Below are 130,564 nucleotides of genomic sequence, written 5' to 3'. Positions count from 1 at the left end.
GTGAGGAGCATATTTACTGAGTCCTCCCGAATTCGTGTTATTTATTGTATTGAACAGAGTTCCCTGCCTCCCTTTATAAATAGTGGCTTGATCAGAGCCTCTGGCAATGTGGAGAACTCCAGCCTATGGCCAAAGAGAATCCCATAGGCTTTGCTGAGCAGTTCTAACTCAGCCTCTGTTTATGCAGATTAGAATATCCAAAGCTGTATCAAGTCATGGTTTGTCTTAATTGGAAAAGGAGGAACTAAACTTCATTCCATAAAGGAATGAAGGACCCTTCTTGCAATCCTGATCATTCAGTATGACTAGGTTCTGGGGGAGGGTTGACAGGAGAGGCGGCAATAGAAAAGGAAATACAAAGGCTAGGCCTGTCATCCCCATCACTCCCTCCAATTGAAGATATGTCCTTGCTCATACATGGGCAAGATGTGTCTGCTCCAATTGACACCCATGCCACACTCTCAGTTTTAAACTTTCTGCCTTCCCCACTCCCCTTCCCCAATGTCTAGAGAGCATTCCAGTTGTGGGGATTGCTAATAGGACCATTACAGCCCATATTTCAGAACCACTCTCCCTTTAATTGAAGAGATCAGTGTCTTTCATCCTTCTGCCCTGGTCCCTGAGGCCCCTAGGCTGGCTATTTGATTTGACCCAGGAGGGAAAAATGTGTCCTTGTGTCCTTTGTCCCCAACACCTTCCTTAACCCCTTTCAACCATCAGGTTCTTAATCAAGTTCCCTCCACTTTGTGTGTTATAAATGCTATAGACTCATTTACCTTTGATAAAGGAGGGAATGTAATTGGTGTAATCACACTTAATGCCAACACCTAAATGGTGTAAAATGAGCAAGGGACTTTAGAACATGACTGTAATATACCTGAATGCTTTGCTTTATCCACCTAAATCACACACACCCCCCCCCAGAGGACTTGAAGGAAATGCCTTTAGAAAGAGCAAACTTTGACTGGTACATGATGGACCCTGCCTCAAAAATGAGGAAGCAGATTTGCTTGCTGATTTTGGCATCACTATCACGAAAAGTGGCTGAAGCTTAATCAATACCTGATGCCTATTTAGCACAACCTGAAGTCAAGGCAGTAGCCAGGCCTTGTGAATTAAAAGAGAAAAAAGGATCAATATCCACACTAACAGCAGGTATGCATTCAGAGTGGCTATTGACTTTGAGTTTTTATAAACAATGGGGATTCTCTACCGCCTCAGATTAACCCATTAAAAATCAGAAACAAGTTTCCCATCTATTGGACTATTTACTGATTCCCCAGACCATAGCAGAAATTAAAATTCCAGGGCACAGTTGAGAAAATAACATTAAAGTCCATGAAAATGACTTGGCTGACCAATCAGCTAAAATTTCCAATCAGAAAAGACTTCAAAAGGAAGGATGGGGCAGCTAGGTGGCATAGTGGATAAAGCACCAGCCTTGGAGTCAGGAGTACCTGGGTTCAAATCCGGTCTCAGACACTTAATAATTACCTAGCTGTGTGGCCTTGGGCAAGCCACTTAACCCCATTTGCCTTGGAAAAACCTAAAAAAAAAAAAAAGGAAGGATACAAAGTGCAAAGTTGATAAGACTATGGGAATATGGGTTAGCCCAAATGGATTTATAGAACTCCCTAAGAACTTATTTCTCCCTAAAATGGAACACTCATTCATCCAGCTACTGGGGATCTGATGTGCAAGAAGAGTTTGCTTGAAAATACTGGTGGAGGAGTTTTCATAGAGTTGCTATCCCTGCCTGTGAGATGTGCCCTACTTGCCCCAAGCACAACACATCCTAGGCATTGAAGCCAGTTCAAGGGCAGTTTCTTCTTCAAGATATACCTTTTGAAACCTGGCAGATAAACTTCATCTACCTGTCATCTAACCTGGATTACAAATATGCTTTAGCTATGGTCTGTGTGTTTTCCCAGTGGGTGGAAGTGTCTTCCTGTGTTACTGACAAAGACTCTGGGGTAGCAAAAACCTTCTCAGGAAAAATCATACCTTTATGGGGGTTCCTAAAGAAATACATAGTGATAGAGGTACCCATTTCCCAGGCGTTAGCTAAATTACTTTCATCTTAGCCTTAGTGTCTATCACCCCCAAGAATCAGGAATGGTTGAAAGAGTTAGTGGGATACTTAAGACACCCCCTTGCTAAATTTTCTGAGGAGTTGGGTATCCCCAGGCCTAAAGTCCTCCCATTAGCTTTGCTAGACCTTAGATCAGGCTATTTGACTCTCATAAGCTTAGTCCCTATGAGATAGTAGCAGGATGCCCAATGTGACTGTACCCATGGGTAGGAAGCATAACAACTAAAGGCTCTCTCTTACAGAACTATATTGGGTTGGCATGGAAAATATTAGAGACTTACCAACTTATCTCACAGTCTTATTCTTTAGAAATCCCACCGTGACTCAGTCTCTGATCCAACCTGGTGACTGAGTCTACTGGAGAAGATATCTCCTAAAACATTCCTTGGAGCCTGGGTAGAAAGTTCCCTTCAAAGTCCTGCTCACCACTCCCATTGTTGCCAAGCTCCAGAGAGTGGAGTTCTGGATGCACCTGACATAACTTAAAAGGGCAGTACCACCCGCTTGGATTGTAGAGCCCACAGATGACCTGACCTTGAAGTTCAAATGGAGTCCAAAGCAGCTGACATCTGAAGTAGACTATGGACCCAAGAAACTGGGTGAGGGTTGATGGTTGCAGTTACCCCCTTATGATCTAAGACTTTTCTTTCTCCTTGCTACTACCCACATAGTTTTAATGATTCATGGAAGTAGCAGGTTTTTTTCTTCCCTAAATATAGTCAAGTTTTAGTAGTAGTAATAAATTGTTTCTATTTAAGCATAAAATCCATGTGACTGTAATTTGTTATGAGTTTTGATTATTGGATAGTTGTCTGAATTGTCATAAAGCCAATAATAGGAAATGGCATGTGTGGCAATCTGAGGACTGCTAAAATAGATGTCTGTGTCTGGAAAAGGCATGACTTAGGACACAGCCTGGGTAGGATCCTCCTGACTCTTTTTTCTGTTACGCTATTTCCTTTCCAGAAAAGGAAAATTCCCTACTTGGTGAATCTTGAGTATGACATTTAATACTCTGTGGCTACATAATTGACTCATGTCTGGAACCAAAGAGAGCTAAGGGAATTTTTCCCTTGTCATATTATAGCTATGTCCCTCTTTTTTATAGCAAATTTCTATAATTAAGAAGTTTTATAAATACAAATTTAAATCTATACAAATATATTAGGTAATTGACAAATCTAAATCTTCATTCTATAAGGTATTCTACCTCACATTAACCAAAAGGAGCTAATGTCAAGAGAATTTTGATTGATATTGATTAATATGATATGCATACTTAATTTAATAATAATAATTTAGTTTCTAGAAATCCTTTTATCAGGCAGACTTTGACCCTGGAAAATAGTGAAAACAAATCAGCCAGAGTAGTTATGAAAAGTCCTATATCCTTTTGTCCTATATCCTTCACAAGTAAAGTGAATCAGAAAACCATATACTTTACCCAAGAAAAAATAATATATACCCCCAAGACTATACAATCAACTTAGTTATTCCCATAGGACTTGAGGACACCTGTGTTGTCCTACTTTGATGATCACAATTGTTATAATTGTTATATTGTCTTTCACAGGTGGGATTGTCCTAGAAAGATCACTCAAGCCCCCAAACTGCTTATTCTATGATCCACTTTCCCCCCTCCCTTCCCATTTGTGATCATTGTGAGGAATTATCGGGTGTTTGATTTCTGCTGGCTATAAGAGACTATTAGTTAAAATATATATATTGTAAAGACTGGGGTCTATTTATGGCTATTGAATAGGAAAGATACTAAGTCTATGTGCAGGAATATGATAATAAGACAAAAAGGGAAACAAAGGAATTGACCCCCACCAAGTACTGACCTAAAGATGTTAAACCTGAGATTAGACCAAGACCTACTCCAACTAGTCCTGGGTTAACCCAGGGTCTTTGACCTATGCGAGTACACTTGATTAATGAGGTCCATATATATTACTATACACTCCTCCTGTGATGATTAAGACTCATCAGGATAACATGCATGATCCCAGCGGGGAAAACATATTGAAGAGTGTTATGGGATGGGTGTATCAATTAGATTTGCTCCTGACTATTCAGACCAATGGCTGGCTTGTGGGGGAGGAGACAGTCTTTCAAATTCACAGTTCAAGGCTTTTTCCCCATTAGGGAAAATTAATACAACTTTCCTGCAGGAAAGTTAATAAAAGCCATTTCATCATTCCAGACTAAGTTTTTATAATTATGAGTCATTTATAACAATCTTGTATATGATATCTAAATCCACTGGAGCAAGGTATAGTTCTGATTAGGAGAAATCCCATGATTTGCAAATTGGCTTCTTTCAAAGAAAGTAATTAATAAAACTGCTACATGATTTACTAGTACTCTCTCTTTAGCCTGCTCTGACATGCCCAAGTTAGAGACATGCTCAGTAAAAATTCTGTTAACAACCTATATTTAAAAATGATCAGTTAGAAACTGCTGAGTATGTGAATATGGTATCCTAGTGTTAAAAATAGTCTTGAATGCTTGTATAATATTCTACTCAATACAGAGATATCCTCTAAAACATCCCAAGAAGTCTCTACCTAAGAATAAGAAACTGGTGAGAAAAAGCCATGAGAAAGAGGCTTTGCATTTGCAAAAATGGGGGATTCAATAGTTTTTTTAAAGAGATTTGTATTTCCTCTTCCTTTGTTTTTTATAAACAGATGCCAAAATTTGATGCCATTTTTATATTGAATAAGGCAACTACTGCTGAGAGGAATTTCCTTAATCAGTTAGACCTTATATAAAGTGATATTAACTTAACAAAAAAATAAAGATGAAAACTAGTCATTGGGAATGAGCCATGGAAGGCCCCTTGATGTTGGAAAATTTTAGGTAGACTTTGTACTGTGTTATAGGCTTCATGAAAGTAGGAACCATTCTTAGTTATTTTTTTTTTGTTTCAGTCCCTAGTTCAATGCATTGCACACAAAATCAACTGTTAACTGTAAGGATAGGATAATGTTTCAAATACATTCAATAATGTAATTGTGCTCTAGTTTATTTAACTTTTTTTTTTAGTTTTTTTTTTTGCAAGGCAAATGGAGTTAAGTGCTTTGCCCAAGGCATCACAGCTAGGTAATTATTGTCTGAGACCGGATTTGAACCCAGGTACTCCTGACTCCAGGGCCGGTGCTTTATCCACTGCACCACCTAGCCGCCCCTTGCTCTAGTTTATTAATATCTCTCAAAATCTAGCAACCAAGATAAAAATATCCAGATTTACATGTTCCTAAAGCATAGGGTAAATATTTCCCTGAGCTTAACATTTCCTTCCTTAGATAGTCTTCTTCTCTCCTACTGCTAACCAGTAGACAAGTACTGAGGATAACAAATTGTCACTATCTTTCAACCCTATTCTCTATTCTTCATTCCCATCATCGCCACCTAAATTCCTGGACTTATTGTAGTTCTCTCCTAACTAATCTTCCTAAATCCAGGCTCTCTGCTTCTCTTTATCCATCCTACAGAACTTTTTCTGATTGTTTTACCTAAAATATAGCTATCATGTTTCTCCCTAAGTTCAGAAAACTTCATGGTTCTTCATTGCCTAATTAAATCAAAATTTGTTTGTTGAACATCCAAGACTGATTTCAGTGATTTTAGCTTTACCTTTTGCTTTTTCCATATACTTTCATTGTGCCCCAGACTGGTAAATGAACAATTGCCCATTTCTTGAAAAGGGTTTTTTCTTCAATTCATGCTATTTTGTCTTCCTGTAAAGTTTTCTCCCTCAATCCATTTTTGAAGTTATTGACCAAGCTTCTCTTGTTCCAAATAGATGTGATTTCTCCCTGCTCTGAAGGGGGGAGAAAAGGAAGATAGTGGAACAAATATTTTTTTTTCTTTTTTGGCAAGGCAATCAATATTAAGTGACTTGCCCAGGGTCACACAGCTAGTAAGTGTCAAGGATCTGAGTTTGGATTTGAATTCAGATCTTCCTGAATCAAGGGCTGATTTTCTATCCACTGCACCACCAGCTACCTCGAGAAGAGGCATTTTTAAAGCTCCTATACAAAAGGCACCACGCTAAGCATTTTATAAATATTATCTTTTTTTTTTTTTGATTCTCACAACAACCCTGGGAAGTCAGTGTGTCATCATTTTTCCCATTTCACAAGTTGAGGAAAGTAAGGCAAATTGAAATTAAGTCATTTATCAGAAAGCACAATGATCAATGTTGGAAAGGATATGGAAAACCTGGGACACTAATACATTGTTAGTGAAGCTGTGAACTCATCCAACCTTTCTGGAGAGTAATTTGGAATTACACCCAAAGGGCAACAAAAATGTGCATACCATTTGATCCAACTATACCACTACTGGGTCTGTCTACACCCTGAAGAGATGATGAAAAAGGGTAAAAACATCACTTGTACAAAAATATTTATTGTTTGTGCTGGCAAAGGATCAGAAATCAAGTAAATGTCCTTCAATTGGGGAATGGCTTAACAAACTGTGGTATATGTATGTCATGGAACACTATTGTTCTATTAGAAAACAGGAGGGATGGGAATTCAGGGAAGCCTGGAGGGATTTGCATGAACTGATGCTGAGGGAGATGAGCAGAACCAGAAAAACACTGTACACCCTAACAGCAACATGGGGGTGATGATCAACCTTGATGGACTTGGTCATTCCATCAGTGCAACAATCAGGGACAATTTGGGGCTGTCTGCAATGGAGAATACCATCTGTATCCAGAGAAAGAACTGTGGAATTTGAACAAAGACCAAGGACCTTTAATTTAGGAAAAAACCCTGATATCTTATTATGTAATCTTGCTATCTCTTATACTTTATTTTTCTTCCTTAAGAATATGATTCTCTCATCACATTCAATTTGGATCAATGTATACCATGGAAACAATGTAAAGACTGGCAAATTGCCTTCGGGGGGGTAGGGAAGCAAGATTGGGGGGGGGGGGTTGTAAAACTCAAATAAAATCTGTATGTCCATAAAAAAATTAATTCATTTACCTAGCAACTTGATTCCTGACTGAATTTCAGAGATATATTTTCAATTTGTTCAAGACACTTTTACATTGTAACCTTTTATTAGTTTTGAATATATCTCATGCTTTAGATTATAATAGTTCTTTGATGACTGAGACCATATATTATTCTTCTTTGTGTCCCCCACAGCCAATAACACGAGACTTTGCACACAGTCTATACTACATGATATTTTTTGGATGAAGGGTTGAATCACTCATGATCTCAAAAAGATTTCCATGAAATCTTCAAATTAAATAAAAGAAAATAATTAGAAGTTTTTGTCCTGAAAACTCTGTTATATAATGAGTTAGACTTTGTATCATACTTGAAAAATGCAATAACATACATTAAAACAGATATAGGGGCAGCTAGGTGGCATGGTGGATAGAGCATGGAGTCAGGAATACTTGAGTTCAAATCCAACCTCAGACACTTAGTAATTACCTAGCTGTATGGCCTTGGGCAAGCCACTTAACCCCATTTGCCTTGCAAAAACTAAAAAAGAGAGAGAGAGAGAGAGAGAGAGAGAGAGAGAGAGAGAGAGAGAGAGAGAGAGAGATATGGAAAGCAAAAAAACCCCCACTTTATTCAACTAAAACTGATTTGAATTTCTTTTACCAACTGCACACTGTCCATTTATGCCCTTGCATTATGAGAGAAACACTCTAGAAACTTTAAAACTCTAGATAAATGTGAATTGTGAAACAACTAATTTGTTTCAAAGAGCTTACTAATGATACCTGCTAGACAGTAGCTGTACTGCTTGGACAAGCTAAAAAAATATTGAATGCTGATAAATTTGTTGCCTTGCTTTCTTAACTAGTCTATGGATTTTAGCCAATATTAACCTGGCCTGTGGCCCCTTCAGATAGGTGGAGGGGAGAAGAAATTCCAATATGACACGTATTGCATTACACAATACTTTCTTCATGTAATTATGACTGTATGGTGACCCTACTTGCTATTTCTTCTATACAAGGTTCATTTCCTCTCTATCTTTGTTCAGTTTATAGTCTTCCTCTTTTCCTGTCTCCCACAATCCTGCTTCTTTCAAAGCTCAGATCAAATGCTACTTCCTACATAAAGTCTTCACTAATCATTCCAATTACTATTACTTTGTATATATGTTTATCTGTATGTGTTGGTTCTTTCCCTTAAAAGAAAAAAAACTCCCTATGAACAATACCTTTATTTTTCTCTTTGTATTCATAGCTCTTAGAATGGTTCCTAGAATATAGAAGTTACTCAAAAATGTTTAAGTTTTCTGTATTTCATGCATTATGCTAGGTACTATATGAGAATCAAAAGTAAAAACTTGGCCCCGTCCCTGAAGAAGCTAATAGTTTAGTAGGAAGAAAAATTCTACCACTACAAAGCTATAATAAAATTATAATACGTAATATAAAAATTTATTAGATAGGGGGCAGCTAAGTGGCACAGTGGATAGAGTGCCAGGCCTGGAGTCAGGAGACCTGAGTTCAAATCCAGCCTCAGACACTAAATAATTACCTAGTTGTACGACCTTGGGCAAGTCACTTAACCCCATTCTCTTGCAAAAACAAAAAACAAACAAAAAAGCCAATTAGATAATTATGCTAAACAAAGGGCTATGTGGGGTCCAGAAAAAATAATTTTCATCAGGGTAAATTGGGAAGAACTAGAGAGCATGACATTTAATTTTGAACTTTATAGGATGAAAAGAAATTTACCAGATGAAGGGGGCATTCTAGACATTAGGAAAAGCCTGAAAAAATGGCATGGAGATATGAAAACTCTTTAAGTATTGGAATAGTGAATTGTTCAGTTTCAATACAGAGTACAGGGAGTAATGAGATGAAGCTGGAGAGACAGAGTAATAGAGGACAATGAAGGTCAAAACAATAGAAGCTGAACTTTACTAAGCAACAAGAAGCCACTGGTGATTTTGAAGTGACCAAATCTATGCATAAAAGATTTTTATGGATAATAAGAGAAGTGATTAAGTGAGAAAAAATATCTTTGTATCAACTTATCAACTTTTCCAATAAAGGTTTGGAACCATAAACCACATACACATATATAACACAGCCTTTCCACAATAGATAAATATTTGGTCAAAGGAGGTAAACAAAGAGTTCTCAAAAGAACTATAAGGTATTCACAACTACATGAAAAATGCTCCAAATTGTATTAATACATATATAATAAAAAATACAAATTACAACAACTCTGAAATTTCACCTCATAACTTGAAAATTGACAAAAAATGACCAAAAATGACAACAGTCATTGTTAGAAGGGATGTGAGAAGATAGGCGCATCAATTCTTTGGTGGTAAAACTATGAAATAGTGCAACCACTTTGTAAATGAATCAACACTGGGACTAAACATCTGGGAATCCAAGTTCTTGGCCCTGTTCTGCCATTAATTAGTTAAGTAAACTTGGGTAAAACATTTAGCTTTTCTGGGACTTGCTTCTCTCACCTGTAAAACAGGTTAGAATTTAACCCATAGATTCAATCCCTTGTCAGTTATAGAATTGTTCAGCTAGAAAGGGAATTCCTGACTATCTAGTGCCCAGTAAATAACAGATAAGGATTCAAATTTAAATACTTAAGTACAGTAAAGACAAACACCAACTATTGCTGGGCCATGTACTGTTGAACATTTTTTTTTATTTTTGCAAGGCAATTGGGTTAAGTGACTTGTCCGCGGTCACATAGGTAATAATTATCTGAGTTTAAATTTGAACTCATGACCTCCTGACTCCAAGACCAGTGCTCTATCCACTGCGCCATCTAGCTGCCCCCATTGAACATTTTTATCCATAGTTAGATAAAGGCATAAGTGACATGCTTAAAAAATCTGCAGATGATATAAAACTATGAGAATAGCTGATACGTGTGATAAAGGTCCCAATACACCAGAATATTGGATAGAATCTATTTGTGCCCTTTCCTTAATGTGCATGCTGTTCCAAAAATGTAGTTTACAACCCATACTTTTCTTTGCATATGGTATAACCATTCCATTTTTCTCCTGTAAACTATTCATAAGAGTTTTACTCAGTATCCTGGGGATCTTGCTCTAATTCTTTGCCATTGCATAGATAACAGTGGAGAATATGGGGTGTGTATTGCTTATCCCTCACTCCCCACACTTGCCTGGCTTATTACTTCCTTTTCTTAATGTCATAAGAAGTTTAATAGAGTTAGACATAAAATCTTACACATGGGTGAAAGAAAACCAAAAGGACAAGATAATAAAATTGAGCAAGACAACAGGGAATTTGAAAATGACCTGCAAGTTTTAGGAAACTGCAGTGGCAATATGTTAAATCTTCTGCAGCATTCAAAAAAAGGTAATGTGATCTAGGGTTACATTAGAAGAAGCTCACTGTTAAGGACAAGAGAGGAACAGCTTTGCTGTTCGCGGTAAGTTGGTGTTGAGTTCTGAGCACCCCATTTTAGTAAGCTGGTGTCAGGAATCCTGTCATAAGATGAGTAACAATTGAAAGAAGTGGGGAACATTAACCTAGAGAAAAGACTCACATTTAGCTTGTGATTCAGATTCATATGAGCATAGATTTGTAGCATGAAAGGACTTTAGAGATATTTACTTTAATTCTACTCTGTTTTACAGGTGCAGAAATAGAGAATCAGAGAAATTAAATGATTTGCCCAAGGTCATGCAGATAGGTAGTTAGAAGTTAATTGTTGGAGGTGGCTAGGTGGCACAGTGGATAGAGCACTGGCTCTGAAGTCAGGAGTACCTGAGTTCAAATCTGGCCTCAGACACAATAATGACCCAGTTGTGTGGCCTTGGGCAAGCCACTCAACCCCAATTAAAAAAAAAAAGTTAATTGTTAGCTCAAGTCCTCTGACACTCAAATTAATACTTTTCTTTTCTTCTTGTACTATGTGTATCTTGGGTATTTGAAGAGATCTAATATATAGGAGATTCAATTTAAGCTGCTTTTCCCCAGAAGGCAGAACTAGGAACAATGAAAAGAAATTGCAAAATCAACTCTAGGCTATGGATGAAGGAAAACTAAGAATTTGGACCATCCATAAGTAAGATTCCTCCTCACTGAAGATCTTCACACAAATGACTGAATGGCTACTTCTCAGATATGTTATAGAAGAAATTCTTGTTCTAGTATAGATAGAATTAGATGGCCTCAGAGGCTCCTTCCAAAATGGTGATTTTTTTTTTTACCTAGAAAGCTGCCATCTTCATTTGTCAATTTATTTTTTGGCTTTTTGCAAGGCAAAGGGGTTAAGTGACTTGCCCAAGGTCACATAACTGGGTCATTATTGTGTCTGAGGCTAGATTTGAACTCAGGTCCTTCTGACTTCAGGGCCTGTACTCTATCCACTGCCACCTAGTTGCCCCTTTATTTGTCCATTTTTTTTGTTTCAAGGCCAAGCTGAAAATAATTTTTTATCAATCAGTACTTTAGTTCAATAGTCCTGGTTTGAGGTGATAAGGGCCTACACCAGGCAAGGACATGTGTGAAAAATTCTATGAAGGTAGAATCAATAGGCCTTAGCAAAAGATTGGTTTTGTGTGTATGTGTGTGTGTGTGTGTGTGTGTGTGTAAGACAGAGAGGTGCTGAGGATACCACCTAGGGTTGTGAGCCCAGGAACTTAGTAAGATATTAATACCCTTCATACTAATAGAGAAATTAGGAAGAAGGTAGTTATAGAAAAATGATAATAAATTTGATTTTGGACATGTGAAATTAAAGATATCTAAAGGGTATCCAGTTCAAGATGTCTAATGAGAAAATGGAAAAAGGAGCCTAGAGTTTAGCAGAGAGATTAAGGCTAGATAGACTCATTAGCAAAGAGATGAGAATTTGATCAATGGAAAATTATGAGATCACCAGGTGGGGTAATACAGCAGGAGAAGAGGACCCAGACTAGAGCCCTATGTGAAACCAAGGTATCACTTAGACAAATGTCCTTTAAAAGAGAATGAAGAGTAGTAAAGTAGGTAAGAGGTAAACCTGGAGAGAGAGTGTGTGTTCTGAAAAATTAGAAGAGAGTATAAAGGAGAGAAGGGTGAATGACATTGTCCCTTATGGTCATGGTGGTTTAAGAAAGACATTAATAAGCTAGAGTGTGTTTAGAACAAGGAAATCAGGACACTGAAAGGCCTTAAAAATCCATTACATTTAAGTATTATTGAAGGAGGTAGGCATGTTTAGGCTGGAAAAAAAAGAAGATTCAGGAAAGGGAATATGATAGCTTTTTTATGAATTTCAATGGCTATCAATGGATCCTTGTAAGGTTATTATTTCTTCTGTAAGTGGACATTTTTGGTTGCTAGAAAGTGCAGGAAAATAAATTTACAAGAAGAAAACAAAAAATTAATAAATAGTTCCTCAGTCAATAAATATTTTTTATTAAATGCCTACTATGTATTGTGTAATAGAGGAGACCACATAGAAATTACTATGTACAAACAGGCTAGTACAAGATAAATTGGAAATAATTAACAGAGGGAAAGTATTAGAACTAAGAACAAGTTGGAAAATCTTTAGCTAGAAGGGGTTTATCTGAGACAAGAAGAAAGCCGGGAGGCTGAGATAAGGAGAGTATTCCAAACATGGGAACAGTCAGTGAAAATGTCTAGTGTTGGGAAATAGAGTATTTTGTGTGTGGAACAACATAGTCATTGTCACTGGATTGAAGAATGTGGAAATAGGAGGCATGGTGAAAGATTTAAGATTGGAAATATGATTGGGGAGAGGAGAACAGATTATAAAGGGCTTTGAGTGCCAAACACAGGATTTTATGTGTGATCCTGTAGATTTTATTGCTACAGGCAGTAGCTTGGTCAGATAGATCTATGCTGAGATTCTGAGGACCTTAAAGAAAACTGCCCTCAGATCAGGGAACTAGGAGGTTTCTTTGAAGGCAAAGAACTAATGGCTACAGAACATTGTGGTTTATCAGATCATTTGCAAATGTTTTCAGAGTTTTAAAGGTTGTAACTGAGACATTCTCCATCAGATGTTTATGGACCATTGGAATATTATTTAAAGACTGCTGGGGTAATACCTAGCAGGAAATGAATCTTTTAAGTTTTATATCATATCTATGTGTGGATCACTGTACACTTTGGGTCATTGTTTATCAGGAGGGTCTTAAGGTATTAGAAACCAGAGAAGGAAAGGAATTTGAGGAAGAAGGCAACCAGGAAAAAAAATAGAAGCAAGGGAAGAGTTGTAGATAAAAGGGACAAGAGGCCGAGGAAGGGATAGTTTACAGAAAGATGATGATGATGATGATCATAGTTGTAAGTGTGGTGGTGATGATAATAGTCAACATTTACTTGGAGTCAACTTTTAACCAGACCCTGTGCAAAGCAATTTCATTTGATATCCTCAACAACCCTGGGAGGTAAATGCTGTTATCCCCATTTTATAGATGAGGAAATGAGCAAATGGGTTACATGACATGCCCAAGATCACATAGCTAGTAAGAGTCTGAGAACACATTTGAATTCAGGCCTTCCTGACTTCAGGTTAGGGCTCTACCCAGCATAAGAGCTGATAATCAGAGCTAATCAAAGCTGACAGGCAGGATTTGCAATTGTTTTGGGGGAACCATGCTGATTTGAAACCAGGAACTGTTTGTGGAGAGTTGGCAGAAGGAAAGATGCCCTACTAGCATCATCTGTTTTAAGGAGAAAGCTCTCAGGAATTTGCTTATGTTGCTCTTTACGATGTCCTCTTAGGTTCCCCAAAGGAAGAAAGACAGACTTCGCATCTTCTTCGATGTGAGAGGAGACATGCATGGTGGAGAGACCCTTTGATTAACTACACAACTTGAGATGGAGAATTTGAGAGATGATCTGAGTGAAATTAACAGCTTTGTGACCGATGAGAACTGTTTGAGATGAAAGAATAAAACTTTCTCAGCACCCTGTGAAGGCAGGTTGTACATTATAAGAACTTTTTTTTTTTGGTTTGTTTGTTTTTTTTGCAAGGTGCAATGGACTAGGTGACTTGCCCAGGGTCACACAGGTAATTATTAAGTCTCTGAGGCCTCATTTGAACTCAGGTCCCCCTGACTGCAGGGCCATTGCTCTATCCACAGCCCCACCTAGTTGACTCCTTGTCACTACTTTAATGGCCTAAGAATGGCAGAGAACTAACTCTGACCATCAGGACCTATGGAATAACAGACAGCAGGGGAAGTTTGGCTGGCAGGTAATAATTCAGTCTGAATAGACCAGAACATCAAAGCTTCCCATTCAGAGTTGTGAGTTGCTTCAGTCACATGTATTTGCCTATTCATCTTCTTTCCTAAATTCTGAAGGTGTATGCCCATACTTCTGCATGTGTGTATCAGAGGTAGACTGTGACTTATAGGTGGACTGTTTATTTTGATTATTCCTTTTCTTGCATTCTATTTAAATGATAAGTCCTTCTCCTGCCTTCTATTGAGTAAAAGTTATGATTATTGCTGATTTTAACTTATGCTGTAGTAAATCTTAGGTCATACAGCTAGGTAATTCAGTGCTTGAGGTCAGGTTTGATTCAGGTCCTCCTGACTCCAGAGCTGGTGCTCTATCCACTACACCAACTAGCTGCCCCTCAATCATTTTTTAAAACAAGGTTTTGTGTTTACAATTTTCCTTCCTTTGTCCCATCCCTCCTCCCTCTCCCTGACAGAAAGCAATCTAAGTGCTATATTTATAAAAAATACTAAACATAGATCAATATCAGACATATTGTGAGAGAAGAATCAGATCCAAATGGAAGAGAAAAACCTGAAAGAGAGAAAAAAGAAGAGATGTTACATAAGAAAACTTTTTAAAATTGAAGATAATAAACTTCGGTCTTCTTTCAATCTTCACAGTTCCTTCTCTGAATATGGAAATTATTTTCCATCACAATTCTTTTAAAATTATCTCTGATTATTCTACTGCTGAAATGAATGAGCTCATTATGGTTGATCATGAGCCCATGTTGTTGTTAATATATACAGTGTTCTTCTGGTTCTGCTCATTTCACTCAACATTAATTCATGCAAGTCTTTCCAGGCCTTTCTGAAGTACCATCCCTCATGATTTCTTATAAAATTATATTGTTCCATCACACACACACACACACACACACACACACACACACACATATATACACACACACACCACAACTTGTTCAGCCATTCATACACACACACACACACACACACACAGACACCACAACTTGTTCAGCCTTGATGGGCATCCACTCAATTTCCAGTTCTTTGTCACTACAAAAGAGCTATGAAGATTTTTATACATGTGAAATTTTTACCCTTTTTCATGACTTCTTCAGGATACCCAGTGGTATTGCTAGATCAAAGGGTATGGACACTTATATTAGCCTTTGGGCATAATTCCAAATTGCTCTCCAGAAAGTTTGGATCTGTTCACAAGTCTACTAACAATGCATAAGTGTCCCAGTTTTCCAACACTGATCATTTTCCTTTCCAGTCATTATTGGCTAATCTAAGAGGTATGAGGAGGTACCTCAGAGGTGCTTAATTTGCATTTTTCTAATCAATAATGATTTTGAGCAATTTTTCATATGATAGTTCCATTTCTTCTGAGAATTCTTTCCTATCTTTTGACCATTTATCAAATGGGGAATGGCTTTGTTTTTTATAAATTTGACTCAGTTCTCATTATATTTTAGAAATCAGTCCTTTGTCAGAAACACTAGTTGTAAAAATTGTTTCCCAATTTACATTTCTTTTGATCTTGGTTAGAGTGGTTTGTTGGTGCAAAAACTTTTAAATTTAATATAATTAAATGATGTTTTTTTTATATTCTTGATCTCTTCTTTGATGATAAACTGCTCCTCTTTCCACAGCTCTGAAAGGTATTCTGTCTCCTAAAGGGCATTGTCTTTTCTGCCTAAATCCTGCATCCATTTTGATGTTATCTTGGTACAGAATGTGAGATGTTGGTCTATGCCTCAATTTTGTCATACTATCTTCCAATTTTGCTAGCAGTTTTTGCCAGAGTAAGTTTTTATCCCAGAAGCTGGAACCTTTGTGTTATCAAATAGTAGATTACTATGGTCATTTACTGCTGTCTCTTTTATATCAAAGCTATTACACTGATTCACCACTCTCTGTTTCTTAACCAGTACCAAATAGTTTTGATGACTGATTCTTTTTTTTTATATCTGGTATGGCTATATTACCTTCCTTTGCCCTTTCCCCCCAATAATTCCCTTGATATTCTTGGCCTTTTGTTCCTCCATATGAATTTACTATTTCTTCCAGCTCACTGAAGTAATTTTTTGTCAGTTTAATTGGTGTGGCACTAAATAAGTAATTTAATTTAGGTAGAATTGGCATTTTTATTACATTATCCATGAGCAATTAACATTTGCCCAATTATTTTATTTTATTATTATTTTGCCCAATTATTTTATTCATGTGAAGTGTTTTATATAGTTGTTTTCATAGTTTGTGATTCCACCATGGCAGGTAGACTCCCAAGTATTTTATGTTGTCTATTTTTTTTATAAACGAGAAGCAAAAATATCAGATTTTTATTATATACAGATTAAAGTTTTTTTTTTTTTTAAATATGTAATAATTCGATAGGGTACTTTCAAAGGTATCCTGCCTGTTATTCCTTCTGAATTTCTCTTCTCTTGTACATTTTAAAACATACTTGTTTATCTTTATTCAATTCTTTTAAAATATTTGGGGTTTTTTTTGATGGTCATTAGTTCCTCTTTCCCCAAGAATCCTCCTCCCCATCAACTATTAAAAGAAAATGTAATACTTGCAACAATGAAGCTTATTCAAGAAAAACAAATTCACTGATTTGCCATATCCAAAAAGATTTATCTCATTCTGAGTTCATCTGTTCCCTATCCTCTAAAAGGTAAATACTGTTTCCTCATTAGTTCTCTGGCATTGTGATTAGCCATTGCAATGGGCCATTGCAATGGTTGGAGTACTCAAAACTGTTTAAAAATTATTTTTTCTTTAAAATATTGTTATTCAATAAACTATTTTCTTGGTTCTGCTCATTTAACTCTGCATCAATTCATTCAAGCCTCACCAGGTTTCTTTGAAACCATTTCTTTTGTTATTTGTAACAGAGTAATAATATTCCATTTTATAGCCATTCCCCAAATTGATGGGCACTCCCCATTCTATGTGCTTGCTACAATAAAAAATGCCATTATAATAAATGTTTTTATTCATATGGAACTTTTTCCTCTTTTGTTGAACTCTGAAGTAAAGACCTAGATAGAATCTGAGCATGCAGTTTATTGACTTTTGGAGCATAATTCTGAATTACTTTTCAGAAAGACTAGGTTCATTCATAATTCCAATTACAGTGCATTAGTGTGCCTGTCTTCCTGCAGCATCTCCAAAAAATTGTCATTTTTCTGTAGATTCCATTTGTTAATCTGACATATATATGTATCTGATATATATGTGCATATATATATGTGCAAATTAAAAATCTCAGTTTTTTTTCCTATTTGCATTTTCTTTTGAAATGGATGTTATTTTAAATGGGATTTCTCTATCTCTTGCTGCTGTGTCTTGTTAGTAATATACAGAAATGCTGAGGATTTATGTGGTATCCTTTGTTAAAGTTACTAATTGTTTCCAGTCTTTTTTTTAGATGATTTTTCTAGGGTTCTCTAAGTACATCATCATATATATCATCTGCAAAAAAAGTTTTGTTTTTCATTATTGATTCTGATTCCTTCTATTTCTTTTTCTTCTCTTATTGTTAAAGCTAAGCTTTCTAATACACTATTGAGTAAGTGCTGATAACGGGCATCCTTGTTTCACCCTGATCTTATTGGGAATACTTCTAGCTTATCCTAAAAATGGAAGACATATCAAGATTTAAAAAGACAATGCTTCTGCCTTTGAGGAGTTACCATTTTATAAGACTTCATGCATTTTATAAGACTTCATGGAAGTTCAAGGGTAGTCATATGGGAGAGGAAAAATTTCAAAACTTCAAATTTTATTTTGCCTTTGACCAGCATTCTATTCTTCTGGTAACAAAATGAAAATTAAAAACAAGGACAATGCACAAACATTGAGATTAGTCAGGAAGGAGAGTTTTATTATCAAACGTCAACAATTCTACAAAAAAACAACACATCAATACACATATTAGTGTTAGTCTGTTTACCTTTCAAAGCTATTGGGTAGACAGTACCTTAAGGCATCTCAAGTATTAAGAATTCTCTTTTCTGATCTTAAGTGCCAGTAGTCTTTAGTTTTCACCTAAATTATGAACTTCCTCTTCATACTAAAGTTAAAGCGTTGGCCATCTCTGGTTGGCTGAAGAGGGGGATTGTTTGGCTCTCCATTCAAGGTCATATGATGATGAAAAATAAGGCTAAGTAAATAAAAATAGCAGCCACTAGCAGCCACATATGTTTGCATTCAAGAAAAAGGCAGAGGAGCTCCTTAATGAAATATGTGCAATTAGTTTAATCAAACCTGGTTTCCTCTTTGGAGTTTGGTGATGCAACTGTACTATCTAACTGAACTACAGTGTCTAATATTGCACTTTTGTAGCGTAAACACAGCTAAACCCAGAGTGCTAACCACCACTGATCCCTTCAGGCACTGTTCATATACTGTATCAGTGTTGTTTTTAATCTCGTCTTATTCTAGCACAGTGATTATAGTTCTATGTCTGAGCAAGTTATAATTGTCAAATAATTAAGCTGTTTTAAGAGAAGACAAACATTTTATGGCTATTTGAGTATATACAAGCATTCATTTCAGTTACAATTTATTGCTTCCTAGAATATAACATTCAGATGTTTCTACATTTTCAACATTAAAAACTACAATATGTTTTTGATTGAAGTCCAAAACAGTCAGTAATGAAAAATGTACAGATATAAAATATCCCATCTAAAGTCATGATATTCAGCTACTGGTCAAATAGGAACCAAGTACTAGAGCTATTCACTTTTTTGGTCTTCTGAGTGTTTTGGCCACTGATTCAATATCATATTTAAGGGACATTAGTTTTGAAAGAAACTACTTTTTTTCTTGTAGTTGCATTTTCTTAAGGGCTCCTCCATATATTCCTTAAGCTTGGAACAGGAGCAAAGGATTGGAGAAGAGATTTCAATATTTTGTCTATAAGGCAGCAGGGCAAAAAAGTCTGGAAAAATTCAAGTTATGCTTTTCTCTATTCCTTATTTAGTGGGAGTAGAATTGAAGGGGTAGGAAGTAGGTGAGAAGGTTTTTAGAGAAGAGTAGAAAAAAAACAAAAAATTAAATAAGACCTCCAAATCATTACTGATGCTTGGAGATGGTAGATTACATTTTAGCTCTTTATGCTGTTTAAGGTTCTAAGAATTCCAAGTAGGCAACACTTGTGAAGCCACAGAATGTAAATCTCTGACTAGAAGGAAAAGGGACCTCAGATATCAAATTCACATTTTAAATGTCAATCTGTGATTAGCACAGAGCCAGGAGTGCTATATGCTCCTTGCAAAGGCAATGACAACTAGAAAATTTGGCTTTACTGGCTCAAGTTTTCATTCCACCAAAATGTAGGGCCCCTCATCCCTGTCAAATTGTTGCTGAGAATACTGCAGCCTGCATGTAAGAATCTCTCCAAAGATTCCAGGAGTTCTCTGATTTCTGAGGGCCTCGGGTCTACCATAAATCTCTCAAACACTGTAAAAAAGAAAGAAGGAAAAAAATCAATATATTTTGTTTTTGAATTTTCATGTCAATAATACATAATACACTTTGTTAAACTGATCTATTATGGGTTCAGAACCAACTTCTGATTTCAGAGTCTGTAAACATATTATACATATAGCAAAAGCACTGTGTCTCTTCTTGTGATTAAGAGCCTCTCAGTAATGACATGAGAAGTACAAACACAGATTCAATCAATAATAATGACAGGGATTAAAAACAATTTAAACTCAATTTTCAGAAGAAGTTTAAACACGTATGCCTTAGGTAACATACTGGAAAGGGTACTGATTCTGGAGTCAGGAAGATCCAAAGGTCAAATCCAGTCTCAGGCAATAGATGTGCAACCTTGGGTAAGTCACTTAACTTCTGTTTGCCTCAGTTTCCTCAAATGCATAATGTGTCTAATAATAGGGTTGGTGTGAGGATCAAACAGATATTTGTAAAGTGCAGTGACAAGCACAGTAAATACTATATAATTTTTATCATTGTTACATGGAAACATCAAAGAACCAAAAAAAATCTATTTCAAGAAACAGCTGGAAATATATTTCACTAAAAACCCAAATATGCCAATATTTCAAAATGAAAAATGAATGGAGGCAGAGATGAAATATCAGCATTTATTCTTGGGGGTGTCAACAATATATCAAAAGATTTGTCTTGGTTAATTTAAAATAGTATTGGGTAGAAATTTTCATTTCCTATTTTGTTATGGATAAGATTTTTAACTCATGGGGGGAGGGAGGTAAAGTGAGATCTGGGGGGACACTATTTAAATTCTGCATTATCCAAATGAAATATAAATAAGGATGATTCTGCTACTTAAGGGATAACTCTGAATCTCACCCCATTTGGTAGAACTTTTTGTCAGAGCATAGTCTTAGACAAATCTTAGTTATAAATCTGTTTTTTCTAATACCTCCAAAGTAAGATAAGGAAACTGTTCAGAATGATAAATAAGGATGAATAATTTAAACAATGTTTGAGGGTATTTTAAGCATTCTCAAATTAATCTCACTGAAAATAAGCAAACAAAAACCCATTGGTCACGTTGGACAATGTATTTTATTTCTGATGTGTGATCCATGTCTCAATTTATCTCCTGTTAGTACTGGCACTGTTCCCCAAGCCTGGAATACAACTTCTTCCTTGCTTCCATTTCCTAGAAGCCTCCTGTTCAAAGTTCAGTTCAAGTGTCACTTCTTTCAAAACCTTTTTTTTAAATTGATTATAACAAGCAGTAACCTCCCCCCCCCCCAAATTATCTTGTGTAGAGAAAGAATTTACTAGTGGGCATATAATTGTTTCTAATAGATGTAAATACATAGAGAAGCAAATATTGTCTTATTTCACTTTATAGCCACATCATCTGAAAGTGGTAGTCATTTAATAAATGCTTGCTTGATTTAAAATGTAGTTCTGGTTAAGGAATACTTTCTAATTATTTTTCTGAGGGCAACTCCTGGAGGGAACTTTTTGAACAAGGAAGGTAACAAGAGGGAAGGTTCACCAAGATAGTGTCAAATAGTAACTAATCCCAAGTAATTTGAACTAGAATTGTGAAGGATCTGGGAGCTCATTTCTAATCTAATAAGTTAAAACCCTAATATTTATCTGATAATTATCAGCTAGTTGTTACCCATGCAAAATGTGAATTAAAATGGAAAGGTACATAAAGTTTTATAAAGATAGTACTGCTGATCAGTTGATGTTTATGAGAAAACCTATGAGGAAAACTTATTATATATTCAGCAAATAGAGATGGCAAAAAACATCTTCCGCCCCCCTACAAAAAAAAACTGGGAAATCTATATAGACATGTTTCGATGAGATTCAAAATTTGACAAATTAGATATTTCACAAATAAACTCCCTACATTGAGGATTGATCAAAACCAATCAAAAGATGTAACTTTATTTTGCTGGTGATTATTTAAAGAATGGGTCTTTGACTTTTTTCATCCATATTGCTTGACCAACTCACATGAAGTTTTTTTTTACTTTTTTTAAAAAATAAGGATCAATGCATAAAACTTCAGAACACTGCATTTTTGTTTTGTTTTAATGTTGAAATAAAAATGATCTAAAAAGTTGAACTAAAGATGATTCTATTTCATTCTTAATTGTTTAAACACATTTTATGTGAAAGGTTTCATGAAAAAAGCTAAATGAACATTTCAATGGTTCTAAGGACATAGAATAAGTAGATTGTATGTTTATTACAGAGGAGAGGATAAAATATTTTTCTCTTCAGTTTCCCAATCAAGCAGCTACAAGTTGTATTAAATTTCCAAAGTTGGAATGATTTTCTTCTAAACAGTTTCTTTAATGAAGACGAAGAACAGAATTTTGTCTTGATTGCCTGAGACTGCTACACAAAGCACGTAACAGCCCAATACAACACATCAATACTTTTTTGCCTGAGTGATTCACTGGTTCTTTGTCCTCTTGATGGATACAACAAAAAGTCAATGGGTTTAAATAGCCTTTTACTTATCTGAGGTTTCACAGTTTATTTTATATTTATATTATATTTACATTTATGCCTAATTTTTTGTCCTTTGCCATTTACTCAATTCAAACTGAGCAAGGAACTATATCAGACATCAAGGATAAAAAGCAAAAGCAAAATGCATTTCCTGCTCTTATAAAGAATAATGTATAAGAGGATCAATGAACATGAAGGAATTCGAGGAGTTAGAGAAGATTAACAGGATAGGGTGAGGAAAGCAGAAGAGGATCTGCATAGGAGAAGTCACTTGTGTTGATTTTTGAATGATGCTAAGGATTCTGAAAGAGAGAAGAGCATGTATTCCAGGCTTAGGTGGATCTTGTGAAGACAGAGAAAGGAAAACAGAGAAGGTGGATTTCAGAGATTAGCAAGCTGACCCATGTAACTCAAACATAGAGAGTAAAGGGGAAATGATCTGAAAGTTCTTATCAAGGTAGGCTGGAGCCTGATTGTGGGGAATCTGAAATATTAGGCATTTTATGACAGATATAATAAAGAATCACTGGAGACTTTGATTATAGGAGGAATAGGGCAGATCTATGCCTTAAGAGGAAATCTACAACTTATTCATTCAAGTATTATATTTATGAAAAATGCAAAATTTTGTTTGTTTCTAATGGAAGTATTACTCATTTTTATGATCTCCTTTTTTAAAAAATTTTCCATAATAGTCACTGATTCCACAAATCTAGAAGCTGTTTCTTCTGAACCTAAATTTCATAACATTCCTAAAGGAATTCTAACAAAGTCTGCCCTTTATAAAGAGCTGAGAACTTTACAGCTGACATTATTACCTTTTATGCTTGGTTTCAACTCTCCAAATACCATACATCATGTCCCCACATGCCTGATGTCCTACACCATTCCAGCTCCCTTTTGTGCATTCCCATCTCTCATTAGAGTAGAAGCTCCTTGACGGCAAGGTATTGTCTTTCTTTTTCTTATTTGTATTAGTAGAGTGCCTGACACTCAGTAGCTGCTTGAAAAATGTTTCTTGACTATTGTCTATAAGAGCAGTGTTGGCCTTTTGAGCACACTGCCATTAACTCTCACACCCACACACCCCATCCAACAATGGAAGAAATTTCAGAAGGTTAAAAATGTATTTTAAACATCCAATGGATCTATAATCCTGATCTCAAAGAATGAAAATGCCAGGATAATGTTTTTTACTCAACATTTTGGCAATTATCAAGGACATGGAAAAGATATTTTAAGTCTTTAAGTAAAGAAATTTCTCGGGGCGGCTAAGTGGCCTAGTGGATAAAGCACCAGCCCTGGAGTCAGGAGTACCTGGGTTCAAATCTGGTCTCAGACACTTAATAATTACCTAGCTGTGTGGCCTTGGGCAAGCCACTTAACCCCATTTGCCTTGCAAGAACCTAAAAAAAAAAAAATTTCTCTACTCATATGGAGTTTCACAAAGTTCAAAGAAAAAAGAAAACCTCAAATCTGGTCTCAGACACTTAATAATTACCTAGCTGTGTGGCCTTGGGCAAGCCACTTAACCCCATTTGCCTTGCAAGAACCTAAAAAAAAAAAAATTTCTCTACTCATATGGAGTTTCACAAAGTTCAAAGAAAAAAGAAAACCTAAGAAAAAGAAAACCCCAATGGGGGGGCCGGCTAGGTGGCACAGTGAATAGAGCATCGGCCTTGGAGTCAGGAGTACCTGGGTTCAAATCCAACCTCAGACACTTAATAATTATGTAGCCGTGTAGCCTTGGGCAAGCCACTTAACCCCATTGCCTTGAAAAAAATCTAAAACAAAAACCCCGATGGGGTAACAAACAGTGAAGCATGAAACTACCTAGTTACTAAATTGGATAGAATATAGGACTAAAAACATAAAATGTAGGATTTGATTCCTTTTTATTTCATTGAACCAGTGTGAATATATTGTCCTTGAAGCCAGAAAGACTTAAATTCAAGAGCCATATCTGACACATATTACTGATATGAACCTAGGAAAGTCATGCAACCTCTTAGTTTCCTAGGTAAATCTCTTAAATGTTAAGTTGCCTAGAAGGTGCCAACCTACACTGATAATCATGCCATGATTTACTGTGATGTTACATGGATGTGTATAATTCCCAGAACATCAGCAACTGAGAACAACTGAAATGACTACTTAAAGGGAGAATGATGGTCATAAGCAGGCTGCAGCTTGTTATCAGTGACTTTCCAGTGACTCATATGCAAGAAATAGAATAAAGGATATCACCCCTTCATCCCACAACCTCCTCTATTGTCCTCTCTTCTTCTCATTGCCAAACTTACCACCTACTCCTTAAATCCTTGACATTTAACATTGATTTTCACCAATCTACTGTAAGACTACTTTGGAAGATTACAAATAACTTTATCTCTACATTTAGTGACCTTTTCATTATTCTCTTTCTCCATGACCTCTTCCTACACCACTTGGCAAATCTGTTCAATCTGTTTTTTCTTAACATTCTCTCTTCCTCTGGCTATTGTAACAACCCATTTGTATGTTTTTTTAATTGCATATTACTTTTTTCTTATTGGGTTCTTGTCTCTCTACCTCTGTTTAATAAGAGGGTTTCAAAATGTTCAACTATAGACTTGATTTTTCATCTTTATTTTCATTTTGTGCCTTGATGACCTCATGGATTCAATCTAAATGATTCTCAAAACTTGACATCTTCCATCTCTTTCTGGAGCTCTGGAGTTACATATATCTAATTATTTGTTGAATATCTCTACCTATCTTCTCCCATTGCTTTCTTTCTTCCTGTAAGGTCCAACTAAGGTACCACTTTCTCCATGATACCTTCACTAACTTACTCCCTGTCTAAAAGTGATTTTACCACCTTAATTTCTCAGAACATGTACTCATGCTCTCCTTCACCATATATCACATTCTACCTTGCATCATATTTTTGGATCATTGTTATAGCCTCTTTGCTAGGCTAAGCTCCTTGACATGAGGGACATATTTTTTATTTTTCTATCACTTAACATGGTACCTAGCACACAACAGAAAGAAAATATATAATGGCTGAACTCAAGCATACATATACCCAGAAAGAAAGTTCTGAATTACCAATGAGTTTAAATAGTACAAGTCAGTAAAAGATCCAGAAATAATATTCAGTACTTTGTACAGGTTTTCTGCAGAGAAATTATGAGGACATAAGGATAAAAAGCACTCAAAATAAGAAAGTATGGCACTCAACCTATGATACTAGAAGGAATACTCATACCAACAAAATTCTATATCCTGGCAAATATAAAGAAGAATAAATTCTGAATTATTTTGGTCTGTTTTCTACATGTAAGGAGACTAATTTGAACTGATCACTTCTTTACAAAACTTGATTATTGCTAAACATTCCAGAGTATAAGAACACATTTTAAAAGAAAAAAAGAAGGGGCGGCTAGGTGGTGTAGTAGATAAAGCACCAGCCTTGGAGTCAGGAGTACCTGGGTTCAAATACAGTCTCAGACACTTAATAATTACCTAGCTGTGTGGCCTTGGGCAAGCCACTTAACCCTATTTGCCTTGCAAAAACCTTTAAAAAAAAAAAAAAGACTAAGAGTTAGAAATGAGAGGGAAAACAGGGTTGAAAAAGACAATGAATAGGCAAAAGGGTAGACAGAGATCAATTCCTTAAACATTCACTCAATGCCAATGATAGTTGGACAGACAAAAAGGCACATAAATAACTAATATAAATTACAAAGAAGCAAGTACAAAAATCTAAGAGCCCAAGGAAATTTCTTCCACTTGGAAGGGATTATGAAAAACTTCATGGAAGAGTTGATATATGAACTAGAATTTCAACAAATGAAGAAATGAAGGTAGTTTGTTTCACTGGGAATGGTATGAGCAAATATATAGATACAAGAAAAAGCAGGAAAAATTTAAAACATAAACAATCCAGTTTGGCAGCAACAGAAAACACATGAAGTGGAGTGATATGAGATAATGTCCAAAATATACACTGGAATCACATCATGGAGAAAGTTCAGTGCTACTAACTTGAATATGAATTCTCTTTGGAAAGAATAGGGAAGGTTTATAAGCAGGATAGTAACATTATCCAAGTAATCTTTCTTTGCTACTGGTCTGGATAAGTTAGTGCTGGGAGAGACTAGAGTCATTTGTTCTTTATAAGAACCCTGAATGGTTAAGTTCTGTTATTATCCTCATTTTACAGTTGGGGAAACTGAGGCAGATAAGCCTTTAAATGACTTGCTGAGTTATACAGTCAATAAATGTCTGATCTGAACTTGAGTTTTTCTGCCTCCAGGCCCAGAGTTCCATCCATTGCATCTATCTTAACTGGAAAAATGGGCATTAGTTCTAGGGAATACAAATAGGAGATAGGCACTTGAGAATCATTCACCAAAAGGCCAAAGGTGAAGATTAAAGACAGAATTAGGTTACCATGGAAAACTCTATGGGGAGAAAAGAACCATAGACATAATTTCTCAAGCTAGATGAGAATACAAACAAGAACCAACAAAGGCAAGGAAGTTTAAGCCAAAAGAGAATCATGGGAGTGTCATGATAGCCAAAGGAAGACAATCTATAAAGAGTGAATTTGAAATCAATGTCAAACTTCAAAGATGAAAAGAACCTAGATAAGGTTAACTGGATTTGGGGGCAGCTAGGAACAAAATAGGGAGGGAGGGAGGAAGAAAAAAACAACAGTGTATTGGAGATACTATTTTAGAGATAATATTTTCAGTCCAAATCCTGGAGCACATCACAATCTCTTAAGGACAAAAAAAATTGGGCACTTCTACCAGAAAGGTGGAATAGTAGACTAAGAGAATAACAAAGTAAAGGGAAATTTTTTGGTTTTGTTTTTATTTCTGAATATAATATCTCAAAAAAAAGTCTGAGGGAAAAAAAATGGAAGGAGAAAGTAGAAAGGAAGATACTGAGGTTGCAGGGGACAGAGACAGAGATTAATAAACCAAAGTCCTAGTTATGGTAAGCAGATAGTGCCAGGACCACAGGTTAGCTCTGAGAGAAAGGCTCCAAACTCCAAGATGAAAGCAAGAGAAACTAGACAAGAGAAACTTTGAGATATGGAGTTCAGGTCATTTGACTGTCTATAAAGAAGTGAGTTTATTTGCTCTGTCAAGTGATAGTAAAGATGGAGACTGGAAGAAAATATTATCTTACTCTTTATTTCTTCATGTATCCTACCATGGAGACAGTGGAAGAACACGGTATTTTCTCTTACCTTGAGAAACTCCATTTGTGAACAGGAGTTTACTTTATTTTCAGTGTAAACTATTACATCTAATCCCCATCTTTCCTGAAACAACCAATTGTTGTCAAGTTCAGTGGTTGAATATATGTAAACCTTGATTGACTGTATTTTCTTGTTATTGTTCAGTTGTTCAATTATGTTTGACTCTTTGTGGTGGACCATAGGAAGACAATATAGTTTCTAGGGTCTTCTTGGCAAAGATGCTTAAGTGATATGTCATTTCTTTCTCCAGTTCACTTTATAGATGAATAACGGAGGCAGTCAGGGTTAAGTGACTTGTCTAGAGTCACATGACTATTAAGTGTCACAAGACAGGACTTGAACTCATATCTTCCCGACTCCAGTCCAGCATTCTGTCCACTAAGCCACTTAGAAGTCACATATTTCTATATTTGTATATAGAAATATAGAGTCCTGATGCCATGGTCCTCTTTGAGAATGAAAGACAAACAACAACCTGAGTTAAAGACTTGCCCCCTCCTGGCCGGCTGGAAACACAGCTCTTCTCCATTTCCCTCTTCCCTCTTCTCTCTTCTCCTATCCTCTCCCTTATTCTCTCCATTTCTGTGCTTACTTGTTCTGCTCAAAGGAATTTTAGATGGCTGAAATCTAGAAAGTCTTGAGATTTATCAGTTCCAAATAACTTTGACTCACTGATGGCCAACAATAGGTCCCCAGACAAACCTACTTGATCATTGCTTGGATTCTGGGCTCAGAGTGAATATAAATAGAAATTGTTTCTATTTTGGTCAGAAACCCTGAGGTTCTTCCCCTCTCAAATTAATTTTTTTTTAGACTAAGAGTCATTCTTTGCCTCATTTCTAACTTACCTGTTAAAGACCCTAGTTTAAAAAGGCTCTGGAGGAGAAAATGAGGTTGATGATTTTGAATGTCCCTGTCATTTGGGGTTTTTTTTTTTAGGTTTTTTGCAAGGCAATGGGGTGAAGTGATATGCCCAAGGCCACACAGCTAAGTAATTATTAAGTGTCTGAGGCTGCATTTGAACTCAGGTCCTCCCGACTCCAAGGCTGGTATTCTATTCATTGCACCACCTAGCTGCCACCCTTCTGTCATTTTAAATTCAGTTCACTTGTATGTCATAGCACCACATGGCTGATATGATGAATCAACAACAATATACACAAGAATATAGCACAATACCTGATTCATATAGGTTAATACATATTTGTTAAAATATTGAACTGTAAGTACCCATGGAAAAGGGCTCAGCCAATTGCCCATTTGTCTCACAGAGGCACCCTTCTCCTTTGTTTGACATAAAGTTCAAATTGGTACTGTGGATAGAATGCTGGTCCTAGAGTCAGGAGGACCTGACAATTTCAGTCCCCCAACACCTACTAGCTGTGTGACACTGGAGAAATCACTTAACCCTTGTTTGTCCCAATTCTTCAACTGTAAAATAAGTTGGAAAAGGAAATGATAAACTACTCTATTATTTTTGCCAAGAAAATTCTAAATGGGTTCATGAAGACTTAAAACACAACTGAAATGATATAACACCTTTTACTAACTTGTATTCTAAATCTAAATAGGCTTTCTTTCCACCACAGTCTTTACCTCAGACAATTCTTATTTGTTGGTCATTTTGCAAGAAACAACATTTGAAACAGGTTCTAACATTTTTCAAAGTTATAGAATTGTGATCATCTAATGCAGTGTTGTTCCAGCAGGTGGCATATTGACTTAAGTTATAAAATTTACTATTATCAACATTTTATTTTTATTTGATTAAACATCTCTCAGTTACACTTTAATCTGTTAATCTACTTGAGAAGACACTTGAGAATTGTGTATCTGCTTTAATGCAGTGAATCAAAGCCATCTGTTTTGCTAACTTTGAGTTTAAAAGGAATCCCCTACAACTTGATAGCAGGCTCCAAGTTTTCCTAAAGCCATGTTTTTTTCATGAACTTTTCATCCTCAAAGCTTTTTTCTACTATCTGACATGAAATTTTCACTTCATAACTCCAGTGACCCTACCAGAGTTCCCCAGAAGGAGAACACAGCATCAGAGTCAGAGGGATCAAGATGGGGCGGCTAGGTGGATAAAGTGGATAAAGCATCAGCCCTGGATTCAGGAGTACCTGGGTTCAAATGCGGTCTCAGACACTTGATAATTACCTAGCTGTGTGGCCTTGGGCAAGCCAATTAACCCCATTTGCCTTGCAAAAACCTAAAACAACAACAACAAAAACAGAGGGATCAAGATCCAAACTTGTTTCATAGCAATTTTAACCCAGCTCTTCTTTTCCTCACACCTGCAGACCTGCCTTACTCCCACCAAATAGTCTCACAATTCTAGTCTGCAGATATTTGAAGAGTTCTCGTGCTGAATGGAATCAGACTTATATTGCTCAGTAAAACCACTAGCAACATGAAGTAGCAATACAAAGTTAATTCTACAAAAGGAAAAATTTCCTAGGAAGAAGAGTTGTTCAGAAAAGAGTTAGTTGCCTCAAGATGTGGTCTCCATCAGTGGAAGGCTTCCAATGAACAGTTATTCAAATACTTGAAAGCAGCTATCATGTCCTCTTCTTCAGTTTAAACACTGCTTATCTGGCACAATCTCAGGTCCCTCCCTATTGCTATAGTACTCTGTATATTCCAACTTAATGATGCTCTTCCTATAATATAGCAATTGGAAGTGAATAATGCTACTACAACTCAACAATCAATTCCCTAATCCTATATATACTATTCCCTATAATGCATTCCAAGATCATGTTGGTATTTTTGGTCAACATAAGCATATGTGTGGACTCACTTTGATCTATCCAAACCTAAATGAAAAACTATCTAGCTATACTTTATCCAACTTGTGATACTGATGCTTTGAATCAGAGAGTAGAATTTTACACTTTAAATTTAGTCCTATTCACTTTAATTAAATGTTCTGGTCTATTGAGATTATTTATAGATGAACTAGACCTATTTCCCCAGCATACAAGATTTCATGACTCAATGTCTTTTCATTGCCTGTCCTATTAACCCTGAAATACTTTTCTTCCTTGATATTACTTCCACGCTTTAAGTCTCAGTTCAAAGTAGAGTACAATGAGAAGAACCAAGAAAACATTGTGATTAATAACAGCAATACTGCTGTAACTGAAATATCAAGCTATTCTGAGAAATAGAAATGTGGAGTTATGAATTTTATAGTTCCTTATTCATTCATTCATTCATTTATTTATTTACATCAAATGTTAGCCTTCTCTAATGTGTGGTTGGGAATGAGGAAGAATAACAACTTGGAATTAAAAATAAATAAAATATAAAATTATTTTTAAAAAATATCTTACTTTTTGCAGGAAGTCTCATGTTTCTGCTTCCCCTTGAAGATTACCTTCATTTATACTGTATACATATGCTATGTATGTGGTTATTTTTATATTCTGTCCCTCCATTAGAATGTGAGCTCCTTGAGAACAAGGGGTTTTCTTTTTGATTTCCATTGTATTCCCAATGCTATTCATATAGTGAGCCTTTCATAAAACCTTGTTGACTGTCATACCTTTCGGTGACTCACAGGTCTAGTTAGTAACTCTTCTCCCAAGGAACTCAAAATTTAATGGGAAAACAATACAAAAAAAACCAATGTACAGTCAAGGTATAGGTGAGACAAATTGGAAATGATCAACTAACATAAAGTGCTTGGGGGTAGTATAATACTGATAAAACCATGCTTGCTCTTTGTGACTGCCACTGTTTTAGATGTTCAGACTTTTCCTTCAATAATACCCTAAAATTCTTTCACACTATAATATGGAAATGTGTTTAACATGATTATACATGTATAATGTATAAACAACTCTCATTACATTATAATCTGTTAAACTACTTCAGAAGATACCTGAGAGAATTGTGGATACACTTTACCTTTCTATGACTCACAGGTCTAGTTAGTAACTCTTCTTTCAAGGAACTCAAAATTTAATGGGAAAACAATACAAAAAACACCAAAGAACAGTCAAGGTATAGATGGGATAAATTGAAGATGGAGATGATCAACTAACCTGAGATACTTGAGGGTACAATAATACTCCTGATAAAAACCATGTTTGCTCTTTATGATTGTTGCTGTTTTGGGGAAGGGGGGAGAAAGTGGAGAGAGGGAGAAAATTTTAGAAAAAAATGTAGGCTGAACCTTTGTAATGACTACATTTATCCATTTGTGCATTTTTCTCACATTGAAACCTGACTTTTAAGTTACAATTTCTTCCCTGACTCAATTATCATGAAACTTGACATCAGTTACACTAGCAATTTCATCCTTCAAGTTTACTCATATTCTTCACATCAATTTGCTGAAATGGGAATTCTAATTCTTAATTTTAAACTATACACTGGTATCAACCCAAAGCAGTTTTCTTTTGTTATTTAGAATTTTTATTTTGTTTTAGAATGGGGATGGGAGGGGGGTGGGCCTAAGTGACCTTAGGTAAAGCTGTGATCAAAGTAAGGAGAAGAAAGGACACAGGGTATATTAATGTTCTAATGTTTCCTTGCATCTGATCAAACACAGGAGTGATTGTCAGTTTTTAATAAAATAGCGCTCACAAAACTGAAAATAGGTTATATTGTAAAGTTATGTTACTAATTTTCTTTTAAAATATAAAATATTTTTCTTAAAAGAGTTAACATCTTAATACAAATAAACTTTTTTATGGTTGTAAAATTTAGCTTATAAACCATTCAAATTGAAGTGAAATGACTATTAAGAATATGTGTATTTTTGTAAAGAAAAAGTACTCATAGATATTTAATCAGACCAAAAAAATACCTTTGTTTTGCAAAAATAAAATGCTATTTGAGAATAGAATTCCTTAAATATTTTTTTGGGGGTACTCAAATGTAGTTTCTGTTGATTTATGGAATGTTCTGTATAAAGCTGTGTATAGTACAGTTGGGACTAAAAGCATTTTCTATCTGAATCTAGTCAAGTATATTCGACCATGTCACAAATAGTATCTTTGTTATTAAAATTTTGATTGCCTAATAGGGAAAAAACAAGTAGGTTAAAAACTCTCTACATGTGATTAGAAAAAATAAATAAATAAAATCCTATAAAAAAGCCTAAAATTTTGTAACAAATCAGACTCACTGGCCTACAATCTGCACATTCAACATTGCCTATTCTCCATGATCTTTTAAAAATGATTAACAGTGGTTTAGCAATCATATTTTTCTGTTTTTTTTTCAATACCCTGAAGACATTTCATTTCAATCTGGTGACTTGAACTCACTCACGCAGATGCTCTTTTACTACCTTTCCACTTATCTTTTTGTTCCTTCCTTTCTAGTCCTAAAATCATTCTTGTCAACAGATGGATAGTTCTTTTCCTGCCATCATCACCAGTCTATATCCCAAATATCAATCCTCTACCTTCTTGGTAACTCTTTTAAAATCAACCAGAATTATTAGAGAATAATGCTGTGCTTTTGGAATTATTGTCTATATCCTGACCTTGAGTCCATCTTCTAGTAAGGAATGGACTAGAGAACTTTTGAGATCCCTTCCAATTCTAGAATGTTGTGACTAAGGTTCATATGGTTAAAGTCATCTTAGCCTCTATAAGCATCATTTAGTAACAAAGGTGATCAAAAATGAGGTCCTGATATGAATTTCAAATCAAACAAACCAATTATGCCATGGGAAGAAAGATAAGATAATTCTTATCTCTATTACATTTGAATATTTTACAAAGAATTTTCTGGTTTAAATCCCATGAGCAGACATATCACTCTCATTTTATAGATGAGGAAATTGAGACTTAATGAGGTAAAGTGTCTTGCTTAGAGACACAAAATTAATAGGCACCAGAGCCAGGATTCAAACCCAGATCTTTGGACACTAAAGTTCAGCATTCTTTCTATGAAATAAATCTCTTCCTGTTCAGGTCTAGTTTCTGGTCTCAAGTTTTTCACATAGGATTCCTTCTTCTTTAAGAGGGTAGATTCAAATCTAATTCAAAGAAAATGCCTCAAAAGACATGGACCATCTCCCCTAACATTTCATTGGATTTCCTAGACAGCTTCTCCTATCAGATTTTAGATTTAAAGATATATTTTAAAATATACCATTAGCAAAAAGAAAAGCCCAGCACTGGTCAACATATAGAAGAGTGCACAAATCTTTAAACATGCAAAATGGTTACTCCATCAAAACATTCCCACACATACTCCTTAAAATAAAAGGAAACTGGGAGATCTATTATGGACAATGCCATCCAGAGGAATAAAAATCAAATCATAGAATCTGAATGTTTCCCATGTTCACTTTTTTAAATTTTTTTGCAAGGCAAATGTGGTTAAGTGGCTTGCCCAAGGCCACATAGCAAGGTAATTATTAAGTGTCTGAGACTGGATTTGAACCCAGGTACTCCTAAATCCAGGGCCAGTGCTCTATCCACTGGGCCACCTAGCCTCCTTATGTTCACTTTTTAAAAACTTGTCTTATGTTTTTCCTTCCCATTTGATGATTGTCTTCCTTTTCCAGTAGTCCTAATTCCTCCTGCATAATATATAAATATGTCAAACAAAAATGTTACAGATACAACTTTTACCAGACTATTTGTCACCAAGGGGAGGGTGTTAGAAAAATGTTTAAACTTATAAATTGGCTAATGGATGAATGGTGGAAAAACTACCACAACATGTAACTGGAAAAATAAAATATCAATTGAAAAGAGAAAAAAGTAAAAGGTAAGACTATTGATGATGATGATGATGATGAGTAACAGTGTGTGCTATGTAGCCAGAGTTAGCTTCAGAAGCAGGAAGACCTAAATTCAAATCCCACTGACATATCTAGAATGTGAACCTGAATAAGTCATTTAAATATCCCAATAGTCTCAGCAACTTTCTAAGATTCTATCTGTACTGATAGAAGAAATTCTCTAAAACAAACAAATCACAAGTCACTACAAAAGTTAACATTTATAAAGTACTATAAACTACAAATGACAGAATCAAGATTTAAAATATACCATTAGCAAAAAGAAAACCCCAGTACTAGTGAACATATAGAAGAGCACATAGGCACTAGAAAACTTTTAAGATCCTGGATTTTCTGCAATGCTATTGGTTCCTATACTACAACTTCCCTTGAATTACTATAATTATATTCAGTCTTTTCTAGCATTTTCCCCTTCCACTCCTTCTATTCTTATATTCTTCAAATCCTTAATCCAATGTAGACCTAACTGACTTCTGGAAGATTTGGTTCCTTGATGCTTAAAGCTTTGTGAAAATACTTTCTAGCATTTTTAATCTTATTTAAACTATCACATTACATATCCTTACCTTCTTTTCTGAGGATGTTCTAACTGCTGGGGCCCCTTAAATACAAACCCATTCTTTGGGCAGTGTCCTTGCCTGGTCATTTGTGTGTACAACTCCATTCTCTGCTGCATACTAGAATGCAAGTTGAAACAGATAGAAACAAAAGAGGAGAAATTTGTCAACACTGGATGTCCAGTGTTCCAATGGACATTTACCTCCACCAGCATGCCAACTTCCTCAACCTTGAAGATCACTGAAAACCATAGAAACATCAGTTTGGATCAGTCTTTCCAAGTCAATGTTTAATCCAAGCCTGGAAGATAAAACTTCTAACTGAAGCTGCTTGATTAAAAATCAGTCAAGACCTAGCCCTCAAAAGTAGTTTCTACAAGTTTCTAAGGATGAATGATGTCTTTGATTGATATTATTCAACAAGCCTCCTTTACCTAATGGGCAAAATGAGGCACAATGGTAATTATCAAAAATAATTCTTCTACTCTAATTCTCAAAGTGTGATGTTCAAATGCCATGGAGTCCCAAGAGTTTTAAGATATCAAAACAAATTTCTTAACACTGCTAAAATGTAATCTGACTTTGAAAATACTGCTTCCTTTTCCATCTATTTATCTATGTCAGACCAGTTTTACTTCATATATTTCAAACACAGCAATACATTAAAATACCAAAAGAAGCAGATGACTCTAGCTATCATCTATTAAACCAGACAATAAAGAGATTTGCAAAAAAGGATGTCAAGCAGTTACTCTTTTTAATATACTTATTTGAAAAAGTTATTTTCATTAAAAGCATATTTATATTAACATGAAAATCAATGCTTTCAACAAATTAATAAGTCAATATATAAAAATATATCTATTTTCATTTTGAGTATTATAAATAGCAATTATTTTATTTTACCCAAATATTTATATTACCCATATAAACAAAAGAATGTAAAGAGATCCCAAAAGCAAAAGCAATGGTTCTCCCACTGATATAGAATGACAGCTCAAAGGCATGTAACATGAAAATTTAAACTTTGATAAATTTCTTGATGCCTGTGTATCCAAGGGAAGGGATACCCTGTTGAATGATCCCATTATATTTAATCAAGTGGAGAAATTTAAAGAGAATTATTAACAGTAGTCTTGCTCCTTTGTGAAGAAAAATGTTTAACAAAAAAAAAATGTGATTAAATGTTACAACTTCTTTGAGAAAAGATGAGAGACAGTGCTTGCCTATACAAATATAAAGTCAGAAAGACTGGAGAAAGAAGAAAATGGCAAATAATATAAAAGATAAGTTCACTGTAGAGCGAAAGAAACCAAAATCTTCAAGTTCATTTCAATGTCAAAGTGATAACTACATCATCATTTAAGTATTGAGTACTTTTACAGACACCAATTCATCTTCCATCATACCCATTTTAAAGTGAGAATAATTAAGCCCCTGCAGAGCTTAACTTTTCACTTAAGGTTATATAGAGCAGAAAGTTTCCATGAAAATAATCCTGAATTTGAAATCAAAAGACCTACAATTCAGGGGGTGGCTAGGTGGTGCAGTAGATAGAGCACTAGCCCTTGGAGTCAGGAGTACCTGAGTTCAATTCTGGCCTCAGACACATAATAACTACCTAGCTGTGTGACCTTGGGCAAGTCACTTAACCCCACTGCCTTGCAAAAACCTAAAAAAAAAAGACCTACATTCAAACCCTGGCATTGCCTTTTTTCTACCTGTGTGACCTTGGGCAAGTCATTAAACCTGCTCCTCAGGTTCATCATCTATAAATGAACAATTTTAACTAGGGAGCTCTATGGTCCCTGCCACCTCTAATCTGAGAATTCCTTAATCTTAGGGAACAGAATGATAATCCAAACCATAAATAGGATCTTGTTTAGGATACAAAATTAGAATACAAAGCAAATAATTCACTTTGAAGACAAGAATAGAATTTCTTACAAAAGGTCAATGTACTTTGCCTTCCAATTATTACCAGGTGAAATATTTTGTTTGACTGCATCTTGCATTAATCTTCCGATAATAAAGAATAAATAAAAATAAAACAAATAAATAAAATTTAAAAACAGAATGATAGCAGTAACTAAATACCTAAAAATATGTGAGAAGTATAGTCTACATATTTTTAGAGTGAGAGAAAATTGTACATTTTATTCATGAACCTTGCAACATACACCTTACAAGACATGGGTACCTCACTCCTAGGCATGAGGCACCTAGTCTACATATTTTTAATTAAATACCATACAAGACACTTCTTTCTTTCTAAGGGACAGTGCACAAAAATTTCATTTCTTAGTTTTCTTTGTAAATTTTAGAGCTCTGAAAAATTAAAAAAAGCATTACATATTCACAGCAGGACACAGAGAAAGGGATTGTTTATGAAAGCATTTATCTCCATGTTGTTAAACCTTATGTCTAAATGAAGCATGAACTGAGATAAGACTCAATTTTAAAATCTGTGACACTACTGAATGATGGATAATTATATAATATAGTCATCATACTAAGAATGTCTAGAGCCAAGGTGTCTTCCTTCGAGCACAAGAACACTTTCAAGTCTTATTAGAGAAATACATGAGTAAGAAAATAGAGAAAAGTAACAGAGTTCATTCAGTATATCCATCTCTTCCTACTAATTACAGAAAAAAAATTAGTTTGTTTTAATTCTCAGAACGTTGATGACTCAATAATAGAGTAATAAATGAGCTTCATTTTCATTTATTTCTGCTTTCTAATTCGGCAAACACCAAGAACTTGAAAAGCATGCAGAAAATGGCTTCATTCAAGGGTATCATTTGACAAAATAGAAACAAAACCAAAAATAACTTTTACCTGTTTAGTAATAACAGCAGGTTTGACTATAACTTCATACCTTAGACAAAAATTCCCCAGAATTCTATCCAAAACAAATTCAAGATAAACTGGCAGATCATTATTATACCGGACATGATACATAATCTTCTAGTCATAATTCCAACCATTTTCATGAAAATCTTAGAAGAGACTAAACTTTTTGCTTCAAAAAGACTGAAACTCTTTGGTGAAGGTAACTACTCATTTTGAAGCACATAAAAGTCCTTCCCTTCCCTCCCTTTTCAATTTAAAAGTTGCTATGAGCAACCTTTAAAATAGAAGCATTCCTGAATTAACCAGTTAGTCAGGTTGGTCTTCAATTAGTTAGAAAAATATATAAACTAACATCACTAGACTGCTTTTCAGCTTTTCTTGGACTTACCAAAATTTATAATCCCTTAGAATGACCCTTTGATAAGGTAGAATCATCTCCATATCATAAAGAATTTTTGTAGAGATGAGATTCATATTTAAAATTGCTAATTTAATGTCTATTTAGATTCCCACTGTGTTTTCAATTTAACTTAAAAGTTGACTAACAACTCTACCCTGCAAACTTCCTGGGAAAATAATTAAACCAAACTCCTCAACCTGGAACTATTCTAATCAGACTGCAAAAGCCAAGGGAATAGAATATTAAGAGTAATCAAAATGTTGCTATAAACAAGCTAAGTCATTTATCATTGTTCCTAGCAAGCCCTTCAGCAGAAGATAATCATCCATTTGATTTTCAAATTAGAAAGAACTTGTCATTTACCCCTCTAGAAATCTTGAATTTCATTAGGGAAAAGTGCCATGCCCCTAACAAATTTTCCTTATCCATGTTTCCAGGAATAGGCAAACTTTCTCTTGGTTTAGAAAGTAATGTCATCAGCTAAGAGGAAATATACTAAGTCACCAAGGTGGCAGAGTGGAGAGAGTGCAGGATCTGGTGTCAAGAAGTCTCATCTTCCCAAGTTCAAATCTAGCTTCAGACACTTACTAGCTGTGTAATCCTGGGGAAGTCACTTAACCCTCTTTGTCTCAGTTTCACTTCTATAAGAGGAGCGGGAGACAGCAATGGCAAATCACTCCAGTATCTTTGCCAAGAAAACCCCAAATGAGGTCACAACGAGTTGGACGCAACTGAAACACTTCAACAAAATGTTGTATGCATACTTTCACCATTTTAATACAAGTTCAACACTCTCTCTCTCTCCTTCCATAGGAGCAAGTTAGGTTTCAATAAATTGGAATCCTAGATTTTTGCAACAGATCTGGACTCCTAGCAACTCATCTCTAATTAAACTGACACAAGAGCCATAACATAGAAACACAGAGCTTGAAAGAATTTCAGAGATCATTTAGTCTAGGAAGATCATTTAGTCCTCCTTAATCTGGAGTCTTACTGTTTTGTTAACATATATTTTGATTAACTGTCTTTCAATATAATTCATTCTGAGAAGAGGTTCATGACAAAAAAAATTATGATCTAGTCTAGTTCTTTTGTTTTGTATGTGGGGAAAAAACAAACCTCAATTATCAGTTGGTGTTTGTTCATATATAGTGTGTATTATGTTTGTGTTAAAAGAACTTTTTGGTTAATTTGTTACTGGTTAATAGCTGCTTTAAAGAACCAATTATTATACATTAGTATGTTACAGGCAGAAAACATTAAAGCTGACATGACTCATTTTCATTTAGTTCATAAAGCCTCATGATTCATGGCTGAAATTAAAAACCCAAACCAACTAAGCTCACAAAGTCCTGCTATCAGAGATCCTCTTTATTGCAAACCAGAGATAGAGCTAGGTGGCATAATGCATAGAGCACTTGCCCTGGAGCCAGAAGAATTTTAGATCAAATAGGTCCTCAGACATTAGATACTTGGGATCTATTTTACCCTAAGTTACTTAAACCCCATCAACTTGAAAAAAAAAACCTGAAACACACAAACAAAAACAAAAGATGGAATAACATGTCTAGTTCTGTAGAAAGTTTGTTTCTAAGTTTGTTCAAAAATATAGCAAAACTTTAGAATTCAATATTGGTTGTAAATGCAACACAAAACAGTACAAAATCTATTTATGGCCCCCATAGCAAAGAACAAAGGAGCTCAATAGTCCACACCCTAAAGATATGGATGTTTTACCCACAAGGGAAAAATGCTCTCTGATGCTAAAGGAAGCTATTATGTGATCTATCCAAGTCACTCCATCCAGGCCTTTCCATGTTCTCTTCTCATCTCCAAATCCCTGACTTCCTTTAGATCTCAACTATAAAATCTCACCTTTTCTAGGAAGCCCTACCCAGTCCCTCTTAATTGTAATGCCTCCCTTGTGTTCATTATTGCCTATGTATCCTGTATATAGCTCCTTTGTGAAGATATTGTTTGCTATCTTACAAATTAAGATTTTGAGATCCTTGAGGGCCTGGAGCTCTCTTTTGAACATCTCCAGTATTTTGTATAATACTTAGCACACAGTTAATAAATACTTACTGATTGATCTCTAATACTCTACACTACGAGTTAATTCAAATAGCACATGGTCTAAGGAATGAGACAAATCGAGAAGTGAGGTGGCATAGTGGATAGAACACAGGCCCTGAAGTCAGGAGGACCCGAGTTCAAATCCAGCCCCAGACACTTAAAAACTACCTAGCTGGGTGACCTTGGACAAGTCATTAAACTCTACTGCCCTAAATAAAATTTAAAAAGTAAAAAAAAAAAGACAAGGAAAAGTTTGACAGCTAAGATAACTGTGTCAAAAATGAAGCTCAATTTGATGAAAAAGATTACTGTTCCTAAATTCAGATATAATCAGAAATTCCAGACCACCAAAAAGCCTCCCAGAGAGTATTCCAAGTTTTAAAGGTCTGCTGTCAAAATAAATTTATTGGTTCCAGTGATAACTATCGTGGCTAAAAGAAATAGTGCCTAGAATGATTTCAGGCTGGTTTTTGCATACTAATATAACTAGGATACCCCTTTCCTATTCAGGGAGATAGCAGCGAACTTGAGCACATTTTTTTGACAGTTCTATAGGAAACAATCTGATTCTTAAGATTCTGAAGAGACTTTTCACATACAGCAAAGATAAGAACATGACACAGATTAAGGGTGGTAACAAAATAGAACGACTACATGGAACCCCAAAGCCCCCATTTTTAAAAAACAAGACAAGCATTGCTTAGGTATGATGTTTAACCATCATTCGTTGCTTGGGCAAGATGTTTTGTTGTGAATTTAATAAGTAACTGACAGATTAAAATGATCAATAACCAAAAGAATCCCTCCTTGCTTCGGATCACAATTTTAGACAAGTTTACTTAAGAGGGGCACTGAAGGATTTTGTTTCTCCTTAAAGCTACTGACCTGGTAACCTTGGAAGAAGTTAAGAATTTCCTTAACTCCAGTATTGTAGGCCAAGCCCTGCATTCTGCCCACCGGGCCATGTTGTTGAGGGATACTGCTAACATTAGCAGCTGTAGGAAAGTAGCCAATACTATTAGGTGAACCTGAGGGGCTAAAGGGAGAAAAAGCACAATGAAGTGGAAAAAAAACAGCAACCAAAAAAACAGGTAACAATGTTTCAGAATATATATTCAACAACTTAAGAAAAAGCATGTTTTTCTATGCTTCCTACAGCATAAACTACTCACTGACATGAAGCCAAAGAGAGGGAGGCAGTTCCACAAAGAATAAATTTCCTGAATCCTCAATATCATATTTACTTTCTTTGTGATTTTTAAAAAAGAAAATGAATCTGGTTGGTCCCTCAGGCATAGGGCACAATCCCCAAAATCCAGTCTCCTGATCGCCTTCCATTAATCCAAGTCTTTTATTCTCTGCATCCATAGAAGGCAAATGAGAGTTAAATAAATTAAATGGGTTGACACAATCTGAACATTAAGACATCAATTTCAATCAGTGATGATGTTATCACTTTTTGCAGTTCTATAAGGCCACTATCTGAAAGGAGATGAATGATGAAAAATGCCCTTCAAGGCTAGTTTTGCAAGATGAGAGCCCACAAATCATTTCACCCACTCTTGCAAAATGACATTGTTTGCTTTTTTAAAGTAGGTCACAGCTAAACTACCATCAAATTATTCTGAGATAATATGGTTATCAAATGTCTCCATCAGATGTTTCTTTAGTAACCACCTGCAAAGAGTACAAAGCACATTAGTTACTGAATTTTGTTTTGTTTTATGACTACAGTTGGTTGTTACAAAGTGCTCAGAGGCTAAGGTTAAAGGATTGATTCCCATTTAAGCTAAATAAAATTACCTCTGTTCCCTGTCCATAGAATTTTCCCCTAATCCTAATCAACCTCTCTGAAAAAATCCACACCAAAGCATGCCATTGTTGACAAGGTAGATGCAGGGTAAATTCATCACCACTACTAAAAGAAACCTCAAAGCACATACTTGAGCATTTTCATCTGGAAGGACAAAATGATTACATAGTATAAGACAAAAAGAAATTTATCTTTATTCACTGAGGTATACATTGAAAAAGAGGAAAAACATAATATGAAACAGAAGTTAAGAGTAGACTAGAAAATCCACAGTTTTTGGCCCCTTCTCCTTCAACATCACTTTTACTCCATTATTCCATTTTATCAATTCAAAGCTCTCTCATTCTTTCCACTAATACCATAGTCTAGTTGTCAGGGTCCTAGATTATTCAAATAGTCCTACTGGTTATCTACCTCTTGACTTCAATTCAAATGACAAAGAGACTAGAATACTCAGAGAATTCTAGAAGTCATCTTAGACATATCTCATTATAAAAAGGAAAAAAAAAATCAACAACTAGGTATTAGAGAACTCTAATGATCAGCCCAGATGGAAAAGCTAGATCTTCCAATACAATGCATTTTCCATTATACCACTCTGATTTCCATCACATTTAGGCCTGATTCAAGAATTTAACAGCTTCCTATTGACTAGTGTTATCAATTGATGCAATATCCAAAAGCCCCCACTTTCTCACTTCCATAGTTATCTCTATAATAAGCAACAAAAAGCAAAGAATAAAATATGTGGGTAATGACTACAGAATTAAGAATTGTACCTTCTCACATAGATTTTTGTCAAGTTCATTAATTGGTTAGGTAGTGCAGTGGATGGTGTGCTGGGCCTGGAGTGAGGTAAACCCAAGTTCAAATCCAGCCTCAAGAACTTAGTAGTGCAACTTCGGGTAAATCACTTACTTTATCTGCCTTGGTTTCCCTAACTGCAAAATGAGGATGATACTTAGTAGTACTTACCTCTTAGCATTGTTATGAGAATCAAATGAGATAATACTTATCCAAATGCTCAGGACAATGCCTGGTTCATAGTAAGCACTACATAGATGCTAGCTATTATTATTATTATTATTATTATTATTACTACTACTACTGCTATTACAGGCATTTCCTTCTATATGTTCATGCTTGTGGGTTTTGCAGACTTGTAGTTTTGGGAAAAATAGGGAGCCACTAGTGAAAAATTTTCTCTACCAATGCTATCAAATTCAGTCAAATAATCCAGTACTGAGATTTATGAATCACTTACTTTGGGTTGGGTACTATGTTAACACTGAGGACATGAAGAGGCAGAAACAGTCCCTGTCCTCAAGGATCCCACAATCTAATGGAGAACCATGGCTACAGCTGGGCATATTCCTAACAATGTAAGCCTTAGAGTTATGTCTGAGCACCAAGAAGTCCAGTGCTTAGCTCAGGGGCAAATAACTAGAAACTGGAACTAGAGGCAAGACTAGAATTCAGGTTTTCCTGATTCAAGAGTCAATTTTCAATATGCTATGAGACATAATTCTTGGACATTTTAATAAACTCTTCTTCTGTTGTCATTGAAATAACTAGTACTTATAGAAAATGGTAAGTTTGAATAATTATGGTTCATTTTCATTTAGAATAAAGAATCTAGACTAGACAGTAAAAAGAAACTCAATGTATTGTAGTATTGGTATTAGTTAAAGAGACAAGACGACTTTGGGGGGAGCAGGGTAGGAAAGTTAGAAAAATGTGTTGCAATAAATATGCAAATTCCCATAACATGTAATTGGAAAAATAAAACAAAATATCAATTAGATACACTTGGAGATCTCTTCAAGATCTAAATTTGTTAATATTATGATCCTTTGGATCACATTCTCCTCTACAAATTGTGGTTCAGTCATTTCAGTCCTGTCCAACTCTTCATGAACCAATTTGGCATTTTCTAGACAAAGACATTGTAGGGGTTGTAGGGTTTGTCATTTCCTTCTCCAACTAATTTTACAATTGAGGAAACTGAGACAAATAGATGGTTAAATATTTTGCTCAGAGTCAGACAACAAATAAGTATTTGAGGCAAGATTTGAACTACAGAAGATAGGTCTTGCTGACTCCAGGCCCACTGCACCACTAGCTGCCTCTTTCTGAAAACAAACAAACAAACAAAAAAAAAACCACCCACCAAAAGCACAAGATGGGGGTCTTGAGAGATTTGGTTATCTTCATTGACTACAAAAAATTATTTGACTTCATAAGACTTAATGAGATAAAGTTAATTTTACAAATTTCACTGAATTCTAATCCCATATTGTAGTTTTCCTAAGTATTAAGATAAAAAAGTATGCTTAAAAATAAAATTACTAAAAAATTTAAAAAAAAATGAAATTACTTTTTTAACCATGACTAAATAAAGCAAAATGTAAGCAAATTAGGCAACTGAAAAACTTTAAACTCCTGCAAAAAAGAAAAGTCATCTAAGAAGTGTTACAATGATCAAAAGAATATTTTAAAAGCATTAAATTCCAAAACTGAACAATAGAAAATGAGCAAAGCAGTCATTCATAAGGTATTGATCTTCCTTATCCAAATGACATACTTGCAGTTTAGGAGATGAGAAAATGTTTCATTTATATAAAGATTCATTTGAAGAGTATACAGGTCATTTATTACTGAGAGGCTGATTGGGTGGGTCAGAAAGCACTGTTCAGGGGAAAAGATTCACATCATAACTTGTACCTGCTTGGGGTGATTTTTCCTTTTACTAAAGATGATTCATAAGTAATTATAGCCTTCAATGAAAAGTGGGCCAACTAAAGCATTATTACAAAGGCAGAAAAACATGCAAGCCTAATCCATCTTTATCCAAAGTATCAAGATGGGTGTTTAACTGCAGACACAAGACAAGCTTCACATCTAAATTGGTCTCCACCTATGCTACCACCTTGAAGGGAAGACATTTTTTTGCAAGGAGGAATAAGTAGGTTTAATAAAAAGCAAAAGTTTAATGGGAAGAAAGTAAGAGGCAAAGCAAGGGAAAGAAAAAATATACATACATACATACATACATATATATATATATATATATATATATATATATAGAGAGAGAGAGAGAGAGAGAGAGAGAGAGAGAGAGAGAGAGGAATGGATTACTCATGGAGTCCATGCCTGTCTTTTAAGTTCCCTGCACACTTTCTGCTTTTGGGATTTTTGTTTAAATGACCTGTCTCTATTCCAACTCATTTAAAAAAGGACAGGTTCTAGTCACATATTCTTCAAGGTATATATTAGATGATTATATTTGTAAACATTAAAGAGCTTTCATAAATACTAGCTATTATTGAACTTGTTGTCTAAAATATGGAGGTTTTATCTATGAAAATAAAAGTGATGTAAAATTAACAATTTTTAATAGAACAGTTAAAATTGGAATTTTATATTTAGAAGAGTCTATGCAACCAACTCATTTACAAATTAAGGAAATGGATCCATGGAGAACTATCTTGATCAAAATCACACAGCTGGCTTATTCTTCACATTGTAGATTTCTATTTCTTTTTTTTTTTAAACTTTCTGAAAGACAATGGGGTTAAGTGGCTTGCCCAAGGCCACACAGCTAGGTAATTATTAAATGTCTGAGATTAGATTTGAACCCAGGTACTCCTGACTCCAGGGCTGGTGCTTTATCCACTATACCATCTAGCTGCCCAAGATTTCTATTTCTTAAGGTCTGCTTTTGGCACTTTATCAGAAAGATATCTCTCTTCACTATCACCCCTGTCAGACCTCTCAAAACAACACAAGAGTATTCATGCCATGGAATCAAGTATCATATTCTCATGGGATATATAACTTGAAGAGTGGAGTGTAATTACAATCTAGCACCACATCATTTTTGAGACTATGAAAGAAATCCAACATTTTTCTATTCTACCCTGTAGCTCCTCCCAAATAAAAAATTTCATTAATTGTATATGTATTCACAGTCCTGAGCATATAACAGGCACTTAATATATACTTGTGAATTGACTGGTGAATTGATAGGTGCAAAAATTCAAGAATTCAAGAATTATTGCTAAAATTAAAACTGTGATGGGTCTGCTATATAGTAATGGGGTTTCATAGAGCTATAAAATAAAAGGCAGCTAGGTGGCACAATGAATACGGTGCTGGGCCTGGAATCAGAAAGATTTCCATTTCCTAAGTTCAAGTGTGGCCTCAGACACTTACTAGATATGTGACCCTGAGCAAGTTACATAATCTCATTTGCCTCATTTTCCTCATAAGTAAATTGAGTTGGGACAAGGAAAAAGTAAACCGCTCCAGAATCATTGCCAAGAAAATCCCAAATGGGATCACAGAGAGCTGGGTACAAGTAAAATAAATGACTTAACAAAAAAAAATAATAGATTTAAAGTTGGAATGAATGAAAAAACATTTTCCAAGTATATACAAGGCGAATAGCATTGTGCTAAGCACCGAATTTAGAGACAGAAAAGTAACAAACCTTGCTCTCAAGAAAATGACCTTCACATATAGGAAATTTCAGCTCCAAATCAAGAAGGAAATTGAGAAGTCATAGCATTTTACAGAGGAAGAAACAGAAATGTAGGGAAGTTTTAAAGCTTGCCCAATGTTACACAACAAATTCCTAAGGAAGAATTTGAATTCGTGTCTCCCAGACTTCAAGCTTAGCATTCGCTCCACTACTCCAGTGTTGTCAAAGTCAAATAAAAATGGGCCATTAAACCATATAACCCATGTTAATATTTTCCATATTCTATCATATCTCCATTTAGCTATATATTTCCTAATTACATTTTAAACTGATACCCTTTTATTATGGGTCTCATGGAAGGATTGTATATTTGATATCTCTGCATTACACCAAGATATGATAGGTGGAGAAGACCTAGATCCAGGTCCCAGTATGATACATGCCTAGGATGGAATCCAGTCTCTGACAATGATCTTAGACTTTATGAGCCTCAGTTTCTTCATGTATAAAATTTTGGTATTTCAAAAGTTTACTCCATGGGATTATAGTGTAGCTCACATTTAACCCATAAGTTCTACATAGAAAACAAGTCAATAGACCTAAAAGCCTGGCATAAGGCCTCCCACTTAATTGGAGATCAATAAATAAACTATGACTTAACCTTTCTTTATTCTTAACTTGCATTAGATAGGGAAAGAAGAAGAAAATGAAAGTCTGTCTCCCTGGATATCAGTGGTAGTGTTTCCAGGAAAAAAAGACAGATGAAAATGATATCTCTCGGGGCAGCTAGGTGGAGCAGTGGATAGAGCACTTGCTGTGGACTCAGGAGTACCTGAGTTCAAATCTGGTCTCAGACACTTAAGAATTATCTAGCTGTGTGGCCATGGGCAGGCCACTTAACCCCATTGCCTTGTAAAGACCTAAAAAAAAAAACCTCTTTCCTAGACAATGCCAGCCATCACACCTGAAGGTTTTGATGTCTCTTAAGAACACTCTAATTTAAAAAGTTGCTTAGCCTTCCCGAAGCAAGGAAGTAACTTAGCTTCCCCTTTAGCCAGAAAATAGGGCTCTCACTTTCATCCATTAGACAAAAGGTATGTTTCTTTTTAAACCTACACTGTTTGCTTAATTCAGGCATATTCAGTGCCAGAATACATTTAGTGGCTGGCCACAACATTTTTTCTGTTCTATTTCACATTCCAAAAATGAGGACTTGAAATGGGAAAGCAAAAGAATAGGGACAAACAGGGTGTTCTTAAACTCAACAAAGATAAAGGACTGGGAATGCAGGTTAGTCAAGTAGTTAGTCAGGAGTAAGAGGACAGTTGAAATAATACTGGACTAGGGGCAGCTAGGTGGCGCAGTGGATAAAGCACTGGCCCTGGAGTCAGGAGTACCTGGGTTCAAATCTGGTCTCAGACACTTAATAATTACATAGCTGCCTGGCTTTGGGCAAGCCACTTAACCCCATTTGCCTTGCAAGAACCTCAAAAAACAAACAAAAAAAAAACTTAAAAAAAATACTGGACTGAATTGTGTGATCCTTGGATACATTCCTGTCTAAGGGCCTCAGCTTCTTCCTCGGAAAAATGGGGCTAATATTTAGGGTTATTGTGAGAAAAGGGCTTTGCACTGCAATAGAAAACGTATAAAGGTGAGCTAGGACTCTAATGCTGGTTTCTCTCCCTGAGGCTCCCTCTGCAGGAGCAGGTAACTTTGTACCAATTACAGAACAAGTTTTAAAGTTCAGATGTAAAACCGAAGCTCACCCTGGATACCAGTAGCACTACTGAGAATGGATCTCTTTATATGATTAGTATAATAACCTTGGGCAGGAAGCCAATATGATGTGCTTTTCTGGCATTTCCTCCCTAGGATCTGAAAGACAGATCTCTAGATTGACTGTCTAAAGAGCTTCATTTAATTTTGGGTGGTGGTGCTCTCTTACTCTTGGACAACTATTTCTTGAAGCATTGTAGCAAAAAAGCTTGAAACAAAATTTTTCTTTTCTATCATGAACAATTAAGTCCATTTAGAATAAAATGCAAGAAGTGAAGAATGGCATGGGGGGAAAGCTCAAGATGGCACCAACAATCTCAGTTATACTTCATGAGTCCTTCAGCCTTTGGGGATCTAGATTTCTTTATCTGGACAATGAGGGCATTGGATTAGGTTACTGCTAAAGTTTCTAAGTCTCTTCCAGATCCACATCTAAGATGCTAAGACTTTTGTCTAAGCAATAGTTTTATTTCATAAATAGAAAAAATTAAGTATTAAATGGGAGAGGACGTATAATATGTTGGTAATTTTGCCCTCTACACATTTTTAATGTACCCTCTACATTTTTAAAAAGACTTTTCATGACACAGGCAGGTAGATGATGCAGAGAACAGGGCAACCAGAGGCTGAGGTTGGGATGATCTGAATTCAAATTCAGCCTCAAACTATTACTAGCAGTGTGATCCTGGGCAAGTCATTTAACCTCTACCTCAATTTCCTCATCTGTAAAATAGAGGCAACAATTAGCACTCACCTCCCTAGGTTGTTAAGAGGATAACATGAAATAATATTTATAAAGAGTTTTGTAAACCTTAAAGAGCTTTCATAAATACTAGCTATAAATGGATCCATAGAGGAAAAAGAGAAATGTTTTATCGCAAGTCACATAGCTGGTAAGTGGCAGAACTTCTTGTTCAGTTATTTTTCACCATGTCTGATTCTTTGTGATCCCATTTGGGGTGTTTTTTTGGCAAAAAATAGTAGAGTGGTTTGCAATTTCCTTCTACAGCTCATTTTACATATGAGGAAACTTAAGTAAATAGGACTTGTCCAAGGTCATACACAACAAGTAAGCTTCTGAGGCTGGATCTGAATTTAGAAAGAGGGGTCTTTCTGACTCCAAGCCTGGCACTCTACCCATTTAGTCACCTAGCTGCCCCCTAAAAAAGAAACTCCCAATTCTCTCCACAGTGCTATTTCCAGTTTCATATTGGCCGCTAAAAGTCAGCAGGTGATACAGATTTCAAGAATGCAGGATGTCAGAGTCCCACTTTTAGGTACTTATTAAATCTATCATTTGCTATATTTTTCTACTGTGGGGTAAAACTTATCCAAAGGTCCCAGGTTTTAGGTTTTTTAAGTCAATCAACCAATATTAATTCTGTACCCTAATATGAACCAGGCAATGTGCAACATATTGGACACACAAATACAAATTCTTTCCACTTTATAGCAAAATATTTGGAAAGCATAATTTGGATAATCCCCATGTAAGAGTCACTTTGGGATGTCAAATTCCTTTAGTGAAAGGGGAGTTCTCATTGAGTAGTTGCCTTCAACTTCTCCCCATCTCCTTTCATCATTTCTTTTTTGTTTCTTTTTTTAAGCAATTAAATAAAACTAATATAGGAACTTCACCTAAAAGTTTACACAACATTTCATATTGGTTTCAGCCCTTAAAATAAAATAAAATAAAAAAAGATCAGAAATCTATATTCTCCAAATCCCACTCCTCTAACAAATGGAAGAAATGGAATTACTTTTTTTGTTTTGTTTTTTTTTTTTGCAAGGCAGTGAGGTTGATTTGCCTAAGGTCACACAGCTAGATAATTATTAAGTGTCTGAGGCAAAATTTGAACTCAGGTTCTCATGACTACAGGGCAGGTGCTCTATCCACTGCACCACCTAGCTGCCTGAAATGAAATTTCTTATAAAAAAAATAAGCAGAATCTAGTAAAACAAACTTCCTCAATGTATACATAAACACACATACACATCATTTTGCACTCTAAATATCATATCTCTGAAATTACTATGATAATTTATCATTAGTCTGTTGGAATCAGAATAGTCATCATATTCTTATAGCTTTCAAAGTTATATTTATATTTACATTTATACATACATATATGTATATATCATAAGCAATATCATAGAAATGAGTATTTTGTAGAACTTTTACAATATGAAGAAGGAAATGAGAAGAGCCAGGAGGACAATTTATTAACAATACTGTAAAGGCAGATTCCAATTAATCCAATGTCAAATCCCACAATAGCTGAAGTGCTATCTAACTCAAAAGGATAATCATTAAGAAGATAAAATGGCATAGGAAATCCAACCAATCTAAGAAAAAGATTTGATTTTAAGGACCAAAATTTCAAATTTTAATTTTGCAGAAAACTATAAATACTAAAGTGTTTGTACTTTTGCTGTTACTATACTGTTGATGTACCTTTGTATATCACATATAAATTATGCACTTTTTTCTTCCTTTTTGGGATAATAGATCCTGCTCTCTTACATAGGCAGGAAGTAGAAGCCACTCAAGACCTGAATCCCATTATTCGTTGTCATGTAAACTTTAATCGGCTCTTCCCAACCCAGGTCAAATTCCTCCTCCATGGAACCTGGTGGGGTTCCATATTGCTTAGGGTTCACCATAATAGAAACAAACAGAACAGACAAATGACTGGCTTAGCCTACTGAAAGCTTAGGTTTCCCAAACTCAAGAATATCTACCAACATCAGCCTCTACAGAATCAGGAATTATAGGAATATAACATCATCCCCTGCCTATAACATACCCAGAAATGCTTCTTTACCTACATTTTGTTATGTCATCAACTTTGCTGACTATCTAAAATCCACTCAAAATCAGTAGTACAAATCAGCTAGGTGCTAAAGGGGATGGAGTACTGGGCTTGGAGTCAAAAACAAAGTTAAATTCAGTTTCAGACACTTAAAAGCCGTATAATCCTAGACATTTAAGCTCTCTCAGTCTCACTGCCTCAACTGCACAATGAAGATAATATTAGCATCTTAACTCAGAGGATTCTTGTGAGAATCAAATGAAATCTTTACAAATACTATTACTAATACCATGTTTCATTTATAAATATTTAATTTATTTTTAATCTAATTTAGTGATTATACTGTTTCTTTCCTCAACCTCTTTTTCTCTCTCCAAGTTATATCCTAAATCATCCACAAATAGCCAAAAAAGAACCAAAAAGAGTCAAACAAGAGAGGGCTCTTTCTAAAGGAGATCACTTCTAGTCACAGGTTCAGCAACAAGGAGCCATTCCCTGCAGAGCTAACCTTGAGAGTGACCACAGACAATATGCTTTTGTGAGCTCTGTGTCCTGGCCCGACAAGGAGCTCTTTGTTCCTGCTTCTTAGTTCTACTTTCTTCTGTGCCTTACCTGGGATAGTATGCTGTGTAGTTCATGAAAAGTTGTGTACCAGCTGGATAGTAGGCTGTGGAGGGTTGCAGGGTCCGTGGACTCAAAAGGACCGAAGGCTGATAAAGGGCAGCTTCCGTGGGGATCACTGCAGCAGGGGCTGGAAACGTGTAGGAAGGAGGAGACAAACCTGAATAGAAAGAAGGGGAGTTACAGCAAACATACAGTTTCCTTACAAGCGCAAAGTTCAGAGTTATCATTTTTGGATGATGTAATTGGGAATCATCCCAGCTAGGTCTTTCCAGCCTTCCCATCATTGTCTTTTTAGTTCCAAGGAATCATTACCATTAATGTAGTAAATATATACAACCCAATGACCTGGAAATTATAGCTTCTATGAAATCTGAGAAATGTTATGCTTTGGTACCAGTCTAAAGTCTGTCTTCTCTAACAGCATGATGTGAAATATTTTCTCAGTAATTTGATAATCTCAACTATGCATAAACTCTAGGACAGAGGTCTCACATAACTGCACAAATACTGAATGGGCACAGCACAACAAAACTCCTAGTTCAAAGGGCCAGTTATCTTGTTTGAGGACAATCCAAGACTCCCGATTCTCTTTTTCTTTGACACTCTCACAGCTATTCTTCTCCCTGCTAGTTACACCAAGAAATCACGCAGAAATATTCCATCCCCCAGGAAATATAGATCAGAACATGTTGGAGAGTAAAGAGAGACCTACATGGATCCAATCTACCTCAGATCAATGCCCACTCTAGGAAGACTATCTCTAACAACCAGATTTTTCAAGTCAGACTGGAGATGTTTAATGCAGGACTAGAAGTAAACTGCCTCAGAAAGGTTCAGAATTTAATTCAAACAAGTCTGAAGCTGAGAGTATCTCTAGAATTGACACTATCCTAGGATCATAGGAACATAGATTTAGAGTTGAAGTCACCTCATTAAGTCATCCAAGCCAACCTCATTTTACAGATAAGAAAGCTTGAAGTCCAAAGACAATAAATGATTTCCTGAAGGTCATTCAAGTAGCACACACAGCAGAGCCAGTACTCAAACCCCCCAACTCCAGATTGCATGTTCTTTGTATTATACGATATCCTCCCTCTCCTTGGGGTTCTTTAGATGAGGACTCACCTAGCAAATGACTGGGGTATCTGCTTTTTGACCAAGAACAAGACTTCTTCCCCCCAAAAAAGGATTAATTCAAATCACTCAACTTAATTCCTGCTCAACAATTCTCATTAAGGAACCTAAATGAGATAGTGCATGATTGTAGAAGATAAATTTTAAATGATAACTACAGATCTCATTTGGGATTAGCCTGATTCTAAGACTATCTCCAATTTAATCAACAATTTGCCTTTAACCTTCTTTCTCTTACCTAATGGTGAGTATTGCAAATGACAGAAATAGGCCATTTCAATGCATGAGGCACATCAACACTTAGAATTTCGCAAGGTTATAATTTCTCCTTTGTATCAGCACCCTACAATTCACAATTTTTATAGGCCTCTATTTTTGTAGTCTCAAGTGAAACCAGATGCCCTTGAAAGGAATCTAACTTTATACTCAGATTAATAGACAAGAAAACTGAGGTACCAACAAAGGCTGACCAATCCAAAATCACAAAGTGAAAGCCAGATCTAAGATTTGCCTTTCCTATTTGTTATTCCACTCCTGTTTGTTACAGTGCATTTGCCTCACAGAGTTAAGATGGAAAATTGAAGTAACTGAATATGTCCACTATGTATTCAAACACGGCAAGTCAAAAAATTTTGTGTTTACACAAATTTTTGATAAGTACAAGTTACCTCTGAGATTTGAAAAATTTGCCTAAAAAATGTGGGGAAATATACTACTGTATTCCGAGAAAGTCTCTTGTACTTTTATGTATAATTATCATGTTAAGTAGGATATGTAATTGTGAATTTTCTTAGGAAAAATTAAGAGTTTGCATAACTATTCACTGATATATCGTCCCCTACAACAGGCTGTTAAGCAGCCAGTAAGAGACCTGAATGAATACATACTTCACATCTTCAACAATGAATTCCTGAATGACAGAAGTCATTTTACTAATTGCTTTTTAAACTAAAATTTTATACCAATACCATATTCTTTTTTGAAGCTTGGAAGCACTCTCCAAAAAGAACATATCAAATGTACCCCTAATTGTACAATTCTTTTAATCATATGGCATGAGGCCAAAATAATTTTACTAGAAAATATATTTTATTTTAGAAAAAGAAACAAACATAATACTAAGCTTCATTGGTGGCAATCCAGCATTATGTAAGTTAAATCTTCCATGTGTTATGTGTCTTCCATTAGACACATAACAGTCTTAATTAGACTATTTGGTTATGAAGTTCATTGTCATCCCTTTGCCAAAACAAAGATTGGAAATAAATAATACCAGCTAATATGTATACAGCATTTAATAAGTGTAAGGCACTGTATGCTTTGTTTGGAATTATGATCTCATTTGATCCTTACAACAACCCTGGGAAGATTGCAATTATACAAGTGAAGAAACTGAGGCAAACAAAGATTAAGCAATATGCCAAGGGTCAAACAGTTAGGGAAGAGTTCATATTTGGGCTCAAATCTTAACATCAGGGACTATGGTTCTGGCCACTTTGCAACCTAACTGCCTCACAAAATACCTGCTCGGAAAGATAAAATGGATTTCGACTTATCTAACCATGGAAGGGATGACTGTTTTATGTCTCTGGAAGATGACTAGCTATTTTCTAAAAAGGGCAGGAAGAAGGGAATTAATATATTTTAAAAGAATTAATTTAGATTCTATGGTAAATTGTTACCGACTGCCTCTAAAAGTCAATAAAATGCATTAGAGAGTGAGACTATTCATAGACATTCATAGAAAGCTTCCAGATTATACCATTATAATATATATATATATATATATATAATTTGATTTCCTTTAATCACCTTGATTCCTTTGAAATTTTAACTTGCTCCTGAGTGATCTCCCATTCCCATCTTATGACCTGTTTGGGTTTCAGTTTGCTAATCTGTAATCTTAAAAATTTTACAACTAATATTCAGTTAACAAGGCATCTCACTAAATGAAACAGTAGTAGGGAAGTTTTTTTTTAAAAAAAACTTTTTTCTAAGTCCTCTAGTTGTTCCAAATTGAAAACAAAATTTTTAAATCAAAACACCTTTTTTCTTGTAATCTCTGAAATCCTGTACTAGGTGACCCCTTTATATAACTGTAACAAATATTTTTCTAAATAAACATGATTTCAGGTACAGTGAAAAGTTTTTACCTGCAATACCCCACCCTCCCCAAAAAGCATTAAACTTAGACCTTTAAAGTATGTTCCCTAATCACTACCCAGAATTATATGGACAAAAAGCATATTTGTATAACAGATAGGACACCAGCTGACTGCTACCCAGGTTCCAATGAGCAAGAACATGGCCTGAAATTAAGCACTGATCCTGTGATCCAATGAAAACTGTGGCTTATTAAATTATGCATTTTGCATTTGTGTAAACTTGTTACTCTAGACACTCTGTAAAGTAACAGAGTAAATATGTTTCAACAAGTCAATATTTGAGTTTTATCTTTCCTCATCCAGTAAGTAGGGGAGAAAAAGAACTATTATCACTCACCCAATGAAGGTTTACATGTAAAAACTTGAATTCCAATTTTAAATTATTTTACATATATATTAAAATATCTCTCTAGCCATGTTGCTTCCCAGAGTCAGTGCTTACTTACTTGGGCATGTTAAGCTTTAGAAATCAAGTTGCTTATCACTGGAAAGGCAAGAGGATGATCTAAAAGAAGGTTGGTTTTCTTTGTATTTTTAACATTTATTTTAATTATGGGCATCCACAATCAAGGTCTTATATTAAATCATCAGATACTATTGATTTCAGATGGGAAAGCTTCATATGACCACTGTATCTGCCTCAGAAAGAGCCAGGAACATAGTTATGAAAGCAGCTGAAGCACCTACCAGCACATAGCGGAGGACAGCGCCAAGACCCAAGAAAAACTTACATGGTAACTTACATGGCGGTGGGGATAAGCCATTTCGATTTAAAGTGCCCCCCATTAACACAAAGTTCATCTCCTCAGCTGAACACTGAAAGACTTCAACATATCTGTCCTTCATAGTCTTTTTGTGACACTTTTGCGCAGCCATAAATGCTCTGTCTGCAGATTTCATCTGGATAAAGGCATCTCCTGATGGGCGACCCTGATGGAAGCAGAGGAAAGGAAAAAAAGATTATCTTGGACGACAAGGAAAAAAATAGATTTAACTTCTATTTCTAGGAAACAATTGTTAACATCTCACAAGAAAGTCATTTTTAGCCAAGATGGTGACAAGAAAGGATCCTGTCTTAGGCGCTCTCTAATAAAACTCATAAACTAAGGACTCTAACTAAACTTTCGAGAGACAGAACCCAAAGAGGGACCCAAAGAGGCAGTTCTCCTACTCAAGGTAACCTAGAAAAGAGCAGAAAGGCCCTGCTCCCGGGGTTGGAGGGGCGGCTGCCAAAGCCAAAGAACTTCAGCCTCCCGGAGGCAGCCCCAGGGCGCTGGGAGCCAGGGCTCACAGCAGCGGGGGAGTCTCCTGAGCTATGCCCCGGGGAGCACCAGGCATAAAGTGGGGAAACAGCAGGGGACCTCTGCCAGAGTGAGCACGTGAAGCCAAGCCCTCAGGGCACACAGCAAGCCCATTGAACCTAGGGAGGGGAGTGAAGAGAGAGACTGCTGAGTTCTGTCCTCTGCCCCTGGAACAGAATGCTGGGGTTCTGACCACATTCAGATCCTGATCGCAGTCTAGGCCCCCCCCCCATAGAACAGCAGGGGCCCCCTCCGCCTCAACCCTGTGGCAGAGAGGGGTGATTATGGTCATTCACAGACCAGGAGGGAGGACAGAGCCTCACACACTGAGACCCTTGTGGGAGTGTCCCAAAAGCTCAGGAAGCACCCCAAAACCAGGCTCAGGCTGGGAAAATGAGCAAGCAGAGAAAAAAAAGAGGAAAGTCATTTTTACATCATGGAGATTTTAATTATGAAATGTAGGTGTTAGCTAATCTACAAACACAGATCTGTATTCAATCATCTAACCAATGAGAACAAAATCTTTTTCACTAGGCTATAAAGGGAGAAGCAAAGAGTTTTGAAGCTCAAAGCTAAAAGTAATTTCTCTTAATTTGACACAAATACAGGGTCAGAGAATCTAGGGTTTCAAAGTACAGTTTAGAATTTTAGGGTTTTTTTTCTTTCTGAAAAGCAGAAAAGGATGTGACCTCATGATTAATCTTAATGCTGGAATTTCAAATATCTTACTCCATATAGTGTGGTTAACTCCATAATAATCTCCTGATGTCTAATTCTGTTCTTCTTGATTTCACGTTTCCTTTGCATTCCCCCTTCCCCTTCATCTTTTTGCATCCCCCCCCTTTTTTTAATTCTTCTTTTCCTTCAGGCCTAAGGTAGCAGAAGGCTTGGGGAGCGATTTGGTTAAAGTTTCTGAGGAACTACTCTACTCCCCCCCCCTTCCCCCATCTCAAGTCCTGGGTCCAGTTATTTGTTTATACCACTCCCCCAAGCAGCAATACCTCTCTTTGAGTCTTAAATTTAAAGGCAAATTTATAGCTAATCCTCAAAGAATAAATGGGCAAGGGGATATAAACAATTCTTCATAAAGAAATACAAATTGATAAACCTTTTAAAAGCTTAAAAAGAACAAATGATCAGAAGAATTAAAATTAAAATAATTTTGAGTTGCTAACTGTATCATCCACTTTGCAGTAATGGTTAAAAATGGATAAAGAATCATTGATAGTAGGGATATTGATCAATCTTATACTACTGTAGTCTTAAATTTGTTAATGTCTGATGAACTACAAAACCAATCATACACCAATGCAGTCATCCCACTACTTTAATATTCTTTATAAATGGCTCATCATGGCATGGATTCTTAAAGGCTATGCCAACAGATTATAAACTTTGATAAGTTTTTAACCATGCTAAATTGAATTCAATATGGTCGGTGACAAATCAAGGTTACTGCATAAGATACAACCCATTCAAGTATGGGGAGGCTTAGTACCAGTAGACTGGCCACTAATGAATCTGTAGTAACCTAAGAAGAAGAAGTCATTAAAGGGGGAAAAGAATGATCCACCACCAAAAAAAACACACACAATGACTTTATTATAATTAAGGATCAGAAACAGCAAGCACATCCAATGTTTAAATAAACTGTAGTATTTTCAATAAAATGGAAAAAAATTGCAAAAACCCCCCCAAAAAACAAAAAAGAAATTTATAAAGTATTGGAAAGTGCTCCAGAAAAAAAGCAAGCAGCATCAGAACCCTAAACTATATTTTTTAAACTGTAACAAAATCTAGCAAATACAGACAGGGAAAAAAAAACCTGTAGAAGGGAACAGAGAAGAAATTAGCTTTATCAATATGTACATATATATAATTTGGACAAAAACTAAATAGTTTGGAGTTTCTGGTTTTATATTGTTTGGTTTAATTATTTTGTTGAGAGTATTATGTTTAGCAATGATTTTTTTTAATAGAAAAAAGAATGTAGGTTTTTCTAAGAATTTTTTTTCAAAACCAGATAGATTATCATTTTTTCCATTTTAAATCAAGTGAAGGGGGGAGGGTCTCTGCAGATTCTCTCTTAATCTAACAGTTAAAATTATAATATGAGAGAGAGAGAGAGAGAGAGAGAGAGAGGTGAGTGGGAAAAGAAAAAAATAGATAAAGGACTGCTTTCCTATTTTAATGATAGACTGAAAATCTCCTTGGGACCATTTAAATGTTGATGGCATTTTAACAGACATCTCAAGAAAAGTTTCTGCAATTAATTGGTTTATTGTAGGAGAGAGCACATCCATTTTCAACAATATTATCCTGCCTGTGCTCTGCCCCTCCCATACCCATTTACAACAATGTTATCCTGCTTCCACTCCTTCTCACCCTCATACCCCCAAATAAGGAATTTTCTTTCATACAAATAAATATCAAAATTTGTCCACTGAGATGAATCTCCCCAGGATCTCCATACAATTGGTAATTGTATTTGAAGGGGAATGAAAGGAAAACTAGGAGACATGCTGCAGTTCCATTTTGCTGATGTCCCAAAAAAACAGGGTTCTGAGCACATGTCCTAGCATCCAGAACTCATCTTTGATTTTAAGAAGTCTCCAATTAACCCCACTGCTTTGCAAAAACTAAAAAAAAAAAAAAACCAAAAAAGTCTCTGCAACAAAATCTAAGAGAGAAGCGAAGCCAAGATGGCGTCATGAAGGCAGCATTTACCAGGAACTCCTTTCCCCCAAAACTCCAAAATCCACGAAATTACAACTGTAGCCAAAATTTAGAGGGGCAGAACCACAGAAACTTGAGTGAAGGGCGGCTAGGTGGCGCAGTAGATAGAGCACCGGCCCTGGAGTCAGGAGTACCTGAGTTCAAATCCAGTCTCAGACACTTAATAATTACCTAGCTGGGTGGCCTTGGGCAAGCCACTTAACCCCATTGCCTTGCAAAAAAAAAAAAACAACTAAAAAAAAGACTAAGTGATGCATTTTCCCAGTCCAAGATAACTTAGAAGTTCTGCGGAAAAGGTATATTTCACCAGGACCCAAAGTTGGAAAAATCCCTGATCCCAGCACAGCCCGGGGGAACAGCTTGAAGGGGGCAGGGAGAGAATTCTGCTACACCAGAATGAGTGTGGAGTGAGGGAGCACCGGCCACAGAACCTGTAGCGAGAATCTGGAGAAAGCAGCCTGCACCCCCAGAGCACAGCCCACAGACAGTAAGGGGGTAAGGGAAGACTGCAGAAATTTCTCTGCTCACCCTCATGGTAGGACTGCTGTTTGCCTACACTCAGATCCAGGTTGCAGTTTGGGCTTCCATACTAAGTAGCCAAGCAAGACTCCTCCTAACAGCTCCAGGGCAGAGGGAAGTACGAGGTCATCTACATATCAAAGCACAGGCAAGAGAGCATAAGACCTTGGAGGAATAAAGATCCCAGTGGGGTGTCCCACCCCCCAAAAAATAACCCAACACCTTGGAGGTGCTATAAATTAGGCTTGGGATGAAGAAATGAGTAAACAACAGAAAAAGAAGAATCTGACCAGAGAATTACTTTAGTCCCATGGAAGATCAAAGCACATACTCAGGGGCGGCTAGGTGGTGCAGTGGATAAAGCACCGGCCCTGGAGTCAGGAGTACCTGGGTTCAAATCCAGTCTCAGACACTTAATAATTACCTAGCTGTGTGGCCTTGGGCAAGCCACCTAACCCCATTTGACTTGCAAAAAACCTAAAAAAAAAAAAAAATTGAAGCTTCCTTATCCGAAACCTCCAGGAAAAAAACAGAAAATGGGCTCAGGCTATGGATGAGCTCAAAAAAGACTTTGAAAAGCAATTAAGGTAGGTGGAAAAAAATTGAGAGGAGAAATGAGACTGATGCAGAAAAATCATGAAAAACCAAATCAACAGTTTGTGAAAGAAATACAAAAAAATACTGAAGAAAATAATATGTTAAAAACCAGTTTAAGCCTAATGGAAAAAGCAAAACAAAAGGCAAATGAGCTTAGAAGAATGCCTTAAAAAGCAGAACTGGCCAGCTGGAAAAGGAGATACAAAAGCTCTCTGAAGAAAATAACACCTTCAAATAAATGCAGCATGGAACTAAAGGAAGCTGATGATTTACAAGAAATCAGGAAGAAATATAACTCCTTTTAACCCCCCCCCAAAAAAGAGCAAAGAAATAAAACTCTTTTTAAAAAGCCAAAAATTAAAAGGAAATGTGAAATATCTCATTGGAAAATGAACCTACCTCAAAAACAAATCCAGAAGAAATAATTTAAAAATTATTGGGCTATCTGAAAGCCATGATCAGGAAAAAAGCCCAGACTAAATTTTTCAAGAAATTATACAGCACAATTGCCCTGAGATCCTAGAAGAAGAGGGTAAAATGGAAATTGAGGGAATTCATCGGTTACCCCCTGAAAGAGATCCCAAAAGAAAAACTTTCATGAATATCATAGCCAAATTCCAAAACCCTCAAATCAAAGAGAAAATTCTAAAAGCTGCCAGAAACAAACAATTCAACTGTCGAGGCTCTATAGTCAGGATTACACAGGATCTGGCAGCATCTACGTTAAATATGATATTCTGGAAGGCAAAATCAGATCTTGGTTTACAACCAAGAATCAACTACCCAGCAAAACTGAACATCCTCTTCCAGGGGAAAAGATGAACTTTCAATGAAACAGGGACCTTTCAAACTTTCCTATTGAAACAACCAAAGGGGCAGCTAGGTGGTACAGTGGATAGAGCACAAGCCCTAGAGTCAGGAGGACCTGAGTTCAAATCCAGTCTCAGACACATAAATATCTAGCTGTGTGACCTTGGGCAGGTCACTTAACCCTACTGCCTTTCTTAAAAAAAAAAGGAAAAGAATATTCTCCTATGTCTTGAAACAATCAGAGCTGAACAGAAAGTTTGATCTCCAAGTACAGGACTCTGGTGAACCATTGAGGGGGTGGAAAAGGACTAACTATTACGGAATTAATTATATTGAACTGTTTGTATTCCTGCATGGGAAGAAGATACTGATAATTCATATGAACTTCCTCATTTATAAGAGCTGTTAGAAGGAGCATATATAGACAGGACACAGGAAGGAGCAGAATATAATAGTATAATATAGTAAAAAGATGGAGTCAATGAGTGATAAAGGAAAGTACTGGGAGGAAGGGAAAAGAGATGAAGAAGCTAAGAAATTTCACGTAAGAGTCAAGAAAAAACTTTTTCAATGAAGTGGAAAGGGGGAAGGCAAGGGGGAATGAATAAGCCTTCATTCTTATTAGAAATGGCACAGAGAGTAAATAATATACACTTAATAGGGTGAGGAAATCTATCTTACCCTAGCAAAAATTGAGAAGAAGGGGATGGAATAAGGAGGAAAGGGGGAAGGGAAAGGAGGGAATAGGTGGTAGAAGAGAGGGAAGATTGAGGGAGAGGGTAACTCAGATACAACACTTTCGGACAGGGACAGGATGAAAGGAGGGAGAGAGAGAGAGAGAACAGAATAAATGAGAATGGGGAGGAATAGAGTGGAGGTACAGCTAGTAATAGCAACTGTGGTAAAAATATTGAAGCAACTTCTCTGGTGATGAAGAAAGCAACTCACCCCAGAGACAGAACCATTGAAATCTGAACACTGACTGAAGTATATTTCTCTCTCTCTCTCTCACTATTCTTGAGGTTTCTAATTTTGTTGGGGGGGAGGCCTATGTTTACTCTTATAACAAAATTATTGTAATAACAGTAATAAAATTAAAGTTCAATAGCAAAAAAAAAGAAGCCAGGAGGGATGGGAAGCCTGGAAGGATTTGCATGAACTGATGCAGGGCGAGATGAGAACCAGAAAAACATTGTACACCCTAACAGCAACATGGGGGTGATGAACAATCTTGATGGACTTGCTCATTCCATCAATGCAACAATTAGGGACAACTTTGGGGTATCTGTGATGGAGAATACCATCTGGATCCACAGAAAGAATTGTGGACTTTGAAGAACAAAGACTATTACCTTTAATGGGGGGGGGGGACCCATTATCTTACTATATAATTCTGCTATCTCTTATATTTTATTTTTCTTCCTTAAGAATGCGATTTCTCTCTCATCATATTCAACTTAGATCAGTGTATACCATGGAAACATTGTGAAGACTAACAAATTGCCTTCTATGGGGGCAGGGAAGAAGATTAGGGGAAAAATTGTAACTCAAAATAAATAAAGAAAAGAAAAAAATTCTAGATTTTCAATCTGACTTAAATGAGGAATTAAACTGAAACATGTTCAATGATGTACCTTCTGACTTGTGGAGCAAACCAAGAGGTTTTTTTTAGTGGTGGAGAATATATCAGAATTTTTTAGAAAATTAAATGTATTTTAAAGAAATAAAAGTAAAGTTGAGGGCAAAAGGTTGAAGGACAAAAGAAGCCTTTCTTCAGAGGAAAAGACTACCACATGTCATCATCACCATTCTTTAATCAAATAAACTAAAGTTGGATTTAAATGGAAATATTGGCAGAAGAAAAGACTTAAAAGGTCCTTCTTTTTTAGGGTGGTTTTTTTTTTTGGCAAGTCAAACGGGGTTAAGTGGCTTGCCCAAGGCCACACAGCTAGGTAATTATTAAGTGTCTGAGACCGGATTTGAAACCAGGTACTCCCGACTCCAGAGCTGGTGCTTTATCCACTACGTGATCCTAGCTGCCCTAAGGTCCTTCTTGCACAGGGCTGGATGCATGGCGGGTAGTTAACAAATGATTGGTTAATTTTGGGATCTCTGCCTCCATACCAAGTCCACTTTCCAAGCTGTGTGTTGCTTCCCCTGTTCCTCCAGGTTGTTATATGATTATCTAATCCCTCCCTAAATGACTACACAATAGCAGTGATCCAGTTTTTTGATGTCTAGGCCTTTCTCCAGTTGAGGGGATGTGAATATGGGTGGGAATAGACCTGAGAGAAATTCTACCAGGCCATGCATGATACCTTCTACTTACTCTTCATCCTCCACACAATAAAATTGTGAAGTAAATGTGAGAGAAGTTATGACAACAGACAGAAGCATTGGCAAAGTCTTGGCTTTTTCCAAAGATGCCCTTCATGGGGCACTAGAGTCTTATGAAAAGGAGAGTAGGTGTTGTGAGGTGGTGCTTGTGGTGATTAAAAAGGGAGGAAGGTAAGACAGCTACTATGTTCTAAAGTAGTTAAGAAAGGAATTAGGTATCTTGTATTTTGCATTTAGTTAATGCCTACCAGTTATGGGAGGGTAGTTAAGGTATAAATCCCTCTTTTTAAAAAATAATGATATTGGCAATATATAATAAATAATATAAATATTAATTTCAGAAAAATTGCTGAAGTTTTATCAAGTAAAAAAGTCTTGCTCACTTATATTTTCAATAAATGTGCTTTATATTTTTTAAAGGGTGGGGTGAGGACAAAGGTGAAACATAAAGGAATTCTTCCTTTTATTTAATAATAACATCTATAAAAGCTACCTTTAGAAATTTCTTGTCTCGTGTCAGTACAGCTAGGTAGCATAAGTGAGTAGATAGAGTGCTGGCCCTGGATTCAGGAAGACCTGAGTTCGAATGGAGCTTCATACATTTATTATCTGTATGAATGTAGGAAGGCTGACTCCATAACTTCTTCTGTAAAATGGGGAAAATAGCAACTCCTGCTTCCCTTGCTTATGATGAGAATATCGTGTGTGTGTGTGTGTATGTGTGTGTGTGTGTACACATGTACTGTAAAGTCCTCTGCAAAGCCCTAAATTGCTAAGTAAATACTAACTGTTGTTAGCAGGAATAGTAGTTAAGTAGCAGTATTTGCTGTTCACATTTATGCTGACCCAAGAAGATGGGTAAAAATCCATGGAGAAAAACAAACATATCATCCAGCTACTTTCACATATCAGAATGCTTGGAAACTGATTTCAAGAGGACAGATTTTACATCTTTTCAAGGTTAAGGTTAATATCCTGAAAATAAAATATATGCAGATAAAGAGAAAATGGAACAGTTAAAGTTATAGGAAAAAAAGAGACCACAGTAAGTTGTACTATGCAAGATATGATGAAAAATGTTAGAAAACAGTATGGGCTATTGAAGAATAAAGTTCAGAAGGAATGATTTCTATAACAACAAAGTTTAGTGAAGTAACTTTGAAAGACATAAAAACTGAAGCTGATTTCAGGGGACTGATGATGAATTATGCTACCCACCCCCAGACAGAGAGGTGATGGATTCAAGATGCAGGATGAGGCACAATACTTGTGGCCATGGTCTATGAGTGATTTGTTTTGCTTGACTATGACTTTTTGTGACAAAGTTGTTTTTCTTTTTAAATTGGAGGAAAGAGAAAAATAAAATGCTTATTAACTGAAAAATAAAATAAACTAGAACACAACCCAAAACCCAAAAGATATTAAGAAAATCACAAGACTGAACTGACAGGTTTCTTTGACACCAAAAACAACTTCTTCACTTCAGATAGACAGTCATGCTGTCATGATAAGTGGCTGAGACCAATGTCTAATCCAAGCTCTCCCAGTACTATATCTGGTATGTTTCACTACCAAAATGTAGACACTCCCTAGTTTTACCAATGGACAAATCATGACTCAGATCATTCTAATATACTAGATATATCGTAAGGCCTTGTCAATTTGTATTTCTAGGAAGTCAGGAGCAGATGGGTCTAGATATGGCAGTTTGTATAGAGAAAACATCAGAATCTCTTTATATTCACAATTAAGTCTCATATTCCAACCCAAAACTGCATAAAAGTCATATAGTATCACTCTGGTAAATTTTAGTGTTGCCTTAACTCTAACCATATATAGAGAAAAGTGTAGCTTAATGAGCAGAATGCTAAGCATAGAAGAACTGAGTTCCCATCTAGTCTCTTGACACTTACTAGTTGTGTAATGCTGGCTTTGCAACCCAAGCAAATACTCGCAAGTATTTATTTCCTCCTTTGATGGAAGAGATTTTCCATCCTGGAAATTCCTCATGCTGTTCAAATCAAAGATCCTTCATGTATTCTTTTGATAGCAGTTATAGAGTATTAAAGATAACATGCTTCATTACAAAGTATACTCATTCTTTAAACAATTATCTGGTCTCATAGCTCCTCCTTGAACAAGATACCAACTCTAAAATCCAGATAGTTCCTCTGGTTGTCCTCCAGGTCCGAAATGTTCTTCCTCCTCATATCTGCCTCCTGGATAGCCCAACTTCTTTCAAATCCCATCTAATATCCTATCTTCTCTAGGAAACCTTTCCAAGACTCTTAATTTTGCATTTTTTTCCTCTGTTGATTATTTCCAATTTGTCTTAAATATAAATGTGCACAGTTATTTTTATTTGTGTCCTCTATCATGTTGTGAGGTCTAGAGAAGAAAGTGACTTATCTTTCTTTGTATGCTCTCAGCATTTAGCAAAGTGCCCAACATATAAAAGGAAATAAAGGAAGAGATGTGTAAATCTAAGGGATTTTATGAGTTTTTTTGGTGGGGGAATCAGTCTTCAATCAATATCTACTATTATCTACAAATTAAAACAACTCTGATGTACTTCACACCCATCAGACTGGCCAATAAGGCAAAAAAGGAAAATGATCAATGGAAGGGATTGTGGGAAAACTGGGACTACTAATGTAGTATTGGAAGAGTAGTGAAATAATTTAACCTTTCTGGAGAGCAATAAAAGAGCATAAAACTATGCATAACCTTTGATCCAACAATACCACTACTAGGTCTGTATCTCAAAGAGATCATAATTATAAAAACACCACATGTACAAAAATATTTAGTTTTTTTTATAGTGGCAAAAAAATTGGAAATTGAGGGGATGCCCATCAATTGGAGAATGCCTGAACAAAGAAATCATAGTATATGAATGGGATGAGGTACTATAATTTTGTAAGAAATCATGAGCAGGCAGATTTCAGAAAAGTGGAAAGATTTGCATGAACTGATGCTTAGTGAAGTAAGCAGAACTAGAAGAGCATTAATGGCACACATTAAAATATTATGTGATGATCAACTACAATGGATTTGCTCATCTCAACAGTACTTGTGATGTAAAGGATTTGTGATGGAAAATACCAGTCACAACCAGAGAAGGGACTATATTAGTCTGAATGCAGAGCTTAGTATTTTTGATTTTTAAAATTTGTTTTATGGGTTCCCCCATCTTTTGTTTTTTTCTTTGTGTTTTGATTCTTTTTTCATAACAACATAATTAATATGGAAATATATTTAACATAGTTATGTGTATAACATATATTATATTGTTCTCTATCAGGAGGAGGGAGAACAGTGTGAAATTCAATGTGAATCTGTATCCAGACAAAGAACCATGGAGTTTGAACAAAGTTCAAGGACTATTCCCCTTAATTTGGAAAAAAAAGATATCTTATTGTCTGATCTTGTTCTCTCTTATACTTTTTGTTTCTTCCTTAAAGATATGATTTCTCTCTCATCACACTCAATGTGGATCAATGTAAACATGGAAACAATGTAAAGACTGACAAATTGCTTTCTGTTGGGGGGGGCAGGGAAGTAAGATTGGGGGAAAAATTATAAAACTCAAAATAAATAAAATCTTTAATGAGGAAAAAAAAAGAAACTCAACGTGAACCCTTACAAAAAAATGACAGTTAAAAACTATCTTTACGTTACTGTCAATCATGTGGATAGAGAAGCAAATTTACTCTGTATAGTCTTTCCTCTAAGAAAACTTCTTTAAATACAGAAGAAAATATTTCATTTAGGAAACATCCTAATTTCAAAAAATAAAACCCTTTCAAAATCATTAAGTTGTAAATGGTTTTTAATAACTCCTGGTGTAATTTAATTTGCTTCATTAGGCGGTTCGGTACAGTACATTCTGTATCACTTACTGAGGACACAACAAACGCAGTCTTTATCTGTGTCGACTTGTAAGCAGATCACTACAATTGGCTTAAGGTGATTCCAAGGTACTCTCTTCTTAACCATAAGGCCTATTTGCTATCACTTCCTTCCTCCCCCCCACTCATGACATTCCCATTTTCCATATTCATACTTTTGCACAAGGCTCCCGCCATACATTATTTTCCTCACTTATAATTTTTAGAATTCCTAGCTTCCTTCAAAATTCTGCTGAAACTCCACATAGGCATTTCCTAATCCCTCAAATTGTTAGGGTCCTTTCCCCAGTCAAGATTAATCAGTAACAGAAGGCAACTGTGTCACATACTGCACTAGAGATACAAATGTGAAGAATGAAACCATTTCTTTCTAATTATTTTGCATATGTTGGGTGTGTTTAGTGGTGTAACATATAAAATATATAATGATATTAGTATATACAATTCCTCTTCAATAGAATATAAGCATTTTGAAGGCAAAGGGAGGCTTCTGTTTTATTTTTGTTTAGTGCCCACTGAAAGTGCTTCCCTTCCAAGATTGTTTCTATTTACACTCTACATATATATATGTATGTATATATATATATAGATAGATAGATAGATTTCTATCTATTTAGATATAGATAGAAAGATATCTATCTATATAAATTATAAGCACAACTTTCTACATCTTGTCTCCCCTACATCTCTGGGAGCTACTTGAGGGAACCAGATTTTTGTCTCTTAAAATTACTCTACTTATCACAGTGGCAGGCACATAATATGTACTGACTGACCGACAGATACATTTTTTTTAAATTGGGCTGTGAGGTAAAGGATCAGTATTTTTAATTGCCTCTCTGTAGTCAATACAAGTACTAATGATTAGTAACTGGTTTGAAAGGAGAGGATTCTTAATCTGGGGTCCACCAATGGAACTTTAGTGATCTGTGACCTTACATAAGGAAAAAAACTATATTTTTATCTTTGCTAATCATGAACTAAAATTGTCTTTCCTTCAATACAGAATCTAAGTAACAATAAAGATTAAGAACCTCAGTTCTATAGCATTTTTCAATGATTTATTTTTATGTAAGGTCTTGCCCCTAGACAAGCCCTTGATGGATCCCCTCAAAATGCTATATAATCAAATTATTTTTTCCAATGAACAACTTACCTGGTGATTTAATACCATATGAACTCCATGGGTTTGGATAGCACTGGAAAATTCTCCCAAAAATTCCAAAATGTCCTCAATAGTGGCTGCATAAGGAAGTCCTCTTAGACGTATGCAGTCTCTGACATTGGTGGGGGTCACAAATTGCTGAGGTAGTACAGGAATGATAGGGGGAGTTGGGAGTGGAATGAGAGGTGTAGAAGAAAACCGATTCAGCACCTGCATGCAAAATAAAACAAATTTCTGTGAGAGAAGATTTATATTTGCTTCATTTATTGAGAATAATCATAATGGGGCATTTCTTTCTCCCCAAGTAGTTGTATTTTTTTGACAATTCTCAAGTCCTAGATACTATCTTAAGATACACACACACACACACACACACACACACACACACACAAACATATACAAAAACAACCTATAAGATATTATGACTTTCATTCATGATAATCTCTTATTTTTATTTTTATAATGACCGTATCCCAGGCCAAAAAATGGATTCCATTCTCACCTTTACCTCTAGGAATCTCTGAAATCCTACAAAAATCTTGTAAGAGACCTTTCCTAACCCATGACCTATTATTTAAAAACTCCTACCTCAAAACTACCTTCTATTAAGAACTCATCAAAAAAAAAATTGCTTGGGAAGCTAGAGAGCATTTTAGTAGAAATTGGGCATAGAAAATTCTCATATAGTATACCAAGGATAAAGTCAAAATAAGCAAAATGGTTTGATGATGATGATGCTTCTCCTTTGTTCTAAAAAAAGACCACAGTATCAGGAGACATGCTATAACAACCAGGTGAATTGGATTTGAGTTAGGGGTTGCTAGGCTTAGTAACCAGTCTCACTTTCTCCTCCAGAGTCATCTGAGTCCAGTGGTCAGATTTGAGACAGGATGACTGGAGATGACTCTGGGTGTGAGGTAATCAGGGCTAAGTACTTTCCCAAGGTCACACAATGACCTGTAAGTGGCCAGTGTTTGTGGTCAAATTTGAACTCAGGTTCTTTTGACTCCAGGATCAGTGGGCAGAGACACGATTTAGATATAAAGGGTGATATAATAGGAAAATAAAGGAGTATGGGAAATTTTACATGTCAGATATGAGGACAGAGAAAGAGTTTTTGACTAACCAAGAGATAGTGTATCACAGGAAGTAAAATGAATAATTTTGAGTATAAACAAAAGCAATGTAGCCAAAATCGGAAAGAAATCAGCTGAGAAAAAAATTTTCAATCAGTTTCTCTGATAAAGATCTAGTTTCACAAATACATAGGGGATTGGCCCAAAAGTATAAAAATAAAAGCCATTTCCCAAATGATAAATGGTTTAAGGAAAAGATTTGGAAAAATAATTTTCAGGAAAATAATTTAAACCTAAAAATCATATGACAGATCTCTCTAAATTACTATTGATTAGAGAAATGCAAATTAAAACAACTCTGAGGCACTACTGTTCAAACCTATTAGACTGGCTGACATAACAGAAAAGGAAAATTATAAATGTTGGAAGGAATGTGGAAAAAATGTATACTAACATATTGTTAGTGGAGTTGTAAAGTGGTCCAACCATTCTGAAAAGCAATTAGGATCTGCGCTCAAAGGGCTATCAAACTCTATATACCTTTGACTACTGCTACTAGGTCTGTGTCCCAAAGAGATGAGATCACACAAAAAGGAAAAGGACCTACACGTACAAAAATATTTACAGTGGTTCTTTTTATTGTGACAAAAAAAAATCAGAAAATGAGGGAGTACCTATTAATTGGGAAATGACTGAAAAAATTGTGATACAGAATTAGCATAGAACATGACTGTAATATAATAAATAGTGAACATAGTGGTTTCAGAAAAACCACAGATAATTTTCATGAACAGATATAAATTAAAATGAGCAGAACCAGTAGAATATTGTATAATAATAAACAATATTTTATTGATACTCATATGCAAAGGGATTAGGCTAAACTGAACTATGTAATTTCAAAGGACCCATAATGAAAGTTCTAATGAATTCTGAGTGCAGACTTAAGCACATACATTTTTTCACTTTTGTCTTTTACTTTTTATTTTTATTTTTGCAACACAGCTAAAATGCATGACCTCACATGTATAGCTTTAAATGGTTTACTTTGTCAATGGTAGCAGAAAGGGCAAGATGGAGGGAAAGAATTTGGAATTCAAATTTTTTTAAACGAATGAGAATCCCCTACAGAACAGATCTAAGTTTTTAAACCTTTCTTCAAATTCCCCCACAAAAAAATAGACTGAAAATCAAAAAAACCAAAATGAAAACCCTAATCAAGCAAGTACTCTAACCTAATGGAAGAGAGAAGCAGCATATTTTAGAAAGAGAAAGGACAGAACAAATTCTACACACACACACCATAACATCTGAAAGCAACTGGAAGTTAGTATGGTGACCCATTTAACAGTCATTATAAAGATAGGAATGGAAAGGGTTTCTTTTCTGAAGGTAAATTTAAGATGGCAGACCAGGAGGACCCAAATTTCTATTTAATTTAATGGATGAGGACAGTTGACAATGCAGTAGGAAATTAAGATGACCCTGGTAGCACATGGTACAAAACTGCTGCATGTATTTTTTTTTAACTCAAAGGATACACCTATTTATCCATATAAAACGATTTCAAATTTCAGAAGGCACTTCTGACCTTTTCCCCCTAGGTTTCGTGCCCCAGAGTATCAAGGTAAGGCTACAGTCATAAGTAATACATAAGAGAGACTATTAGTCTAGCAATCTCTTATCCCTTAAATTCTGAGTGCAACAGAGGTGGATGTGTTTATTTGACTCATAGGAGAAAAAGAGCCAAAGAACCTCCCATCCATATTGCCCCACCCTCACTCAACCTGTTGGATTGCCTCCTAAACCTAATGACAATATAACCTAAGAAATTGCTGGAGGAACCCAGAGAGGGAGGAATATAATTACATAAATCTAGGGCAGAAATAAAGGGAGGAGAACTGAATCAGCTATGATGTTGAAATAGGAAAGGATGTGGCCAAAAGTATTCATTAGTGAATAAAAATGGTAGAAAGGAAACCATATTGATCTAGAAGAACATAAGACACTAAGGTATATGAATCACTAATTCAACATTTAGGAAAAGAAACAGCTCCTCTGATTCAAAAATATAAGGAAAAGTCCCACTGTCCAATAGAAAAATGGTCAAAGGTTATAAACAAGTGGTTCTCAAAGGAAAAAATGCAAGCAATCCAGTCATAAGAAAAAATGCACCAGATGATTCATTAGAGAAACTCAGACGGATACAACACTGAGAAAGAAGAGGACCTATCAAGTTGTTTTCCTCATTATAAAGAAAGGGGGTCAGACACGTGGTGCAGTGGATAGAATCAGGAGGACCCGAGTTCAAATCTGGTCTCAGACACTTAATAATTACCTAGCTGTATAACCTTGGGCAAGTCACATTAACCCCACTGCCTTGAATTAATAAAAATTAAAAAAAAAAGAAAAGCAGGAAGGAGAAAAGAGGGAGAGAAAGAAAACAGGGTCACTGAAGCATTTTAAAAAGCACAAGAAACTAGAGGGAAGACCAGAAAGAAACACAGACAAGAAGAAATAGTAAAACTAACACAATTATTTGTATACCTAACACTGTATACGTTATTTACAGAAATATTGCCTTGTTTTGGGGGGAGGGGTCCTGTTAAATACATGATAAATATAAGTTGAAAGAAAACAAAGCCTTCTCAGGCAGGTAAAACAAGTATCATCATGCCTATTATACAGATGAGGAAATCACCCTCAGATAGGTCAAATGACCTACCTACATCAAACAACTGCTAAGATTGTGAGGTTATATCCAATCTCCTGACTAAGTCCAGTAGAATAGTCATTATGTTACACAATTTCTCAGTAAAATGAAAAACAAAATGGAGAAAATATTCCACTGGGAGACAGGAACCAATGTGGGAGCCCAGTCTTGTCATTTTATTATCCGTGTGCCCAAAAGAAAATCATCTCACACTTATCTTCTTCAGTTTTTTCATCAAAAAACAAATAATTTGGACTAGATTACCTTTAAGTTGCCCCAGTTCTAAATGCTGGAATGCAAAAGCCAAGAAAAAGAAAAGAAAACTATTTTTCATAATGGGAAGATCATTTCCCCTGTTGCTCTAAGAGTTTCTAAAAAGTGTTATAAATCTTTCAGGTAAAGAAAGGTAAAGTAGGGGCGGCTAGGTGGCCCAGTGGATAGAGCAATGGCCCTGGAGTCAGGAGGACCTGAGTTCAAATCCGGCCTCAGACACTTAATAATTACCTAGCTGTGTGGCCTTGGGCAAGCTACTTAACCCCACTGCCTTGCAAAAAAAAAAAAAAAAAGGTAAAGTAAAAGTTCCCTTGACCAAGGCCTTGCATCAAGACTTCCTGTCTAAGGTATACTGCAAGGAAGAATTTAAAGAATTACTTCTCCTTTTCCAATATTACCTTTCATAAAAAGTGTGTTTATACTGTGCTTCAGACAAATGTAGGTTCAAAAGTTGTTTTAGTTTTCTGAATTTTTCTATTTGTTCAGTTGCATAAAAGAATCCAATTTTGGAATTTTATGTAACATACTGAATTGATTTATAGTAATTAAATCAGAGACTTTTTTAAAAAGAAAAAAGTATTCAAATTCAGATTCAGACACTTTTTAACTGTGTGAACCTTGGCAAGCGATTTAACATCAATCTGCCTCAGGTTGGTCAATTGTAAAATGGTGATAATGATAAGGAGCTCCTAGACTTGTGAGGATCAAATGAGATAATATTTCGTGTCTGTGTGTGTGTATATGTATTTATGTATGTGTGTATGTGTTTAATACACAAAAACACACACTATTTTAATGGAGCAACAAGCATCCACTGTATAAAACATGATTTTAAAACAAATGTTGAACTGGGATTCCAATTTGTTAGTTTCATAGTTTAAAGAAAGCCCCTTAACTATTCCCTTTAATTTAGAAAAAAACAGATATCTTATTGTCTGATCTTGTTACCTCTTAGACTTCTCTTCTCTTCTTTAAGGATATGATTTTCTCTCTCATCACACCCAATTTGGATCAAGGTACAACATGGAAACAAAGTAAAAGACTGACAGGGTGCTTTCTGTGGGGGGGTGGGGGGGGGAAGCAAGATTGGGGGGGGAAAATTGTAAAACTCAAATAATATCTTTAATAAAAATAAACTAAAAAAAAAAAAAGAAAGCCCCTTAGACATTTTATGGGTCTAGTGAGTCTGGGTGTTTTATCCAACCTTAATAAAGATTTTTTATAAAACTATAAAAGTGTGTTAAGCACTCTTCACAAAAGATGCTATTAATATCCGTATTGTACAGATTAAGAAACTGAGGCAAACAGAGATTAAATGACTTACCCAGAGATACACAGACCTAGACAGAGTCTGAAACCAGTTTTGAATTCAGTTCTTCCTGACTCCAGGCCTAGCAGTGCTTTACTGAACTACCCACCTCTCATTACAAAAACTATTTTACATGATCCCATGATAAAGTGGACCCATGCACATGAGCAATACCATCTTTGTTCTGGTTTGTGTAGGAGGTTGAGGAATCTGAGAACAAACACGTCACTAGTGACTACAATAAACTTATACTTCCATACCAGGGGTTCTCAATCAGTGAAGGTCATTAGATAATTGCAAAGTGTCTGAATAAAATATATGCATGTCATCACATATTAAATGGACACTTTTTGGAGAAGGAATACCAGTACTTAATGTTTTCTTCAGTAATTAGCTTGAATAATTAACTTAACATTTTTAAAGATATACAGATGATATTGTCAGGGATAAAATTAAATGCCATTCATAAAGTAATAGATAATTCCTAACTTTTTTCTTATCAAATATTTTCTCAATCTGAAGAGTCTGATGGATGGCCTTTCTACTTCCTACTCTACCTCTGATAGATACTAGGTAACCCTGAGCAAGTCACAAGCTCTCTGTCACAACTCTGTAAGACAGCTGGGTATCACAGTGGATAGAGTGATGAACTTGGAATTATTCAAATTCAGGTTTAGACATTTAGTTCATTGTGTGAACCTTGGAGCGGTTTAACATCCATCTACCTCAGTTTCTTCAATTGTGAGGATCAAATGAGATAATATTTGTAAAGAGTTAAAGCTCCCTGTTTGAGTCATAGTAGGAGCTTAATAAATGTTTATTTTTTTCCCCTGTAAAACTTCAAATGCTAATTTCTAATCTGTATGGTTGGAGCTCATCAGGAATTATTCCCTATATCACTGAAATCTCAGATCCAGAAGAAAAAAATTTCTTACTGGATAATAAGTTAAATATTACTGATAGGGGCAGCTAGATGGCACAGTGGATAGAGCACTGGCCCTGGAGTCAGGAGTACCTGAGTTCAAATCCAGCCTCAGACACTTAATAATTACCTAGCTGTGTGGCATTGGGAAAGCCACTTAATCTCAGTGCCTTGCAAAAACTAAAAAAAAAAAAGCATTAGGGAGAGGGAGAGAGGGAGAGAGAGGGAGACTGTGTGTACACAAAGGGGAGGGTCCATGATTCTTAAAGTATAAGAGATTTTCATACTCAAAATGGTTGCATACAACTGTTTTTGACAGGTTATAGCACAGTCACACACTGCCACCACTGTACTCAGCCCATACTTACTTGTCTGTAATTGGATAATCCACTACGTATTTTTTGGTTACAATCAAATAATGTTTGTGAACTGGCAATACCTTTATCTGATTCCTACATATGGGAATCACAATTTAAACCCAGCACTAGCATAGATTACTAGACATATTAAACTGAGATATGATATGTACATCACTTTCCTGAGAAGATCCTTTTCTTACTTTCTAATCTACCTTGAGCTCTCTGAAAGCAAGCACAGAAGAGGTGAGGTCAGAGTTATATCATTAACTCGCTGAAATTAGTCAATAATATCTGATTTTGATGGTAACATAAAAACAAAAAGATGACAACTTAATAATTAAATACACTGATCCTACCTATCTTGTCAATCTCGACTCAGGACAAATACCCTAGGTTGTGTGTCTTGGTGGCACAGGTAAGAGAAATTCTTCCCAGTGAAGACTGTCATAAGGGAAGGAATGCAGTATATATATGTAGTCTGATTAAGCTCTCTGATGTCAGCATCATCATTTCCTATGAAAGTCGTATAAAAACCCACAATCCTACACTAAGGTCTAGCACCTTTCCAGTAATCCCACAAGAGGTCAGGTTGTGACTAAAAAGGAGTAAGACCAGTTTTATTTGGCTTTCAGGAATTAAACTTGACTTTCAGGTTATTCATAATATATGACAAGACAATCCAAAATCTTAGTACTAAAACTGGTATAATAATAGCTGTTATTAACAATGAACTTTAAGATCCCTAGGAAACTTTACATACATTATGATACTTGACCCTCCTAACAATCCTTTAAGATAAGTGCTATTGTTATTCTGATTCTGCAGAATAGTTACTTAACCTTTTTTGCCTCAGTTTCCTCAACTGTAAAAGGAGTTAAAGATGGAAATGCCAAACTATTCCACTACCTTTGCCAAGAAAACCCCACAGAGATCACAGTGAGTCTGACACAACTGGACAACTAAAAGCTAGTAAACATTTGAGAAGAGATTCAAATTCAGGTCATCCTGATTCAAATCCAGATCTTTAGTCACTATTCAATGCTCCTTCCTTAGAGATCATCTAGTTGAAAACTCTTCTTTCTGGATGAGCAAACTGAAGGTCAAGATGAGGAAGGGATTTTCTTGGCCAAGGTATCACAAGTATTAAATATCCAAACTAGGATTTTAACCCACATTTCTGATTAAACAAGTCTCCAGGTCTACTGGTGCCTCATACTAGGTTTTTTATACCTAATGACCTAAATACACTCACTTTAGAATATTAAAAAAATCATCTGTCATTCATCTCTTTGAATTGGGTGGGCAAATTATAATGTTTGTAAAATTATTGTGTCACAAGATTTTATTTCTAATTCTAGATTTCCATTTCCTAACATGCATTCATTTTCTACGGCACTAAGAACTGTCATCAGAATCAAAAAAAGCATGTTGATTTATTAAAGTCTCTCATCACAGGCAAATTCCAAGAAAACAAAAAAAAATCACATAAAGAGATCTTTATATATTAAAAAGGTAAGGAAATTATACTGAGAAATCTCTTTCTTACATTACTATGAGCAACACATTTTGCTAATGGTTCAAAACAATAAACGTATTTAAGCCATAGTCTCTACTCTAAAGGACATATTACTCTGAAAAAGAAAAATAAACACTGTTTCAAGTATTATTATTAAGATAAAAAGCCCCAATACCACATTAGCAGATGTATGTGATATGAAAGGGCAAGTCAAGAAAGAGTTGTATATTCACAAGGAAAAAATATTTTCCAGGAGATGGAGGACCAGAAGAGGGTCAGTAGCAAAGAAAATGTAGAAGACAACCACCAGTCAGTCATTAAGTACCATCAAAAGTTCTACAAGAAGATTCCTAGCACCTTTGGTCTATTGCCTCTGAAAAATGAAAGCTGCAATCTGTACAATTGGAAATACCACAGTACTGAGATCACAGCTCTTTAAGTTTGGTGAATAAAGCATCATGACCATGGAGGTGATTAAAATTGTCCCATCTTCAATAAAAGAGAATGAGGCAGATTTCTGAGCCAATGGCACTTTATTAAAGGGTTCATGGTCCCCTCTAATGAAATGGTCCTCAAATCTTCTTCGCTATCTGAGATGCCCTCTTTTCCCAGGGCTTTCCAGGGGTTGGCATCTAGATATTCCCGAATAGTTGTACAAAACAGATAACAATTCCATCAACTGACATGTGACACATACACTAAAATCGGCAAAAATGACAATGTCAACAAGATCATAAGTTGGGCGAAAAATGGAGCATCTCCCACGATGAGGTGGTCATAAGATGGATGAACTCCTTCTTGGGTTAGGTAAGAGATAGATACATATACTACAAGAACAAATTGAGGGGATTTTCCATGTAATTTAGTCACCTTCATCACACTGGGTTTGGTCACCAAGACAAGGGAAAAACAAGGGTGGAGGACCTCTAGTTAGCTTCCTATGATTATGCAAGTGATTTTACAATCTTCAGATCAGAGTTCTGGGACCTAATATACAGAACTTATAATTACTAATACTATGGAATCATATCAAATTGATTGATGCTTATTGGAATAGAATAGGGGTCCAGATGAATCATTCCTTATACTTCTTAACAGGAGAAATGGATAATAGATGAAAAGTCTGAAAATTATCCTAAGGTTCACAAAATATTAAAAGACAAAAAATCAAAGGAAGATTTCTATCACCTCAGGTAGATTTCCAAGTGGGGATCATAGATTCATATGATCATGTAGAGAACAGCTTCAAACTACTTAGCTTTAAGAAAACAAAGTCCATCAATTGGGGAATGGCTGAACAAGTTGTGGTATATGATTGTGATGGAATATTACTATGTAATAAGAAATGATGAGTTCTGTGGTTATACAAAAACATGAAAACATTTACACGAAATAATGGAGTAAAATGAGTAGAACCAAGAGTACATTGTATACAGAAATAGCAATATTTTAAGAATGATTTTGAGGGAGTGAATTATTTTGACCATTATAAATAATCATACTGATAATAAAGGACATATGAAGAATGATGATAAATGCATCCAGAGAAAGAACTGATAAAACTTATAATACAGAACAATTTCCCATACATACATATATGTACATGTGTGTGCATGCATACACACACATATATGTATATACCCCTACACACACGCACACACTCATTTGTTTTAATGATAGCCATCTTTAGGAGGAGGAGGAGGGGGAGGGAAGAAAAAAGGAAAAACAATTAAATATTTAAGTGTCTTGAATAAGGAAGACACTGAACTGGGCTCTGGGGGATCCAGAAAAAAATTGTTAAAGTGACAATTTCTACTATCAGGGAACTTACATCTGATTGAAGAGAAAGGATACATACATAACTAGTCTACTGCATTCTCCAAAGATTGACTGTATTCACTTTTTTTAAATGAATAAAAATTAATTTGTGGAATAAAACAAGCATTTCCATAACATGCAGTAGAGTGATCACAACCACATTACACATCAGTAAATATTTAACTCAAAGTAATTAATTTCTTTTCACTCACCTGCTGAACTTCAGCTGCAGTGCTCCTGAAGAGTTCAATGTATCTTTTACCCAGCAAATCTTTGTGTTTCCTCAGTGCGTTCTGTGCATATTCCTCACAAGCAAATAGGACAAAAGCATCCCCTGTTGGCCTACCATCAGGATAGGTGACAAATAGGATACCCTCCTTCCCCCCTGTGATAGGGCAATGCTGTCCAAAGAAAGCCAATACTTCATCTGCTGTGGCCGTAAACGGGAGTCCTCGCATTCGGACAATGACCTGATTCTCTTTGGATAAGAATTGGGCTACTTCATTGGAAGTACCTAGAGAACCAATGCAATGAAAGGGAAAAGAAAAAAGGTCTTCAAAGTCACAGAACTGAAGAGAATAAACACCTGAAATCTATAGCTATTTCCCAGCTTTTTATTGTTTCTTCTGAAGATATATATCCTAGGATTTTAACTTTCTGCTTTGATTTAAAAAAAAAACCCTCTCCTAACATGTATAAACTAAATCAGTTTATTTATTGTCACAGAAAAAGCAGAGGGAAGAAAGGGAAGTAGAAAAATGTGGAACTCAAAAGTTTACAAAAAAAGGAGTGTTGAAAACGATCTTTGTATGTAATTGGAAAAAATAAAATAAAGAACCTAACATTAAAACCAAGTCAAAAAGAAAAAACCCTCTCCTACGCGTGCTTTCTCCTAGGGTTTGTTTGGTTTTTTTTTTAATCACCAATATAACTCTCCAATATAGAAATGCTGCCTTTAGGAAAACTTACTATAATCAGTAACTTTCCCCTTGACTGTCTTCTTCAAGAGAAACACCTGCTAGATTCAGCTCTTCCTAACTGTCCAGCTCTGACATTCAAGTCAGTTCGTACATCTAAGTGGTTGATTTAAGACCCAAGGAGCTGAGGTGATTTTCCCCAAGAACAGATCCATCTAGCATGTCAAAATGAAAATAAGGCTTATAGAATCTGGGGGCCTATAGATAAATAAAATCAGATTATGACCCAAAATCTCATTAACATTGAAGGACAAAAATCCTAGTCCTGTCCTATCCTCATCCCATGGAAAAAATAGGGAAATTTTTTTCTTTTATAGTACATCAAACTACCAAAGGGGAAACCCAACTCTAGCCCACAGTAAGATGTCTGAATGAAACAAGAGGTATTTGAGGCTACACCTTTAAAACCCTAGAGTTGAAAGACATCTCCATGGGGAATCTAAAACATAGTGAAAATCTTTTGGTACATTTTTCAGAATCCTTTCCCTTACACTCCTATATCCACTCAATCCTGGAAGCACATTAGAATTAACTTTTCTAACAGGCTCAGTCCACCCCTCCCCAAAAAAGCCACAAATATTGAAAGAATAAGATGAAGTTTTGGCATTTTGCAACAATCATAGTGCTTTTAAAGTCTCAATGAGTATATTACTGGTAAGAATGAAACGTTACACTGTTCCTAACCTTTTAGACTACAACATATGTTCCTTGTTTGCCAAGGAAATACTGGAAAGAATACATTTTGTTTCTTCCATCACTATATTATTTCACATTCAGTGATTTTGGATCATTTAAATGAAGTGTGAATACAAAATTAGAAGCAGATTAGAGCAACTACAAATTGTGGAGGTGTTTCATGATCTTTTTCATTTTGTCTGTTGGGTCCCTTTCAGCTTCAGATCTATGATCTAATCCTAATTTACCCATCCTTAAATTTTTGTTTTAACCCTAGTAAGGAGTCCTGTAATGAACTTCTAATTTCACTTCATCGGAAGGTAATTTATTCTTTATTTTTTATTCTTTTGTCCCAAGAATCACAAAACTAAAGCGTTGGTAACTTCCCCCTTTATTGGTTGAGATAATTTTTTAATCCAAAATAAAAATGAAAAATTAGGTCACTTTGGTAGTGATAATGATAATGCCTACTTTATAGACAACCAGGTAACTTAGTTTAGCAGATAGACCACTGGGCCTTGGAATCAAATATTCACATATTAATTCTAACCCTGGGCAAGTCACTTAACCTTTCCCTGCCTGAACTGAAAAATAGACATCATAATGACTAGCACCTACCTTGCGGGATACTGTGAGGATCAAATGAGGTATTATTTGCAGGGATATTGTGAGGATCAAATGAGGTAATATCTGTAGGTGCTAACTAATTATTATCATCATTTTACAATTGAGAAAATTGTGGGAAGCAGGAATTAAATGACTTGCCCTAGGTCACACAGCTAATAACTATCTAAGGCTAGATTTGGGATCAGATCTTCTTGATCCCAGGGCTAGCACTCAACACTGAGTCACCAGCAGTTTCTTGTATAAAACTAAAAGATAACATGAATACAACAAAACAATTGGAGGGAGGAGGAAATGGACTTGAATGCTTACAGCATTAGTGAATCTTAGACCTTAGGGAATTACATTTTAAAAATAATATTCCCTTCGGGGGCAGCTAGGTGGCACAGTGTATGGAGCACCTACCCTGAAGTCAGGAGTACCTGAGTTCAAATCCAGCCTCAGACACTTAATAATTACCTAGCCATGTGGCCTTGGGGCAAGCCACTTAACCCCATTGCCTTGAAAAATCTAAAAAAAAATTATGCAGGGAATTTAAAATCATATTAAGAAAAATATCAGCATTTTAAGACAAATAGTAGGTTTTTAGAATTTTACCTATTAAAAAATCTCTTCCTTACCAATAAAACAAGATCACAGAACAGTGACTTACCACCTGCAATTTTAAGGAAATCTTCACCTGTTGCTTTGTAAACCTAAAGAAAAGATTAAAGAAATTACAGTCAGATTTTGAATGTACAATCACATAGCCATTTAACTATTTCTCAGGATGGCTCAGAAGGGACTTTCACTGCTGAAGCATACCTCAATATACCGATTCCCCATGTGGTGTTTGTGCCTTTGCAGTGCGAGATCTCTGTGCTCTTCACTCACAAACCTGACCAGTGCTTCTCCGTTTCTTCGACCCTGAGCATTTAGACAAAGGGCAGCACCTCCCCTGTAAGAATTTTTTACAAAATTATCAGAACCTGGCAAGCAAAGAAGAAAGAACTAAGCAGGAGAATGACAAAAGGCAATCTGATCCATTATAACCTGTTACAATTAAAGAAAACTTACTTGGCAATGTTAAGGCCTTTGAAGAATCTTGCAATATCTTGGTCTGATGATTGCCATGGCAAGCCTCTTGCTCTGACTATAGTGTTATCATCCACCAGTTCCATCTTACTGCTGTGGAACAAGTAAGGACATTTAGATACTTTCAAAATTCATCAATGCCTTTTATCTCCTCCTCCATCTCCCCTGGTTTCTTTCACATAAAGTGAAAATTTTTATAGACTCACCATCAGCAAATATCTGTTCTTTGTGGTTCTATACAATAGTTATTTTGGGTTCAGATTTCAGCAGATGGTAACATAATATCATCTCCCAATAGGAGAGCCAGGGCTCAAAGTTCTCTTAAGCTTTGTGGATCACAGAAGCTGCCTACTCATTTCAAAGCTAGCAAATTCTTTCATTCCAACTGTCTTTAAATGAATGAACCATAAGAAATTTTCTTTCAGGCACTTATCCTCAAAAGGATTATATTCAACTGGCAGCATTTGTTTAGCAAAGATAATTTAAAGTGATTTTCTTTTAGTTCTAGACTAGGATACTTACAGAAGTAACTTAACAGACTTCAACATATACAGGATAACCTTTAAATACAGTCCTACCTTGGAACCCTAAGGCATGGTCACATTCAGAGCCTGGACATGCCAGCTGGGGGGAAGACTTTCTTTTTTTCCCCAGACTCAACCTTCTGGAGTTGCTGCCCAATTGTCTCCTTTGTGGGGCCCTGGCCCAGGATCATATCCAGCTTAGGGCTGCCCTCTGTGGACAAGACCTTTTCCATCTCCTCCACCTCCTATGGCTTTCTCCACAACAAGCAGGACACCCCTGGCTTTCTAACAATCTGGCCTTTGCCTGATGTAAGAAGTCCCAAAGAATATATCACCATCTACCGAAAGAGTGAATTTCGTGAAAAAAGGTCATTCTAATCTTATAGGTTCCTCAAAGAACTTCTCTTCAATAACTGCTAGTCTGCTTACATTCCAGAGTTATATACTCTCATGTCCTTATACATAAACCCTATCCCAGAGATTTCAAGTTCCAAGCCCCTCTTCCTTATCTTCCATCTTAACCCTACAAAGGGTCATCTACCACTCTTACTGTGATTTCTGGAATGCTCGCTAAATGACAAAGCAACTTCCCTTCATCTTGTATTTCTTTTTCATTATGTCCACCTTTGATAACAATCACCCTTTCTTGTACAAGTTACATTTTCTAGCATATTTCTTTACTTGAACTGGGAGACTGACTATTTCTTTTAATGCCACTTTTATTTTATTCTTTCTAATGGCACCTGCAACTACCTTTACATGTGAATTCCCACTTCAAAACATTTTCACATAATCCAGATCTTCCTCAGTAAATTTAGTGCCTTGATCATAATTATATTCTCATTTCATTTATTGTTCTAATAATAGGGGAATTCAATAGAGATATTAATATACCCTCAAAGACCCAGTTCCTCAATCTACTCAATTCACAAGATTTACTTTTCCGTTCCACCTCAATGGTCATAGCCTTGACCTTGTCATTATCCATAAGTGTTCCTCTTCCTTGTTCAAGAACTCTGAAATTCCTTTTTCTGATTATCATCATTCCATTTTTTCTGATACTGTATGACCCCCTAACCATATTTTTCATTTTCATCACAACCTCCATCTTCCCCTTCCTTGCAGTTATTTCACAGGCTATTACCCCCTGCACCAAATACATTCTGTTTCCTTCCTTACAGATTCCTTGGTTAACTAACTTAGTTCACACTCTCCTCAACTCCTTGCCCCCCCCTTTTCCTATCACTGATCACACTTAAATACCTTATTGACTACCATGATCCACCTATCTTCCTATTCACATCCTCTTGAATGAACCAGGAAAAAAACCCCCACAAAATCATGCTGTCTGAGTTTTCTAGAAATTTATATTACCTATATCAATGGGTTCCTCACAATAGCAAGATAACTATCCTATTTTTCCCTACTTGATTTACAATCCTATTCTCCAACTAGCTGTAAAAAAATATTCTCCTTTTCCCCCTCTATTCTATCTCTCAGTTAAGGACTTCACCAAAAAATTAGTCTATTCATCAAGAGTTCCTCTTTCTCCCCTCTTATCTCACATCATTTAGGCACCTTCTTCCTCCGTTTACTTTTCATGTAGGGGGAAAAAAGGCAGCCTTTCTTGCAGAGACAAACTGTACTATATATATATGCACCTATATTCCCATTTCATTCATTCTTCTCTAACAAATTTTACCCTTTATGAGTACCATTCTAAACTTTAATCTCTATTTATTAGTACCTTCTTCTCTGTGACCAACCATGTCTCTCCTCATTGTTACAAAACAAAACCAAAACAAACTGAAAAGGGTGACTTCACCATCAATAAAGAGAAAATTAGAGGAAGTATTAGCAACTGTTTTGCCCAGTTAACCATATGCTAATCTAACAATTTAAGTTAAATAGATAAATTTTTATCTGCAATAGTTATAATTTGTTCAGATTAATAACAAAGGAAATAGAACATATAAATAGCCCCACCTTGGAAAAAAATAGATTGAACAAGTCAATACTGAACTCCCTAAGAAAAAACTCCCCAGGACCAGACGGATTCACAACTGAATTCTACCAAACATTTAAGGAATAATTAATTCTGATACTATATGAAAAAATAGTCAAAGGAGTCTTACTAAATTCCTTTTATGATACAAATATGGTACTGACAAGATGACTAAAATGAAAATATGCTTTGCATCACTGCAAGTTTATAACCTAGATCAAATTGTCTCAGGAAGAGGGAAGGAAGACAGAATTTGAAACAATGTTTTTTTTTAAATGTTAATTGTTATGCTGTTTAAACTATATTAGACAGCTTTCTGTCAGGGTACTAGGGGCAGCTAGGTGGTACAGAGGGTAGAGCACTGGTCCTGGAGTCAGGAGGATCTGAGTTCAAATGTGGCCTCACACACTTAATGCATAGTTGTGTGGCCTTGGAAAAGTTACTTAATCCCATTGCCTCACAAAAACAAAAACAAATGGGGCAAAAGGAAGGCAGAAGATTGGACATATTCTTTATTGACATCGCATATGGGGCAGCTAGATGGCATAGTGGATAGAGCACCAGCCCTGGAGTCAGGAGTACCTGAGTTCAAATCCAACCTCAGACACTTAATAATTACCTAGCTGTGTGGCCTTGGGCAAGCTACTTAACCCCACTGCCTTACAAAAAAAAAAATCAAAAACAAAAAATAACCTAAATCAGGAAGAGTGAAAAACAGAAAACTATAGACTTATTTATCTAATGAATACTGACACAAAAATTTCTAATTAAATACCAAAAAGGATATTATAGCCATATAGCACATTCATTATACTTTATGACCAGGTGAGACACATCAGAAATGCAGGGCTGTTTCAATATTAGGAAAACTACAATTGATGAAAAGTGAACTGAGCAGAACCAGGAGAACATTTATTGTATGATAATCAAATGTGAATGATATAGTTAATCTCAGCAATACAATGATCCAAGACAATTTCAAAGGTCTCATGATGAAAAATGCTACCTACCTTCAGAGAAAGAACTGATAGAGACTGAATGAAGAATGGATACTATTTTTCACTTTATTTTTTGTGGTGCTTTTTGTTGTTGTTTTCTTTCACAACCTGACTAATTTGGAAATATGCTTTGCATGACTATACATGTATAACCATATCATATTGCTTACTATCTTGGGGAGTAGGGGAACTTAAAATTTTTTAAAAATGAATGCTAAGATTTTTACGTTAAGGAAAAAATAAATCATTTTTTAAAAAGTATCATCATCACAAAATCTTAGGATTTTTAGACAGTTGTTACTAAACTCATAAAGTATTCAACTGAGTAAAACTAATTCTTCTGTCGAAAAATAACACGCACTTGATCCATGATTCCCATTAGCTATTGTCCTATGTATCTCCTTTCATTTGTAGCTAAATTCTTTGAAGAAACCTTCTACAATTAATGCCTACACTTCCTTTCTAAACCTTTTGCAGTCTGGCTCCTGATCTCTCCATTCAATGGAAACGGATCTCTATAAAGTTACCAATGGTGTCCTAAAGGTCATATCTAAAAATCCTCATCCTCTTAACCCCTCTATAGCATCTGATACTGTCAATCACAGGTTTCTCCAGGAAATTTTCTCTTTGATCCTTTCTCTTCATTACTGTCCAACTGTTCCTTTTCTGTCTCTTTTGTTTGTCATCTATATCATGCCAACTTTTAGTGTCCTCTAAGGTTTTCTGCAGGGATTCTAGTCAGTTTTTGTTCTCCTTATCGCTTTTGGTTATCTTATCAACTCCATAGGGTTTAATCACCATCTCTTTGCATCTCTTATCATTATACATTTCTACATCCAGCCCTAGTGCCCCTGCTGAGCTATACTCTCAGGCATCTACATTCTCTTATCTAAGACAATCTAAGATAAAGTACCCCCTTGGGAACTTGATTATTTTTAGCTGAATGTCCCACAGACATCTCAAACTGAATACCTCCAAAACAGAATCATCTTTCTCCCCAAGAACTCTTTTCTTCCAAACTCCCCTAACCCTACAGTTAAGAGCACCATCAACATCAATTACTAAAACCTACAATCTCATGGTCATCCTTATTTCTACCTCTTATTCACCTTATAGATCACTTCATTGCCAAAACTTGCTGTTTCTACTTTCACACAACCCTAATTCAAACCCTCATCATCTCTCATTTAAACAATTTCAAAAGCTTCCTGGTGGGCTCATGGATGATTATTGGAACTAAAAAAGAAAGAAAATTCCAGAAGTTTCTATTCCCTTCAAATACCTTTATGACCTCATGAACTTTGTTTTTCTTTAGTTCATTTTTGATTTACTAATCAAATATCCCTGGCCAGTGCTTTGAATTCACTTAAAGAGGAAATACTACCCCTCCACTTCCAAAATAATAATCATTTATTAAGTATAACAATAATGCTTCTCCTTCATTTTCGAAGAAAACCACAACATCTGGGAAGTGATGCCTTTATAAGCATGCGAATTGGATTTGAGTGAGAGGGAGGTTGTGCTAAGTCACCAATTTCACTTTCTTCTCCAGAACCATCTGGGTCTAGTGGCCAGATTATGAATCAGGACAACTCGAGATGGCCCTGGGTGCAAGGTAATCAGGATTAAGTGACTTTTCTAATGTCATATAGTTAGTAAGAGACAAATGTCTGAGGCCAAATTTGAATTCTTGTCCTACTGACTCCAAGGCCAGTGCTCTATCCACTGCACCACCTTAGTTGTTCTACACAATTGGAACCCAAAGACAAAAACTCATACCTAGTGGAAGAATTCAACATGTACTTTAAAAGTAGCAAAATTAAGGGTTGGCTAGGTGGCCCAGTGGATAAAGCACCGGCCCTGGAGTCAGGAGTACCTGGGTTCAAATCCAGTCTCAGACACTTAATAATTACCTAGCTGTGTGGCCTTGGGCAAGCCACTTAACCCCATTTGCCTGGCAAAAAAACCTAAAAAAAAGTACCAAATTAAGTATATAACAAGTAATACAAAGTTATTTCAATTTAGCAAATGGAGGGGTAGGGACAGGGAAAGAAAAAAAAATGATAGAGCACTAAATAATGCTGTCTGTGGGCATAGAATATTTTGGATCTTTTTCTCATTGAAATTTAGTTTTAGTAGTTGGTGATTCTTATATTCTATGGTTTTTTTTAAATTCAGGAATAGATGGTCAGGAAAGGTTCAAAATAATCATCTCTAAAATTTCATCCAGAAGGTTCTATCCAAAGAATAGAACACCTTCCAAAAGTTATTCAATTTCCATTTCCATTTCAATGACTTGAGAAATTACATTACTTACCAAGGTAGTTCATTACATTTCTGGTTAACCTGAAACAAGACTCTGCTTCCCTACAAATTTTTATGATAATTCTATCCACTGTGATAGCAAGGAGTGTAGAAATTATCTTTGGCTTCTTCCTCTGCCTCTTTATTCAGTGACAACAACTTGCCAAGTCAAGCCAGTTCTACTTCTACGATTTTTCTTTATTATTATTTTTATTTTCTCAATTATATGTAAAGATAATTCTCAACATTCATTTTTGAAAAGTTTTATTCCTCCCACAGTAGGAAAGTAATCTGATACAGGTAATACATGTACAATCATGTTATACACATTTATGTATTAGTCATGCTTCTATAATCTTTCATACCTTCCTCAATTTCTCCCCTCCCTCTCCATTTGGCCACCTCAATTCAAGTCTCTAACTATTCTATAGCATTCTAAATGGTTTCTAATTTTTCCCTCTTCCTAGTTATCACATATATCTACCTAACATATAGGTCTGAGCATATTATGTGCCTACTTAAAAAAACCCTCACTCTTCTTTAGGCAGCCTTTTAAGGTCCTCTACAAACTAGCTCCAACTGAGCTGTTTTTATGTCACAATACTCCCTCAAATATACTCTATGTTCCTGCTGAACTGGACTAATTGTTCTCTGATCTCATTCTTTATTCCCCTACCTTCATGCATTTGAACATAACATTCCTCCTACCTGAAATACAATGCAACAACATACTCTACTGATTAGGTCCTGCTTTTTCTATCATCTCCCCTCCAAGTCAATGTATCAACTGCATACTAAAAACTAAATTAAATGCTAGAGATAAAAAAAAAGACAAAAACAGTTCTGCCTTCAAGGAGCCTACATTCTAATCATTACAAATAATTTCTCTCCTAAAATAGTCTCATAGAATATTATATATTATTATATATTCTTATAGTGTAAATTTCTCTATCTATACCACATTTAACCTTTTAGTATATTTATGTACAGAGTCTGAAATTATAAAGGCTCATCTTCCTGAGTTCAAATCTGGCTTCAGATATTTCCTAGCTCTGTAATCATGGGCAAGTTACTTAAAACCCTGGTTTCCTCAGTATTCTTATCTATAAAATGAACTGGGGAAAAAAATGGCAAACCACTCCAATTATCTTTGCCAAGAAAACTCACTCAAGTGAAAACAATTGAACAACATAAATATTTATGTTAATCTGAATTATATTCTTCCCCCTCCTCCAGTACTGCCCCCCCAACAGCATTCCTTGATTACTTACCAAGTTCCACTTTCAAATTTGTAATTCACTCTCTCTGGATCTGAAAATCTGTGATCTACAAAAGAGGCAAACATACACCTTGATTTTTCAATTGGATCAAGGGAGAAACAAGACAAGGGGGGAAAAAGCCCCTCTATAATAGAGGCTTCTGAAAGAAGACAAGGAGCACAGGAAGGGAAAGGAGATGGGAAAGAGGGACTAAGGGGAGTTATCATTTGGACATCCTTTGTTTCCAAAGTGGTGCTTACTGTATGGTTCTGAAATCATTGTTAGAATAACATTCCCCATATCTTCAACTTCTGCAGCTCCATATCGGGGGGTTGAAACACCCTTCTCGAGATGCAAGTCTGTGAACTAGAGTTAAGGTAATACTTTTTCTCTTTTTTTTTTTAAGTAAAGTTCCTTAATCACCATCAGTCTTATATTTAGCTAAAGCAAATGAGGAAAAAGGTTAGGTGGAAGGCCCTTGGGACCAAACAGATCCCTCTGAAAATCCTAGTCCAGCTAGCCTCATTTTGTTATTTTCTACTGTTTCAGTCTTGTTCAACCCTTTATGATCCCAGTTGGAGTTTTCCTGGCAAAAATCATGGATTGGCTTGCCATTTCTTTCCCCAGTTTATTTTACAGATAAGAAAATTGAGGCAAGCAGGTCAAATGACTTGACCAGGGTCACAAAGTCAGCATCTGAGGGCATATCTGAACTCACCAAGATGAGTCTTCCTGATGCCAAGCATAGTATTCTATCCACTGAGCCACCCAGGTGTACCTATTTCCATGTAGAACTATGTAAACTCAGAGTCTGATCTTTCATTTGCCTCACAAATTTCTTTCCAAGAATAAAGGAAGACTCCATTACAGAACTAAAGACACTACAAGGAATAATAAAATTGCCTTTTGTGGAGCAGAAGTGAGTGTAAGCATTCCAAATCCAAATACTTTATCAGGGCTCCTCAGATATCTAAAGAGTCAAGAGTAAGACCTCTAATGAACAGAGGAGATCCTCTATGAGGGATTTAGAGTTAACATATTCACAAGTCTCCTAAATAAGGTGCATAAAATTTGCAGTCAGTATCTATGCTAAAGTCACATAGGTTTGGGGTAATAAAAATACTTGTAAAGCAAGGGTAAAGAAAAGACCATTATGATGGCTTACATAGTACAAGTGAAATATGGGTTGAATATTTCTTAAGGAGCACTAAATATAATGTAACTAAAACCAACAATAAAAAACTCACACCTAAAAATAAAGGAACATTTTCCTTTCAAAACAACCTTAGTAGACAATCTACTTTATTCCAATTAGGCTATCCCTATATATCTTTAAGAACATTTTCATGGCACTTCCTCCAGATTTAGAGCATTTTTTTTAAATACTCGTCATACCAGTCTGCTAGGTGGCGCAGTGGATAGAGCACCTGGAATCAGGAGGACCTGAGTTCAAATTTGGTCTTAGACACTTAATAATTACCTAGCTGTGTGTCCTTGAGCAAGCTACTTAACCCCATTGCTTTGCAATAACTTAAGAAAAAAACAAAAAACTCATCATACCATTTAATCTCCATCATTTTAGGGAATATGTATTTTTTAAAGTAGCTAGTAATGTTTTGCTGTTCAGACATGTCTGAATCTTCATAACTCTATAGACTACAGGATTCTAGGCTTCCTCATCTGACCAAGTTCATGTTTGTTATTTCCATGATACCATAGATCCAACTCATCCTCTGCCATTCCCCTTTCCTTCTGTCTTCAAACTTTCCAACACCAGGGACTTTTCCAATCTTTCTCATTATGCAACCAAAGTGCCAGGAATGAGAAATGAATAAAATGGATAACTATTATTTTGGGTTGTTCAATCCTCTTCCTAACTCTGCCCCCCAAAGTGACTTTCATGTTTGTTGTCATAACAAACTGGCCCTGATGGTAATCCAAAGCATAGAGATCAAACATAAAGCAACAACCACATGCAGTCCACTCACTTTTCATTGCATTTGAAGCAAATTAAAATGCAACTGAGAAATCATTAACAACATAAATAAAAATTGATTTGATTTTCCAAGTCAATATGCAGCCCATAGTGATCTTTATGTTTTGCTTCAATGGTCCCCGATTTACCTTCAAGTTCGACATCACTGATCCAGTTTTAAAATTGTTTGACAATTGCAATGATGTTATAGTATTAATATATGTATACCTGTATATCCCAAGGTTATCTTTTGGAGGTCTAGGCTCATTTGGACATTTTGAAGATGATGTTTGTTACAAAATCAGTCCTGACACCTACCCAACAAGCACAAATACAACAGTTGGCATTTATGTAACATTAATGGTTTTAAAGTGTTTGTGTCATGTGATCTCACACCAAATTTGTGGGTTAGATGCTATTACCCTAATTTTACATAGTTGAGTTGCCCAGGAAGCATACTTTAGTATGGTCAATGACTTGATAAGGACTACTATCTTTTTTGACAAGTCATGCACCTAACTCTTTAGAAATTACTTTTTTTCAGAATATTTACACATAAATAAACTACACTGCCAGAAAAAGTAATGGCAAAGCATTCTAGTATCTTTATGAAAAAATCTCAAATGAAGTTATAAAAAGTCAGTCATTAGTGGAACAATGAATAACAACAACAAATTATTTCTCAGAGAGTATAATGAACTTACTTAATCTAGCTAAGGAGAGACTTGGAGCACAAGCTGGTTCTTATATCAATTGAATATGACAATTTGTGGATATACCACAAAGTTTTGTCCTGGGCTCATTTACTTCTTTCTCTATATTCTCTCACTTGATGACTTTATCAGTTCTTATGGGTATAATTATCCTCTTTATGCATATGACTTCAAGATCTATATATACAGCCCAACTATCTTTTCTGAATTCCAATCTTGGTAGAACTTTATGGAAATTTCAAGATACCATAAATATCTCAAAACACGTTCAAAAACAAAACTCATAATCTTTCCTCCAAAACCCATTCTTCTGCCAAACTTCCATATTTTTGTCCAAACTGATCCATTGTCTCCCAAATTCACCTCAGTTATTCTCAACCTCTTTCTCTTCTACAACCTTCATATTTTAATCAGTTACAAAGTCATGTTTCTACCTCTGTAATATTTTTTTTATAGCTATGCTACTCTCTCTACTCACACAGCCATCATCCTTGTTCAGGGCCTTGTCATCTTCCACCTCCAATATTGTAATAGCCTAATTACTCTCCTGACACCAGTTTCTTCGAAATTCTTTTTTACAAAGCTGACAGATTGATTTATACGAAGTATAGGTCTAACTCTGCCACTCTCCTAGTCTCCAGTGGCTCCTTATTATCTGTAGGAGCAAATTCAAACTGTTTTGCTTGGCATTGAAATACATTTACAACCTAGTTCCAACCCTTCCAGTCTTATTACGCATTGTTGTTCACATATTTCATGGTTTAGTCAAATGATTTTTATACAGCACTGAATTTCTATGCCTTTAAACATACTGGCCCCATGATTAGAATGAACTATCTTTCACTTCTGTCTCTTAGGATTCTTAATTTTCTTCAAGTTTATGGGTCAGATGCTATATCATGCTCTATCTTGTAGATCAACCTTCCTCCAGAGCCTCCAAACTTTCTCCTTCAAAAATCATCTTTCCCAAAAGAATATAAGTTCATTGAGGGCATGAACTGTTTCACTTTTGTCCTTTCTATCTTCAGTTCCTGGAATATAGTAGTCACTTAATAAATACTTGCTGATTTCCTTGACATTCCTTCATTTACAATATTGATGTACTGTCAGGAGAAAAGGGCAACAAAGAGTCCTACACCATTTGAATGAATCCATCACTAATTTATAGCTAAGAAGCACAATCATTCTTCTGAGAAGAGTGAATTAATCTTTAACATATTTTCACATAGTTAAGTTGCTCAGAATAATTCCAAACATCTTGTCCTTGTGAGATTTGGATTTTTCTTTATACTAAAAAGAATCTTATGGTTTTGCAGGCACTGAGCAGGTAAATTTGGTTTTCATTTCTTGACTATGATCATCACAATTTCTTACATTTGAAATGCAACATACAAAAAAATATATAGCTAAGTAAAGGCTAAATAAGCTTACACAATTCTAGTGAGGGGAACATAATGATTCTCACCATATAAAACATGTGCTGGTCCCCTATAATTATAATAATGACCAATAAAATCTTTGCCTTTCATTTAACATTTATTACTCCTCTCAAAATTTCTTCACCAGGATTTCCATCCAGGTTTATGAAATCTGAGAATGGCACAATGTTTATTTATAGAATCATTTGTATACAAAGCCTATTCCCACATTTCACCCTGGTGTGGAAGTGACTAATGAAGTCAAGTAAAAGCTCTCGCAATTTCTAACTATTTAAAGGTCTAACAGTCAGCAATTTATCAATGTATTTAAGTAGAAAAGGCCCAAGAATATTGAACACTGCTAGCTTAGAACTTTAGACTATGATGACCAACAATCAGGATAAAATAAGAGTCTTCAGTCCTGCAACCGTCTCTTCTGTTTTTTTATGCAGCAGTAAACTCAAAGAATCAGTTTTTCAGAGGTTTAACAAACACATTTGAGGTAACCAGGTGCTGCAGCAGATAGTGTACTAGGTCTAGAATCAGGAAGATTCAGCTTTCTGAGTTCAAATTTGGCTTCAGTCACTTACCTTGGTCAAGTCTCAACTCTATTTGCCTCAGTTTTACCATTTGTAAAATGATCTATGGAAGGAGATGGAAAATCACTTCAGTATCTTTGCCAAGAAAATGACTAAACAAGGACAACAGACTTAATTGTGGAATTCCAATATTCAATCCTTGGCCAATGAGTTGATATATTTAACTATAAAATGTGCATCATATCTATGTTGACATTCTTGTGCTCAGTTTCTCTGTGGAAAAATGAATAAGGAAACTTGAAGACTTGATTCATCATATAAGAATCATTTCATGGGCAGCTGGTCATTTTGACTAGCAAGAGTTCATAATGAGATTAAGCAAAGGGACTACCATGAAGATAAATGAAGTTCCTACATCGTCATTTAAAGCAGAAAATGAAAAAGACATTCTCAAAATATAACAAGGTCCTCCAAAGAAAGTCTGTGACACTTGGTGGTTATACAATACAAAAAAATATTAACTGAGTAGGAAGATGAATATATTTCGGGATGTTAAAGAAGCCTAAGAAGCTAAAGTTTTCTATATCAAAAGGTGTCTTCTCTTTGCATCATTGATACTTTAAAAAGATTAAATAAGCAATAGATATAGAAAGCATCCAAGAATTATTAGTTTTATTGACATTTTATGTTAATCCAAAGCATACTGATAAATTCTTTTGCAAATGTGGTATTAATTTTTTTTGCCATGGTTACATATTCATCTGGAAAATAAGTATTATTTTTTTGGGAGGGGTTTCAAGGCAATGGGGTTAAGTGGCTTGCCCAAGGCCACACAGATAATTATTATTAAGTGTCTGAGACCAGATTTGAATTCAAGTACTCCTGACTCCAGGGCCAGTGCTCTATCCACTAAGCCACCTAGCTGCCTGAAAATAAATATTCTTCATCCATTTGATTTTTCCTATATAAATAATTAGATCAAGCTTTTGAGTATTTATAGATCTCATCTAGAAGGCCCAAGAAATTCAATATTTTGATACAATCAACACAATGTCATCTGCTAGCAAATATACAGATGACCTCACAATCTATGAGGAATTCTTTGGTGTACTTCCTCCATGCCAGGGAACATCTGTAGCAGACATATTCATCTGTTTTATACTCAAACCCATTCCGCATTAGTATCAAGCAGTGAATGAGGCTCTCTTAGTTATCTCTCAAGAAATCTTTTATCGGGGCAGCTAGGTGGTGAGTGGATAGAGCACTGGCCCTGGAGTCAGGAGACCCTGAATTCAATCTGGCCTCAGACACTTAATAATTACCTAGCTGTGTGGCTTGGGCAAGCCACTTAACCCCATTTGCCTTGAAAAAACCCTAAAAAAAAATCTTATATGATTTTGACATTACCTCCTTCTTGGAGGGAGATCTCTTTTTAGGTAGGTCTTTTGTTATGCTTGTTACCCATATGAATCATGGAGTCTTTTAAATATGTCTCCTTCAGTTCTTTAATAGACTTAGGTCTTTCAGGATGAAGAATGTATTTCTTTTGCAGTTCTCATTGCACTAGTACAATGCTTAGGCTATTGGAGCTAAAAATATTTCTGGATTCATAAATCAAGAGTGGTATATAAAAACACCTTAAATTGTTTATAGTAAAATTTTATGTCTTTAGATATAAAATTCACAAAACTATTCAATAAGGCACTCAAACTAAAGTATTTCTTCATTTAATTTCAGCTTGTTAATGAGATTTTAACTTCTTATCTTATTTCTATGCATTGTGCCTCAACTCTTTAAGCAAGAGTCTCAAAACACCAAATTATCTTTTTTCCCCCCTAAGACACCTTTTTACTTCCCTAATACAACTAGGTAATAGTCATTAAGGCAATGTTAATCATATACAAAAATAAGAGGGATAAGAAAAACTGTCAATAATTACTTCCTTCATCAATTCATAATTATGCATTTATTCTTATTGCTGTTGATCTCAAGTCATTTGAAGATGAGCCTCATTTCTCCCTATTTATGGCTAGTCAAGCAAAACTTACTCATTTTGCCCTCAAGGCAAGTCACAAGAGAGAACTGGATTGGCAAGCTTCATAACTGAGAACCAGTATAAGGAAATAAATGAGGGGAAAGCAAAAACAGTGTTAAAAAAAAGTATTTCTTTCAATCCTAAAGTAAAAGGCTACTTTACAAATGTGGTACTTTAAGAATCTATAATTTCATTGCCACACAGATGGTAGCCTTTTTGTCCATTAGAAAATAGTCTTCCAGAAATACCATGACTGGAAAGTTTAATCACCCTGCTACAGGGATGGTAATGAGACTCTCCAAGTTCAGTCAAGCCAATAGCACGGACTCAAAGTCTATGATCACTGCATAAAGAAAAGGCAAAGGGTTTTAGTAGATGTATACTGACATAAACCTTAGAAATATGACTGAGGAATTTTTTCTAATTTTAAACATCTTGGTTTTTGTGACACCTTGGTGGAAGTTTTGTTGATGGTGGTATTGGTGGTGCAACTGCAATGCTATAGTTTATTAGAGAATGTCAAGCAAATTAACTGAACATAAGGGAGACATTTTAAATAAAGCTCTAAAATTTAAAGATAAACATTCAGATTTGCTTATCCATTCAAAAGTATAGTTTTTAATAGTTCCTTGGATTTTAAGCCACGAACATTTACTCTGCAAAACAAACACCAAAATGTTAAATGTATTTATAGACATTGACACATCTTCCCAATCAGCTTCCCAAATTTACACACACACACACACACACACACACACACACACAGGAACATAAATATAATGCTAAATAGACAAACTTTAAGAGAAAAAATAGGACAAGCACTCTTAAATACCTTAAGACATATATAGTGTGTATTAACCAATGTGTAATTCCTTAATCTTGCTGTATTCTGTTTAAGAAATGTCCTATAATCAGTTAAGAAAGGGCGGCTAGGTGGCGTAGTGGATAAAGCACCGGCCTTGGAGTCAGGAGTACCTGGGTTCAAATCCGGTCTCAGACACTTAATAATTACTTAGTTGTGTGGCCTTGGGCAAGCCACTTAACCCCATTGCCTTGCAAAATAAACAAAAACCTAAAAAAAATCAGTTAAGAAAATAGAATTACTATCCCATGTTACTGAAAATGGTCTAACAAAATAAATATTAAGAAAAGAATGAGTTGTTCAAACAAGTTGGTCAAACTTTTCCAGATTCCTTTCTCTTTAGAGGAAAAAGAGGCAAATAGATAAAGGAACAAATACAAATTTTATACCTCATTTATTTCTTTTAAGATTTTTTTTTTTTGCAAGGCAATGGGGTTAAATGGCTTGCCCAAGACCACACAGCTAGGTAATTAAGTGTCTGAGGCCAGATTTGAATTCAGGTACTCCTGAATCTAGGGCCAGTGCTCTGTCCACTGCCCCACCTAGCCACCCATATCTCATTTATTTTTAAAAATTAGTCTGAGCTCCAGCATTTTAGTCTTTCAATTTACCAAACCAGTCATATGTAGATTACATCCAGAAGAAGACATGGCAAAACTTCATACTTTATACTTTTCACTCTACTTCTACAACTTTGCCTAGAAAGGTATACTTACACCCCAAAGGAGACTAAGGTCTACATTTCATGGAAGCAGACTGAGGCTTACTGGAAGGAAAGGACTTTTAGCTCTTAGCACTAACAAAGAATGGAATGTACTGTTTCAAAAGGGAGTAACTATTCCCCTCACAAGAAATCAAATGAAACCTGGATGACCAGGTAGTTACCTTGTAGAGGAGATTCCTGGTCAGGTATAAATTTGACAAGGTTGTCTTAGTTTCTATTAGTCACAAACTTATCACATACTTAAGAACATCTTGTCCAATCTTTGAGTCAGTCAATCAATTGCTATTTATTAAGCATCTTTTACATTCTTGGTCCTCTGCTATGTGATGGGAAAACAAAGAAAGGCAAAAAAAAACTAGTTCTTCTCTCAGAGAATTCACAGTCTAATGACTAAAATAGTCATTTCCTTTGAGGAAGGGAAAAAAAGGGAAATTTCTTGCCCAAGGACACATATCCATAATTTTTATAAGAAGCAGAGAAGGTATATCAACCTAGGATTTCTGTCCTCCATCATAGGATTCTTCCTATTGGAACATTATGGAAAGGAGAGGGTGTCTATTAGTTCTTAATTTAATAAAACTGGACCAGTCATTTGTGGTGGAGAGGAAAATAAAGTGCCTGAAGTAGCAGACTGAGAAAAGATGCATTTGAACTACTAGAAACAAAGAAGAATCAAAGTGGCTCCCACAATAACAAAAAATAAGCCTTCTGTACCTCTAGCCTTCCCTGCAGAGTTAGAATCTAAGAAGTCCACAAAAATATTAAGAGCAGCTTTTTTCTTTAATAATGGCAAAGTACCAAGAAGTAGCTCATCAATAGGGGAATGGTAGAATAAAGCATTATATATAAGTATAATGGTATACTATTATTCTGCAAGAAATAACAAAAGAGAAGATTTCAGAGAAATGAACTGATACTGCATAAAATGCAGAACAAATTAAGAACAATAGCGATAAATTCAAAGATCAACCAGGAGTCCAGAAGACTTAAAACGAGCTACTCCAGCTTTTGACAGAGAGATGATAGACTCAAGAGACATAAATCTTTACTGTATCATCAATGTGGGGATCTGTTTTCCTTGATTATGCATGTCTGTTAATAAGGGTTTTGGTTTTCTTTTTCAGGAATAGCAGAGAAAGAAAATAAATTCCTATTTATTGGAAAAATAAAAATGAAAGAAAAGGGGAAATATTAAGTTAGTCCCCTTCTAGAAAGATTTTTTATTTTATGTTCAAATTCTTCAATTCAAAATAATTCTAGGGGGCGGCTAGGTGGTGCAGTGGATAGAGCACTGGCCTTGGAATCAGGAGTACCTGGGTTCAAATCCGGCCTCAGACACTTAATAATTACCTAGCTGTGTGGCCTTGGGCAAGCCACTTAACCCCATTGCCTTGAAAAATCTTTAAAAAAAAAATTCTAATTTTAAAGGGGAAAAAATTTTAGCAAAGTTCTCTGGTGAATGTTTTTTTGACTCTCACTTAAAAATATACAATCATCTTTAAAAAACCAAAACTATGTTGTGGACATGCTTGTTTTATTCCATAAATTAAAAATTAAATAAAAATATATATTTAAAATGACCTCTTCCCTAAATCAAAGAAATTCAAACTCATCTTTTATTGAGGACTAAACACAAATATGCTGACTACTGATTTAAGACATGACTAACAACAGAAGTGAAAGGGTTCAAGTTCTTTACTTGGCTCACATTAAAGGATACTAAAACAATTTCTTCTCTGGTCATTAAGTTCAGTGACCACAGTTAACTCAGCAATGTTTATTTCAATATTACAAAATTTTACGCAAATTTCATTATTATAAACAATATTACATTCTTCTATCATGAAAGAACAGTTTGATTCTCTACCCCATCTCTTTCAAAGCGTTGCTTTAGAAGCCATGCCTTTAATGGCCAAAGGACATAACAGGCAGCTCTCAAAAGAAACAAAGAAAAGCTACCAACAAATAGGAAAAAATATTCCAGATCACTAGTAATGACAATCGTAAGAGCTATAAGGAAAAAGACCTATCAAGGCACTGCCAGGAGAGGTGAAAAATACTTCTACCTTTCTGGAAAACAATTTGGAATTAAATCCAAACCTTAGTCAATTCACTGTTCATACCCTTTGAGTCAGTGATGTCGCTATTAGACAAACTCCAAGAAGATCAATGAGGGAAAGCACTCATAATTACAAAAATATTTATAGCAGGAATTTCATTGTAGCAAGGAACTAGAAATAAAAAGAGGTATTCTTTAATTGGGGAATGGATGGACGAATTATGATTTAGTATGTAAAAGAAATGAATGTATTCATGTTTACTGGTGTGCCAAGTGCATTATTTTTTTTATCTGAGTGTTATTTTATTCATGTGAATTTTTTTAAAAAAATCATTTTAAATCTCAACATCTTTTTTTATCTCAACTTTTTTTTTTAGTCTTTATTTTTTTTTCAAGGCAATGGGGTAAAGTGGCTTGCCCAAGGCCACACAGCTAGGTAATTATTAAGTGTCTGAGGCCGGATTTGAACCCAGGTACTCCTGACTCCAGGGCCGGGGCTCTGTGCACTGCGCCATCTAGCCACCCCCAAAGTCAATCTTTAAAGCAATTCCATCATGTTATTTTTTTTCTCCATCATGTTAACATAATTTTATTAATTCAGCTTGCGTGATATAAGACTTCATTTAATATGGAAGGTTAGAGTATAGAAGATGGTATAATTGTACATTCCCTTTTCTTCACATAACCCTTTCCTAATATTAGAATGCATCATATTCTAGTGTGAGTAGAATGATGGGACAGATCAACCTGGCAGACTAAAAAATGAACAGAAGAACATGAACCAATCCAGTTACCTGCAAGTTGGAGGAATAAACTTTGAAGTTTAAGAAAGCTTAAACTTTAAAGTTAATAGAAATCCAGATACTACCTTCTATCTTCCCAACATTTAATTTCTTGAGATGCTTTTGCTTTGCCTCATTTTACATTGGTTATTAGTGCTGTAGAGTGGGTTGTTTGCACATTATCGTCTCCTTTTAATAAATAGGGAAAAAAAGCCTAGCATTGGAGCATAGCTCCAAAGAAAAACTGGAAGAACAAACCTTCCTTTCCTCATTGCCAAGGATTGAAGGGCAGAACTAAAAGTCAGTTGCCTATCCCATGCTATATAAATAATATATTATTAGTTTTACTTTCTCTTTCCTTTTATATTTTTTAAATTTTTACTTTCTCTGTCCTTTTAAATTTTATAATATATTGAAAAATGATTTTGACATAAAAACAAAGCATCAAAAATAAAAATAATGTATATGTGTTATAAATATGTATATCTATGTATATGTGTGTAATATATATAGGTATATATCTAGAAACTATATATTTGCTAGTAGATGTGGGCTGTTAATCAACTCAGTCATTATTTATTAAGTACCTGTATGCAAGAACTCTAGGCTAGGCTCACTGGGAAATTCAAAACTGGGATAAAATGATATTCTTAACTCATGATTCATTTAGGAGTTTGAAACAAATATAAACATGTCTACATCTGTTTATCTACAGAAATTTTAAAGGATCTTCCAAAAATCTTGGTCTCCTGGCTGAGTCTCACCCTAGTGAGATGCCCTTGAAGACAAGAAGAAAAGGGACAACTGCTGCACCTCCAAATGAATGCATAACAATCATTTGTGTAAATTTCAAGGGAAAGTTGAGTTTTCACCCCCCCCCCAAAGTGTTTGACCTGTTTTGAAATCATACTATATGGGATATTCTGGAATCATAATTCTTTATATGAAGAGCATCAGATTCTTAATTGGTCTCTGCAAACCTTTACAAATGACATAATGGAAACCACTTAGAACTAAATCAAATACATGGCTAAAATATTTACTTTTAGCCACATTTGAGTGCTCAATCTATGGCAAATCAATCTATGGCAAAATTTTCAAAATCAGGCTGGATTCCTTTTTAGTTCGTGAAAAGCATTTACTACTCATACTGATGATAATAAGGATTGGAGCTATCATTTCATTATTACAACTCCGGGAAAGGGAAATTCCCTCTACTAGTTCAGGTTACAATCCCTGTCATTTACACTAATGAACTGAACAAGTGTGTGCTTTTTTTTTTAAAAAAAGTATATGCTCAACAAATGGAGACAGTGAAAATAATCATCATAAGAAATGATAAATTCATGGAAATAAATAACATGATATCAATGCAAGGCAAGGAAGAAACCAAGAGCAATTTATATAATGACTATAGTAATATAAAGGAAAACAGTGAAGAACTTAGAAACTCTGATTTATCCTCAAGGTCAATTAGGGACTTTAAGGACCTGAATGTGAAACCTGCCTCTTCAAAAGAAACTGACTCTAAATTATAAAAAGAGGCATACATTTCTTGACATGGTCCTTGGGATTTGTTTTGCTTGACTTTATTTGTTACCGAAAGGGTTCTTTTGCAGAAGGGGAGAAAGAAGGGAGAATATCAATAAAGCATTTTCAAAGAAAAAAAAAGTCTGCCATCCTAATTCATCATAAAAACTTCATATATTCCAAAGGTAAATTGTTTTCACTCTACTCAGCTTATAAGTCTACCTGTGTTTTTTATTAAAAGTACTAAGAATATCCTAAAGCTGTTCTATTTTTAATTGTATTGATACATTTTTGTGCCATTCTTTTCTGTTCATATTCCTTCTTACTTTCTTACCTAGCAAGAGATTCCTAATAAGAAAAATTTTAAAAGAAAAAATTGCCTCAATAAAGCAAAACAATATATTAAAGTCTGATTGCACATGCAATATTCCATACCCACAGCCCACCACCTCTGCTGTGAAGATAGAGGTACTTTTCTTAAATCTTCTCCATACCCAAGGTTGATCATTATAATTTTTTACTAAGTGCCACTTCACTTTCTACTTATTTATATTGCTTTCTCTGTGTGTGTGTGTATGTGTATATACATATATATACACACACACAACCATATATATATAATTCATATAAATATTTCCATATGATTCAGATTTCTTCAAATTTATTATTTCTTATGCACAATAACATTCCATTATATTCATGCACCACAGATTATTTAACTGTTACCCATTTTAAAAACTGCTTTGTTTTTACTTCTTGCTTACAACAAAAGAATTATCATAAATATTTTTACCTATATGGGAACTGTCTTTGACACTGGTAGGGTATAAATTCTAAGCAATGAAATCTGAGGAATCTTTGGACATTTTAGATGCCATTTTAACTCAATACCAGGCTGTCTTCCAGAATCATTAGACAAATTTACAATTCCATCTAAATTGTACTAGGATACCTGTCTTTCCTCAGCTTCTTTGAAAATGACCATTTCCATATTTTTGTCTTCTTTAACAGTTGTGCTGATTTACAAGTAAAACCTCAGTTATTTTAAGTAGCAGGATCCTACTAGTATCTTGAGGGGTACAGTCTGTCATTATGTAGCTTTATATCCCCAATATGTATCATTAGGGTTTGCCACAGGTTCAATCAAAAATGTTTATTAATTCATATGGAGTAATCTTTCATGTAATTGTTAATAGTCTATGATCCTTCTCTTTTGACAACCTTATTTATATCCTTTGAACATTTATGAATCGTGACAATGGTCCTTGGTCTTAGAATTTGTGTTACTTTTCTTTTTAATTCAGGTATGGGATCTTTTTCTTTAACAGTCTCCCTCTCAGGCTAATTTGTTTATGAAGCTAAATATGTAAATTGATAAGACTTTCATTCTTGAATTAAGGTGATTCAAAGGAAGAGAACTGCAAATAACAGTAGCCCTAATTAAGCCACAAATAATGGAGACCATAACATTAAAAACAACCACTAAATGAGTTTATACTGACTTCTAAAAATGCTTACTATTTTATGGGGCTTTTAAAAAAATCACAATAAAAGGTCACAATGCTCAATAAAGCAATAAAATGTTTCTAAACATCAATTATTTTAGAATGTCAGTTTTCCAAAAAGATCTAGAATAATTCTCTCATCAAAAATCCCAGAAGCTATTGATGCAACTATTTAAGAAAAAGACAGCTGATATGTATCAACTTACATAATGTTTTTTTGCCTGCAGGATCCCCATTTTCCCCTATTAACATTGCAGTAGGGGTGGCTAGGTGGCACAGTGGATAAAGCACCAGCCCTGTTGTCAGGAGTACCTGGGTTCAAATCTAATCTCAGACACTTAATAATTACCTAGCTGTGTGGCCTTGGGCAAGCCACTTAACCCCATTTGCCTTGCAAAAACCAAACAAACAAACATAAAAACCCAAACATTGCAGTGCATCCTAAAAACTCACAAGTCTTAACATCAGAAGAAGTCTTACAAGTCTTAACATCAGAAGAAGTCTTAGAGGATTCCTCTCCAGCAAACCTAATAACCTGCATAAAATCCAGGTTAGAGGAAATAAGGAAACCCTTAAGTATGTGTCATAAGCAACAGAGAACTGCTAGAGATGCTTCACGAACTAAATAAATTAAGAATTAGTCTTATTTAAAACAAAGTCACTAATTTGTAACAAAAAAAAAAAATCACCCAGAAAGAATGATTCCCCCCACCCATCCATTTTCTTCAACTATAAGGAAGATATTATTCTCTTATTTCCTATGTGGTTTATAAAAAAATTTTAAAAAGTCACATAAATTGAACACTAAAATTATACCAAGTTTGGCATCACATTAGAGAAGAAAAAATGGCTTCCTCCACCCCACCTTCTTTGCAAAAGTATAGGACAATAGGTGTGGAATACCATATATACTGTCAAAGTTGCTATACTGGTTAGTTTTGGCAATTGATTTTTCCTCCTCCTCCTCTTTTTTTTCCCCAAGGGCTGGCTTGTTATAGGTAAGGGAGGAATATGAATGAACAAATTGAATGAATACAGACACACAGACACATGCACATACACAATCGAATGTGATGTAAAAAAGTAAAAAAAGTCCATTGAATGTTTCTAATTAAGACTAAGAAAGCAGACAACTTCAGGGCTAATTTTCCCTTTTTAGAACACCCATCAGTCCCAAATTTATAATACTAGAACATAAAAAGGTAGAAAAAGCAACACAAAGCAGACAGCTTCAGGGCTAACTTTCCCTTTTTAAACACCCATCAGTCCCAAATTTATAATACAAGAACATAACAAGATAGAAAAAGAAACGTATTCAATAATTTGAAGAAATCAAAGGAGATAACATGTGAAAACACTTTACAAACCTTAATGCTCTCTGTAAATACTAGCTAACATCTAGAAGCAATTTGCCTAAATTTTCTATGCTTTTTTTTAAAAAGGGAATATTATTCTTCTATCATAAGAAACCAAGCGAAAGCACAAAGAATTAAGTACTGTCCAGAAAATAGACCGTTTGCAGATGAAACAGATATTTTTATAATTCCCCAAAGCCTATAAAAGCTATCAATCTCTGCTTGACAATAATTGGCTAAAAGATGTTCCTTTCACTCCCACACTGGTTGACCAGGTTGAACAGGTAATCCTCAGGCACATGATTCCCTATCTACTTGGCTACCAGTGCTGCAAAACTGCCAACAGGACATTTAAGCTTAAATACCTGAACGTGTTCATCAAGTTCTGGATTCCGCACTATCATCGAAACACTTTAAAAAGGACAGAATGGACCTACATTTCAAGCACCATGAAGCTCTATTGCACAGATAAGGACACTCATAAAAAATTTTGAAATGCAATTCCAGATGGCTCTCTATTTGACCTGAAGAAATGGTGCCTGATGAAAGAACTTGCTCCTCTGAATAGGCATTACAAAATAAATTAAATCATCACAGACTGAATGCATATGTAATAATAGTGTGTATGTGTGCACACAGCTATAGGCAATAGTATTTGTCCTTTCAATACTTGGATTCAAATCTAAGGATAACCTAAAAAAAGAGTCCTAAAATGATTGAAAGTTCACTCTGTTTTTAAAGATTATAAAAATAAAGAGGTAGAGTGGTATAAGGGATAGAGGACTGGACTTGGGACCAATCAAGGATATTCGGGTGTAAGTCTTGCTTCTTACACTAGCCATATTATGGACATGACACAATCTCTCCATGATCCTGCCCAACTAAGATTAAGCTGATAAATCCTATGAAACCAATCTCAAAACAAACCCAAACAAATCTCAAACAACTCTGAAAAATTTTCTGGGAATTTTATTAAACCTATCAAAATACTATGGAGAAGTTACTATAAAGAAGTTGTCTTTTGTAACTAACAACTATCAAAAGAAAATGCACTAGTTTTACTTGGATTTAATCATCTGCCCACATGGGGCATTTCTACAGACATTAAACAAGTCTTTATGACTTTTAAAAGTTTATGCTAAGTATCTGTTTCTTTAGCTTACAATGATGGTGCTTACTGTAGCTACTGCCATTTCAGAATTCAGAATTCTTATCTCCAAGGATTTCTGGGAATCCACCCAGAAGTCTGTAGATAATTGATATCATTACTTCAATCAAGCTCTATCCAACAGACCTTTTACATAGTTTCTTGACCATCCATCAAGGATTGTGAAACTTTAAAGTTCAGCTTTTAAGTTTTAAATGTCCTATTGACAATCTACAATATAACTGCACTAAGTAGAAAAGAGATTATCTTGTGAACATGAATTAACAAAAATATTTTGGATGAATATAGAAGTGCTTCCTAGATGAATTAAAAGTCACTCAACTGGATATAGAACACTATAAATTTCAAGATGTTGGTTAGTTTTGATGAACTGTTTTTCTCCCTTTTGAAAAAAATTCTATGTGGTAAGGGATTGTTCTAAAGGAAAGAAAATGAATTCATTGGGAAATACAAATGAAGGGGAAATTAAATAAAAGTTTATTTAAAAAAAATAAAGATTCTCAGTTAAAAAATGTAAAAAGGCAATTACTTTAGTACTAAATAGACCAGACTATAAATGTGAAAACAATAAACTCTAAAGTAAATGTTAAACTTTAATAGGTATTTTCTGAACTGCTGAAGATAAATGAAATAATGAACAGTTAAGAAGTCTACTAAGGCTCTAGCTGTGGTTGACAGTTAAAAAAACAAGTTCTCACTCATATCTTGAACAGCACAGTATTTACCTCTATAATATAAATTATTTATTAGTATTACTGTGCCTATTAATATTCCTAGTGATTCCGACTCTCTAAAGATGATCTATTAGCTAGAAAATTCCAAAGTTTTTTTTAGTTTTTTTTTTTGGCAAGGCAAACGAGGTTAAAGTGGCTTGCCCAAGGCCACACAGCTAGGTAATTATTAAGTGTCTGAGACCAGATTTGAACCCAGGTACTCCTGATTCCAGGGCCAGTGCTTTATCCACTACTCCACCTAGCAGACCTTAAAATCCCAAATTTTCTAAGTGGTTTATTTTTTGGCCATATTCTAGAAGATTCAAAATATGAAAAACTCAGTTATTTTAAATATTCAACTTCCTTCAAAGATAGTACTAAGATGCTGCTGATGACTAGTCAAACAACCTCTAAAAGGGGGGGAGGGGGTCCTGCCTTAAATTGAACTCATTCTATAGCCTCCCCCAAGGACCAGTCGAGCTGAAGTTAAGAGCCCTTTGTTCAAACTTGAAACATATAAACCTAAACTCCAGCCAATCAATTCTGAACAAAACAAAGTACTCTTCACAGTAACCAGAAAGGTAGTCAGGAAGGCTATTTCTAAAATTAAAATAAATTGAGAATATGAAATACTGATATTCACTAAGAAACTTAGCAAAAATATTCAAAGTTTGAAGGCAAATATATCTTTTAATTTTTCTAAAGGTGTCAAGCAATTTGGAGATAAGATTCAATTGTTACATTAGCTTTGAAGAGAAAGCATGACAGTTCACTTTTCCTATCTGTGATATCAGAGTACTGTTTATTAGTACTGTAAAGTTGTGAAATGGAACATGTCATTCATGACCACTAGGTAAAGTTTATGAACACCAAATTTATCCATGCTAGTGTTAAGGTGGATCAAACATAACCACATCTTTACCCCAAGTTTTCAAAATATGTTGAGCACAGTTTAGTTGAGTTTATTGGGAACCAGAAAACAAGAATTTTTGATTAGAGTCAAAGGTGCTCATGAGAAGAAAAAGGCAAAAAATAAGAATAAAAATCCTATTTCATTACAAAAAAACTCAAAGCTAATTAAAAAACCAATATATTCCTGTTCTCCAAAAGTATCAAATCACCTTGGACAAGGCACTGGTTTTGGAACAAGAACCTGGATTCAAATCTCAAATCAGATACTACCACTATATGTCCCTGTCCAAGTTGCTCAAACTCCTTATGCCTTAATTTCCTCATCTGTAAAATGAAGCCTCTGACTAGATGACACAGACTATCTTCCAACTCTCTCTCCATCTATGGTTCTAACAACTATGATAAGAAACAGGCAATATTGGGTAATAAATGATGGGGAAGGAAATTTCAATTTCAATTAATCTCTATTAAACCCCCCCCAGTAAAAAAACAGCAAAATCCAAAGTTGTCACTTTCACAGAAATTTAGTCATCCTAACAAAATCCGTCTTGCTTATGTTTATCTTGTAAACCACTATTCAAATTCATTAAAACAACAAGAAAGCATTTTCGAATGCAATATCTGTACTTCAAATAATAGCTTTAGCATTTTAGAGAAAAATCATTCTGGGTCAGGTCTAATCTGCCTGCAATTATCTTTAAATAAGCTGATTATAACATTGTTTCCAAAGTACTCCAAGGTTCTACATAGGTCTTCAATGGATAGTTGGGTTATTCTGGTTCCAATCATTTAAAAGGATACAATCTGTCATGGCGGCAACATCCAATTTGTCAATATCAGGTGAATCAGGGCAACACTTCTTGAATTCTTTCCGGAGATCAAAAAAGGAGTAGAAGCATTCAGGCAATAATACATTCTGAGAAAGGACAATGGAGTTACTAGTAGCTAAATTGCATTTTACCTTATGTTCCCCAAAACATCTTTAAAAAAAATTACCTGCTCTGATTTGGTATAAATGATTTCATTCCACAAAATCTCAAAATTAATAAAAAAAAAAACATTTGGGGATGACTACCATATTATATATTATCTCATTCTAAAGCTTTAATACACTTCATATTCCTGTTTTTTGTCTTTTTTTTTTTTTTTGCAAAGCAAATGGGGTTAAGTGGCTTGCCCAAGGCCACACAGCTAGGTAATTATTAAGTGTCTGAGACCGGATCTGAACCCAGGTACTCCTGACTCCAAGGCCGGTGCTTTATCCACTGCCATCTAGCCGCCCCTATTTAATTGTCTTGATAGTATCAATATAGTACTTTAATTGAATTCCATCATCGATTTCTATGAGTGGCAATGCTGATGCTTTCAAGTTGTATTGAAATTTGGTGTTAAATATTTTTTTTTTATTTTTTTGCAAGACAAATGGGGTTAAATGGCTTGCCCAGGGCCACTCAGCTAGGTAATTATTAAGTGTCTGAGACCGGATTTGAACCCAGGTCCTCCTGACTCCAGTGCTTTATCCACTGCGTCACCTAGGGGCCCCCTTAAATGTTTTTTAATCTTGAATATAGTTAAATTCTAGCAGGGTGATAACTGATTTATTAAGCATCTACTTCAATCAAAATGCTACGACAGGTGAAAGGACTACAAAAAACAAAATTTAATAATCCCTACCTTCAAAAGACTTATAATGCAGTGAAATTCTGAAAACTGCAAAAAAGGTAGCAAATGGTATCTTCTGACAAATTTTAATCCCAAAAGCAGTTGTGTTGAAAGTTATAATCAATTCAGGGGGCAGCTAGGTGGTGCAACGAATAGAGCACCAAACCCGGAGTCAGGAGGACCTGAGTTCAAATTGGACCTCAGATGCTTCATAATTGCCTGTGTGACCCTGGGCAAGTCATTTAACTCCATTGTCTTAAATAAATTTTTTTTAAAAGTATAATCAATTCCTGATGGTCTGCATATTGGGAATTACTACCAAGAGAAATTTTACTGTCTTTGTTAACTAAACACTAATTTGGTGTCTCCCTGCCACATAGGAAACAGAATAAGTGAAGAGCATCAGAAGCCAGAGGTCCTGATTCCAATTCCAGCCCTAAAGCTAACTGCCAGTGTGATCTTGGGCATTCGTTCTCTAGGATTTAGTTCTTCATCTATAAAATGAAGGGTCTCCAAGGTCCTTTTTGATTCTAACTGTATGATACTATATGAGAGTTTAGGACTAAATTTAAAGTCAGTATATTTTAAAGCCAAATAAGTAAAATAATTTTATCAATTGCTTAATACTATAAGCATCTTTTTTCTATCCATCCACAAAGATGGGAATAGATTCTGTTGTTGCCACTCAGTCATTTTAGTCATGTCTGACTCTTCATGACTTCATTTGGAGTCTTCTTGGCAGAATGGTTTGCCATTTCCTTCTCCAGTCCATTTTATTGATGAAGAACTATGGCAAACATGAGAAGAGAATGGTCTAGATTGATTTTATATGGTTCTTTTAAATCAGTTATACCATGTCTCCCATCTTTTGGCAGAAGTGAGTGACTATAGCATAGAATGAGGCATCCTTTTTCAGATGTGACTATGATGAATTGCTTTCCTTAACCACATTCTTTGTTAGATGAAAGGGCTCAATTTTAAGGAAAAAGGGGATAGTGAAGAGTCATTGGAAAGTGATAACAATGAAAATTAAAAAATCACTAAGAAACTTTTTAAAAAATGAAAATGTTATGTTTTTTACTATTGTTTTGTGTATTTATGTGTTAAGCATATGAGTTGTAGTTAGGAACAAAAGACTAGGTTATGGCTCTTCCTTATGAAATCAATCTCTATCAATCTTTGTTGTCAGTGTTTGTAGTTTAAAAGGTAAAAAAGTCACTTCTCTGGATTCCCCAAACAGCAGACATTTGCCAAAGACATTTACCCTAATGCAAGTTTATCCTGCAAACTAATTCTCAAAGTTTTCTGTATCTGATCAAGTCTCAAATACAAAGTGATCACAACAAAGTTGCTCTTCATTTCTCTTCCCAGTTATGTTTCTTCCTCCACTCCAAACATTTAAAAACCTATTAAGGAGACTTACTGTCGTAGTTTCTATGCTCAGAACACTGTAAATTACACAATTTTCATTCATTTTTAACTCCTTAATGTCAAGAACTTATTTTTTTTTACTGACTTTCCAGTACCACTTGGCATTAAGAAAATGCCCAAATTATAGTTACTTTTGCTATTGCCCAAACCTTTTGGAACTGTCCTTAGTAACATTATAAAGTGCTTCTTAAAAGAAAATCAGTAGTATCTAAATGTACCTCTTCAATACTATGTATAGTAAAACAAAAGAAAAAGCTTTGAATAATTGCCTACTGTAAGTTATTACTTTAAGCCTGTGAAAAGGTTTATATAGTTTAATAAAAAACATTCAGGTCATTATGAAAACAATAACAACAACAACCCTGAATTTCTATTACCATCAAAAGATTAGGTATAATCCAACTTAATTCCCAAATATCAACTTTTTTATGACTATATAAATACACTACAAATATTATCTCTAAACCTTCCCAAGAGAACATTTAAATCAACACAATTTTCAGGTGTTGTCACTCAGTAAATTTCTTAAAAGCAAAATCAGAAACAGAATAGAATAGAAATAAAAACAAAATCAGACAATTTGATGACTTGCTACAGGAGTTTTAAGAAATTGACAATATGAGGTGGTCTTTAATACTCATTTATGTTTCAAGCTTTTTCCATCAAAAATACAAATGTGAGATGTAACTCAGTTAAATAGTTTTCCATTTCTGAAAATTTCTCCATTTTATATAAGGATCCTTTTATGTTTTTTCCCCATAAATGGTAGAAATAAAAAATGATGGTAGCAAATTAGTCTGAGGAAAGCCCAATAACATTCAAAGTTTTTTTAAATTTTTAAACAGTTAGAAATATCCTGTCCTATTTTAGCAGTGTTTGACAAACAGTAGGTGGTTATTACCTGTTTAGTGATTGTTTTATCATAATAAGCGTATTCCAACATAAACACAAATATGAGAACAGTCCCTGAAAAGGTCAAAGAATGCTAAGATCCCCAAAACCTAATTTAAATTAAAATACTAAAGGAATGCTAATATTTTTAATTTAAAAAAATGTGTACTTAATCACTTCAAGTTTCAACAATTTAACTCACTTCAGTAATTTAAGGAAACATTTCTTTAAAACAGTATTTTTTTTATTTTTCAAATTTAAGGAAAAATTACAGAAAAACAAAAAAAAACCTTTTGAAACAAAAATTTAGATTTTTCTTCATAAAGTCCTCTTACCTTTTTAGAAGCTTCAGGGTGCAAGATTTGCCTGACATGAAGCTGGCCATCAGTACAGAGGCAGAAGGAAGTCCCTACCCCAATATTTAGTTCATTGCTCACGGACTGATTGAACTGAAAGGAAGACACACAGGAGGATACAACTGATAAACAGATTTACAAGCTGTTCAGCAGTGAAAAGTGTTCCACTTAGCAAGACTCAAGGAAAAACATGCAAACTTCTGGCAAGTGATGTACAAGTGCTGCCCAGGGCAACAATAAAGGAGAAAAGCTTTCATAAAACTTCCTTACACATCTCTTTTCCCTCTGAGAGAGTGTTTGATCTATTGCAAGATACCAATGTCAGAGGGCACAGAAGAAGAAAATCTCTTAAAATGTCCTTTTACTTATGAATTCTTATTTTTAAAAAGTGGTCATTATTATCCCATCAGATTTTTCATTTCATCAACACGCTGTACCTGACAAAATAATTTTCTGGTAAAATTCTTTTTGGTAAATGTCTGAAGCATCCACTGATAAAAAAAAAAATAGAGGTAGTGGTTACAAGGACCCAGAGTAGGGATTGGTCCCATTCTGTTTTATTTCTTTGAATGTAATCTTAAGAAGTGTCAAATGACATCACAAAGTAAATCACCTAGTGCTCAATAAAGCAGAATTTTCTACCTCTTAAAATACATACATTTATTAGAAATGTTACAATCCACAAGTTGCATCTGGGAATAGTCGGCCTCGCTTATCTCCAATCCTAACCTTTTTGAAGTCTAATATCCTTTTCCGGGGTCAATGCATCACAAATAAAGAAATCTGTTTAAATCTCTCACCTCAGAATCTCACTGAGGGGATTTACTCTATATGATTCCAAGCAGGGAAGAGTCAGCTAACTCAAGAGAACTATTTTATCTTTCAAAAAGGCCCCAAGAAGTAGGGGATTTCTCGCATGTCCGGAAGCCCACAAGCTCCCGAAAGAGAGACTCTACAGATCTCTCTGGAGGGAGTTAGGTGGCAGCTAGGAAGGAGTGCATCTCAAAAAGCGCCTTTGCATTCCAGCTCCCCAAGAATGGGAGTAGGCAGGTTGGGCAAAGAAACAGAGGAGCTGGGACCGAGTTGCCCCTGTGGTAGACAGGCCAAAGGCCATCTAAACACTATCCAAACAATTACAGAGCCTGCCGGTTACAAACTTACAATCGGTGGGGGTGTCGGTGATGGTGGTGTGTGTTGTATATACTGTGATACTGAAGCTATTTCCATCTCTTTGGCTTGAAGCCAGTTTGAGAGTTTAAATAATGGTTATTCTGGTCCCAAGTTTGAAGACAAGGAGAGAATTCGAGAAGTGGACAAATGCTTTTGTGAGGGTGGAAGGGAGAATCTTCAAAAATGGTTCCAATCATCGGCTCCCCCATTAGCTCCAACCCCAGCAGGACTACCTCCCACGAGGTCTAGTCCCCAGGCCAGGGCCCGCCGGGCCCTTACTGCTCCTCCCTTCCCCGGCACAAGCTGCCAGGTCGGGGCAGCAGGGGGTGGAAGGCCCGGGGTCAGTGGGCCAGGGGCAGTCTGTCACCTGTCTGAGGGCTTGCTCCAGTTGCGGGGCTGAGGACAGGCTTTCCGCGTCGATCTTGGTTTCTTCTTTGCAGTCTTCAGTCAGTTCCAAATGATCCGGTTTAACTAGAACTTCGTGCAATTGTCCCACCTCCGGAGGGAGGAAAAGTAGGGGTCAGTCCCCCCCCCCACCTCCTTTTTTAGTTCCCACCGGTTGCTTTTCTTTACCCTGCCTTCCTTCATTGCACCCTCCCAAAGGCCCCTTCTCTTCCCCAAGCCTCTCTGGGGATCTGGTCGGATAATCAAAGCCTTTATTTCAAACAGCGGGTGCTGTTGGTCAAGTCAGATATGTCCTCCAGACCCCTAACTCCTGCCAGTCCCACTGGGGCGGGGAAGACTGTGGGCGCTGGATACTCTCAGAGCCCCTGGGGGGCTGCTGGTTGCCCCAGGGGCTCGAGGAGAAGGCCTCGCTCGGTTTCAATACTGTGTCCCTTCTTAGGACCAGATTTGAGCGGCCCAGAATTGGAAGGAGGCCTTCGGATCCCCGGCACTGAAGCAGCAGAGCTCACCTTCCCACCCCTTCCTTACCTGCGCCCTCTCCACTCCCTTTCTCTAAGGTGAGCTTCTTCCCGGCTTCCCCAAGTGGGACAAAAGCGCCAAGAACCAAATACCTTCTTGTTGGCCAGATCCACCACTTTCCACAGTAGCAGGATCAGCTCCTTCTCGTCCGAACCCAGCTTGGCTCCTGTGGCCCCGGCAGTGATCCCAAAAAGCACCACCAAGTAATCAGGAGACGCCGTCATGACGGTAGGTGGGGAGGGGGAGAAGGGGGGCTGGGAAGTGCTGAGGCGGCGAGGGAGTAGCGAAAAGAAAAATCGATGCCAAAGCCTTTTACAAAGAGAAAAAAAAGAGGAAAATCCACCCCCCTCCTCGCCGCCACCGGTGCAAAAGGCAGGGCAACCACTCTGGCCCACACCTGGCTGGGCTACACGCAGGGCAGGAGGGAGGGGGGCAGGGGAAGGAAAGCTTCTGAGGCTGGGCCCTTTTTGTATTTAATTGCCCGTGAGTCTATGCAAAAAGCAAAGAGAAGGGCTGCACCCCTGGGGAGGCGCGCGCGCAATGGCTGAAGGTTTTTCTGTTTGGGGGATGTGGCTCTACCTGCCCACCCTCCCCCACGTGGTGCAGGTAAGAGAGACACCTGGCGGCGCCCGCCCATTGGTTCCTTCAAACCACGACGTGGCAGCGAGGGGGGAGGAGGCAAACTCGCCCAGAGGGAGAAGTGGGATGGGGCGGCAGCTGCGACCCGCAGACAATGGCCAGATGAATGAAAGGGGGTTGGAGGGGCGGTGGAGGGCTGATGCAGCCCCGGGGGGGGACCCGGGCATCTCCTCCAGAGATGGAGAAGTCTGGGGTGAGCGGGAGTCTGAGCCACCTGGGGGGAAGGGGGGAGTAGGTAGAGAGGCTTACTGAGGAGGATGGGGACGCCAGGAACAGAAAGGGAGGTAACTGAGAGGGGTGGGGGGCGGGTCAAAGGAAGGCCTGATCCTGGGGACTGGATGCGGAGCCGCCGAAGCTCCTGGGACGAGGCTGGGCTGGAGGAGTCCCAAAGAAGGGAAGGGTTAGAAAGCCTGAGGTGGGGGCAGGGGGGCGCGGAATCCTACGAGGGTGTGGTAACAACCTAGGGAGAGGAAGAGGGAGGGAAGGAGTGAGCCCACAGTAAACAGCAGCAGGGAGGTGGCGAGGACAATTCCAGAAGACCGGAAAAGTCTCTTTGGAGCGCCACACACCTTCCAGTGCAAACAGCAGCCCCCAAACCTAGTGGACTCTCCCCCACTCCACCCTGCCCCGACCCGAGCACCTACTTCCTTATGCTCCCAAGGAAGCTTTTGCATTTTCCTCCGAAGAGGTGAAAGGATTGGACTCACCTAGGAGAGAGGCACACCCAGGGGTCCAGTCACACCCAAAGACAAAGTGACACACTGGCCAGGTCTACCTGCCCGGCACAAATTGAAGGAAGCGCGGGGCTAATTCTGGAAAACTTTTTCCCATATGTTTTTCCTTGATTGTGTTCATTCAAGAGGTTTCTATTCTCTGATCTACATACACTATAAAATATGGTTTTCGGTGTTTTTTCCAAACCTGAATTCATGCATGGGGAGGGGGGGGCAATCTGTCACTTGTAGGGCTTGGCCAAAGCTGCCGAGTGCCTCAGGCCATATAAAGCTTAAATTAGGAAGAAGTGGCCACCTGGATTGGTTGAACAGATTCCTGTTCTTTCCCAGGTTTGAAACCACCCGTCCAGTCCAAATAAACAGAAAATTTTAGAGAGTTGTCTAGGACACAGAAAAATTGTCAGAGAGCCAAGAGTCTGAGAGGCAGCACTCGAACCCAAGTCTCTCAAATTCCGACTTCCTTCTAGGAGGCTGCCCCACTGAAAGCACTAGTTCCTCGAGAACACAGACTTATTTCTTTTATATGACCAAAGAACATTTAGTTAATAAAATTTCTTCCGCACCATTTTCCTAGCAACAAGGCCAGCTCTCTAGCCATTTCACTACCCTGTCAGTAAACTAAAAAATACAGAAATTGAGGCCAATGCAGATTTTTGCTTTAATTCTTCCATACACTTGTTTTGCACAGAACTTGTTGAGGAAAGAAACTCGGAAAACTCTTAACCACAGATCCTGTTGCTTTCTTAGAACACATGAGTCACTGAATGTGCATTTATTAGGCACCTATGTGTCAAGACCTGTGGACGGGAAAGATGTAAAAGATGAAACATCTCTTTTTCTCAAGGATTTTATATTCTATTGTGGGAAGAAACAAGTACACAAAAACCCTCAAAAGTGTAAAGTAATTTTTCTGGAGGCTCCAGCATCTGAGCAAAACGATGGAAGACTTTTGTAGAAGTTGGTACTTGAGTCGATTGAAGGAAAGCTAGAAGGGGGTTGTTAGGAAGGAGTTTATTTTAAGAAAGAGCGATGGAGCATGAGCAAAAGGAGGAGACTGAATTTAGAAGATTATTTGTAAAGAACCACAATTAGGATGGTTTGTCTGGAGGGGAAAAAATGAAATAAAAGAGGAATAAGTGAATAGATATCGAAATTTACACAAGTATGTGTTTCAAATTTACCTGTCCTGGGGAATGGATTTCTTCTAATTCTAGGCAATTTGGTTCAGATGTTGAGGCGCCAATATTTACAATATAAAACTAATAATCAGGACGATCATGAATCCCTGTGCTTGAGCCTAAATGATGGGAAAACAAAACACCAACTAGCTACCCACTTACACACTACCTACCAGGTTAACCATTACTGCACACCTGGTACATTTGGAGCAACCCAAGCGGAGACCGAACTAGGTTTTTCAAGAGAGGTGGTTGAAAATTATAGGAGCTGGAAGAAAAAAACAGAAAAGTCGTGGACTATATAAAAGCCTCTTTTCCTAGGTGAGAGTGAAAGGTGAAGAGCCGGCTGACATAATGTCATTGTGGGGGGGGGTGTTTTTGACTGGGCGGTGGCGGCAGTGAGGGATGGGGGGGGCAGTTCCTAGCACTATTTCTTTGAGCAATTGAAAGAATTAAATAAATCTTCAAGTGACTATGCATGTGCAGACAAAAGCTATTCTCTTTTAATTTCCCCTGAAAGGGGTGGGAGACTCTTCAGGGATTTAGGACTGTATTCCTTAGCCTAGACTAGTCAATGAGGGATCCAATGGAAATGCACCTCTCTCCTCTAACCACTCCAAGAGGTGGAGAGGCAAATTTCAACTCACCGGCTCGTACAAGTTAGATAAATGGAGTTCCGGTCATCCCTGCCACACCCATTGCATGGTACTGTCCATCCAGGGCTACTCTAAGCTCCGCTTTCCCCGCCCCTTAGTAAAGGGAGTGGGGCTTAAAGCTGTCAACCACCTTGGGAGCAGGGATGGGGGTGGGGGAGAGGACTGACAAGCCACCTGGAAAAACCGCCTCGATTGCATTGCAGTGGGAGAGGCCTACCGGAGAAGCCAGTTCTCAGGAGCGACCTCCCCGCGGGCTATTCTCTGAGTCCCGTTCCCAGGTCTCCACCCCCGAATCCTGGCAGCCTGAGTAGTCGGAGCCAGGCTACCGCAGCCCTGCCCTCATGCAAACTGCGTAGGTGCTTCTGCCCAGGTATCGAGGTTCGGATCCTGACTTTTGGTGTACAGGGAGGGAACCACCGAGCTCGTAAAAGTTTCTGTAAAAAGGATTTCAGCCAAAGAGGACGGTGGTGTCGGGGGTTGGAAGCCTATGACAAATTTTGGGGAGCTCCAGGATGGATGACTCTCAGTAAAAGGTGGTTGGATACTCTATGGAAACCTGGCCACACCCTTTTGGGGATTTTTATTAGATTTATAACTAATATTACTACCAGAAATTCTTCAAAGTTTGTAAATTAGGATGTTCAAATTCTTCAACATTTTGCTGACTGGGATTTTGAGTAGGTTGGCCCTTTAAAAAAAAGTTTGGATGTAACAGGAACTGCCAAATTCTTCAGGCAAAAATGTTTTATTGTCTTTCTATTATCTAAGAATAATACTTATATAACCAGAATAATCATAGAATTGTATGATTAAGAGAGATCTTAAGAGAACAGTCCATCCACTCCTGGCTTTCATTTAAGTCCACACCTACTACTAAGGCAGATCTGAATCCCCTTTTTTAATCCTTAATAGAAGTTCTTTAGTCTCCCTTTCTCTGTAACCCATCCCAATGCTTATCAAGTTTTAGTGTCAGGAAATTCTTCAATATAATCTAACCTAATCCTTCATGCTGCAGATTAAATCCATTTCCTCTTGTTTCTTCCTCAGTGGGGTTGGCAGAGTTCACTCCTCTCAATGTACTTGACAGTTGTAATTAAATTACCCCCACAGCCTTCTCTTCTCTAGACTAAATAAATGCATCTTTTAGCTATCATCACATATCTTAAATTCCTGCCCTTTAATTATCTTTATTATTCTCCTTTGACCTGGCTCCAAGTTCTCCATACTTCATAAACTCTGAAACTATGGAATGGACACAGTAGTCTTTGACCAAGACCTGATCAGTACAGCAACAAACCAGTACTTAGATACCATGGGAAAATTAGCTCATTGTTCCTATAGCTACCTGCCCATTGTTAATATCAGACTTTTTTTTTTTTACTACTACATTTGGGGATTGAAGTGTTATTTAACATCCAAAGTAATTCTAGGTCATAAGATTTTAGAACTTAAAAACTTAGAGATGATCTAGTCTCCTTTATTTTATGAGATGAGGAAATTGAGATTGAAATGCTTAAATGACTTGTTTAATGGCAATGACTAAAGGAATTAAGGTTTGAACTTAGGATCCAGCAAGATCACTACTATAGCCCAAAGAGATCATAAAATGTAAAAAAAGACCCACTTGTACAAAAATATTTATAGCAGCTGTTTTTGTAGTGACAAAGAATTGGAAATCGAGGGAATGTCCATCAATTGAGGAATGGCTGAATAAGTTATAGTATATGAAGGTGATGGAGTATTTTTGTTCTGTAAGAAATCATCAATGGTCGGACTTCAGAAAAGCCTGGAACTGATGCTGAGTGAAATGAGCACCATTGTGAGATGATTGACTATGTTGGATGCAGTTCCTCTCAACAGTTCAGTGATCAAGAACAATTCTAAGAGACTTGTGGTGGAAAATGCCATCTATATCCAGAGGAAAAAACATGGAGTCCAAATGCAGACCAAAACAAACTATATTTATTTTTAAAACTTCTTTTACGAAAAAGAACCCAACTAATTTTATAGATGTTTTTTCTTTATCATGATTCCCCCCCCTAGTTCTAATTCTTCTTTCACAACATGACTAATAAGGAAATATGTTAAATATGATGGATTCATTTAGAAAACTACATATTTGTTCAATTGTATTTTTTATTTATTTTGTTAAATATTTCCAAATTACATTTTAATCTGTTTCTGTCTTCCCTTGAAAGTATTGAGCTATATGTTTGATGTCTGTGAACTACACTATTTCTTCTATGTTTATATGAATTCCCCTATTGTGTGGTTTGATTTTACTTTTTAAGTGTCTGACTACCACTAAATAGAAAAGAGCCTTTAATAGGTGAACATCATAAGGAAACTAATTCCATGACTTCTACCAGCTTTATGCTCTTCCTTAAGATTATTTTTAGGATATTGTTATGAGGTTGTGATTTTTACTACTTGAGGTGAGAATGGGGTGAGATTGACAAGTAGCATGTGTCCCTATCTAGGGGTGAGTGAAGGAAATTAAAGATTCAATAGACTCATCTGAGCTTTGCTTTATGAATTATAAATCATAGCTGTTGGTAACTTGCATATAAGAAATGACATAAGAAACCATTGATATAGGGGCAGCTAGGTGGTGAAGTGGATGGAGCACCGGCCTTGGAGTCAGGAGTACCTGAGCTCAAATCCGGACTCAGACCCTTAATTACCTAGCTGTGTGGCCTTGGGCAAGCCACTTAACCCCATTGCCTTGAAAAAAATCTAAAAAAAAAAAGAAACCATTGATGTGTGATGACTGATGAAAAGGAGTTGACTGGTTATGTAGGGTGATTGAATGCTCAGATGCGATCCCTGGTAATATAAGTTCAATACTAGAACAAAATGAGACACTTGTAGATCATTCAAGAGTTGAAATGCTGAAGCAGGAAAAGGATATTTAATAGGATATGCTTAGAAGACACCCTTAGTTGATTAAGTTAAGCTCCTCTGCCAGGAGGAGCCTTATTATATAGTCCATCAGGCCAACATCCAAGAACACCTGGATTTCTTTAAGACTACTTTATACTCAGGCTACCAGGATTTCTTTTAGACTATTTTATACTCTAGACTTTCAGATAGTGAAGTCAACAGCCAGAGAACCCTTTAGTCCCCTGGCCAACCCAGTATTGAAGATTGCAGTACCTTTCAGGTAACTAGATGCTGTAGCAGAATAGAATGCTGGGCCTGAAGACTCATCTTCCTAAGTTCAAAACTGGAGTCAGATACTAACTCTGTGACCTTGAATAAATCATTTCCCTTTGTTTGCCTCAGTTTTTTCATTTGCAAAATGACCTATCAAAAGAAAGAAATGGCAGCCACTTCAGTATCTTCACCAAGAAAACCCCAAATTTGATCATGAAGAGTTGGATGCTATTGAAAAAAATGATTGAATTTTATCAATACTTTTTTTACATTTATATATAAAACTTTCTACTGTGTATATTTTCTTTTGCAACATGGATAATATAGAAACATGTTTGGCATGGCTTCAAATGTATAATCAATGACATATTCCTTGCCTTCTCAAGGGGTGTGGAAGAAGAGAGGTAATCAGAACCTCAAAATTTAAAAAAAAATGGTAAAAATTTTTATGTTTAATTGAGAAATATTTAACAAAATAAATAAAAACATGTGAAATCCACAAAAACAGAAACAATAAAACTCCAAAGATATCTTAAACCAATCGCAGCAGTCTTCTCATGAGAAACCCATATAGTAACTATTCCAAACTTTCTTTACTTCCACAGCACCTTCTCCCTCATACTACCCTCTTGGCTAAGGTAAGTTGACTGCCAGGCTTCCTTTTATTTTTTATTTTTCATTAATATTTTATTTGTTTTCCATTTATATACAATAGTAGTCTCTACCTATTATTTTTTGTAAGGTTTTGAATTTTACAATTTTCCCCACCCTCTGTTCCCTCCCTCATTCCCCCCACAGAAGGCAGTCTGATAATCTTTACATGGTTTCCATGCTATACACTTATCAAGACCTTTTAAGGAAATTTTTCCTGATTGGATTCAGATACTGCTTTTCCCACAGTGAGGGATAATAGATGGACAGCCTGAGTCTTGTCATGGTATCCATGAAATATTTTGACTAGATCCTAAGTGGAAAAGGCCTGGACAAGAACTGCATGGATGACAAAGTATTCAGTCAGCTCAGGGTACTGGAGAAAGAGAGTGATGACTCTGGAGTCCGATCTGAATTCAAATCCAACCTTAGATACTGGCTGTATGATCCTGGACAAGCCACTTAATCCCTATCTGTAAAATAGGAATAATAATAGCACAGACAACCTGGAATTATCAAGATCAATTGAGACATTATTTATAAAGCTGTAATGCAGTTCCTGGCATGTAAAAAGTATTTCTCTTTCTCTGCAGTCAATAAGTATTTATTAATGTGCCAGAAACTAGGAATATAATACAAAGAATGAAACCATTCTAATTCAAAGAAGCTTATATATTCTAATTCAGGGAGACAAGTACAGATAGAAAATATATACAGCAGATTGATAGAATTAATCAATGCAAATACATACAAAGCAGTTTGGGAGGGAGGGAGGGTGGGCTTCAGGAAAATGTTCATGTAGAAGATGGGACTGAAGTTACATTTTAAAAGGAGAGAAACTCTGTGAGGCAGAGGTGAGAAAAAATGCATTCTACGAATATGAAAAAGCCAGTGCAAAGGCAGGTAGATGGAATGATACAAATTTGAGGTTGAAAATAGAGAGAGGCCAGTTTGCTTGGGTCACAGAGTGTGAGAGGGGGAGTAATATCTAATGAGTCCAGAAAGATAGGTTGAGGTCAGATTATGTCGGGCTTTAAAAGCTAAATAGAGTGTTATATATGTTTTATCCTAGATGGAATAGAAATTCACAGTGATTGATGGAGACAGGAGTCACAAAAGGAAAATTTCTTTGACAGAAATGTATAAGATGGAATGAAGCAAAGTAAATAGGACTGAGGCAAGTAGATCAAATAGGAGATTGTTGTAAATAATTTAGGCTAATGGTGATAAGGACCTGAATTGAGTTGGTCATTATGACTGAAGAGATTGGGTTGGGTGCAAAGTATATTGTAGAAGTAGACACACTTAAGATTCAGCAATTAATTGATTGAATTTGTAGGGTGAGAAAAAGAGTGAAGAGTCCAGATTACTGTTGAGATTACACACATGCTAATTGCTATCTCTTCTAGTGGTATGAGTACCTACATTGGTAATATCATAGATGTGTTGTAGTTATAAATGGAAGCTTATTATAGTAGGTTTCACAGATATAACCAAGTGATATAATAATTTACTAATTCATTGAAAGTACTTCATAGTTTATTTGAAGTTCAGACACATGGACTTTTCTCCAGGGATATATTAACATTTTCTAGCAGTTTCCCCTCTCTCTTTCTCATTCGGAGGCAGTTAAAGTAGCTTGGTGGGTTGAGTGCCAGACCTTGGATTTAGGAATTCTAATCTATGAGAGATCAAAGCTGGCCTCAGAAACTTACTAGCTGTGTGATCCAGGGCAAATTACTTAACTCTGTTTCCTTATCTGAACTATGAGCTGGAGCCAGAAATGACAAATCTCTATAGTTGCCTCCTCCGCCACCCTCTCAATAAAAACCCCAAATAGGATCATGAAGAGCTGGACACAACTGAAAATAATTGAACTACAAATAACAAAAGAGTTCTCATGCCTTCATCTTTAGGACTACTAAGGAAATAAAGGGCTTCAATTGTAGAGCAGAACAGATAGAAAGAGACAGAAATGTAGGAAGTTAGGAACAGAATAAGAAGGAAACTGACTCATCAAATCCCCCTCCATCCTAGTGGTCATTCTTGCCTCCTTAGTTCCTCTGATTAGTGGGGAATATTGTTTCTTTATTATTGATATAATTAGCTGACCTATACCTAAATATATATTTACAGGGGATGGATTTTTATGTGCTAAGAAAGAAAAAGGTGATCTCTCCATGTACTCATGTGGTAGTGAAAAGAATACTGAATCAAGGAATCTGCATTTGAATTCTGACATTGCTACTTTTTCTGTGACTCTGGTCAAGTTATGGCTCAGATGGGAGAGTTAATCTAGAGTAGATGATTTCTAACGTCTCTTCCTGTTCTAAAATCTATGTCTAAGTCCAGCCATACAGCATCATTCACAAGAGTAATTTACATACAAGGACTGAGAGAATTTAGTGGGTATGTGGCAATTATCCTATTTGTTGTCATTTTCCTCTGTCACTGTATTCCCATTGTCTCAGTGGACTGCAAGGTATTAATGAAACCCTACCAGAGCATCAGGTGGGCACAAAATTTATTGGCTGTCTTCTTCTTAGGACATTTACATTAATTCTTTCTAATACCAAGATTTCACAGTAGTCTGACTCTTCCACTTTCCCCAACAATTCCTGCTAAACTCTTCCTGGCCACAGACAGCCAGCACCATCCAAATAGCATCTGCCCAAGAGGGAAGCAAAAAGTCTCACAATAGGACAGGATCAATAAACTACAAACTACACTTCAGGACCAGAGTAATTTGGGAGTCCTGGGGTCAATAGACATAAAGGGTCCCCACCCTTTAGGAACTCCCCAAGTCAGCATCCTTTTTTACTGAAGACTTTTTCTGCTTATTCTCAGAAAGAGCAATGGGTGGAAGTAGCCAAGAGACAGATTTAGGTTTGATATAAGGAAACCCTTTCCAGCAATTAGAGCTTATCAAAGGGTTGTCTAGAGAGATAGTGGTTTTCCTTTCATTATAGGTCATGCAAAAGATAGATGATCATTTATTGGGTATGATATCCAAGGGGATTCTTGTTCATAGATGGATTGGGATGACAGGAAAAATTGTTGAAGAGGAGCTGAATGTCAATCTGTTTGTCTGCCTAGTCTGGTACCATGCTGTGGAAATCAGCAGTCTGCATTTATAGGTAGGGATGATGAATTGAGAGGAAAAGGAGAATTTGCCAGATATAGTAGTCAAAAAATACATGAACTTCTTTAAAGTAGAATACATTCTGATGGTCAAATTAATATAGTTATAGAAAATGAGGACTAACAGGAAAAGTTGCTAAGTCCTCAGAGCCCCCTTTTGATTTTTTTGCTGGTGGGAATTGCCCACAATCCTAGGCTACCTGAAGGTTGAAAAAAAATTGATAAGGCAGGTTGGATAGGAGTGCTCCAGCTGTGTGAAATCTGTCCTTAATGCAAATCAAAAAAGCCAGTTTGGATTACTTAATTAAAAGCATTTAAACACTTATGTTCCAAGGGGACTGATAATTCTTGTGAGAGGGCTTACTGAGTGAGCCCTTCTCAGGGTTGCAATCTACCTTTCAGCCAACTCTCACCTGTGGCATCAAAAATCTGTAGCATGCACATTGGCCACACCTGTAAAACCATCCTGGAAGATGGGCTAAACCAGGTCGAGGGTAGCAGGCAGGAGTATGTCTACCCCAAAGATGTAAAGACTTTTTGGCAGAATGGGCAGATGAAAACAATTTATTCTAACAGTCATGAAGGCAGCTGCTGAAACAGGTGATCGTAAAGTGCCAAGATCATCCACTGAATCTTGGGCTTTGATCTTGAATTTTGTCGGACCATGGAACTTTGAAGACTTTAGAGGAGAAAGCAAGGCTGAAAACTTCCTGCAGCCCTGCCTCACTTAAATCCATTTCACCAATAATCCTCTAAGAAAAAGAAAGATAAACAACTACTGAGTGACAAATGGATACTAAGCCCTGGGGATACAAATACAAAAGAGAGACAATCCCTGTCCTCAAGGAGTTTACATACTAATAGAAAAACTTCTTATATTGGGAAGAGAAAGATAGAAGTCTAGTGACTAAAACAATAAAAAGGTCCAAGGGTGAGTTTTTGCATGACAAAGGATAAAGCCAATAAGGAATCCTCCCATTCCGAGAGTAGAAAACTCTGAAAGGGGTCCTTTTCTACAGCAAGTGAGAGAGTTCTGTTTTGTCTGCCAATTAAGGATGACTTTTGGATTTTCAAGAATGGAACAAAAATGGTTAATAATTAATTTATGCCCAAATTGTAATGAATTGGGTAAAAGCACTTAGTTGCCTTTTCTGAGTCCAACTCACCTGTCTCAGACAAATCACATCCTCAGGTACTGTACTGTAATGGTCTGTGATTGTACTTTTAGAAACAATGAACATGATAAATATGGAGAATGTAGAAAGATTCATAATAAGTAAAGTGAAAAACCAGGAAAACAAAACATAAAATGATTATAACAATGTAAATGGCTAAAACAACAAAATAATTGAAACTGAACTCTGTGAAATTATAATAACCAAACTTGTTACCAAAGAAAGAAACTAGTATTCATTAATATCTGCTATGAGCAATGTATTGTAACAAGTGCTTTACAAATATATTGTTTATTCTCACAGTAACTCTGGCCAATAAGTTTCATTTTTGCTTACTCCGATCTTTTTGATTCTAGTTCTAGCACTCAACCAGCTGTGCCACCTAGCTGTGAGAGAAGAGATAGAAGGAACCTTCTGAATACTTTTCAGAGGTGGGGAAATAAAGGTCTGGGACATTGATTGCATATAGTATCAGATATTTTAAAATGTTTGTCAGTGATGTTGAAAAAATTTTGCTTATCTTTATTTTTTTAATAACAGATGACTCTTGGGGAGGGAAATGCTAGAGAGAAAATGGGGAATTTAGGTTATGTGAAAAAATATTATCAAAATGTATTTTTTTTTATTTTTATTTATTTTTAGGGATTTTTTTGCAAGGCAATGGGGTTAAGTGGCTTGCCCACGGCCACACAGCTAGGTAATTATTAAGAGTCTAAGACTGGCTTTGAACCCAGGTACTCCTGACTCCTGGGCCGGTGCTCTATCCACTACACCACCTAGCTTCCCCCCCCAAATGTATTTTTTTAAAAAAAAGAGGATTATTCCACATTAAATTCATTAGAATGCAAGATTAGGGGCATGTTATAGATATAATTTACCCAAATTTTTTGTAAAGCATTTGATTAAAATCCTATTACTCTTGTCAACAAGATGGAAAGACTGGGCTAAATTGAGATTACAATTAATTAACTAGATTTGGAATAAGTTTAATAACTACATTCATTGTATTGTTGGAATGCCTCAGAAATTTGTGTTTGACAGTCCTGTTGAACATTTTGATCAATGACTTGAATAAAGATATAGAGGGAATTGCTAAAATTATAGAAGACATAAAGGTAGGAAGTATAGTTTGGGGGGATTTTTTTGGTTTTTGAAAGGTGATGAGGTTGTGACTTGCCCAAGGTCACACAGCTAAATAATTATTAAGTGACTGAGGCCGGATTGGAAGGATAGTTAATAATCTGGATGACAAAGTCAGGATCCAAAAAGATCTTAATAGGTGGTGCAGTAGATAGAGCACTGGCCCTGGAGTCTGAAGGATCTGAATTCAAATCCACCCTCAGATGCTAAAGAATTACCTAGCTGTGTGACCTTGGGCAAGTCACTTAACCCCATTGCCTTGCAAAAAACAAAAAGACATTAATAGGCTAAAATGTTGGGCTAAATTTAATAAGATAAACTATCTAGGGATAAATACAAATTCTTGTTTGTGATTTAAAAGCTTGACTATATAAATGTAGATGAATATTGATAGCTGTTTGTTGGAAAAAAGAACCAGGCCTGGATCTTTTAGAGACCTTTTAGAGACCTGAAAGCTTAATGGATTACGTGCAAATTAATGGATAATAGACTTGTAACTAGAAGGGACCTCAGAGGTTATCTAGTCCAACTCCATCTTACAGGTGAAGACTGAAGTCAAGGAATATTGTGACATGATAGTTCTCTATATTCTGCCCTAATAAGACAACATCTACAGTGTTATATTTATTTCTGGCACCACATGTTAGTAGGAATAGTGACAAGTGAGAGACTGTTCAAAGAAGAGCAAACATGATGATGAAGAGCCTTGAATTCATGCCATTTAAGGATTGTATAAAGGAATTGGAGCCTAGAAAAAAGGAGTCTTAAGAAAGGATTAATTCTATAGGAATTTGTCTCTGGAGGCCATCTGTAGGAGTAATTAGTAGATGAAAAGGGAAATTTAGTCTAGATGAGGGGAAAAAAATCTTTACAATTTGAGGTCTCCAATGGTCTGTATCTGCTGGGGGTGGGGGGGTGGAGATAGGATATACATAGAAAGAGATTGAATAGGAGGCATCTAGATGGTGTAGTGCATAGAGTACTGGTCCTGGAGTCAGGAGGAACTGAGTTCAAATCCAACCTCAGACACTTTATAACTACCTAGCTGTGGAACCTTGGGCAAGTCACTTAACTGCATTGCCTTGCAAAAAAAGCAAACAAAAAACCCAAGAGATTTAACAGTTGTGAGTCAATGGTACAGAGCAAGAAGTTAACTTCTTCAAATTTGAATGGAATATCTGGAAAAATAACCAAGTGACAGCCATGTAATCTCTAGGCTGCCCTACTGACTGTGATCACTTGCTTTACAGGACATTGACTGAAAGGAAACAAGTACCCATCTGGCAATAACAAGAAAATTATATATGTGTAACCATGGCAACTCCTATTCCCATCCTGTCCCCTACCATCCAAGATCATATTTAAGACCCTGAAAAACAACTTCTTTTCAACAATCTCACCTTAAGTATGTTGCTCACTTAACACTTTCCTATGAGAGTCCAGTAGGATAGGTAGGCTCATCTCATCCCAGGACCTCTTTGAGGACTCCATGTATAATTGAGAGAGGCTGGTAGAAACATATACTCTAGCTATTCTTCCTTTCCTCTCTATTCTCTTTTCCTATAGAATTTCTTAAAAATCCATCCATTTAGGAGAGGCTAGGTGGCATAGTGGATAAGGCACCAGCCCTGGAGTCAGGAGTACCTGGGTTCAAATCCGGTCTCAGACACTTAATAATTACCTAGCTGTGTGGCCTTGGGCAAAACCTAAAAATCCATCCATTTTTTAGAGTCTACAATCACTTTTATACACATGACTTCCAAATATGTATCATGAGTTCTGACTTCTCTCTTGAGCATTTCCACTTGGATGTTCCATTAGTACGTTATACTCAATATATTTAAGACTGAATCTGTGACTTTTCCTCCTGAGCCATTATAGTAATCTCTCTCCTCTTCAAGCTATTAAATTGCCGCATTTGGATCAATAAAAATTTGTTAAGCAAGTATCAACTGTGGGCAGGACACCAAGATGAATAACCAAGAAGGATGAAAAGTTTTGCTATGATACTCCCTGCCCACAGTGAGTTTACTGTCTGTAAGGGAGTATAATAAAAACATAAATAAACTTAATACAAAATAATTCATTGGGGTGGGAAAAGGGGGGAAGACTTGTATTTAGATTTAGAGAACATGAATTTGAATCCCGGATGTGCTATGTATTATTTGTTGTATCTCAAGCAATTTACTTTACTTTTCTACACCTATTTTCTCATTAGGAGATATGAACTAGATGATCTCTTAAGTCTCTCTCAGCTCTAAATCTAATCCTATAGTTATAGACTTTGAATAAAGAAAAGTTATTGAGGAATAGAATTAAAGGAATAGGCTAAAAATATCATTAGTAACATATAGTATATCAGTCCCACAGTAAGGAGGGTGGGATAACCAAATTACCAGTATCAAAAATGAAAAGGGTGAACTAACCACCAATGAGGAGGAAATTAAAGAGATAATTTGGAGTTACTTTGCCAAACAGTATGCCAATGGATTGGATAACCTGAGTGAAATGGATGAATATTTACAAAAATACAAACTGCCCAGGTTAACAGAAAAGGAAATAAATTACTTAACCCCATTTCAGAAAAAGAAGTTGAAGAAACCATCAATAAAGAAAAAGTCTCCAGGTCTAGATGGATTTACAAGTGACTTCTACCAAACATTTAAAGAAAATTAATTCTTATTCTACATAAATTACTAAAAAAAAATAGGAGAGGAAGTTCTGCCAAAACTCCTTTTATGATACCAACATGGTACTGATACCTAAACCAGGAAGAGCCAAAACAGACAAATAAATTAAAGATCAATCTCCCTAATGAATATTAATGCAAAAATCTTAAATAAAATTTTAGCAATGAAACTACAGCAGATTATTACTAAGATTATACACCATGATCAGGTAGTATTTATATCAAATAGGCAGGGATGGTTCAATATTAGGAAAACACTCAACATAATTGAACATTTCAATAGCAAAACCAACAGAAATCATATGATTATCTCAATAGATGCTGAAAAAGCCTTTGATAAAATACAACATCCATTCCTATTAAAACTAGAAAATTTAGGAATAAATGGAGTTTTCCTTAAAATAACAATAGTATCGGGACAGCTAGGTGGCACAGTGGATAAAGCACCAGCCCTGGAGTCAGGAGTACCTGGGTTCAAATCTGGTCTCAGACACTTAGTAATTACCTAGCTGTGTGGCCTTGGGCAAGCCACTTAACCCCATTTGCCTTGCAAAAATCTTAAATAATAATAATAATAATAATAATATCTATCTAAAACATCAACAAATATTATATGTATTAGGAATAAACTTAGAGTATTTCCAATAAAATCAAGGGTGAAACACGGATGCCCATTATCACCATTACTATTCAATATAGTATTAGAAATGCTGGCTGTAGCAATAAGAGAAGAAAAAAAAATTGAAGGAATCAGAATTGGAAATGAGGAAGCAAAGATTTTATTTGTTGCAGGTGATATGATGGTATACTTATAGAACTGGAGAAAATCATCTTAAAAATTCCTTGAAACAATTAATAAATTCAGCAAAGTAGCAGGATATAAAAGAAACCCACATAAATCAGTAGCATTTCTATATATGTGAACAACAAAGCCCAAGAGCAAGAGATAGAAAGAGAAATTCCATTTAAAGTAACTATAGGGGCAGCTAGGTGGCCCAGTGGATAGAGCACCAGCCCTGGAGTCAGGAGTATCTGAGTTCAAATCCCACCACAGACACTTAATAATTACCTAGCTGTGTGGCCTTGGGCAAGCCACTTAACCCCATTTGCCTTGCAAAATTCTAAAATAAATAAAATAAAGTAACTATAGATAACATTAAATACTTGGGAATCTGCTTCTTAAGACAAACCCAGAAGATGTATGAACACAATTATAAAGTACTTCTCATCCAAATAATGTCAGTCTAAATAAATGGAAAAAATGTCATTTGCTCATGGTTAGGTCAAGTTAATACAATAAAAATGACAATTATACCCAAATTAAATTGCTTATTTCGTGCCATACCAATCAAACTACCAAATACCTCCTTTACCAAACTAGAAAAAATAGTAACAAAATTTATCTGGAGCAACAAAAGGTCAAGAAAAGGGACGGCTAGGTGGCGCAGTGGATAAAGCACCGGCCCTGGAGTCAGGAGTACCTGGGTTGAAATCCGGTCTCAGACACTTAATAATTACCTAGCTGTGTGGCCTTGGGCAAGCCACTTAACCCCATTTGCCTTGCAAAAACCTTAAAAAAATAAAAAAATAAAAAAAATAAAGGTCAAGAAAAGCAAGTGAACTGATGGAAAAAAAAATGCATAGGAAGGTGGCCTAGCTCTACCAGATCTAAAACTATACTATAAAACAGTAGTCATCAAAACTGCCTGCTACTGGTTAAGAAATAGAGTAATAGATCAGTGGGTTAGGATAGGTTCAAAAGAAACTGCAGTAAATGACTACAGCAATCTACTGTTTGATAAACTCAAAGACATCAGCTTCTGGGATAA

General features: G+C 36.1%; 1 protein-coding gene across 7 annotated transcripts; it reads right to left on the bottom strand.

Moving 5' to 3' along the window:
* Positions 1-17,663: 17,663 nt before the first annotated feature.
* Positions 17,664-114,143, bottom strand: ESRP1 (epithelial splicing regulatory protein 1). 7 transcript variants are annotated; one of them, XM_074200256.1, is made up of 16 exons: positions 113,669-114,143; positions 113,020-113,148; positions 111,462-111,575; positions 107,944-108,058; positions 89,113-89,211; positions 88,865-88,919; positions 81,745-81,855; positions 81,493-81,625; positions 81,341-81,383; positions 78,625-78,926; positions 68,418-68,636; positions 55,782-55,980; positions 51,740-51,908; positions 41,125-41,275; positions 34,917-35,027; positions 17,664-19,798 (listed from the first exon to the last, which is right to left on the bottom strand). In XM_074200256.1, exons 1-15 carry the CDS (start codon positions 113,798-113,800, stop codon positions 34,953-34,955), a joined length of 2,046 nt encoding a protein of 681 aa, XP_074056357.1. In that variant the 5' UTR covers positions 113,801-114,143; the 3' UTR covers positions 17,664-19,798; positions 34,917-34,952. The 7 variants fall into 7 exon arrangements, with proteins under 7 accessions (XP_074056357.1, XP_074056359.1, XP_074056360.1 ...); XM_074200258.1 differs by having other exon boundaries at positions 55,794-55,980; XM_074200259.1 differs by lacking the exon at positions 41,125-41,275 and adding an exon at positions 31,628-31,691 and having other exon boundaries at positions 17,667-19,798.
* Between the last annotated feature and the right edge of the window lie 16,421 nt (positions 114,144-130,564).

This window comes from Macrotis lagotis, chromosome X, assembly GCF_037893015.1.
Source record: "Macrotis lagotis isolate mMagLag1 chromosome X, bilby.v1.9.chrom.fasta, whole genome shotgun sequence".
Classification (NCBI taxonomy): domain Eukaryota; kingdom Metazoa; phylum Chordata; class Mammalia; order Peramelemorphia; family Peramelidae; genus Macrotis; species Macrotis lagotis.
Note: the sequence above shows the minus strand (reverse complement) of the source record. Positions and strands in the feature narration are given on the sequence as shown.

Coding starts and splice junctions, on each gene's coding strand:
- ESRP1 (XM_074200256.1), bottom strand. CDS start 113,800: ATGACGGCGTCTCCTGATTACTTGGTGGTGCTTTTTGGGATCACTGCC. Junction 81,384..81,492: donor TGGGGAATCGGTATATTGAG/GTATGCTTCAGC, acceptor TCTTTTCTTTAG/GTTTACAAAGCAACAGGTGA. Junction 51,909..55,781: donor ACCGCCATGTAAGTTACCAT/GTAAGTTTTTCT, acceptor CTTTCTATTCAG/GTTTGTCTCCTCCTTCCTAC.